General features: G+C 33.7%; 22 protein-coding genes across 22 annotated transcripts; 12 read left to right on the forward strand and 10 right to left on the reverse strand.

Annotated features, from left to right (window-relative positions):
* Positions 1–10,529: 10,529 nt before the first annotated feature.
* On the forward strand, positions 10,530–12,545 carry TRIADDRAFT_51416 (uncharacterized protein; the record flags this gene model as incomplete). The annotated part of the gene is made up of 3 exons (XM_002107638.1): positions 10,530–10,649; positions 11,648–11,701; positions 12,378–12,545. 3 exons carry the CDS (start codon positions 10,530–10,532, stop codon positions 12,543–12,545), a joined length of 342 nt encoding a protein of 113 aa, XP_002107674.1.
* Positions 12,546–16,451: 3,906 nt separating this feature from the next.
* Positions 16,452–18,734, reverse strand: TRIADDRAFT_20246 (uncharacterized protein; the record flags this gene model as incomplete). Its single annotated transcript, XM_002108438.1, has 13 exons — positions 16,452–16,606; positions 16,684–16,808; positions 16,937–17,052; positions 17,136–17,237; positions 17,326–17,420; positions 17,490–17,586; positions 17,676–17,757; positions 17,846–17,982; positions 18,036–18,105; positions 18,213–18,286; positions 18,402–18,428; positions 18,519–18,563; positions 18,648–18,734. Coding segments are annotated over 13 exons (1,212 nt in total), but the record flags the coding sequence as incomplete, so codon positions are not given.
* Positions 18,735–26,618: 7,884 nt separating this feature from the next.
* On the forward strand, positions 26,619–28,811 carry TRIADDRAFT_51418 (expressed hypothetical protein; the record flags this gene model as incomplete). Its single annotated transcript, XM_002107639.1, has 3 exons — positions 26,619–26,745; positions 27,532–27,638; positions 28,053–28,811. The coding sequence occupies 3 exons, from the start codon at positions 26,619–26,621 to the stop codon at positions 28,809–28,811; spliced, it is 993 nt and encodes a 330-aa protein (XP_002107675.1).
* Positions 28,812–32,633: 3,822 nt separating this feature from the next.
* On the reverse strand, positions 32,634–34,519 carry TRIADDRAFT_51419 (uncharacterized protein; the record flags this gene model as incomplete). The annotated part of the gene is made up of 4 exons (XM_002108439.1): positions 32,634–32,747; positions 32,947–33,050; positions 33,805–34,062; positions 34,423–34,519. The coding sequence occupies 4 exons, from the start codon at positions 34,517–34,519 to the stop codon at positions 32,634–32,636; spliced, it is 573 nt and encodes a 190-aa protein (XP_002108475.1).
* A 749-nt stretch (positions 34,520–35,268) lies between these two features.
* Positions 35,269–40,862, forward strand: TRIADDRAFT_49567 (uncharacterized protein; the record flags this gene model as incomplete). Its single annotated transcript, XM_002107640.1, has 25 exons — positions 35,269–35,333; positions 35,598–35,639; positions 35,973–36,024; positions 36,110–36,221; positions 36,317–36,427; positions 36,508–36,576; positions 36,663–36,772; positions 36,890–36,979; positions 37,101–37,182; positions 37,270–37,325; positions 37,441–37,565; positions 37,656–37,747; positions 37,907–37,988; positions 38,142–38,216; positions 38,314–38,365; positions 38,510–38,624; positions 38,731–38,795; positions 38,994–39,123; positions 39,253–39,400; positions 39,547–39,633; positions 39,742–39,826; positions 39,964–40,053; positions 40,146–40,318; positions 40,409–40,532; positions 40,773–40,862. The coding sequence occupies 25 exons, from the start codon at positions 35,269–35,271 to the stop codon at positions 40,860–40,862; spliced, it is 2,322 nt and encodes a 773-aa protein (XP_002107676.1).
* Positions 40,863–48,031: 7,169 nt separating this feature from the next.
* On the forward strand, positions 48,032–49,503 carry TRIADDRAFT_63166 (expressed hypothetical protein). Its single transcript, XM_002107641.1, has 2 exons — positions 48,032–48,358; positions 49,073–49,503. Exons 1-2 carry the CDS (start codon positions 48,095–48,097, stop codon positions 49,346–49,348), a joined length of 540 nt encoding a protein of 179 aa, XP_002107677.1. The 5' UTR covers positions 48,032–48,094; the 3' UTR covers positions 49,349–49,503.
* Positions 49,504–50,710: 1,207 nt separating this feature from the next.
* Positions 50,711–52,765, reverse strand: TRIADDRAFT_49569 (uncharacterized protein; the record flags this gene model as incomplete). The annotated part of the gene is made up of 5 exons (XM_002108440.1): positions 50,711–50,929; positions 51,050–51,165; positions 51,889–51,948; positions 52,148–52,266; positions 52,566–52,765. 5 exons carry the CDS (start codon positions 52,763–52,765, stop codon positions 50,711–50,713), a joined length of 714 nt encoding a protein of 237 aa, XP_002108476.1.
* A 2,288-nt stretch (positions 52,766–55,053) lies between these two features.
* Positions 55,054–60,821, forward strand: TRIADDRAFT_51423 (uncharacterized protein; the record flags this gene model as incomplete). Its single annotated transcript, XM_002107642.1, has 15 exons — positions 55,054–55,139; positions 56,134–56,137; positions 57,267–57,318; positions 57,443–57,516; positions 58,161–58,280; positions 58,372–58,460; positions 58,567–58,741; positions 59,241–59,306; positions 59,397–59,467; positions 59,570–59,723; positions 59,874–59,957; positions 60,156–60,259; positions 60,382–60,458; positions 60,615–60,687; positions 60,776–60,821. The coding sequence occupies 15 exons, from the start codon at positions 55,054–55,056 to the stop codon at positions 60,819–60,821; spliced, it is 1,275 nt and encodes a 424-aa protein (XP_002107678.1).
* Positions 60,822–61,373: 552 nt separating this feature from the next.
* On the reverse strand, positions 61,374–65,380 carry TRIADDRAFT_18834 (uncharacterized protein; the record flags this gene model as incomplete). The annotated part of the gene is made up of 20 exons (XM_002108441.1): positions 61,374–61,490; positions 61,661–61,732; positions 61,803–61,913; positions 61,990–62,136; positions 62,221–62,270; positions 62,352–62,441; positions 62,527–62,653; positions 62,722–62,814; positions 62,925–63,034; positions 63,183–63,271; positions 63,376–63,470; positions 63,573–63,632; positions 63,760–63,827; positions 63,907–63,988; positions 64,085–64,196; positions 64,280–64,401; positions 64,510–64,657; positions 64,732–64,853; positions 64,948–65,043; positions 65,180–65,380. The coding sequence occupies 20 exons, from the start codon at positions 65,378–65,380 to the stop codon at positions 61,374–61,376; spliced, it is 2,112 nt and encodes a 703-aa protein (XP_002108477.1).
* A 4,610-nt stretch (positions 65,381–69,990) lies between these two features.
* TRIADDRAFT_51425 (uncharacterized protein) lies at positions 69,991–73,456 on the reverse strand (the record flags this gene model as incomplete). The annotated part of the gene is made up of 10 exons (XM_002108442.1): positions 69,991–70,176; positions 70,240–70,381; positions 70,546–70,702; positions 70,841–70,916; positions 71,081–71,212; positions 71,324–71,435; positions 71,539–71,633; positions 71,747–71,846; positions 72,166–72,377; positions 73,403–73,456. 10 exons carry the CDS (start codon positions 73,454–73,456, stop codon positions 69,991–69,993), a joined length of 1,266 nt encoding a protein of 421 aa, XP_002108478.1.
* A 1,764-nt stretch (positions 73,457–75,220) lies between these two features.
* On the forward strand, positions 75,221–77,616 carry TRIADDRAFT_51426 (uncharacterized protein; the record flags this gene model as incomplete). Its single annotated transcript, XM_002107643.1, has 11 exons — positions 75,221–75,330; positions 75,402–75,559; positions 75,758–75,804; positions 75,963–76,074; positions 76,201–76,325; positions 76,433–76,529; positions 76,637–76,700; positions 76,836–76,944; positions 77,079–77,216; positions 77,318–77,365; positions 77,536–77,616. 11 exons carry the CDS (start codon positions 75,221–75,223, stop codon positions 77,614–77,616), a joined length of 1,089 nt encoding a protein of 362 aa, XP_002107679.1.
* A 1,384-nt stretch (positions 77,617–79,000) lies between these two features.
* Positions 79,001–80,105, reverse strand: TRIADDRAFT_51427 (uncharacterized protein; the record flags this gene model as incomplete). Its single annotated transcript, XM_002108443.1, has 3 exons — positions 79,001–79,188; positions 79,300–79,494; positions 80,015–80,105. The coding sequence occupies 3 exons, from the start codon at positions 80,103–80,105 to the stop codon at positions 79,001–79,003; spliced, it is 474 nt and encodes a 157-aa protein (XP_002108479.1).
* Positions 80,106–85,541: 5,436 nt separating this feature from the next.
* Positions 85,542–89,469, reverse strand: TRIADDRAFT_51428 (uncharacterized protein; the record flags this gene model as incomplete). The annotated part of the gene is made up of 6 exons (XM_002108444.1): positions 85,542–85,696; positions 85,824–86,009; positions 86,085–86,198; positions 86,241–86,334; positions 86,512–86,756; positions 89,418–89,469. 6 exons carry the CDS (start codon positions 89,467–89,469, stop codon positions 85,542–85,544), a joined length of 846 nt encoding a protein of 281 aa, XP_002108480.1.
* Positions 89,470–93,725: 4,256 nt separating this feature from the next.
* Positions 93,726–98,963, forward strand: TRIADDRAFT_20340 (uncharacterized protein; the record flags this gene model as incomplete). Its single annotated transcript, XM_002107644.1, has 14 exons — positions 93,726–93,834; positions 95,858–95,929; positions 96,607–96,705; positions 96,854–96,900; positions 97,015–97,069; positions 97,396–97,468; positions 97,561–97,640; positions 97,749–97,918; positions 98,012–98,090; positions 98,163–98,242; positions 98,410–98,472; positions 98,559–98,624; positions 98,707–98,816; positions 98,909–98,963. 14 exons carry the CDS (start codon positions 93,726–93,728, stop codon positions 98,961–98,963), a joined length of 1,158 nt encoding a protein of 385 aa, XP_002107680.1.
* A 2,385-nt stretch (positions 98,964–101,348) lies between these two features.
* TRIADDRAFT_51430 (uncharacterized protein) lies at positions 101,349–106,290 on the reverse strand (the record flags this gene model as incomplete). Its single annotated transcript, XM_002108445.1, has 7 exons — positions 101,349–101,745; positions 101,896–101,963; positions 102,416–102,758; positions 103,271–103,386; positions 103,524–103,618; positions 103,765–103,914; positions 105,849–106,290. 7 exons carry the CDS (start codon positions 106,288–106,290, stop codon positions 101,349–101,351), a joined length of 1,611 nt encoding a protein of 536 aa, XP_002108481.1.
* Positions 106,291–110,586: 4,296 nt separating this feature from the next.
* On the reverse strand, positions 110,587–111,963 carry TRIADDRAFT_51431 (uncharacterized protein; the record flags this gene model as incomplete). Its single annotated transcript, XM_002108446.1, has 1 exon — positions 110,587–111,963. One exon carries the CDS (start codon positions 111,961–111,963, stop codon positions 110,587–110,589), a length of 1,377 nt encoding a protein of 458 aa, XP_002108482.1.
* Positions 111,964–113,557: 1,594 nt separating this feature from the next.
* Positions 113,558–115,596, forward strand: TRIADDRAFT_51432 (uncharacterized protein; the record flags this gene model as incomplete). The annotated part of the gene is made up of 3 exons (XM_002107645.1): positions 113,558–113,824; positions 114,262–114,304; positions 115,532–115,596. 3 exons carry the CDS (start codon positions 113,558–113,560, stop codon positions 115,594–115,596), a joined length of 375 nt encoding a protein of 124 aa, XP_002107681.1.
* A 4,505-nt stretch (positions 115,597–120,101) lies between these two features.
* On the forward strand, positions 120,102–121,010 carry TRIADDRAFT_51433 (uncharacterized protein; the record flags this gene model as incomplete). Its single annotated transcript, XM_002107646.1, has 1 exon — positions 120,102–121,010. One exon carries the CDS (start codon positions 120,102–120,104, stop codon positions 121,008–121,010), a length of 909 nt encoding a protein of 302 aa, XP_002107682.1.
* Positions 121,011–121,559: 549 nt separating this feature from the next.
* On the reverse strand, positions 121,560–124,757 carry TRIADDRAFT_51434 (uncharacterized protein; the record flags this gene model as incomplete). Its single annotated transcript, XM_002108447.1, has 3 exons — positions 121,560–122,128; positions 122,228–123,878; positions 124,113–124,757. 3 exons carry the CDS (start codon positions 124,755–124,757, stop codon positions 121,560–121,562), a joined length of 2,865 nt encoding a protein of 954 aa, XP_002108483.1.
* A 3,798-nt stretch (positions 124,758–128,555) lies between these two features.
* Positions 128,556–129,458, forward strand: TRIADDRAFT_7511 (uncharacterized protein; the record flags this gene model as incomplete). Its single annotated transcript, XM_002107647.1, has 2 exons — positions 128,556–128,891; positions 129,354–129,458. Coding segments are annotated over 2 exons (441 nt in total), but the record flags the coding sequence as incomplete, so codon positions are not given.
* A 5,956-nt stretch (positions 129,459–135,414) lies between these two features.
* On the forward strand, positions 135,415–138,285 carry TRIADDRAFT_19239 (uncharacterized protein; the record flags this gene model as incomplete). Its single annotated transcript, XM_002107648.1, has 6 exons — positions 135,415–135,725; positions 136,225–136,415; positions 136,580–136,962; positions 137,449–137,615; positions 137,845–137,923; positions 138,034–138,285. The coding sequence occupies 6 exons, from the start codon at positions 135,415–135,417 to the stop codon at positions 138,283–138,285; spliced, it is 1,383 nt and encodes a 460-aa protein (XP_002107684.1).
* A 1,507-nt stretch (positions 138,286–139,792) lies between these two features.
* Positions 139,793–142,663, forward strand: TRIADDRAFT_12811 (uncharacterized protein; the record flags this gene model as incomplete). The annotated part of the gene is made up of 6 exons (XM_002107649.1): positions 139,793–139,974; positions 140,632–140,822; positions 141,006–141,388; positions 141,931–142,097; positions 142,249–142,327; positions 142,448–142,663. Coding segments are annotated over 6 exons (1,218 nt in total), but the record flags the coding sequence as incomplete, so codon positions are not given.
* Positions 142,664–143,042: the final 379 nt, after the last annotated feature.

The raw sequence follows: 143,042 nt of genomic DNA on the forward strand, positions 1-143,042 counted from the left end.
CATGACGCTATCTGCAGAATATCACTTCACTAAAATATAACTAAAAAAGACAAACACAACCTTCACGTAGTTCAATTATATTGATGGTGAACTAAAAATTGATATATCAAATAGTAATTGGAGGATGACTGATAGGAGAAAGTTAAATAGAAATGAAAAGCAACTGTTAGGAAGGCGTAAATTTGAATTAGAATCATTATAAGTACACCGGAGGGGTCACCACTCTCTACTGTGCTATTAACGAATCACTAGTGCATACGATAGTATAGATTATGATATACAGTAGCGTGTCATTGGAAATTGTCAATTTGTGATTTATAATTAATACGATAGCAACAATAAAATGGTTGGGCAAATTATTACTAAGCCCGTAATGTATCCAAGTCGATCAATATCCATACACAGTCGAAGATAAGCTTTACACTACTTTTTAATCATATTTATCTGAACAGAATGGTTTACCTGGGAAAGGCGGAGGAAATCGGGGATCTCGCGATGATGCGATAACAAAATCGCCAGTTAAATGCCTTGGATGAGTAGGATAATGAGCAGGAACTGAGTGAGGGGGTGGTGGCATTTGGTAGGTAGGATTGTGGATCGGAGCAGCAGAAGTAGTAAATGATGGCTGATTGGAAGCCTCATTTAAACTTTGATGACGCATAGCATCGAAATAGGGATGAATGTTAGACGCAGTCATCTGTGGATCTTGTCCAGGATAGTCAGGCATTCTCATGGTAGGCGTATGTTGATGAATGAATTGGCCAAGCACTCCGTTTGGCGGTGGTTGGCAATCAACAGGCGGCGGAAAGCGAAGTGAATTCGTCATCGTATTCATGTTGGGATGATGTTGGACTGATTTATTCATCGTTAATAATGATGAATCTCCACAATTCATTACTAGAGCGCTGTTCATATAGTGGTTGTTAAAGAAACGCTATAATGAGCGAAAAAAAAAGTAAATCCAGGCAATCAATTAGTACAGTCGAAAATCATTTCTTCAATAGAAGTAGAAATACTGCACTATCTCGGTCATAGATAGCGTCCTTGTCTATACAACTACTTTTCTACTGTCCAAGTGTAGTATATGGTTTATCAATCAAAACTATTTAAAAGTCACAAGTCAATCTAATCGTAGAAATCTTGTAACATTTATGGTCATTCAGCACAATGGGCACAGTGAAATGATGGAACTAAATATACTGCAACACTACAGTACCGTCCATGACGGAATAGCGACAAGGATTGGCACAAGCAATCCCAAAGGTGGATAAAACTATCTTCGAAAGAAAGCCCTGCTCATATATTACTCAGTCTAGATAATGACTACTATCGTCAAACGATATGATGTACTGTATACTATGCTGCATGGACTACACAGTACTGTATGATCGAGTAAGCGAAGAAAGAATTGACTACATCAATTTGTGTCAGCGAAATGCAGCCCCTTCGCCGGTGTGTAAAAAGTCGAAGAAGAGTTCTGTTCCTATTAGCCTTCCAAGGTTGACAATCAGAGCATTCAGGCTGGTGGACGGTACTATGATATCAGTATCCCATGATCTAGCCAAGTTATCGCGGCTAAATTTGATCGTAATTAAACATCTTGACTTGGATGTACAGTCAACTAAAATGCAAAGGCATTCAACTGCTGCATAGTCGTATCGTAACAAGTAAAATTGTGCAATTGGATGATGTAGTATGAAAGAGTCGACTAAGATAGATGAAATGGCATCTCAACAGAGAAGCATTTTTTCCCTCCTAGTAGCCGACATCAAAAAAGAATGACACATCAATTAATGTCTGAATTGATCGATCCGTATCTAGTACTACTGTACTGAATACGAGTTTTGAATTGGTTCAATGTCCTGCTCTGCTTGACTACTTGTAAAGAAGATCAAATATTTGACAAGGATAACAACTTTCCACTCTATTTCAGGAAGTTTAGATATAATACAATCAATTGAGTCGATAATAATGTTGGAATATTTACTGACTTTTCACTGCGGTGTGATTTCGTCAGGGCAAAATGACAGATTAGCAGAAATTGGCACAGCCCAGCGATACTTTCCGGTATCCGTAAAACCAAAACCAATGATAACAATGTATTTGAATTTTCCAGTGGATAGCTAACTACTGTGTACAAAAGGAGGACTTATCAATTGCACTAGCTCTGCACACGATGGAGCAAATTTAGGCAGCAGGCAAGCAGAGGTATAAACCCTAAAAACGACAACAAATTAGACCACCGGTCGTCAAAGATGTAGCAAGCTAATAAGACTCCCTCAGTTGACGGGTGATCGAAGCAACTAATTGAATTAGTTATTCCTGTGCAATAATAAAAAAGATTTTTTCCTCTCTGCAGCACAAACATAACCGCAACACCTTGGGGGGTTGCACCCCATGACCGATCCATTGATTTCTTCAAAAGTGATTGACGTAACAATGACAATCAAAGTCTTAACTACTCGACAAGTCCAACTAAACCAGTGTCCTCTTCAAGGTCTTTTGACTCTTTATTTGCTCCTAAAAAAAGGATATCTTGAATTAACATCATTTCAATCGAAAGATGAGTCGGCATGGAGACGCCCTGCGGCGTTATGGCGCCGTTGATTGGTTGCTCCTCTACAACTTTTCCATCGACTAGATCGGCTAAATGGAGAAATTTTTTTTTTTTCTTCCAGTCTCGATCTTCAATGTTGTCAAGTTGTATTCATTAATGAGCGTGGATATTATTATTATTATATTATTATTTTTTCTCTCAAAATGACTCCAGACCAATACAGTAGAGTAGTATTGACCGCAGTAGAAAATCAGACCATGGGTGCGGTACACCAACTACCATCACTGTATCCGTATCGTACTGGGAAGACTGCAGTGAGGATTAACAGTAAATAATGATTTTAAACAGTCTCACAGTTTTATTCGTGTGATCTCTTCTTCGCTGTTGTACGCTGTATTCTCGACTATAGCGTATTATAGTTTTTGGGGGTCGTTAATCACTACTCTTAAGCTAATAATATTAATTGTTAATGTACATATTCTGTAGAAAAAATACAATACCGTGCAGTTAGTCTTGCATAACATATACAATGTACATTGTACAGTATACTAGACACCATACACAATATACAAGCCTCCATTTTACCAGCCACAACTACTGTATAAATTGATATACAATTGTAATCCATTCAATAGTTTCAACTTTAATCAATAAATGGATTGAATTAGTCAAGACAGTACACAGGATACTGTAGTCGCTGGAGAAAGTGATGCACTACAATGCGAGTAAAAACCAACGTCGTAGTAGTCTACCAGCGTAATTCAGTAAACATGTAAACATTGACAAATTCACTTCCTCCATGCTAACTTTTCTTTCCTTATTTTCCTCGACAAGCAAGTTGGATACCTTGCAATCGACTGGCATGGGTTTTCCGCCAGTATTGAAATGATCATATTATCATATGTAAAAATTGACGGATTAATGATAAATAACTCTATGCTGTGCCCCGACAACACCAAATCAAAATTTGAAGAGCTGGACTGCACCACAGTCGACCGGTCTACTGTAGACAATATAGCAACCTGAGTAAGCACCAAGGGTAACTCACTTGATAACTCAGCGTGCAGTTCTCACTTCTCAGTAATGAATTGCCACAAGTTAGCACGATTAAAAATGAAGACTCAATAAAGTTCATGACATTGCAGATGCTTCATTGCTGTGATTGAATTTTGGCAATGGGAAATATGAGCAGATACTCTCGACGTAGTGGTGATTATTGTATTAGTTGAAGACGAGTCCGTCATCCTAGGAAGAAATCGTTTACTACTGGATGCAAATCATGCACATTATATAGTAATGCGTGTTAATTTTCACTGTCGTGATTATATTGAACTCCTACCGCAACTTCCAACAGCTACATGTTTCACTGTCTAGCTTTAAATGACTTATCATTGCTGTAAGAAATATTCATTGCAATGAAATGCAAAGTTGGTTCAAAAATAAATACTGATCAACGTCTCGCTCTGTGATCAACTTAATTTGTCTACTAATTACCAATAATGAATAATTATAGCATGCTTTCCTAAGACCGGGCTACAAATCTACGGTTAACAGGTATAACGATAAATCACAAACCTATATTGAATAACGAAGTAGCCAATGCTAAATCAGAAGTATTTCTTATGTCATAAAAGACAGTATTTAAAATTTAAACGTTCAACGGACTCTACGGGAAAGAATAATTTATAATTAAATAAATAATAAAAGATATATGGAATCCAGTGTATACCGGAAGCACAGATTACATCAAAATTAGAAGAGTTTTTCACTGTCTGTTAGCGTTTGCAATACAACTACTGTATACTGTAAAATCTACTTTGGCCACATTTTACTCGTATTAACTGTAAAATAGAATTTTAAAATTCAGATATTTATTCACAGCAGTGAACATATTAACGTAAATACCGCAAATAGTATAAATAAATATGAGATAATCCACCCTTTTGTACGGTACAGCAAATTACGTGAATTGTGAGCTATAGAGCGTGATAATGGTTAAAGGTGCCACCACTGCCACGTCGTATAGGCAGTAGAAAGTAAAATATGGCATGCAATCCATGAAAGACAAGCACACACCTTTAAGAATTTTTTTAATTTTCACCCAAGTCTCTAGCTTACTTCCTACTACCACCGATAAAAAAAACTACAATTGAGTAATAAGGTGCATTAGGCGAATTACGCGTATACTCGTATTGTTAATATTTATCGTGAGCGGACACACTGTAAGGTTATCGGGTTATACCGTATTATCACGCCATGATCTGTCGCATCCAGTAGCTATATTATTGATCTTGTATTTATGTCATAGTTTTTAATGATACAGCATTTATTCCTGTAGGCCTGCAAGAATGGTCACTAAATAATAACTAATTAATACATTATTTAGGCATTATAATGGCAATCATGGCAATTACTAAGGACTTAATACAACGACCTATTGCATTTCTATAAATTGGACGTAAATTGATTTGATGACATTTCAGAGTATTTAGTCTAAAAGCCAAAGAACCCTTATCTCATTAAGTCAAAGAAGAAGCAAGCTCGTCAATACTGTTCACTATGTCTACAATTCAAATGGCTATCATAAAGATACATTTTATTTATTGACTAATGCTGTAACCCTATTGTGCTAAATCACTAAATAACTTTTACATATGACTTTGAAGACATAAAAAAATACGAAATTTCAATATGGTGTTCGCGTGTGTGTTGTCTGCGAGTATCAATGCCGTATCCTAGCAGATACAAAATAGATTTATGCCTATTACTTTCCCATATCATCACTATTCTTTATTCGTCTCCTTCAAATATATTATAATGACATCATGACATTTATCTATTAGCACAATAAATTATGTAGCTATTGTCTCTGGAATAGGAGTCCTTTGCATCTTTTAGCTGCATTATGTCGCATATCCATAATATACACATAATATAAATGTCGCTATCATTCATTTGTAAACCGCGATACATTGATGTATTTTTCTATTGTAGAATATAGAACAATTACTAGGTCGTCAAAGTCAAGAGCAGGCAAATAATAAAAATCTACTTAATCAGCCTATTGTTGTATGGACATGCATACTCTAGTAAAATTTATTCTTACAGCACAGCAACATATAAGAGGCGTAGAGCGTACATGATTTGAAAGATAGTTACGTGAATTATAATAGTAAATAATTTTATTATTGCGTTTATTTTCTCTCTTAGTTCTACTGTTATTGTTGAAATCGCCAGTTGTCTATTCTGCTTAAATAGCTAATAAATTAACTTAAAATAACAGAAGATATTTGTTACTATTCTCTATATTCTCAGTGAATCATATTTTAAACATGTAACAAAAATGATTCTTCAGCCATCCATTATCTCATATTGGACTCATCTTAAGTTATACGATTTGTCACTGAAATTGATGATTATAATTAGCAGATGAAATGGCAGTATTGGTAGTAATAATTTAAAAGATGGCAAATTAAAGATTTTTCATGTTTAAAATTTTAGGCCCGCCAGTAGAATAACCTTGACTTTTTGATCTGAGACACTATCATTTGCGAGGCAAAGAAATATTAAATAAATGCTCTCCAAGTCATTCTTAAAGAACTTTCTTATTTATTACTTAGATAGGGGGCAAAGTACGTAGATAGAATAAAGAATAATAAATAATCCAAATTGGAATACAAAATGAACTGTTGCACATCCTGCTTTGCATCGATGCGATTGATATGAGTTACAGTATAATCCGATTATCAATATGGCAATTACCAACCATTGCTAAAGGATTTAAATAAGTGATACTTGTAAAATTAATATACAGTACTATACGTGTATTATAAGATAAATAACTGATCTAGCCCACAATTTCAATGTAAAGCGTCTCCTGTTGAGATTAATTAACGCAATTTCGATAGTTCCTTAGTATGTTTTACAATCTTGAATTACAGCGGATCAAGTATGGTATATCATGAAACATTATCGCAGTAAGATAGATGAGGCGGTATTTGTGTAAGTCTTTTCAACGTTAGTAATAAAAGATTCGATGAGCTATTGTCGTCATAAATAAACAAATTGTATATTCTTTGCTCCTGCTGCTCCAGCATAGAGTATGTTTACGCTGCGCTGCTAGCGCCAAGCACCATGTATCCATAGAATACTGTATACTATACAGGTATAGCTACTACCTAATGGAATGGATATGTTCTCTTTAATAAAGTAGGAAACAAAATACTAACTTCAACGATTTAGTATTGCATTACTCTATGTTGAATAATACCCTGACCTCGTAAATAAGTAATCAGTGTTACTGATTATTCACTGGCAAATAAGCCTGTAGTCAGTAATGAGCTATACAAGTATTAGCAGTATTAAAAAACCTTCACCAACTAAACTATGCTTGGGCTGTACCCGATTTATGGCGGTTAATACTCCACGCACTACATTTTACATCATTTTATCAAACTTATTAAAAATACAGCAAATAGCTTACCTCCAGTTGTTAAAATCGACAATAAATTTCTGCTATATCCTAGTATCACTGCATACTTTTAGATCTCAAGATACCACACCAAAATGATTACTCGTAGTAGTTAACTACCTTAATATGATAACAAAGAACCTGTGTAATGTTATCTTTGATTCTTTGCAGCACTCAAATAAAAGACTAAAATGCAATACTTTAATTTCTATGTGTACTGTTCGAGTTTAACTTTCATAAAACTGTTGTTAAACAGTGAGTTGATCATCTAACCTGTATGCTTTTAATGTACAGAACAGAATAAACATGTTGTCGGCACTAAACATTCATTACTCTTACACTTATACACGTACGAAGATGATAAGGTTTCCATTTGTACCAGTATAATTGTACTAGACCGTACACACTGATGGACTGCTAGAGAATAGTTGTCCATAGCATAACTAAGTGAACACTCACTAATATATTCTTTCCTTTTGCTCAGGAATTTGCAGCCTAATAGAGCAAACGGGAAGCATCTATTAGGATATTACTCCTTTCCTAACACAATTATTTAACGGCCATAAAGCTATGACCTTAGCTAAGTAGTCAACGAGAACGTTTACTTATACTACTGTATAAAGCATAATCAGTAAAGATTTTAATGGACTTAAAATGAAGAGTTATTTGATGATACTTTACATAGAGCTGTACCTAACATCAATCTTGTATGGCAAAGACGAAAGCAGTGACCACGCCAGTTCAGATTCAGTTTTTATTTTTATTTTAGTTTTACTCAGTAAATAATACTGCTTATTGCTGTTTCTTTCCTATCTGGGAGAAGTAAGATCATGAAAGGGGGTGGAAGATCACAACTGGAAACGCTGACCTCCCTCGAATAATTCTAGGGAGCCAGTCAGCTTTGCACTGTGTAGTTCTGGTCCCGGTTTGCTGTAAAATCCACAAGTTTCGCTTCAATTGAATTTAATTTATCGTGGTAAACGATTGTTGTATTTGTATTTCGGATCACAGCACGCTGTACGTATATTGCATGCCAAATTTGCTAACTGGTAGTAAATTGTAGCAATTGCAGCAGTTGGTGGACACAGCAGTGATGCGATATAATTAAAAGTTGAAGACTGCATGTAGCGAGGTAAATAACTATAGTGCAATTAATATCTTCAATCCCGATAAAGCAAGACTCTTGCAGAGGTAACATCTTAAGTGCATATCCACTATTTTATTAACAAGGAGTATCTTATAAACGTAGCTGGCAATAATTAATTGAACTCACTATGTGACTGAGCGCCATTTTACGACATGAGTATCATTTTAAGTGCTCAATGCCGTGCTGTATGTTCAAAATTTCTACTACAGGGGCCCTACACCCTACTGTAGTCTAGGGTGTAGATTAAGCTCTTGACATTAGTGTCCCTAGTGTAAGCCAAGTAAACACCAACATCGAGTAAAAACTCCCCAGTTCAACCCTCGCCAGGCTTCGTTTTTTAACACAACATATTCTCTGTTTCTGTTGTACAAGTTACTTTAATGCGCTCGTAAGAATACAACGCCCAGCGATTATGTTCTGACATCCTAGTCAGAGAAATAAATTAAGTTTATGAGCCAGCGCTGAGTGCTGCGCCAAACAAAGCAACACGTACAGACAGTAGAAGAAATGGACGTGTTATCCAATCTAATTGCTGGTTACTTGATAGCATTTTCGTCTTACTCAGCAAATTGACGGAATGATGATGCTAAACGATTACTTAAACTTTATACAGTATTCTAATTTTTGACAATGTTAATTAATTTAATAGCCGATACACCAAGATGAAATGTATATTCTACATTACAGTAATTCGACACAGTAGTACTTTCAAATGCCTTCGGTGTTTTTCGGTGGTAGGCGAATGAGGAATTTAGCCTATGGCTACTTTGTCAAGTCTACACCATGAACTCTGTACCATGTTGACATTATCAAGTAGCACCATAGAGTTTCTATACTGTACTGTAATGGCTGAATACGTCCATTTCTAGGATACAATCAAGCAGACGAAAGAAAAAGCTTGTTTTGTGTTGCGGATAGAGAACTCCATTTATAATTCACAAAACTCAGCATCCACAAGGTGGATATCCAAGGGTGAATTTATGATCAAGCGTGCTTGACGCCGTATATCATGAATAACGTCGTCGCTTGTACCTATATCTTAACAATTGAAGTGTTTTGACTAATTCATGGCGTCCCTGCAAATATATAATAAAGCAACATAAAAGAATGCGTTGATATAGCAAGAGAGAGGTATCTATTTGGAAGTATTTTTGAGTCAAGGCGACACAAAACTGAATTGATAGGCAGGATTAGGACGCCGATAGGACTCCATTGACCGTTTTAATGCAGTCTTGACGTCGGCTGGGGAAAACATCTTGAAATCTACTTATGCCTTCTAGCACCAAAATGACCCCAATAAAACCACTTGTTTCAAGAGGAGAATTATTCGTATTATTGATTTACAGCATTGACTAAAGTAATTTGTGATATTTGTTCGACAACAGGCTGGTAAGATCATGCCCGTTGAAAGGCAGACTGGCAAAGGTTGGTAAAGACAACTGCACTATTATATGGAATGGACTACTACTGCACAGTGACGAAGTAGTTTATATTCAGTACTGTAGTTCATGATTCAAAACATAGTAATACATTGTTCACCATTTGTCTAAGTGGAGATTTTTGATTATCAATGATATTTAATACATAATACAGGCATGGTAGACGCCATTCTTCAGTATGAATGCTGTAAAAATAACAGACTACTGTTATTGAGTTCATGTGTACTGGCCAGGCTGACGAATGATGTAAAAGAATACAAAAGATATACAGTGCAAAAAACACAATATTAGCCATATTGTCTAGTCTATAGGCGAGAATTGAGCATTGTTTCTCTCACCACTTTCATCACTCTTCTGTATGTTACACCCACTAAAGCCTGATTACTGGCCTTGTTTAGCCTTGATAGAAGAATGGTAATTGTACTGCAGCCCCTTTCCTTTCCAATTCTTCATTTGAATTGCTGTTTCCATGTCTCGTCGATCGATGATCCTTTCATTGAATGGCAATAAAGAAGGGCATAGATCATCCGCTTTCAATAGGAAACTCTTTCGTTACTAGATGATGTTTTGTAGGCTAGATTGTAGCCTGTCCGTATAAGTGTTTATTGTTACTGAAAAGTAGAAGAACTGATTGTGTAATAGAGTCAAATTGAACAAGAAATTCAAGCTTTGTCATCTTCCTTTTGGACGCTTGAAAAACATAACTATACCATACAGTAAATCACTTGCAGTGATTGCACATACCGTATATTGTCATTTTAATTTATGCCTGTATTCATGCAGTACAGAGACTTCCGCTACTGCTTTGAAATCCCCTAGCCTCAGTACAATAATACTCTTAACCACGGGCAAATGTAATCCAATAACAGTAGAATGGCAGTGGCATACCCTCATCTCCCGATACAGAATTAGAAAATGCCGAAACTCGAAACCAACCAACAGTTGATGGCAACTACTGCAAAGAAAGACTTCCTACTTCAGAGTAGTAAAATGCCATACAAACGTGGAATCGATCATGCAGACAAAGAAGGGAATGTTTGTTCCTGATCGTGTAGGCCATTGTCATCCAACAAAGGAACTAGACCACGAACTGCGATTAGCAAATATGTCCTTTGATTTACTTAACCAAATGTTTGCGTTGAAATTTTTTCTTTTTTCGCCATCTAAATTGAAATTACTAATCCCCTCTACCCTTTCTCCATGTCCACTTTGAAAAGGGAAAGTGTGACAGCAGTGATGGCAAGTGACACATTACTACATGTTGAATAACTGTCCAAAAAATTGAAGTAGTCTACTCAAGAGTGGACACTTGACAGTCATGATGCCAATATGTTGGAAATATTAAAATGATCACTTTTTTCAATCAAACCACAGTATATGTTATATGGACATGAATATGATTTTAAATAAATTGCTACTCTAATTTTCTTCAAAGTTGTTGCGATTACCTGCATCAAAAAATTGAGTACTGAATTGTGCATGGGTGTATTGAAAGGGATGACACAAGGTTGTCCCTGCTCTGTTCATGGACAAAAAATGCTTTAACTCTTAATTGAATGAATGCCTTTTACTTGAAGACGCCTTTTAAACCGATATTTTCAATCAAATGTTGCTAGATAGATTGCCAAGGAGACACAGCGAATACTACAGTAAACTGTAATAGGTTTGAACGTTTTTACCACCGCAAGATGTGGTGTCCAGGTTAACATTATCCAACGTAGAATTGAAAATTACATAAAAGGAACTGACAAACCTGAATTAGATACACGTTAGCTGCTACAGAAGGTAGTCTGTCTAGCAAGAGATACTGTCGGCGGGAAAAAACGTGATTGGGAAATGCAACGGAATTGAACTCCGTGTGAAGGGTGTTTAATCGTGATTGACTAGGGTGGGGGGGGGGGCAATTTCAACATTATACAGAAGTAGTGTGTTTTAAAAATATGGTAATTCCAGGGATTACTAAAAGAGGAAAGATTCAAGCGATATACAGTAGTATGCAGTAAAGAACTGTGACGTAAAATACTATACTGTAGTCGGTTTTTGCGAATAAAGTAAATGCAGATTATATTGTGGTTGGTACGATCAAGGTATGTATAAACTATTCGCACAACGTATAACATTAGAGTCTTGCTCTAATTGAACATCCAATAGAATTGAATCCAGGAGATTGCGAATCTAGGGGTTAATATAGCGAAAATTCGAATGATAGAAATAACACAGGGACTTTAACGGTAATGCTTTTTCTTACTTTCATTGATTTCGATATGATCAGTTTTTCGAACATTCTATTGCTGTATGAGGTCATTTATCCTGTTCAAATCCGTTCTTATCTTATCTAATTATGTTTTAATTTAAATGTACTACAATACAAATGCACATATAGAATACAAGACTATGCTAAGAGCCTTACTAGAGCAAATGATATTTAATCTACTTTAACTAATTCATGGCAACTAAAACCCATTCATTACAGGTACATATTAATTAAGTTATAGTAAGTCGTAAATTAGTTAAAATAGATTAAACGCAATTCGTTCTATAATCATTCCAATGCTACTATTGATTCATTTCGTGGTATAGGTACGCTCGATATTAGCGTACAACTCATGATATTATCATTGAACTATTTTCTAGCGAACTCTTTTTATGTTAACAATTGATGATGTTTAGCACTTAAGATAAAGATTGGTTATATAGTATCCATGCGTATGAAGAGTAGAGGAGATATAATAATTAGCAACAGTTGTGCAAATCAATGAAAAGGTAATCATAATTATTGAAGCTTTGCTACTAAATTCTCCAAGTGCTTGTATTTTTGTCGACTTTCTTCCTCATGGTGCTCGTTTTAGATCAGTTTTTAACGGTGTCACGGCTTCTCTCAAAATTATCAGAGAAGAAGAAAAGAATACAAACCCATTCTTCTTCTATTAGATTCTTGAAAAGCTCCTGATGTATCTACATTACTACTGAAAAAATCTTTCCTATTTACCACATTGCCCGTTAGTTCATTTAGACAATACAACTTGTAAGCCAGAAATAAAATAGGTGACCAATAAACTTGTTACCATTCTTATTTTCTATGGAGTCCAATTATTCATTCATTTTGAACGGGTTTATTCTGCTAGTTACAGCTCACAAATATACTGCAAGAGACAGTGAAGCTACTACAACCGGTATAGCCAAAGATGACTAGAATCCTTGGTATAACTTATGCGAATAAATTATTACAGTATTGCCTCTATTTTTTGGCTCACATCCTACTGTAAATTAAGGAGAAATTGCCATCATATGAGGTAATATTAGACTTGATCTCTGTTACTTAAGATTATTTTTGGTCATGGTTCTCTATCAGCTGCTTAATACATGTTAATAAAGATGACCATATGCAAGCCAGTCCCGGTATTACTATAAACTGCTGAAAGTTGATATGCGAAGACCGACAAGATGATAAAATTTTATTTTTGAAATTTCCATAGTCTACTGCAAGTTTATGTACTATGTACAGTATGCATGTGAAGGCAAGGTAATCACTCTCAACATTTAATTAATTTGATTCCATGCTCACTATTTTCAATTTTATGCGTCTTATATGGTTAGACTAGTGGAGATTATACAATGTGCACTTATCCAAAGTACCAGATTTAAGCTATCGTGGATTACTGTACGACTACTTACTGTAATCGGTGTCGGTGAAATGGGAACATCTTTATTAATATACAGTATACTCAACTATCATATCGTATCAGTATCCGATTGATTAATTTGATAAAAAAGTAATTCTGGAAATTAAAAACTGTTGCCAGCGTTAATTTACGGTACAGCAGTTGCATAATCTCCATGCTGCAACATTTTTATACTGGATTTTCGATTTTTTAAACATAAAGTTTCAAGCCATGCTAGTCCCTAATCATGATTATGATAAACTTAACATAATATAAAATTTATGGAAAGTGTGCACAGTAAGTTAATAGAGATTGATTTCATTGATGCTAGCCTATAATTAATCTGAAGCTAGGCGATGATTTAAATAATAATACCAAGATAATTGTAAGCAATACTGAGCGTAATATAATTGTGAAGTGAGATTTCGGTAGATGTTTTACAAACTGTAAATACTTTCAATCTAGTCACCAGTGGATCACAAAACGAATAAAAAGCTTTCAAGGTGCCGTAGTACTATTTCTATCAGACATCAAACCGTGAATTACGTACAACTGTGCTGTAAATGCTTTATTCATAACTCAATCAATTTTTTGGGATTAGCTTTGCCATCTACTCTTGAGACAGAAGAATTCACATAGTAATGTTTCGTATTATTTAATAGCTACTACTAGCAACCATTGCTGCTCATATCTTCGAGAACAAATTTTACTCATGTTATACGTATATCTTAAAGGCAATCCTTATAACTTGCAGTACTAATTCACTTTTATTCGATTGAAGACCTGGACTGTTAGTGGACTATTTTATATATCTGTAATCGTGACAACCTTCATATACATGCATCAAATACTAGTAAGACTAATTGCTATACATAATATTTGAAAATCTAGAAAAATAAAGAATTAGATCTCGAAAAGTAACGATTCCTATACGAATTCTATAGTTGTGGAGTATCGTTCTAGAAAGCGAGAATACAAAATTACAAAACTAGAAGTTGATATATTCGCTGTATAGAATAAATTCATATTCATCTTAAACCTTAAGGACATTCCCAGAGATCTCTTGTTATATCTATCCATAAATATTATCTCAGTGAGCATTTGTCATTCTGTAATCAAATGATTATGTCTTGTCGTAGTTAATATTACTAACAAATATTCTAGGGCGCAAAAACAATTGCAGTACCTATATAAGCGTATTTCATTATAATTTTTGGTGTTGACGTCGCTCACAGTACGTAAATAGCTAGCTAGCTAATCAAATAATGTAAAGTCAATCTTATGCAATTCTTATTTTAACTGCCAGCGCTATTTTAAATTTCATCATTCCATCAAATGCAAAGGTGAAAAAATTTGATATTTTAACTATGACCTTCAGTTCAATTTGATTTAGTACGGTGAATTATATAGGCCACTGGCATTCTCCTTTTACGATTGACACGATATTTCGTGAAGGAATAGCGACTAGCACTAGTCTATTATAAAGTACAATGTAAATTTTACATTTTGTTAAAATATATACTAAATCTACAGTATAGGTTATCGCGAAGTACAGTATAAAAATTTAATCTTGATAATTACACATTATAGCTAATTGATATTAAAATGCTATATCTTACAATTAGCACTTAGGTGCAATCGTCCTCGTATGTAACGCTTTTTAGACTATGGACTTCAAGAAAAGTATTTATATCGATCAAATATTTTCAGCAAATATGTCACACAATGTAAATAAGCTTAATTATATTAGCTGATAGACGATGGAAATGATGGATTTATCCTGATTTAAGTTCAATCCCTATTCCGAATTTCGTCAAAAGTAGTTAAACGGTATAGCAATTATCTAATAACACGGTACAATCGATAAACATACAAATTTATTTCGTACAGAAAAAATCATTTTCACGATTCTATTATAATGGCTTACCGCCTTTACATAGCAATAAACTTCATGTGCAACTTAAAAAATGCATACTGTTAAATTATGTTGTAGCTATATAGCTAGTAAATACTCGAAAATGATGTTATAACATCAGTATAATGTTTAAGATCGCTTCTTGAATCAATTATTTTCTGTGAATGCTTACAATCTAGTTAAAATATTGTGCCAGCACGGTATAGCTATTAGACAATAACCGTATATTTGTTACTTTGTTGTCATTAAGATTATTCTGCAAATTGAATATTTTTTATATTGATATTGCATAAACTGCACTACCTGCATAATTTAGTCAATAGCTAAATAAAGAATGATTTATAGACAGTTATGCACTCGTACTTTATCGTATACCAGAAGGTATAAACGTTTTAGTATCATGATTGCCATAAAAGATTGCATATATGATTGTGAATATCTGCGTTGAAACGTACAATCAAATGTAATCAATCTACACAGCCATTTTTCTAGCACATAAAACCTTCACATATTTTTTTTACGGTATTTTAGAAAATAAATGTTTACTTTAATAAATGACTACTTTAGTACACTTCTATACTATATAATATGTTTTAAACTTAGCTAAAAGGAATAATCGATATCACAATAAAAAATTCCTAGCATCCAATCACTTACCAACAATGTTGTCAATCATAGCAAAATCCATAGCTCCCATAACTTAGATATACATAGTAATTCAAAAATATACATTGCCTAAGTATAATAAGAAGCGTAAAGTTTTCGTATCGATATTAACTTTACGAATACTTTTTCGCGTAACAGCTGTGCTTAATACTTTGTATTAGCTTTCTCTATTAAATATATTCCATAGTCTGATAATTTACGTATATGAAATCCACATATGCTCGTAATACAGTTTTATCATTACATTACCATATTACATGACCAAGCATAGTATCATAGATTCTATAAACATGCTAAAATTAAAATAGTATTCATGGATTGTTTGATTATACAATAAAGCTTATTCTTAGTCTACCTACATTATGGTATCAACAAAATAATCTTTCAGTATACTGTACAGTGTTCAACATTATGTTACAACGAGCAGGCGCTAAATCGATAATTCGATTATTAAAGGCATATGTAGGCAGGGAAGCCTAACACCAAATAGTCCAAGATATCTCTCAAAACTCGAGATGTGGATAGGGATACTAATATAAAATGAAACGATGTTGTCAACACCAATTAGAAGCTGCTAATCTTTAAATATCACAGTTACTCTTCTAAGCAACTTGCTAGAACTTTGATATTTCCTTGATAATCCGCAGTAACTACAACTTCTCCATCGTATAGTTCGAGTACATTTAGAAACTGCATCGCCATGCTGGGCACAGGAACAAAAACGGCGCTAGTAACAATTGCGGTATGGGCTAAAGCAAAATAAACGGAATTTATAATGGCATTGTAACATAAATTATACTGTTAAGTTGATTATATAAAATAAAACCTTGAAAACTTTCAAAACAGTCATTACGGTCGCGTCTGGAAGATGATTTTGCATAATCATGGTACGTCTTCCAGGTATAAACGAAGTAATCCTCTGATCCACACACTATTGATTCACCGCTTTGACTAAATTTAATAATTGCATAGAACTGGCGTCAATGCTAGATTTTGTGTACGAAAAAAACTACTGTATTTTAAACTATGACTAAATTTAGGCAAAGATGTCGTATCATTAATTGAAATAGCAAGATTACTTGAAGCTAGCTCTTATCTGACTACTAGTGTTCAGACATCCTTTGTATTTGCAGGTCATTTTAAAATCTTTTAAATCGTATAGTCGAATACGAGAGTCATTTGATGTTACAAGAATCTAGCATGAAGTCAATAACATCATTTATGATTATAAGGATCAATTCATAAATATCCTCGCTACTCTAGAAAATAAAGAAGTACCTTATCACTGCCAGGCATAGGTATTATGCCACAGATTTTTCTTCCTTTTGAATTTCGCCCCCTTGAGGATCGAACATGGATTTGGGTATGATATTTCAATTGCTAGTACGGTAATAAGATACGACGTCAAGATTATCCAATCATAGTAAAACACTTTTCCTAATTTTAAATCTACATTCAATTCACTAACCTCAGTATCGTAAAATATGCATCTTCCATCATAAGTGCCAATAACAGCATATTTACCTCTCTGGCAAAAATTGGTCGCAGTAATCAATTTTGCGGCTGCAATAAAATATAGTCAGAAAAATATTCAATTATGGCACCTGAAGCATATAGTGACGCAAATCTTACATGCATCAATTTCATTCCACATAGCGACTTTCTTTTTAGGGATATTCCATAACCGTAGCTTTCCATCGAATGATCCGCTAAGGAAATAGCGATCGTCCTGAAACATATCAAATTTAATGTTGCTATAGCTGGTTAAGTCGCACGTATAATATATAAACTGCGAAAAAATTTTTGAAAATTACAAACCAAGGGATGAAAGGCTATAGCAGCTACAAAGTCAGTATGAAGAAAACAACAAAGACACTCTTTTTGGGATACATGCCAGAGTCTATGCGGTTACAACAAGTTGATAAAATTACTAGATAATTATTGCAACATTATTAATTCAATATCATATGCTTTTCATAAAGACATACCTAACAGATTTATCCATTGAAGACGATAGCAAAAAATAATTACGCGACCAAGAGAGATCTAGAATATCAGCAGTGTGCCCATTAAATATGCATAAAGGTTTACCAAGAAATGGGCCTTCTTCTAATGATCCTTGAGTCTAAGGGTATGTTATAAATACAGTGAAAGTAGTTTAGTATTTGAATCTACTACGCAAAAAAGTTGATCAGAGGCGCCTAAATAACAACAAATATTGTACCGGTTGACTTGTACTAGTTTTTTTCTTAGGTTTCTTTTGATCTATCAAAAATTGCATAAATCATGGAAGAAATCTTGCATTAATCTGAGTACCTTCAGAATTTAGATTATAGACGAAAATTAGGCAATTACAAAGTATTACTATAATGGTTACTTGGTAACATCTCTTTGAAGTATTCCGAACAAATTTTTAAAACCCAAATTCGCTACAAAGGAAATCATATAAGCAAAAATCAGCTCAATGCTCCAAAGATCTACCAGTAGCTCAGAATGAATTTAAAATTAAATATTATATTAGAAATGCTATGATTCTGCCAGTACCACTACTGTATCTTGACCACCGCTCGCCTATAAATTTTAAACAAATATCGAATGGTTAATGGACCAAGGTGTCTAAATTTTTAAAGTACGGAATTAAGGACTAGAGGTAAAGCTTACTAGTAACTTGCCACAATTGGAAAAACTCATTGTCCATATTGGTCCCTAATGATAAGAAGAGCATAGTAACTTCTAATTATGATACAGCTTATATTATAAAAGAACAAAATTATGTCTAGATGCCAGTACCGTATGCTCTCCGCTTAAATCTTGCAGTAACTTCGTATTAGAAAATTCATATGGTCCTTTATGATGGGATGCAGCTTTATACTGTAATATACATTTACGCCGTCACTATAATCAGTCGTCTCGCACAAGTGAAGTGGTAAGAACTGCGTGTTTTTATATAAGTAGTAAAATGATCATACATTTCGCTAAAATTGGGCTAATATATAATCGCTGATTGACGATACCTTTATTTGCTGGGTATGATCACTTTGAACGTTTACTTCATCGTCTTCTTCCTTCTGACCTATAATTCCAATAGAGAAGCAAAGTAATTTCAGCAGCGATGTTATAGAAATAAAGAATAAAAATTTACAAACCATCATCTCCTTTCTTCTTTCTTTTAGTTCTCCTTCCTAAGAAATGTCTAAATCCTTTTCTAATAAAATTAAGAAGCAAAACGTGTTCTACATCATCAATACGAAGTAAACAATATTATTCAATCAACATGCAAAATGTTACTTTTTCTCCATCGATTTATCTTCCATATCAATTTTATCTTCCTGTTTATCGTCCACTTCTTCCTTTGTTTCTTCCTTTGTTTCTCCCTCACTAAAATTTAAAATAAAAGTGTTAACTTCTTTTATCACATACTGTAGAAACTTATTAGCATCAATCTATCTTACCGAGATAACTCAGAGGTAATCTTCATTATATGCACTGAAAGAGGGTTTGCACCAGTAGGAATATGCTTCTCAGCCTCGCTTAATGGAATTTCGACACCCGTATCTAAGTCCTTTACCATAACACCTTGCAATATTTTCTAATAAATTATGACAATTTAGAAACTTATGCAGTTATCATTTATCTAAAGTTATATCCTAATGTGGATACTAGTATGCGCGTCTAGCATATCAAAGTTTACAGTAAAATAGGAAACTGAAGTCTACCTTTTCACATGGTGGTTCGTGAGGTTTATCCTGCTTCGGTGATGTTGGTTCCGCAGTTTTGACAATTCTAGCACCTTCGAGAGCTGATTCAACAGTCATGTCCCTCTGAACGCGACTAGGTGATGCACTGTCTTCGCTAAGGTGTAAATGTTTCTTTCTCGTGGCCTTTAACAAATCTACGTCATAATATTTATTTAATATGCGTTACGATACATATAATATTCAAATCTACGTACTTGCTTGTACGTTACTTTCGTAAATATCTACGTAAATTGAAGAAACCAAAGACTGTTAATTTATATTATAATTAGGAACAATTTGGTTCGCCGCACCTTCTTTAACAGAGAATTTTTTATCAGGCGTGGTCGGAACGTCATGGCTATTATCCTTACTAGATTTCAATGTGGTATCACCTTGGGTTATCTGCAAAAAAATACAGATAGAGAAACTGATATACTCTAATGCGATGATAAATATAATTGCGCCTAGATTAGAGGAAGCTTCTATCTGTATTACTTTTTAAATAAATTCCAACTTTATTATTAGATAACAATAGTATACTTTAAAAGTAAGATTTACAACATGGATGGAATGCAGTTTGTTTCGCCAATTCATTTAATCGCCGACACATATGGCATGATAGATATGGTATGTACAAGGATACAGGGCAATAAAAAACTTACCTCATCCTTTGATGACACATTTTGAGTCAACCGCATAGACGAAACCTAAGTAACAATTAATAGGTATAAAGTACATGATAACAGGAGCTATCAATCAAGCAACGTGATAACGAGATTATTCCTAGGCTTAAAATCAATTCATAAATTTATCGTGCAAAAACACAACACCTCAGTTTGAGATTGCGATGGCCGCTCGACATTGTTGCTGGTAACTTTACTGGGCTGTTCATCCGATGCCTCACTCCGACTATCTATGTCTTTATTACTACTACTGTCACTACTTGGAGGAAAAGAAATTTTTCGAATTTCTGATTTCTTTGATTCATCGGAAGTGTGACTAGCTCTATCGGAAGAAGATGTCTTTCTCGCATTTAAATCAGGTTGACTTTCTGTTGGTTTGTCAATGTCTAGCGAACTGGTTAAATGTTGCGGCTTACTGGGTACAGACTTGGATTCTTCAGAAGTGGAGCTAGCTCCATCAGAAGATAATGCCTTTTCCATATTTAGATTAAGTTGGCTGTCTATCAGTTTATTCACGTCTGCTGAATTGGCTAAGCGTTGTGGTCTACGAGATACGGTTTCCTCAACTTCATGCTGTTCATCAGTCTCAGCTTGCTTGATATTTTCCGCGGCATCGTCTATACTTAAATCTTTAAATACCGGTAATTCATTCGATGAGCATTGTAAAAAATCAACTAAAATTTCAAATGCTAATAATCGCTTCTACGGACTTTATAATCAACTCATTATTCTACAGAATTTATTTGTTCGTTAGAATACTGAATTTGAATTACCATTGGATGTTCTACTTCCTTTTGTGGATTGTTGGCTAGAAATACTGTCATTATCTGACTGTTCCTATATCACAATGACGTCAAAGCAAATGTAAATGATTATGATGATTGTTATCCTAACTCATAAGAAAGCATCGGTAGCAAAAGTGTACGTACGAATGGTGCATCTTAATTATGTACCATATAAGACATACGAGACTAAATTGTCTAAATATGTAGATCTAATGGAGAATTAGGCATCATTGAAGAAACAGACTGATCCATTATTCATAGCTAGTTAGATATATAGTTTATCTAGGTATAAAACAAGGTATATAAGCCTTTATCGGTGATTCTACCGGTCGTTACAGAATCGATGAAATACTCAACTAATGTTGTACATTAGCGCTAACAAATACAGTACGTAGATTAACATATTAGCGACTCAATACCGTGAGCTACTGTTAATGGAGCTGAGTAATATTAGCTTTGTTAGTAATAAAAATGTAAGTATGTATCCTGGAGGAACCGCATCTGTCAATTCTATGTGTTGTAATGAGTGGATAGATAACTACTTTATAGCTTTCTTCAATTCGTACCACTTCTGGCCATATTGAAAAATAATTTCAAACTTTCGCAATCTTTTCATAAATTATGGTTTACAAAATAAATCTTTACCTTCTTGAAATGTAATATCATGGACTACTACTAGACACTAGAAGTCTATGGTAAAATATCCTGCAATGCAAGGCATTCTTCGACGATTACTTTGATGTAAGAATACTCAGTCTCTATTCAATCAATCAGTGATATATCTATCAGATCGAAAACGACGGTATCGGTTGATTATGAACTCGGATTGAAAGAGTATTCTCCTGTCGATATCGGCTATAATATGTCATAGTGACGTATCCTATTTTGCCAACAATGGCATATTCTCGTATACTGAGGTTAAGCTTAATCCAATATCATTATTCATGGTAAGTTTCAAACCTGCTCTGCTGATGGATCATCAGACACCTTTACAATATTAGTATCTTGATCAACGTTTGCATGATCGGATGATGGAGTCTGGTGAATATCTTGGTCGTCATTATTAGTATCATGATGGTCTTGATCCGCATTTGTATGAATATCGCCATCACTCTTGAAATGATCAGACGATTGATTTTCACCTGTATCCTGATCAGTATTTACATGGCTGGATGATAGATTGTCATTCTTGTCCTTTTCAGTGTCACTGCAAGTATCATTAAGAGCGAGATAATTAGTCTATGCCATTACTGTCTGGGCAGCCACTAGGACTGCATCATACGATTTGAGTTAATAACAGAAAATGTTTAACAGCTATTTCAAGCTAACATTAATTAGAGTCTATTCATGGGCTACTATTCTAATTAGTAGGTGATGTAGTAGCTGTATCCCGGTGGTGCATTGTCAATAAAGCTTTTCTAGTACTCTAGTATCAAAGTGAATTTTAATGAAAGTTAAATTACAAATCCATTCAGTAGAGTGAATAGGCTACGCCTTCTACGCTATAATTTGATTCTTTGACAAAGAAGGACCAATTCTTTTTCTGCGTGACCTAGATATCTTCTACTATATAGAAGTCGCCATCATGGTACTACATGATTTCATCGACTAGATCAGATGGATGTTTTGTTACTGAATACTAACATCGATTCAAACTGAAATGGGACTGCAATGATGAAACTGTACAATATAACGATAGAATCAAGGCAAAAAGCGAAAATTCATCGTCGACGACAGTACAATACTGTCCATGACAACAAGCGAGTCCATGTTTGTCAAGGATCATTCCATCTCTTTGTTTGACAGCAGGTAAAAGCATGGAAAAAACTGCTGATGCTAGCCAAGTTGGGAGTCAAGGCATCATTTCAACGACATGACAGTAGAAGAAAGCAAAAAATGAAAATGGATCGACGATGATCGTCCATGCTTGTCAAGGATCATTGGATCTCTTGGTATGGTAGCAAGTAAAAATAGGCCATCCACTGTTGAGGATTTCTTTATTGTCAATGAAAGTAGAGAGTTTATGGCCAAGGAAGAGGCATTTTTTTTCCTGTCTTGAATCAGTGGATTATGTTGACGTATTATCGCAGTGCTGTAGGGTAGTAGAGAGTATTGAAATGGCGATAAGACGTCCGCAGAACAAACAACGATGCACTCAAATGGATGCGATCCAAGTAGCACTGCTGTCAAAAGACAGGCAATAGCGATTGCTGGAGACTATTTCTTCCATGGTGTATCATGATATAAAATGGGATAAAATCATGTTACGGGGCCGATAGGGGAAAACTGCTTGGTTCTACTGAACGATCAAGGAAGGCAAAGTCTACCTCATCGACTATGCTATCACGTCGTTTAATTAATGTTGAATGCATTCTAATGATAGAAAAGCTATCATTAATCCTAATGTATACTCAATGGAAACAGTTATTTCAGTACATAAACAAAAACATCCATTATTTTGGCTAGTTGGACTTGGCCAACATAGCCATGAATAGAGCAATTAGCCATACTTAGAGCAAATTTTGAGTTCGTCTTCAGCATCGAAAAATTCGTCGGAGCTGCAATCACTCGTCGCCATGTTGAGTGGAGGAGTTGACCGGAGCTGACGTCAATCTTTTGTGTCAGTCGTCCTGTCGAGTCAACTGGTATAGTGTCAAGGCGTTTTTTCCCAGTCTTGCAGAGATGTTGGCTAGTGGGGGATGTGAGGAAATGTCCGGTGGAACCCTTGTCTAAGCTTTCTGTCTATACTTGCTTCTCGATGTTGGACTAGTGGATGGTAGACTGTTGCCTGTTCAGTCATGTTTTCACACTCTACTCAACACCAGTGTCCACGGTGATAAATAGTATGGACAAGAAATAATGTCATGTATGACGGTTGGACTTGTTCTTGTCAGCAACGCTCTATACGACATCATTTATGCTAGCCACGGTTGACAGTTGTCCATCATTCCTCATTTCTGACAATTACAGTAAGGCGTGATGAGTGCAGTAGAAGGAGCGATTTGAGTAGTTGCAAAAGTTATGTCACTACTACAGTGCTACCTAGAATAACAAGTCATCATGATAGGTGACATTCATTTTGGGATGCAAATAGACAGTACAGTACTGTGTACTGTGAAATCGACTGTACTGTACACTGTACACACGACAGTACTGTGTACTGTGAAATAGACAGTGTAAAGTACTGTACGGTCCTACAGCACGGCTATAGTGAAGCGTACTGTACTGCACGGTTATAGTAAACCGTACTACAACTGCAGTACAGTAACTGTCAACCAAAAAATAAAACTCCAAAATAAGTGTGTCTAAATAAATTCATAATTTAATTATTAAAACACTAAAAGGAAAATCACTTAGGAAATAAATTTATTCATTAATATGATATTGGAGGCGGTCACTGTTAGGTTCGATTAGACATGGTTCAGGCTTTAATTCAATGAAAGTGTATCAGGGGAGAGGATCAACTACGTTCGTTAGCAGACAAGTTCTACTGGAGAAGTCGAGAATGCTGACAAGTTTGCTGTCTGGAAGATCTTCAAAGATACTGTCAAAAATATGACGCTCTTTGTAGTTATAGAAATAGAGTCTAGTGTGCCAGTGACGATGATCACGGAACACTACATAGATTGCTGGATTGAAAATAAAAGTAGTAATTTACTCCCGAAATAGCATTTCAATGAAAATTGGATAATTATTGTAGCTGCGAATGCTACGAAAAGTATAAAAGCATGCAACTTTAGATTATTCTGTTAGTTCGTTCTGGAAGTCTTTAGAAGTAGTATTCGGCTAGAGTAGAGCTGTGTGTAGTTAATCTTTGTATAAGATTCAATAAAGCCCTTATTTTTCTAAAATTTGGAATCTCGTGATTGGTATATATCACATGCTATCCTACTGTAACTTCAAAACTCGATGGAAGAATAAAACCTGAATAGAAATCAATCTATGGGCCTTTTTAAGACTAACTCCTAATAAGTTACAAATCCTTCATCGCTGTACGCACTGTACTGTAGTAATGCTTCGCTAATGATGGCAGTACTCTACTCTGTACTGTACACAGGATGTTACCTTTCACTTAATTAATTATCGAAATCTCTCACTCTACTCGTATTGGATGATGGAATGAATTGCAATCATTTGACAGTCAATAAAAAGATACAGTATATCTGAATATTGTGATAATATGTATTGGTCATTTTCTATTCTAGCTACAATATTGAACATTGCTTTTCCTTTCAAGCCTAAGCCATGATAAGTTACTATTTTATCACGTAATACAGCAACTTCAAAGTAGCATCAAAATCGAGTCTTAAGATGAGCATTTGAAGTCCATTTTAGGAAAGAGTTTTCCATAGTTCAACTTCAAAGTAGCATCATGAATTGGTGTTCAAAATCAGCATTATAGCTCTAGTTCATCAAGTATTCTCCATGATACAAAGAGTTTTCTATAGTTCAACTTCAAAGTAGCATAATCAATTGGTGTTCAAAATCAGCATTATAGCTCTAGTTCATCGAGTATTCTCCATGATACAAAGAGTTTTCTATAGTTCAACTTCAAAGTAGCATAATGAATTGGTGCTCAAAATCAGCATTATAGCTCTAGTTCATCCAGTAAGTATTCTCCATGATTCAAAGAGGAAGTTGATAAACAGCGACTGCTAACAAGAAGAGAGAGGAACGGCAAAATCAGTCAAATACGGAGATCGACTATTTTCTCGGTCATTTCAATCCTATCGTCTAGGTACATTAAGCAACATCCGTTGCACTACTTGTTATCAATAATAAAAATAAAGAAAGAACAGAGCATTGCCAGTCTCTCTTGAATTATTAATAATAATATTATTAATGCAGTAGCCATCTTTTGCACAAGCGGTCGATCACAACTTCTACTCTATACTGTATCCTATCCTTCCTCCTTTTTACAAGACGTTGTACTGCTTGACAGATGATGTTACAACACATTATCAATCTTATTTTCTCTTTCCACAGTACAGTAACGGAAGTTCTTTGGCTTGGGTCTCTACAGTACAATGTACTGTAGACTACAGTACAATATAGCATGCAGTACTGTAGAAATTGGACATCAAAGGACACAAAATGCACAAAGATGCGCTATCTTCGCTACTACTACGCATAACAGACTGCGTACAATACAGTATAGTAGGGTAACAAGCTGCGTTTGTTGCTTATCCTGGACGAACTAATCCTGTCTTAACGTGATAAAACTGCCATTGCAGCAAACAATTGGCGCATAGCCTGTTTTCACTGGGACAAGAAAGACTTTCTCTTTTTTTTTTCTCAAAGAAATTTGTAAGTTTTCAAACTATTGCACAAGCACTATCACTTGCTAGTTTACTTCTTCATATTGCTAGATTGATTTTTGTAGCCGCGATAGAAAAGTAAGCAATGCGTAAGGGTGAAAAAAAAGAGTGAAACTATTGAATTTTGTTAGCCGCGTGACTAAAACCCTATCGTCTTTTCAGGGTACGCGCTCGATCGAGCAGTGTCTGTGAAAATTGGCTATTTTCAGATTCAATTAACAATTATTATTGCACCGTGATGAATGGCGAAGAAACTCAAGAAGTAGCCGAAGACGGCACTCGACTTTTTATTGGCGGCCTAAGCTCTGAAGTGGATAATACCAAACTTCGTGAAGCTTTTCAGCAATATGGACGCTTAAGAGAAGGTACAAAGTCGACCAATGTATTCAGTGACGCGCTTTATCTTGCTGAAACCAATTTTTTTTTTTTCCCCTTTGCATCATCAAGTGTAGTACTGTAGTGTTGAACAACGTTGGAAATAATCCAACGTACAACGTGTAAAGCCATTTGCTTCTCTATCAACACTTAGTTTGATGCTGCTATGCTAACACCCAGTATCTCGTGATTTTAAAAATGAAGACCCTTTTTACTGACAACGGTTGTTCATCTTCTTCCCATTCTGCGATAAAAAAAAAAACTTTTTACTACGGTACAAGCAGCCATATCAAAAATCCCTTCCCGTGAGTACGTTTTTTCTGCTCCATTTTTTTGTATCAAGTTGATCCAGGAAGCGTAATTATAAGTTAAACAAGTCATCATGCTACTGTGCTCCAAATGGATCTGCAGATTCTCGTCTTCAAAGTTGTTCCGTATACTGTAGGTCAACCCGATACAGTAATCCATGATTAAAATGAAGAACGAATCACTAGCGTCCTAATAAATACATGACGTCAGTATTATAGGAAGATGGAAGAAATACTGTAGATTTTTCCTTTTACCTCTATCAGCATTATAAAAATAAAATCGTCACAATAGCGTCCATGTTTGGTAGTGCGCGTACATGAGTCTTAAAAATTGAAAAGTACAGCTGTACCTATGCAAAGCCTGTAAAATAGAATTTTATAAAATAGCAAAGCAATATGACATAGGCTCGTAGTGAAATTCAATCTGTGTAATGACTAACAGTTTTGCTCATTTTTTGAATTGTATAGCGTTCGTAACTGTTGATAGGATGTCGGGTAGATCTCGTGGATTTGGATTTGTGTCGTTTTACGACCCGGAAGATGCACAAGATGCCATTGACCAGATGACTGGCAAGGTAAGCAGTAAACATAATAGACCAGGCAGTTGCTACAGAACATCCTAAGTCCCAATGGACGCTATGTTACTCAACGCGCAACGATTAACCATACTAACAGTAAATTAATTGACGGTCATTTCATTTGTTAATTCTTTTTTTTAATCTAGTAATTTAATACCAGCATCGATTAATAGGGATAGTTTTTAGCGAGCACAATCCCTCCCGTAGTAGTCAGCATTCCATCAACTGTAGAAAACAAAAAATTGAATGCCCGCACAGTATTTTGCTCCACTGCAGTAATTGTTTTATACAGTAAAGAGTAAAAAGTATTCATGCTAGCGAGTAAAACTGCCTAGAACTGTTCCATCTCTCACTACGCCAAATTGGCTATATTTTAGCGCCATTTTGATTTGGAAACTTTTTTTTATGTAGGAGCTATGCGGTCGCAGCATTCGGGTTAGTCATGCTGTAAAACAAACTGATCGAGATTCAGGCAACGGCAGAAGAGGTGGCGGCGGCGGTCGAGGACGAGGTAGAGGTCGTGGTGGTGGCCCCGGAGGTTTCCGTCGTAAGCCATATAGCGATCCTCGTGGAGGACGTGATATGGATCGTGGTGGGCCTAGAGCAGGCGGTCCGCCACAAGATTATAATAATAACTACTACAATAAATATGGTGGAGATAGTGATCGCCAACCGTATTCGAGAGAAAATCGCGATAGTGGTAGTAGTTATCGACCAGAAGCAGCCAGTTATCAACCAGATTACCGAAGTGCTCCTAGCAGCGGCTATGGCACTAGTGCACCCTATAATAAGGAAGAACGATACGGTGGCAGCCAACCCCAAAGTCGTGGCGGATATGGCCAGAGACGTGGTAGTGGTGGACACCGTGGTGGTTATAGAAGTAATGTCCCTTCCAACTCCTATAGCGTAGATGATCGCAGTTCGCAATCTCATGCAGCGGGAATGTATCCTTCACGCGCAAGTGAAGGATATGCCCGCCGTGGCCAACCTTCAACTCCAGCAACTAGTGGTAGTGGTAGTATGGGTGGTGGTGCTGCTGCAGCCGCTGCTGGTGTTGGCGGCGGCTATCGAGGTAGCTGGAAAGATAGCAACGCCAATCGTGGCGATCGTTTCGGAAGAGACAACCCAGCGAGGCAATCTTATCCTGCCCGGCCGGAATACCAATATTGAGGTTTGATCATACTGTAATATAGAAGTGACTGTATCTGCTATTCTAAATCATAGCGTATATATATATATATATATATATACATCTACATTTTAATTCAATTTGCGGTATTGTAGGCTTTAATTATCATTATGTAATCCACTACTGGGTAAGATCACTTTTAGTAATAGAACATATCAAAGTTACATTTGCACTTTCCGTAATAATTTTTGGATTTGGTGTATCTTATATCGCCGATACCTTGTTAATTGACTATTTGCTAGAATAGTAGTAAGACCACTTTAGTCCTTGGAAGATAGTCTTGCCAGTATATTATTGTGCCTGCATTCACCGTTTCCCTCGCCACTTGCAATAATGAGGATATTTCTGTAAGGGTTGCATCTTTCTTTGGTGTATTAACATCTCAATGATACAATTTCACTCTCTAACTATTGGTTTACTACAATCATGAAAGAAGCGCAATGCGACTGTTTACCATTTCTTGCAGTAATTGCCAGCCACTTTTTCACCCCTTATTCAGTTCATCGTATTATAGGCTGGAATATTGATATCACTGCAGTAGTTCATAATGAACTAATACGAAAAAATTTTAGGAAAAGGCGAATGCATGAAAGCAAATGTTCTACCATTATGAAACTTTAACAATTTATATCAATCAATCGCCTATGCTCAGATCTTAAACCCTTGCATGCATTTACCTACAGCTCGTTATTGAAATTGCCGATGATCTTGCAACAGTGTCTGCAAAAGAATGAGTTCTCTATTTCATTGAGTGCATTATATTATCCTCCACATATGATAAACGCTACACTCTTTAAGCGGAAGCCAATGTTAACAGATGATTGCTTTATTGAAATGTTGGTAATATAACTACTTTGAGGTGTCAATCTCGTTTATTCACTTAAGTTTCAATATTGTTCATGACCGCCTGCTTAGATTGCGTATCAATTGTATGTATATGTATTGCCCATGGTATTAGAGTAGTTCTTCATCGTTGATGTTACGCTAACAGCAATCTGCAGTTTAAGATCAGAACTATTACACATCTTAATGCATGTACAACATTGCATACACGATGATCACTAAAACCTATGACGACTTATCCAAAAGTACCTACTACCGATATGGAAATAACTTTTTTAAGATACCATAATAAAAGAGTTTTATATCATCTGCCCCAAACTCTTTTGCCTCAGCAGCCCGTATGAGTAGCAGTAATGTGGCCAAATAACCGACCGCATTGTACCTTTGCAAATTAACTGAATTTGATCTTAAAGTAGACAGAGTCGATGCGTTAGTTTATAATGAGTTTAACTGAATTTGATTTTAAAGTAGACAGAATCGATATATTAGTTTATAATGAGTTATAAATATGGATTTACCGAGTTTACCTACTACTTCCTATCAGTCGACAGAAATGTGCACAACTTACGAGAGTTAACACCCAAACCGATAAAACGCTCTATGAACTACTTGTATACCTGTAAAGATTGCAATACTGTCTACATTGTAACTTTCTGAAAGCAATTTTTTGTCCTGTTAGCTTTTACCACGACTGACACGTTTTGTACGTGATTAGCAAGAAGAAACTTTGGTCGTACCATAAACTTTCGTTAATCCTGACAATCCTAACCTGTCTCGGATGATATTATTTCGAAAGTATCCCATTAACTTAAACTAGCGAGAAATTGTTTCATTATTGTAATTAGTTACCATAATTCTCCAGTAGATAATTTTGTATTTGCTTCCTGCTGATGTGTCACAATTTTATGTGGCAACTTTTCATGTACAAGTACCTCTAAATAGGCTTTAGCGTTACATCTCTTTGATGTAAGTTATGTACACTACTATGAATCTTATGCATATTACAAACTTTTCCGTTCTTGCCTATTGGATGAGCTATATATAATACGTTGATTTTCGAAGAAGAAGAAGCTTGAGATTGACAGTGTCTGAGCTTGAAGACTAACGACTTTCAAAATGCAGAGTTTTCTGAATTTTCGAAACGTTGAATATTTAACAACTAAATTTTTAAGCTTATGACGAATAAATTGCAGATTGACTGTCTTTGTCTTGCAACACTGCTATATCAAATCCATATGCCATTCTTGTGAGCTTTATAATAACACCATTTCAAGTAAACTGACGAGAAAAGGTCAAGAGCGTATCGATATATTGATACTTAGCGTGATTCTTGTGTGATGTTTCTAAAAACTCTTAATTTTCGTAATTGTAATTTCAATCGACGGCATCAATTTAGTTGATAACTTGAGAATGTATACCGATTTGTTATGGATATAGTAGTAGTAATAATGACAATGTGATCTAATCTCTATAAATTGCTGCACTATTTGATATGTATGTCGTGCGCCATCATGCTCAAGTTAAACGAATTCTTCGAAGATCTATGCATATTTGTTGTAGCTGTGATACTATGCTGATACCTTACGCCTACATTGTACAGATTGTCATCAGTAATTTAACTTAGTCTAAGAGAGCAGATCCGGTTCCGTGTTAGCAATTTCTAGAGTTCATCTGATAGTGAAACGGTGCTGCCGACAAAAATAAATGAATGTCTCACTTAATCTCATAGAATGACTGGCATCAATCTGAAATGCAATTGAAACGTATGATAGGGACCTGTACATGCGGTGTGAAGCAGATCTTGCTGATATATACATATATCTTATCTCATGAAGACCTCTTAATTAATTATCAATAGATAAATTCACGTGTAATTACAGCTTTTAAACGGTAGCAGCTTCGCACGGTACAGTCGTAAAATCACTTTTATTTGAGGAGAGGATACTAGTATGCACAATGCAGCCTCGTACAAGTTTTGCGTTGAATATATATTATAATAATGCAAGGAAGCCAATCCGACTTTGAAAATCAACTAGTTAGAAGTGATAGTGATGCGAGCACACCCAGTAAAATTATTTATCAGATGCTAGCATCCGGACGTGAGTTAATCAAACTTTGATCAATGCTATTAATAAGCACTCCAGAACATATCGAATTGATATGATAATTGAACAGAAAATTAATACCTTGTGTTGTAAAACTTTTTCGAGTGTGCGATTACTAAGGACTTTCAACAAGCTTTAATAGATAGCGATGACGTATTGGTTAAATTAAGGACTACTTTGTCTGCTTTCATTATAAACGTCTAGTAGAACTGTGTAATACAGTAAATCACATCGTCGCTGTAGGTATTCAAGTTAAATAAACTGATTATATTATAAAATTGAATCTTTGTCGGACTTCTTTGTGTAGCACAAGTTGAATATTTTAGATAATATGCCGGTAGACTATACCGAATAACCTTTACTCATGTATAGCATGATTTTAAGGTGTTGAAAGATAACTTTCTTGCAGTGTTTTATGGCCAGATAAATGATAATGAAGCGATACTTTAGAATAAATACTACGATCACATCGTAGGTAAGTTAGTAGCTGTTCACACAACTAAACTTAGTACCATTTTGAGTCTTAATTGAGTATTTCCAAATAAAGACTCAAAATGGTACTATCTTGATGGAATATAACCAAGGAAGACCTTGAACGGTTCACAAGTAACCTTATACCGTATATGAGTGCATAAATGCAATAATTCCCATGCAGCCTAATATTTATATTTCAATATAAGGTGGCAACTTTATTGTTTAAAGAATGCTAAACTTTAAAATAAGCATATGATAACTGGCAGCGTTTATTCTAGTAAAGCACAGTTATTCTACGTTAAATCCAATCATATTCGATCGATCATAATTATTATTAGAGTCTTATTCGCTAATCTTAGCGCAAAATAAGTACCCTACAGATCACTGTTTTTTAAATCGAGATCTTAAGTGTTCTTGTAGCGGATACTGTTCCGTTTCCATCAGCATGATATACTCTAAATCTCCATCCTCCAAGAGTTTATAAATCTTTTGAACCTATACAAATAGATAAGAATCACACATAAATTTTCAAACCAAGTCGTTATCAAACTTGTAATCCATAAATGCTATAAAATTTTGTAGCTCAAACTGCATTGAAAGGTTTGCTCATTTTATTATCAGACGAATAAACGTGAATCATAGCTAAAACATCGCGACTCTAAGCTGAACGAATGAACAACGCTATGGGGCGCACCTTTGTTACTTTAGGAGGCTTCGAATCCGATTTTCTTGTAATATCTGTAGTCGTCACGGTAATTTGATTGTTTGTCATTTCACCTTCCATAATATCGCAGACACCTGAAAAAGGATGTAAATAGATATACGAGTACATGAAATTATACAGTATGCTACGCTTGCAACAGTATTTTCTAAAATATTAGCTGCAATGTTCCTACTGTACACGTATTTTTTTTAAGAACTTTGTTTGACGATATTACGTGTACTGCTTGAAGCAATGATGTTCAAAAGTCCTTTCGCAACTACGCTAATGCTGTGTTAAGGTATGGACTACTAAAGGGAACATTTGGTTGTCGATTACTAAGGTGATTTACCGCTTTGATGCATTATGGTCTTATACCGTACGAGCTCACATAAATTCAGTTATCAAGTGTTATACTTGTATTATTAAAAGTGCATCCGTAAAGTACGCTATGTGCATGGAAAGACCTCTGTAGTAATTATTAATTTCGATATCAACTATACGCGTACCGGCGTAAGTACTTCTTCGCTAGCTGTAACTCTACTCATTGATTTCTCGTACGGTAGTCCATGCTTTTACCCAAGTACAGTAATAAGATAGGTTGTAGTAGCAATGTGTATACATGAACATTTTACACAACTTATACTTAGGTACTCGAATGTACTGTATCGGTAGCCGAAGCAGGCATTACATTATCCATTCTGAGCAATATTGTACAATCCTATCACAAGTCATATTAATCTAAGTAGGATTGCAAGTAATAGAAGAAAAGAGCGTATTAAATTACTAGAGTTAAGTCACAAGATTCTGTAAGGACAGCGAAATGATAGTACAATGCAGGTATTGACTAACCCAGGTTATGAGCAATAGCAGCTTTGACGTGATTGCGATCAAAGAACCAAAAGCCACTCTCAAAATGCATCGGTGTGTTATTCGTCAGATGCCAACTGCTTGATTGAAACTGTAGATTGGGCTGGCCAACATGGGAAAATTTAATTTCCTCCTTATAGGAAAATGATTTAATGTTAGGATAGATGCCATCTCCTTGGCCACTCCAGGTGCCTAACAGCCAAGAGACATCCTGTAATGATTCGTGCAAGTGACATTTATCTACCAAAAGAGCAGACGAGTATTTTCAGTTCCTCCACAAATTAAAAGTTTATACACCATTATGGAATTAAATATTCTACAAGTAAGCAGTGCCATTACACATTAAAACAGAATAATATAATGTGTTAAGTCAGGCGCTTCCTTTCTAGTTTGACTTATTATCCAGATAGAGCATTAATGGGTAAAGTCTTGTACTAGTGGAAGATTCAAGCTCTACATTGCTGTAGAAAGATGGTGCAGCTGAACTGATTGAGCTGCAAGATCGTGCATGCAGTTTACTATGGATTACATAGTATTACAAATTCATCCTGTCTCAATGTTGCAGCCATAGCTAACTTATCTATCTTACAATCACCTTACCTGCCATGTTAGACTGCGAAGAAAATAATAAAGCCTGCAAGAATTTTCGACTAAATCTTCCACTAGTGATAGCTGTTGACAGAGCATGAAAGCGCATCTTCCACAAGATACTGACTACAGTACCGTATAGTGTTTACAAATATCAAAGTCCTGATCGATAATTATGGACTGTCCCATACAACATCATCAATAGCGATCTTTCCAATACTAGATGCTATACAGCGGAGTCTTCATCCAAACCATCCACAGATACTGACTGAGTACGCGCATATTGTCCAAATCACGGAAGCATGGACACCGGACCCTGGTGTACAGTACATTGTATTGTAAACTGTACACTGTACAGCAGGGTACTTCGATTGAGAAGAAGACCTTCCGTCCGTCCTTTTCTGCCATTCAGCTGGTATAAAGTCTTGACTCACTTTCTACTTTTCACGGCAAGCTTTATAGTAAGCCATATAGCAGTAGGTGATATTTGGGTGGCTTTCCCTACGAAAGCATCGTACCCCTGTGTAGTTTCCTGGCGCTACGGTACCATAGTAAACAAGTAGTTTACTACAGCCTACAATTAGTGGCTAGAATGTTAACGGTAACCATAGTGATATTGCAGTTACATTGATGAGCCCATACAAGGTTTTAATATCAAGATGCTGCCCTAGACTACATATCATTATCGAAAACTGTTATAAGTTCAATTCCTCGTATTCTACTGCATTCTGTAGAGGAAAATACTTTATAAAAGTGACTTTTACCGATTCTCAAGCGCTTATAAAAGTGACTTTTGCCAGTTCTCAAGCGCAATTCTCGACTATTAAAGATTACTTTTTAACGAATTTCATCGCGAAAATGAGGTTCAAGATCTCCCATTTAAATGAACAACATCATATCCTTTTCTATCAAAAGCTAACTACGTGATGGATAGTAATAGCAATGGGTTTAACAATAATATTGTTATATTATACTCGTTATAGTACTGCAGTTTCTGTATCATAATAAAATTAGCTTAAAAAAAATAGTTTGTACAAAAAATTTTCTAACATTTCTCATGAAAAGAGTGGCAGGTAGGGCAGTATGTGCAATAAGATGCTACTGCCGCGAACACGAATAATAAAAAATGATTAAATTAAAATGAAATCACAATTGACTTAACCATTTTTACATCAAGATTTAGTCAGTTGCTTAGGATGGATTACAGCAGATGAGCTATACTCGTGCGGGTAAGTAAAGATAAAAGTTTAGATAAAATTGAATTTATCGACTGCACAATAGGTAGCAATATTGAAATTTCAAAAAATTCATAATTGTAATCCTTATATGCGATATGCAATTTACGCGCACGTACAATGATATAATTATACTGTCAGTACTGAAAGTAGAGTTAGTAATCTTTGTTGTTCATACTATCCACGTAGATAAGTGCCATAGGTCTAATAACAAATCAGGCTTGATACTTTCAACTGTAAAATATATAAGACTCTACAAAATATTACAAACTCCTCATTCAAGTTCACATTTTCTAAATTTTAATCTTAATTACGGCTCGGATATAGTGATGATCACCAAATGCTCAAATGGAGCTTACTATCGGAAGACACAAAACAGGTAATTACAGCTACATTCTGGCGTATAATTATTATTTAATCGACAAGCAACTTAAATAATGTACATTCGAATGTATTTTATGTAGGTCGCTAAGTTGCCCGCTGAAATCTATGCTACTGATATGCACTGGTTTCCAAAACTAATCAGCGGCAAGAAGCAATCGCAACCTGAAATTTTAGCCTTAGGATCAACTGATGGTACAGATTGTGACGTCGTTACAGAAACATTTATTACTAACTTAATCAATTATAGCCTTAAAGAAAGTAATAGCATACAAAAAATCATCTACTAGGTAAACTTCATCTAATATCCAAAAATGGCCGAGTTGAAAAATCCGTCGACGCTCATAAAGGTGCTGTCCTAGCCACAAGATGGAGCTATGATGGCAGTGCTCTAGTAACAGGTAAAAAAAAACTATTGATTGATACCTTTCGTAACTACTATTTTTGAAAATCACTTTCTAACCAATCATACTTACTTCAGCGGGTGAAGATGGCCACGTTAAAATTTGGTCAAGAAGCGGAATGCTACGTTCAACTCTGAACCAAGCAGGTAAAACTCAGCCTAGCACATTATTATTTATCTAGCAATGTTAGTGAAAAATTATATCCATAATGCCCTTCATCATGACTCCCTAGCTTCTCCAGTCTATTCTACCGTTTGGAGTCCGGACTCGGATCAGGTTCTTCATACTTTTGGGAAAGAGTTGATTATTAAACCTTTGCAGCCCACATCGAAACCTATACAGGTGATCATTCGATACCAGATAACGCCGATAAGGCTTGCAACGACTTATCTATGTCTTGTGGTTGATTTTACTGGACATTTATCGTAAGTATTCATGCGTTTTTATATTTCGATATAGTGGAAAGCCCACGATGGAGTTATTTTAAAAGCCGACTGGAATCCAATCAACAATCTTATCATTTCCGGAGGTGAAGACTGTAAATATAAGGTACATAAAATATAGTGAATACAAGTATTTAGCACTTGTCATGTAAAATTTTATGACATCACCATTTGTAATTTTAACTATATTCGTATTATACACCTCTATCTTCTATAAATAATTTAAGGTTTGGGATTCATATGGCCGACTATTATATGCAAGTCAAGCCCATGAATTCCCAGTTACTTCACTATCATGGTCTCCTGATGGTACGAATAAGCTACAATCGTAATAAATTATGTAAATATAGTAAATTTTTGATCCAATACTTCATTATCATTTATCGTCCTTTTCAGGTGAACTGTTTGCAGTCGGATTATTTAACACGTTGCGACTATGTGATAGAAGAGGGGTATGCACTTTTACATTAGAATACCTATAGCGCTTAGCATTAACTGTTAATATTTTTTCTATAATCTCTTGAACTATTTTACCGGATGCAATATTAATCTTTAATTTCTAATCAGTGGTCGTACAGTATGGATAAACTTAACACAGGATCGATATTTAGTATCGCTTGGTCGAGCGATGGTACTCAACTTGCTGGCGCATGCGGAAATGGTCAAGTTATATTTGCCAATGTAGTAGAACGGTCGGTTTCGTATAAAATTGTCATGAAATAGTCGGTATAATGAAAAGCATCATATAATTAGCTGATATGGACGCATTATTAATTCTCTAGACGCCTAGAATGGAAGAATTTTGAAATAACTATCACCGATTCCAAAACTATCAATGTTAATGATGTCAGTAATGATTCAAAAGAAATACTAGGTGCGATATTAAAAATACGTGAAAAAGTGCAGTATTGACTGCAGAGAAATTTTAATTGACTTTTCAATTCTAAAAGTTAGCTATTTATAGCAATATTCTCACATTTGTTAGCAGAGATTCAAAATTTACTATTAAGTACAACACATTTTATTATCATAGATTTTCGAGACAGAATTATTAAGACTAGCCTTTCGCATGATCATTTACTTGTTACAACCACAACGCAATGCTACATCTATAGGTAAGAATTACGAAATATATTGATATTTTATTAAGTATCTCATAGTCTGTGCAATCATATCTATATACAATAGTTTATAATTATATTTAGGTAATTAGTATCTTGATAAAATTCAGATACTAACATAAAATAAACTTACATATTAAATAACAGCTGTAAGAATTGGAATACGCCCATAATTATCGACTTAAAAGACAGCACAGTTAGCTTGATCCTGCAATCAGAAAAGTAATATTGACGAATAATCATAATCATATTTACGGTGATGATAACAATGTAGTTTACGAACCCTTTAGATTTAATATGGCTTCTATCATTTATGCAGATATTTCCTATTTGTGGACAATATTAATGGTATCCAGATTTATTCCTACGAGGTAATCTATTATTAAAGTATTTCAGATTATTAGTGTTTAGAAGGTCAGATCCTTATTTCAAAGCATCTTAATACATTTAGTTACCTAATATTCATCCAAATAATACGAAAACTTCATATTCATATTTGATGATTTCTGTTTTAGGGAAGATTAGTTTCATCACCAAAACTGATTGGAGTGCGTACAGATCTACTAAATAAGCATACTGTGTCATTAAGCAATGATACATTAGCGGTTAGAGATGTCAAAGATGAGCGGCGTAAGAATTTCAATCATTGCTGAAAATAATTCTGCTTATTAGGATATTGCTAATGAGAGTACCGATAGTCTAACATTTCAAATTTTTCATTTCTCAATATATGAAGTAATTTATTTATTCGAGACCGCCAGTGGGAAAGCTGTAGGCTCTGGCAAACCGATACAACATCAGGTTTAGTTTACTAATTGATCTAATTACAAATTGATAGTAGGCAGTAACTTTTAATAATATGAAATGTTTTAAATTTTGTGAGGAATTTATATTCGATTTAGCTGTAAATTCTCTGTTGCTATTAAAGAGAGAAGTAGAAATGAAATTTTTACTACGTATGGATATTGATAAATAAAAATTTCGCTATCAAACTCTTAGTTGGAAATAATTGAGACCTGTCTTGACCAATGTGGTCCTGCTATGGAACGCCAACTCGCTATCATAGATAAAAATAGAGATGTTTATTTAGCCAAGGTTCGACGATCAGAAGCGGCATTCATCAAACTAGGTAAGCCAATATACGACGACTTTTATTTACATTATGAGCGAAATCATAATACTGCATAAAGTATAAACGCAACATTTCTAAGTCGCACTATAGTAGCTATACCTAGATTTCTTAATATTTAATTCACAGGTACTATGGTATCCTCATTGGCATGGAATGATGCTTGTAATATGTTAGCGGCAATTCAAGATAATCACTTTACCATTTGGTATTATCCAAGTGTTGTCTACGCTGATCGCGATATTCTTCATTTAACACAGTACGAAAAAAACGCCAGGTAACTAATTAAATATTTAATACAATTGTACCGGTACTAGATGATGTTTAGCTAACTTAACCAATGTTTAATGTCAATTATCACGATTAATATATTACTAATTCTATCAAAAACGATGAATAATATTGTGGATTAACGACCTAAAGCGAATTCGGTAAGAGTCCACAAATTTTAAGTTTCGCTGATAATTACTGCGTAATGAGAAGAGCCGATGGAGCAGTTGTCACTACGTGGTAAGACTACTATTTGTACTATAGGATTATTACTTGTATAATTACTAACTAGAATAGAATCGTATTTTAAAATAGCCATTTACAAATGTTAACATTACTTTCTATTAGCACATCTCCTTATCCGGCAGTGCTGCATGAATATGCTAACAAAAACAGATGGGCAGATGCTGTTAAGTTATGCCGATTTATCAAGGTTATCGTTATAGCTATTCAATCACTTTTTATTTCTTTATAAAAGATTTCATATTGGAAAATTAGAGATAAGGAATGTGAAATCAAATATTAGAATTATTTAATAAAATTCGATATTATTCTTATCTACAATCATAGGATCCGGCGATGTGGGCATGTCTAGCTGCCATGTCCGCCTATGCTAAAGATTTAAGCACAGCTGAAATCGCCTATGCTGCAATTGATGAGGTATTTAGTCGCTATTAAGTCAATTGAGAATACTATGGAATGCGCCATTTGTTTTATAGCAATTACTTATCTCTAAGATTTTATGTATTTAGGTGGATAAAGTACAATATATTACATATATCAAAGATATTCCATCGCGTGAAGGCCGCAATGCTGCCATGGCATTATTCTGCAGACAATCGGCTGAAGCTGAAAGTATCTTATTGCAAGCTGGATTAATATATCGCGCTATTGAAATGCATATTAATAACCATAATTGGGAAAGGTAAAAAAAATTGCCGACGTCAAAAATAGAGGATAATTTAGCGCTGAATTCGCAGCTAAATCCCATTTTTGGATTTATTTTATGCAACAGGGCCCTAGATCTGGCAATCAAGAATAAAACGCATGTCGATACGGTATTGGCATTTCGTCAAAAGTATCTGTCCAAACTTAAGCGGCAGGAAACTGATAAAAAATTTGCAAAATATGCTCAAGAAGTTAGTCGCCATATGATAATTATTCAGATAGATTGATTTTACGTACGGTAATATAGAATTGGAGGCCATCTTATGCTAACCAGCCAAATTAAGTAGATACGAACATATTGTAGAATAATGTAATCATTTCTTCTGTATATATAATATGTTTTATATGTATTGATTGCTTCGTTATTAAATTGTTTTCTTGCAATCTTACTTGACTTTTATTATATTTTAATTTATAAAATGTTTGTATAGGTCACCATCGACTGGGAGAAAATTAATGCTAAAATTGAAAATGAACTACAGAAAGAAAAGGAAAGACCTACCACTACAAAACGAAAATAAAATTTGAAATATCCAGCCCTATTTGGCTGTAGAAAGATCTTAACATATTGCTAGATACACTTACGATAGGATACATGCGTATCATTCGTCAACTTATTTCACCATCATGATATTAAGTTAATAACCATGTCGGTGTTTGTAGTCGCCAGTTATATCTTCTTCTATAATGTAATTAGGGTAGGTACGCATCTAAATCAGCACAAAATTCTGCTTCTTTACCCGTAATATGAACTTCATGCCCTTGGAGATATATTTATATATAATGTACAGCATTTCAAATCATGTACTGCAATTGGACACACTGACAGAATATTGCATTTGTCAATTTATCTCTTATTATTAATACGGAATAATACGTTAGTCTGCAAGGCAGTTTACTGCACACTTGAATTGATATTAATGCAACATACGTTTAGAAGACTTAAGAAAATTAATAATATTGAAAACTTATGCGAATTTCTTCTAATTTTTTCTTTTATGAAATGATTCATTATGTTAACCATGAGCAAACGCCTTACCAATTAATATTGTGGTAAAATATGTTAAATTCTACCGAAAAGTGTTTAATAAAGCCAGTAGAAATATAGCGAATATTTTCATAGGTCATGCATGTTATGCTAACTTTTACAATGGTATATATTACACTCTAATATAAAGGCATACAAGAAGTTTTTAGAAATGCATGATATACCATACTAAACTCTGGTATGGAGGTATTTATTGAAATCATATTAATTCACTTCATATATTCCAGTACAAATATATATACAGTTTGCTTAAATATGATACCTATTCGGCTTATGAATAAATGAAATCGGTTACTATTTCAGTACCATGACATAAAAAATTTCTAATTTTCCTCAAAAATATGACTAGTTTATGCGAACCAGCGGGCACTATGCCTGTATACTTGATCTACTAGAATCTAGTACGAAGGTATCAATTGGAGCCGTTAGGAATATATGATATTAAAGTACTCGTATGCCAGATACTGTACCGTACAATTCCAATAAAGCTACATGGACACTTTTATCCATCAACAACGAAGGTATTAATTGCAATATGAACCAATTTTAGGTGGCTAATATCGTTGCAACAGTATTTCTGGTTCGCAGTCCTCAATTTAAATTTGATGATCAACGCAAGGATACTAGTACAGTAGAATTTCGAAATAGTAGAATGAGGAAATCAGAGTATTAGTTAGATACACATAATATGATACTTTATTGGACTCGTACTAATACAATTGCTCTAAGCTATACTATTTACAAACAGAACGGCGATAGATGATTAAAATGTTAGTAAAAATGAGTGCATTTATTGCTAGATTTAATATAATTATTTAAATTACTTAATATTCATAAAGGATAATAGGCAGTAAATCAAACGAACTGAAATTTCCTGTAGACTTAGGCACTCTAGTGTACAGATAGATTACTGGAAAGAAACTCTGGAGTACGGTGGTCTATATAAATAAAATGGCTACTGCTGTAGAGTATCTACGTTAAAACTGTCTTTCGAATAGTGCCTGGAAGAATCTCAGTAAACAGAAACACTAGTACATAGAGGAAATATGAACTAACTTATATGATACTTATTTTCCGAAACGACTTGAAGAAAGATTTTTAACTGTCAGTAGCTCTTAGCGATCCATATGAATAAATGCGACCATTAATTAGCTAGAAACAGTAATTCTAATTCACAGATGAGTAAATGAAAAATCAGTAAGTAAAAAAATTGAAAACTGACCATATCAATCTCTTCATGTCGGTATATCATTACTTTAAATATAACGGTAACTAAGCAGTAGAAAATTTAGATCATCTGTTATCATCAGCCAAAGCACAATTTCTGCATTAGCTAATAGCAGATCAGCTTATAAACGCATCTCTGAAGGCTCTCTATACGCTGTATCTTGATTATACCTTCCTATTAATAATATAGCAATACATCCTGTGCATCCAAAATTTAAAGCTTTATGCAAAATACTCTCTAAATGCACATCAAAATTTAAAGCTATAGACAGAGTATTCTGTACGAAAATTTTAATACTTCATCGAGGAATATTCCTGCCACTAAAATTAAATGAATAAGTTGCCTGAATTATCGTGCTATTTTGAAGTTGATGGTAATAAAAATAGCGTACATTGTAGGCCATGACTTCTTAGCTGTTAGTACGGTTTCAATCCGTAATTGAAATATTAAGAAAAATTAGCCCATTAAACCGTATAAGATTATTGAGAATCAGCTCATAAGGATAATTCTACTGTATCTACCCTATTGTGACTAAAACACGTTTTTATATTAACTATTATCGCAGTGGCGCGTTTACGGATTCGGAAAATTGACACTATGAAATATTCATCAAAACCAGAAGAGCCTTCAATATAAATTGATAATGTTTAAATACACGTCATTGGTTTTGAGGAGCACGCTTAAAACTTTGTTTATTCATAGCATCAAGGGTGAGCATATTGACACGAAAGCATACTGTCGATTCTCAAGCTAATCTCTATGAATCGACAATAAGATACCTTAATTTTCTATGAATCCATTACTAAGTTCATTATCATGTTTACATGAAATTTTTAATGATTTATTTGACTTTAACGATCATTAGCGCTAATGCTATGTATACAAGCTAAAATAATCTCATCAACTATTTACGACATAATATCACTGAAAGATTGCATCTGAAAAACTAAATTGGATCATGTCTGCATAATTTAGCAGTTGATCTTCTACATTCTAAAGGAAACAGGTTATACTAACCTATTTATTTGCAGTATTTTGCTTTTCTAGGCTTTTTATATGCAAAGTTGTTATTTTGGATATATTCAGATAGATAGGTTTAGTCTTAGTGGATAAATAACAACCTACAAAGCCGTATTTGTTTTACCTACCGTATATAATAAACAGACGATTGTAAATAATTTTATGAGACTATGTCAATAAACTAATTACTGGTTTACAAAATCGTAATTAATGACTCAAAAGTTAATCCTATAATTCCATCATATAATTATGCTAATGCCTACTTTATGGTTGAAATAATGCGACAGAAAGCATTTATTTGGATGATTACGTGACTACGGCCTATCAACATATTCTAGCGTTAAAAATGGATCGAGGACATGTCAAATCAGGTCACAGTCATCTATTATTTTATTAATTTTTACGAGGAAATAGCGGAATAAATGAACTAATCATGTAATAAACACACTATAGGATTAAATATTTTTATAATCATAATCAGCCCTCCTGTTACCTTAACACCTTTTCTAAACCTTAATCCTATAGGAAAACGCCATACTTTAAAAAAGGTAAAGTTACATGATCCATTTCATGAAATAGAATGCTGCAATATTAACAAGGGCGATATAATCATCATCTATCCGACGCTCAATCTATCCTACTTCTTGTATCTGTACTATCATCATAGAAGAGCAAGGTCTTGCAGGGCAAACAACTACTGCTATATCCTGTTGAGCTAAAAGTTAAAGCTTAACTACATGAGCAAGGGCAATAGGATCATCTCTCACCTCCAATTCACGATCCGTTCTACTATTATCGCATCTATGCTTAATTCCACCTGATCATGTGGATGCTTTAGTTGCAATATCCTAATGAGCTAAATTGAGCTTAGGTATATTAACAAGAAAGTGTAGTCATTACCCTAAATTTGAGTTCTGCTCATTTATTTATTTTTAATTTATTTCAAATAGAGCTAATTATTAATCAGTGAATTATAAAAACTTGCTTTCGTTTTATTTGATTCATACATAGGAATCCAATACTCTTATTTCTCGTAGTAATTCCTTACTACACTAATTATTTGGTGAGGATCTGGTCTAAAGCTTCATCATCATACTAAACACTAACACATCCTAGAATCGCTAAATTCTATATTGAATAGATTAACTTTTTATTGTCTATACAAATGGAAGGCCTTGCTTAGCCATTCCACATTAAATATAAATTTAATACAGGACAATCGCCTACCGATGACTATTAAAATTTATGTTATCTATTTTCTGGTAATGTAGGCAAAATGATCACCACTAAATTAAGAGCTAACCTATCTTAGTAGACCTTACGTATCAAATAAACGAATCCGTCATATATGCAAAAATATATGTCATGATTAGTTATTCGAAACTAAATATATATTTAATACAATTTAAACGTTTGTCGTTAACCATTTTATATATCATGTAACAATTTTGTTGAATAATTGATAACTATACGGCCAAGCTACCTGTACCGTCCTTAAATGCTAAAACATCTTCTTACGTCTAAATTATATATCAAGAAAATTAATCTGTTGTATATATATACTGTACGTTCGCCGTAACAACAGATAGAACGCCATGATTGCCTATTCAATATTGCATATAAACTTAATATACTCCAACTGTCTAACGATGACTCTTTTATTTACGAGTGTATCACGTAACCATTAATTCTATATTAATTATCTGATGACAATGTGATCAAAAACGTTGGGAAAAATACTAAGTACCATATCTTGCTACGTCTAATAAACAGCCCCATTTAAATTGTGTTAAGTAAATTTTTTAATAAGGAAATTAGCTTGTAAGCAAATGTGGTGATGAGGAAGAAAGGATTTAAGTAGTAAATAAGAAGGAAATATAAACGGTACAGGATGGAAATTTCGCGCAGTTTATAAAGGTTAGAATGAGTCTTCATCATATAGAAATCAGGAATTGTATTGGAAGAATGATAGCAAAATAAAGAACTATGATCGCCGTATACTCTGGATTTAATATCTATGCTATATATATTAAACAGGTAATGAATAGTATGAAAGTATATTATAAGGTAGTGGCTAAGAGCTCTTCACAAACATGTTTACGAAAGTGTTCGAGACTAACGAGAGCATTCAAAGAAGATTAATAACCCAAGAATCGAAATAGATATGGCTAAATTTGATATCAAGTAGATTTATATTTTATGATAAAAATCATTAGGTCATAGAGATCATTGCGATATTGAATTGAAGTTGAATATAGTCGATTTGCTTGACGATAGTCATTTTATCTATCTCTTGCTTCAACTCATTTTATGATTAATATTTGATGAAGTTCCGAGCAAAAATATCTTCCCATACTAATTTTCTACCGTATACTCATATACTAGTAGAAGGTCATGGTTATAAATTAGAAATGGCCTTAATTAATTTACAGTCTATCTCATTTCTATTTAAGTCATTTTATCCTTATATCATTACAGGTAAAAAGAAATATTTTCACCGCAATGGATAATATCCGTAAGCAATGTTGATCGCTAGAGCATAATGTGTAATTGAATTCTGACATATCGTCAGTCAGATCTGTTGTCTAATTTATCTGACTTTCATGACAATCAATCCTTAATTGTCGCCCATTACCAGCGCTTATTTGATTAAGATTTACATTTTAATCATTCTAATTCAATCATTAAACAAATTATTCGGTAAACAGTAAGAGCGGTAAATTGTTGACATAAGGAAAGATAATTGACTTTGATTGGATTAAAATCAATCTTTGAATTAGAATGATCTCCTAATTCGACTCTCTCAAAGCTTATAAAAGAGAGAGGAGATTGATTTCTAATTTATATCTAATTCGACTAGCTTAATAGATAGGCTGTCTAGTAACATGATGAAGTCTGTAATTCTTTTATCCGCTTTTGTCGCCGTGGGTAAGAATTATTTTACAAGGGTTAAATTTCTTTCTTGATTTCAATTCGTGTTTTCCAACGGGCTATTAGTATTGTAGAAGAGTTAATTGTGTAAGATACATCTTTTTTCTATACTATTGAGCATGATTAATTAAAATCTTAATATGAATCGAATCCATTACCGCATATAAATTAATGATCCTTGCTTTTTTCTCTTAGCTTTTGCCGCACTTAATGACGACTGTAATGCTGGTCAAGGTTCTTGCCAATATGATTCTCAATGTTATACCGGCACTCCAGCCAGTGGATTATGTCCTTACGATCCCAGTAACGTCAAATGTTGCCCAAAAGTCGGTAAGATATAGCTAGAAATACCATCAATCTCTACCTTTAGGATTATTATGCATAGTGTAGTATGAATTGCTACAATTTAAACATTCCGCTGTAACTATGCTGAAGGTTTCTACTTCGCATGACATAAAATTGTACCTACAAGTGGTTTATTAACCAATTTAAATTGCTCGTGAGCATGCTTTTACAGCAAATGCAGAAATGCCATAACTTACTCTAGAGGGGGTCATCATTTAATGGCTTAGGAAAAGTAAAAAGGAAATATTTAAAATTAGATTCTATCGTTCATCATCATAATTAATTATTTATTGAATTATGAATTTAAAACCCTAGAATATTTCTATAACAGGACTTCCTTTTCCTCATTTTCAATGTTGTAATATCGTTTGTAATCATTAATAATATTAATCCAATTATTGTCCGCAAAAATAGCTTTTTTAGAATTATAATAGTTGCTCGTACTACATAGTAATGTAGACTAGCAATTCCATATTTTTTAAGGATATTATCTGCGAAAAAAAGGACCACCAAAATTTATTAACTAAATTATTTTCCGCAAATATAACTTTTTTCAGAATCTTAATATTTTGTTATACTTCATTATGATGTAGACTAGCAATTCAATATTTTCAAGCATATTATTTACGAAAAAATAAAATACAAAAATTATTTACCCAATTACTCATCCGCAAAAAAAAACTTTCTCCAGAATCTTAATAGTCAATTGTGCTCATTACTATGTAAATAGCAATTCATTATTTTTAAGGGTATTATCTACGAAAAATGGACTACCAAAAATTATTTACACCATTATTCTCCGCAAAGATTACTTTTTCCGTAATCTTAATAGTCATTTGTACTTTATCACGATGTAGACTAGTAATTCAATATTTTCAAGCATATTATCTACGGAAAAATAGATTATTTCAAACTCTTTCTAAAATAATTTGGCGGATGACTATATCCTGCGTCTATTTCTATCTACTTTAATTGCATTTTCTAAATCATTTAACCAAGATTATCCTTGAATATCGTTCACTTTAGGTCAAAGCTGTAAAAGTAGCACTGGCAACTGCATGTTGACAACCCATTGCGGTGGTACAACCTATTCTGGCTACTGTCCAGGCCCTTCTAGTGTTCGCTGTTGCGTCTCCAGTAGCGGTAGTGGCGGTAGCTACCCAACTAAATACGGTGATTTCATGAGAATCAACCCCAGTGGTGCATCATCAGCTACTGCTAGACAAGATGGTCTTTCATACTCTGGTGTTGCTGCATCAAACAAATTGGCTTCTAACGATTATAACCGATGTCTCCGATACAAATCACAGTTCCAAAGTGCTAGCTCAAGCACTCAAATCCCAGTTGGTCTTATCACCGCTATAGCCAGCCGTGAATCTCGTTGTGGTGGTGCTTTAGATTCTAATGGATATGGTGATCATGGTAATGGATATGGTTTGATGCAGGTAAATCTAGACGATAGTTATATCATTTAAAATACAGAGTTCTAATTATGATTATTTGCCTATACTCTATAGTTCGTTCATTTCATGTGATATCGAGAGATCATGACCTAGTATTTAGATTACAAGATGAGTATAGCAGATTAGCGTTCTTCTATAGAGAATAAAAGTTTCATTAATTTATAGACAATCAATGGAATGAAAATAAACCAAATTTTTAGATACGTATGTAGTGTCATGAAGCCAAACCAAAGCTTAAGATCATTTCACGTATCTAGACTATGATCGCAAAAATTTCTGATTAATTTAAACGTTATAATTCCATTGCATAAGCTTTTAAATATGGAAATAAAGTCATGATACTAAACTTCAAGAGATTATGACTCAGTGGTTAGATTATATAATAGGCATAGCAGATTTAGCAATCTTCTACAGAGAATAGAGTTTCATTAATTTGCAAAGATAATCCATGAAATAAAAACCAATCAGATTCTCTCTCGATTCAAATTTTTTATGCAGTAATATGAAATCAAACTAAAGCTTACGATCATTTCTTGTACCTAGACTACGATCGTAAAAATTTCTTATTTACTAGGACATTATGTTGCATATGGCTCTAAAATATGGAAATAAATAAGCAGACTAAACAAAAATCTTCTCAAAATAGGTGGATAAAGTCGTATTTGCTCCTATAATTGTTATTATTTCTTTGAATAGGTCGATAAACGTTATCATTCTCTACAAGGTGGACCATACAGTTCAACTCATATCTCCCAAGCTACTAACATTTTGATCAGTTCCATCAACGGTGTTGCTAACAATCATAGATCCTGGACCAAAGAACAACAAATGCAAGGTGGTGTTGCTGCCTATAACTTTGGTGTTAGCAATGTGCAAAGTATTGGTGGTATGGATATTGGTACTACTGGCAACGATTACTCCAATGATGTCGTTGCTCGTGCTCAATGGTTCCATAATAATGGCTTCAACTAAATACATGTACAACTACTCAGTTTTCTATTCCACTAAAACAGTCAAATACCCTGTCTGAGGTTTAGATTAATTTACTCTTTGTTCTTGATAATACTACTTCAATTGTCGTATTTCTAGAATAAATGTTTGTATTGGAGTAGATAGTTCAATAAAAGCAATTAGCAACTTCTATCAGTTTGTTTTAATAAATTCTCCACCTAGTCGAAGTTAGCAGAGCGACTGGTATGTTATACCATAAGGGGAAAATGTAGTAACCTTATACAAGGATCATATCATAAATTTTGATACTCTCGTACAGTTGCTTTCTTATGTTGCTGATTAATTCTTAGCTTCTTCTGAAATTTATCGTGTTAGTGATCACTACGATTTTTCAGTAGAAGGATCAAACTCTGGTGTTATTGTTTACATGCGAGTCTAACTTACTATAAATTTATTCTTACCTTCTTACAACATTAGTATCGATGATATTAGGATTTTGTAGTGAAACATCTGGAATTTGATGCTAAGTTCTCCATAGTGGCAATAATACTAGGATTTTAAGTGGAATACCTTGCTTTATCCTGCAGGCTTATTTCACCATCTTACAGTACCGACAATTGTCGTCTCTTTTAGAGTTTTTACCGCGAATTTACAAACTCTAATACCATCACTTGCTTCTATTACATGGTTAATCCCACCTCCTTGTATAATAGTACTCTTAGTATTAGTAAAGTAGGAAATGGTATTTTGATCTTTAAGCAGCAGCTGTTATTTTTCCTCTATTTTTAAAAATCGGCTTACTGGCTTAGGTTGCAGCTTGAATGATAGATTGATTACCGTACGGAATTATTTGTACCCTACCAATGTACCTATCAGCTTAGTAATACAGCTAATACATTTACTTAATGATAGATATCCATAATATTTTTAGCACTGATGTAAGGGTTCTATTCGATTTAGCAACACTACGCATCTGCTGCCACTACAGCTATCATTTGCATACCGGGTTGGAAAGCAATAATGAATGTTTATGCAGTATAAAGCATATGCAAATACCTAAATACATTTCACCTAATTGGCTGATAGTGTCTGTAACCAAATTTATTTCAGGTTGAAAAAAGTTAATTTTACTTCATGCATGCTAATCCATATGCAATGTACTAATATGCTTGAAAGAATAAATGCAGTGCATGCATAATTTTGTTACACCAAGGGTTGGAATTTCGTATGAGTTTTTAAGGTTACAGTGTAGTAAAATATTTACAGTACCAGATACACTTGATATACATCAGAGTTAATTTAAATTTGATGCCTGTACGCCCTGTTACTGAAATTTAAAATATTTAAAAATTTGGCAATCGAATCATATGATGCTTCTCATTCCTACTCCGGTAACTTTTGTATAATCCATTCTTTTAAGATGTTAATTTCTTCAATTGACATATCATGTTGCAAACCTTCAAACATCTGAAACTGACAATCTATACCTAAAGATTTTAAAGTGTTAGCAACAGCTACGCCCCATTCAAACTTGACCAATTCGTCATTATCGCCAGACATAACGATAGCGGACGGAGGTGATCTTTTATAACTGTGCAATTCCTAAAAATGACGATAGATTAATTACACTTTCTTTCAGGAACATTATGCCTTCAAAAGATACTATCAAACTATCGAAGTAATAATGAATGTGAATACAGTATTAGATAATACTATAATAACCTTAAATACAGCCGAATCTTTTGGAACAAAGGAGGATAAGGCAAAAATACCACCTAAGCTTCTACTATAGCGATATCCAGCATGCAAAGCCATAGCACCTCCCATCGAAAAACCACCTACATAAGTAGTACATATTATATACCGTAAGCAAATGAAGCAATTTATAAGATAAAGAACAAGTAGCTAAGGGGAAGCACTTTTCAAATGAATATTCTAATCATGCCGTATCATCAACATCGACTAGTAAAGCAATAATATGACTAGAAAAAAGATTCGTATTATCTTATGAACAATCTGTTTATATAGCACTGCCTAGAAGTAAAGCACTAACATAACTACAGGATCAAGAAGATTATTTTATCTTAATCAAAATCTATTCACCTCTATGCAATGTCGCGATATCCCTATTAGCTTATGAGCAATCTGTCTATATAGCACTGCCTAGGAGTAAAGCACTAATATATCTACAGGATCAAGATAATTACGTTATCTTAATCAGAATCTCTAAGAAAGAAAGCACTATTATAACTACTGGATTAAGATAATAGTATTATCTTATAATAATCTATTCACATCTATGCAATGTTACAATATTCCTATTATCGTGACAACCAAAAAAGTTGTATTCACAGCAACAATATCTGAAAGTAGTTGTAGACAATAATAAACTTGATCGATCATTAAAAATTATCCTTCCTATTTCAACTTGCATTACCGGCGATTTAATGGTAGTTTTACACTAAATTATCTAGGGAGCGTTGTCTAGATTATTGTTAGCAAAGCAAATCAACTTTTAAAATTCCAAATCTAAACAAACGCTGCGATTACAGAATTCTCACCAATGATAATCCTGTGATAGGGAATACCCTGGCGCACTTCATCTTCAATCAGTTGATGAACTATAGGTTTAAAATTAAGATTTTAGATCAATGTATTAGTTTGAATTGGTCATGAAGAATAGCTGTGTTTGTTACTAGTTAGCTTATCTGGTTATAAATACTGCACCATAATGAGATAGGCATACGAACAAAGTTTCTACAGAATGCCATTAAAAATCAGTATGTTAACGGAAATTTTGGTAACTGTCGGTAAACTTACTTCTATCCTTCATGACATCCACAGAATTTAACATTTCAGTGGTATTGGCATCGATGCTACGACGATCGAACCAGACATTGCTGAGTTGGCCATTTAAAGGTGTATATGGTTGTTGAGGTCTATGCGAATTGATTGTGATAACATGAAAGAGAGATACTCAATGTTTTTGTCAATCATGATTCGACTATTAATATACAAATAAGAGCTGAGCTCTTTTTATCAGCTAATACAGTACAGCAATTCACCAATTCAGGTCAATTTCAGTATCTTCCATCATAAGATCTACTGCGCTATTCTATATAACTTACAGCTGTATAATATCATACATCATTATCGCACATAAATTGATCTTGAATAGAATGAGCACAAAATCAACTTGTAGAATAGGATTTCACACGCAAAAGCAAATTAGACTTACGCATGTGGATATACTATTCGTATATGAGGAAATCGAAAGACGCCCTTGACCAAGACATTTAACCAATGACGCACACCTACAGCAGTATCCCCAGATCCATGTAAGAATATTACCGTTGCTGTATGTTTCCTACCACTACTATTAGGTACAACTAAACGTTGTAAAGGTTTGATGAGAGCTGCAGTCTTTTCTGCAGACATTGTGATTGTGGTTAAGAGATTGTCTGCCTTCTGCTCATTAACGAGTGTCTGTCTGTATCACTCGCTGCAATAGAGTATTTCCGGCCGTCCAGGTAGCCCTATCACGTAGATAGAAATTAATTAATTAATACTGTATATCCTATCATAAGCCTCTATGCTTGATTCTATGCTATATTTTAGCACGTAGTAGTGCAGGGTAACAGTTTTAGATGCAGTAGACCAGTAACGACTCTATAACCTATCTTGTTCTCCCTTCTATAATAATATGAGTAATAAGGAGATTGAAAAAGGATGTCGGCGAGTAGTTCTTGAGTAGACCTGCACAGCAACGCTTTATTTCCCTACAATATAGTAATAAGGCCGAGGAAAGAAAGTTGCATTAAGCAACATCAGATCTCTAGTGGTAGAATTTTGCGAGCTGTAAACTTTATCGTCTGTTGAACTATAGCTACCTCTCTGAATTGAATCATTTAAACTAAGAAAAAAAGCACAATGACATGCTCTAGAACGTCTCCAAAAATCACTTAATTCATGTTAGTTTTGAGCACTTTCTGACAAGATTAGCAATCTGTGCCAACCATATGCGACATAGGCTAAAGTCTAAGCTCGTAAAATTTACACTGATTGCAGAACCTGCAGACCCTAGCTGTAGTTGGAGTTATTTAGTTTAAGCATTTTACAGTTGCATAAATCTATTGGAGATATTATTTTTTATATATGCTATGCTATATGCTAATCAATAATAACATAATTAGGCAAAGGTTAATTCACGCCTCAAGAGTCGGATTATTCTTTCGTCATAATAAGTACTATGCTATTTAGCGTAGTTATAGTCACAATCGTCGTTATGTATCAGAATCGACCGATACGCCATCGCTAGTTGCTAAGGTAACACTGGCCGATTTGACGCGCTTTACTACTTGCTAAAATCGATAGAAATTCTATAGTATAACCAAGATATATTGTGGATATTACGTCTATATGACTAGATGATAGGCATTAATTAATTAATGGGCTAATACCGGCCTAAACAATCAACCCATTCCATATTAGTAATACTATTGTTATCTGTAAGTCTATTGCAGCTTTCTACTACTATATATAATTGGCAAGGTAGATTGAAAGATATCAAAATTCATCTATTTTGTAGTTATATCCGAGCTAGAACTTTTAGAATAGACCCGCCATTACGTAGTGTAAAATTACCGCCATTATCAATATTGTTGACGAATCTCTTATAACTATTTAGAGTAGGTGATTACAATTAGTTGAGGACAATGTTTATTCTTGGCTTACTGCTGCGATAGGATTCTTACAGCTTAAATTATCAAGTATTTAAGAATGTTATTACATTAATTTAAGCCATAATAATTCATCCTAGTAGTTTACTTTTTCTTTACTCTTTCTTCTGGTTACTTTTGTTGTGTTGGCTTTTATGGCATTAAGATAATAACCGTACAGGCACAGCTGGAGGCGTTTCAAAAAGTTAAAAAATTGGTATAAAGCCTAGCAGTCACGGTAAGACATAGCGTTTTGAATATTCAACTGTGTAATTTTTTTTGTCAACCTTCAACAACCAGGCAGTCCTACAAAAATAGTCAGCAACTATATAAAATAATCACTAGATTGATGATGGATATTGATCCTTTATCTCGAAGTAGAACCCAAATCAATGTTTAGCCATCCTCAGTTGTTGAGTAACCTTATCGTCAGTATTTAATAGTTTTAGTAATATAGTATACACGAGTAAGTGATGTAGATAATTTATGATAACCTACATGACGCAAGCAAAATCTATGTAATTACAGGCGTGTTTAATAAAGAAATTTGTTCGAAATAGAATTATAGCTAAATTTAGAAGTAGAATCAACGGTAAGTTCAAGATATGATGCCTTTAATATCATGCTGTTTTAATAATACAAACATCTAACTAATTAAAATAAAACCAAAGAGTATTGTAAAATCAATCTAAACAACTACCCTAGCTATACATTTAGTTTTTTTGATTGTTGGAGAAGTAGGATTATAATTATATAAATTGAGATTGTACACTGTTATTTTATGTTTACGTTAGCGATTTCAAGTTAGATTTGTCAAGAGCTAGCTAATCTTTAATGTAATACAACTAGTAATAAAGCTATTGCCTTTTTCTTTTTAAAATTTACAGAAGCTTAACTCAAGGACAAGTTCACCTTTAGTTAGAATTGATCATTGTGGTTAACACTTGTATGAAAAAAGTTACTTACAGAGGAACGCTTTCAACCGATATAGTACATAAAATCTAAAATATGACTGAAACTATACAATCCGTAGTAGCTCACGTTGATCAGCAAGCCATGCAAAAATTGGCCGATACGCTTGAAATAGAGGCCAAGTAAGTTTCACTCAATCTAGCGTTAAAAATTTATCCATAATGGCATCTCTGTTAAACAACACAATAATCATTTTGACTCCCAATTGACAATATTCGACATACATAATAAGCAATTATGTCGATTTTTAACAAATAACAAACGAGATATCAGTAAATATTATATATATTGTTCACATTTGATTTAGTACATGAAATTAAAACATAACGAGATTCTTATAAATGTCAAGTTAATATCTACGTTTGTAATTGGTTATGGTCCCTCCCTTTCAATATTAGCCTAAATCTAGCTTCAAATATCAAAATCTAACACTCATGTTTTCACATCCTGGCTAGTTGTTCGCTATAGCTAGTCACCTTAATCCTATTATCGAATTATAAAAGTAGAGCAGATTGACATCTATTTTATTTTAAAATTGGGGCAAAATAATTCATGAGTTTGTCCTTCTTCATCATCTTTAAGCGAACAATATAACATATCACTTTTTTACGAGTACCGACACTGGCTACTTTTTTTATCATCAGTATTATTTTATTAAAGGCTTTTAGTTAGAAATTTTTTGTAAAGATTTATCTAGTACAGTTGTCTAGTAAAGCTCTCTCAACGACAAATTCATTTTTCTCATGTCTTACAATAAACTTACGTTATACGTAAACAATCGAAAAGCTAAAGAATATTAACGCACAATAACCCAATTTTGTAGTTAATAGTAAATTAAAAAATCGTATGAGCCTATTACGAAAATTGGGCAAATTCTGGTATCAGTGCTTTCACTTGATCAAAAATAGCAGAAGTGGCTTACTTAAAAATATTGACTGGAGCTAAATTTTATTATATTGCTAGAAGAAACGGATAAAAGATAGGATATTAGCTAGTGTCTTAATTTGATCAGAAAATAATAGAAAGACTTTAGTCATGAAACAACATTCACTGCATTATAATTAAATCGCTTTCTGTAACTATGAGTAAAGGTTGGATTATTTACTAATGTCTTAGCATGGTAAGAAATCAAGGAGAGTATTTAATCATAAATAGTATTAACTGTAGTTAAATTATATCTTGTTGCTGCAACTAATAGATTACACAGTCAATTCCTTAGCAGGGCTAGAAAAATCATGGAAAGAGTGCAAAGACAAATATTAATTTCATTCTATACTACCTGAGACTATATATTATTCTATTATTACAACGACAGAAAATCTGCTTTAGCGCTTTAAAAAATTACAGAAATAACTTAGACTTGATAATAATGATTACATTATCGTGCCAAAAAAAACAGAAGAATTTTATAGTCAGAATAGTAGCCTACTAATTAAGATTGATAAAATTTTAGAATAATAGGCACATGATTTTAAATTACAATATATGCTGGTCTATCGTTAAACGCTACAATTTAACTAATGAAGATGTAGCTGATAATAATATCCATTGGTTGCAATCCTTCTGCCGCTTAAATAAGGATATTATCATCATTTCATTATACAGCATAGACTACGTCAGCTTATAAGAACTCAACTACATTCTATGCATTTATAATTACTTCTAAATAGACTCGATCGATCGATCTACTGTATATCACGATGATGTCAGATTAAATGTGCAGTTTGCAAAATCATTTAGTCCTTTGAAATTATTCCTTACATAATGATGTGCTAGATTAATACGACTTATAAGAATTCAGTTTAATTCTATACAACAGAAATTCAACTCTGAAGAGACTATAACTGACCACTTAAATGCTAATTTCCAAACCGACCATAGACTGACTGATTCTTCCTGCACGTACATTCAGCACAATACCGCCATAATGCGAATCAATCAATTTATTTTCGCCTATATATATGAAATTTACTAACGGCAGTTTAGCCTATAGCACGAGAGTATTAGATTAAAAAATAGTAGCCCAGTATAACAATTTCACTTTAAAGTTCTGACCGAAATCAGGTATATTATATAAATAATTAAGCTAATAACTAACCTATTTCCTTTATTACATCTATATAACTATCAAGAAAAAAAGCTCAAAAGGTAATTGAAATGTGTCATCCATTACTCTGAAAATTAAAATAAATTGTTAATTAATCCTACGATTTGTCAACAAAGCTAAAATAAAAAATTTTAATCCGTAGACGGCCATCTTATCTCTAGATGAAAGAGTAAAATTAAAGTTAAAAGAACGAGGTAAAGTCTTACTGTATTTTTTATATTATATCGGAAGCAAGAAAAAGAAGGCATTCGGGTTATTATTCTCATTTATCTCATGTCTGTATCATAAATATTATTGATTTCTATGCTGCTATTTTAGCTCGAATTGAAGCTTCCGCCCGATTTTCTGCATCTTATCAAAAATATAAAACTATTAGTCTAACGGATTCACTGGTATGATTAAATTTAGAAGGACTACATCTTAGCTCATTTATATAAAATTACTTTATGTATTCATTGTTATCCCATATTAATTATCGACGTAGCTCCATTAAATTGATGTAGTACCTACTCGTACTGTCTCATTATTGAATGATGATTAATTTATAATATAATATTCATCCCCGATTATTGTTAAATTAAACTGTCTTTATAGATTTCATACTAAAAATTAATCATTTTAACAGTAACTCACTTATAAATTTCAATTGAAGCGCTCAATTTAAAGTTTTAATTCATCTTTCAGTTCCACGTATACGCTATATTACGTTATTCGATAAATTAATTATAGAGCATAACCTGCTTTATATTTAGCATTGAAACTTGATTTCTTCTCCTTCGATCACATGCGACGACCTGCGATGTAATAAATTGTAAATTTATGATGATTAGAGACGATTTATATAAAAAAAAATATCGCTAACTTCCGTGAATACACCTACATATTGATAGAGCATGAATTAGTCTACATATTATTATGCAAGCAAATACTATACTATATTGTAATTTGGTTAAACTATATTATCCGCAACTTTTGCATGGATTTACACTGCTAAAAGATATTATATGCCAAATTTTATCTTAATATTATTCATCAGGCTCTAAGAAAGATCCTTTTCGGTCAGTTAATGGTACCGAAAGAAATTGACTGGTGTCGAGAAAGTTTTATCTTTCATATACATAATTATGGATTACCTTTTGGGCTTAAAATTCATAAGGTATACTACTGATACAGGTTGTCTATTATGTCAGCTATCCAATTAAGAAACTGAAATAATTATCATATTTACTAATTTTATTTAATAACAGAATGGACCATGCGGTGTTATTGCTGTCGTACAAGCATTCGTACTAAGACATTTAATATTTGATGAAGACGATGAAAACAACTATAAACGGTAGAGAATGAAGCCCAATTTTCTTCTGATTGGGCTTTTCATTTATACTGTAGCATCATCATGTATTTCGAATTTAATGTTTTAAATGCCTACCATGGCCTAACAGATTGAAAGCAGTCAATGAAAGGGAACGACAAAATGCATTAGCGCTAGCTTTGGCTGATATACTGTGGATTGCCGGTGAAGAAAGTAAAACTGCAATCGTTTTATTACCGCCAGATGATGATCGTTCAAAACCCATAGGAGCATCTCAAGTTAGGCTGAATGACATGACCGAAGATGTAAGTTATTCAGTTCTCGAATTTGTCAGTTTTTAGCTAAAGATCGTAAGCTATATTTAGCTAGCTAAAAGATTTGTACACTGCCGATACAGCTTCTCATAATACCGTAATACAATAGTCATTGGAGCCTAGTGAAGTGTCTCTTTTATATGCGTATAGCGGCATAGCAATATAGTTATGAAATATCCCAGTTATCATGCTTAGGTACTGAAGCCAGTTGACAACGAATCAAGCTGCTGATTCATTACTTAGTCACCGCGGACTACCTACTACAATAAATTACAGCAAATAACTATTGCCACTTTTAGATTCTATCCACATCCAGAAATAATACACTGTTAATTATAATTAACTAGGTCGCAAATTTAACAATTTGTAAAGTATTACTCTCCTTGATATTTATTGCATCTTGTACTGTGTAGTAATTTTTTTACTATACGCGTATACACAATGCTTTTAACTGCTATTGCAAACTAATTCAGTTCATTCCATTAATTAGGGAATTCTGTATCAATTTAATGCATTTAATGATCTTCGAGACTTTATCAAGAAGAAATTACCTATTGTAAGGCTGTTTACAGACTTTGATCAAGACTATCTACTTGTCCTTTTAATAACCCCTATAATTTTACTACTACGAATCTGTTTTTATCAGTTTCAACATGAATTTGGATATGGTGTCGCATTTTTTCTTTATTCTGCTATCCTATCCAGAGGGATTGAAAAGTAAATATAATTCAAACTGAAAAACTAATCATTTTAGTCATGCTGGTAAACAAAAAAAAAGCTGTAGTAGTATAGTTTAATCGATCTATTTTGTTATGATAGCATACGAAATGATATGGATGATCCAGAGAAGATCTTACTGACTGAGAATGAAAGATGCTCGCAAGAATTAATCAACTTGCTACTAGTGGGCAAAGCTGTCTCTTATGTTTTTAATGGCATTTTGGATTACGATTACAAGTTACGAAAGCCTCTGGTTTGTATACCCTTAATAATTAATTGATAAGTAATATTATAATCAATATAGTATTATTATCTTCATTGTGTAAATCACTAAGTTATGGAAATAGATTTAAGCTCATTGCTTGTTAAGTGCGTAAAAGTCATTTTTGATTCGTACGAATAGCAACAACCCCTTTTTGGCATTGACAAACGTGGAGTAGTAGGCCTACTCACGCTGATGGAACATGTCGCTGAAGGCAACTATACGGTATAAATATTTATGTCTAATAGAGTGATTGAAAACCTGAACGGCTTTTGATATTACCAGTTATGAAACTTCTAAAGAATTGCAGATACTCACGTTGTATAATTTACTTGCCTATGACATGCAATCAGTATTTGCAGTAATACAGACTGATTTTAGCTTTCCCCAACATAACTCTAATTGTATCATGAAAAATTCTAGGTTGGCAGTAAGCTCAAAACACCAAAATATCCCATATGGGTTGTAAATATCGAACTCAGCTTTGCTGTTATCTTTTCTTGTAAAAGAGATTTGTTAAACGATTGGTAATAGAAACATAAATTAGAATTTATATAAATCTACTTGCTATCTAGATCTGCTAATAATAGTAGGTAAATTATTGGTTGTAAAAACGCTACTTATCACGGTTAAATTTTTTATGACATAGGAAAGCGGAAAGGCAATTTCATTTATGGTACTATACTGGATTAGTAAGTCAGACGGAGCTTCAACGGATTCATATCGGTAAGAAACGATCACGAACCGATAGCTAACATTCTATAGTAGTTACGATTATCATGACTATTTTCGTCAACTGTACGAGTTTTACTTGAATACACTATTATCCCATACAGTGGTATAGCATTATCCAATAATTTATGATCATCTAATTTCATGTAGACACCTTGCAAACCTATATGCCCAAAAATAAGGATAATGTCGAACCTCTTATTAATCATTGCATACGTACGAAGTAAGTAGAAAATTGTCTGACAAAAATGATTATCTTTTTTCTCAACTCGCTTATACTGAATACTGCCAATCATAATTTTAAATTCTAGATGGAGTGGTGTTAAAATTAGTAGTCATAGCTCAATCTCGAAATAGCTATTGCCTATTGGAGTACAAAGAAATAAGAATCGACTACGGATCTGTCAACAATTAACAATCTTTTAATTATGCCAATCTTAGCTTTAAGCATGGATCTACCGTGATATAAAGAATGTTAAATAATAATATACAGTACTACAAAGTAATAAATGGCTTCATAACAGATTTAAAAATGATTTGGTCTCCTGGATTTCATAGTCAGAGAAGATTGTATAAGAGAAGGCATCACAATACAAAGAATACATGTATATCACTTGTATATCGCAACACCTTCATAGTTATGTTTTAGTTCAGATGATATACGACCATTCATACAATTTTCAATTAACACTTAAACCAATTTTGAGAATATATGCGAAAATAAACTATTCAAAGAAATTACCGTAAGCTGCAGTAGTTAAAATAGAGTGCCTTTTTCGTATCTGCAGGTATGGATCAAATCTGTAAAAAAACGATCGATTAAATAATATCATTCAAATTTGTCTCTAGTACCGTATCATTTGGCACAAAATTGTAACTGCTTGCCAGTCTAGATTTTAAAGCCTACTTTTATTCATTGTCTTCAGATTCTTCGAAAATAATCAGTGATTGATCTTTCTCCACTGAATCACCCTCCTGGAACAACACTGTCTTTACGGTTGCCGATCTAGGCGACACTATTTTGTGCTATACGTCAAAAAATTTAGAAAATTTTAGGAATGTAGCGATAAAGCAATGAGTTACTTGTTATTAGGTAACAGAAGAAAGAACACCAAATTACTTCTAACTTTATAAATTTCTATGAGAGATAGTAGTGTGCTATTCTTTAATAACCAAATAGTTCATATTACACTTACTTCCATTTTCATGGCCTCAATGAGCATTAAGACGTCGCCTGCCTCGACCTTCTGGCCATTTTCTACCAAGACCTGGCAATTGTAACAGAAAGATCAGTTTTAATATTTTTACTCATGACAAAATAAAATAAATTATAATAACCTTAATGATGGCGCCGGTCATAGGTGCAACAGTCCCAGCACCAGTAATTGCACTATCTTGTTGCATTGTCACAAATTTAGGTAGGGGAACTTGAACTTTAAACGAGTCATCCTGAAAAGGTGAAATATAATGCTGAATTTAAGAGATTAAAGCCTGCTGCATAACCATTCATTCGTAAATTACATACAGCAGTAAAAATGTGAAGGCAGTCGTTATAGCGCACTACGCTAGCAGTATGCTTCACTCCATTGACGACCGCATTTATGAAAATAGTATCGTCGTCTTCGGCATCAAATATCTTGCCGGCTACTTCCATTTCTAACGTGTCAGAAAGCTAAGAAACGGTTTTACTAAGTTCAATATGCATAAACCAATTTAGAGTAAGAGTTATTTTCGTATTTACTAAAAGCTACATTACCTTAATAGAATAGCTGCCATCACGGTTATAGGTAACTAAAAAGTTCATTTCTGAATATGAAATTTTAGAGCATAATTAGCCAATATTGAAGCACGATACAGTACCTAGTAAAACTGTAAACATATTTATACCGCTTTCACCATCCATTAACGTAACCGATTTTGAATAAAGGGTATTGAATCTGAGTCCAGACGTTGAATTCCAAGGAGAATATAGGTCTTCTACAATAAAGATGGAATAGTACATAGCATGTTAATTTCCATTTCTGATAAATACATTGTGATATAACGTGAGTAAACTACGTACGTGAAATGAACATATCCCTTAATAAGCCGTCTTTCTGTTCGAATAATAATAAACTCAAACAAGCCAAAGCCGACTGATCGCACGAAAGTACCGACTTGGTAGACTCAAAGAGCGAATTTTCATGCTCCTAAATTACAGCATAGATAACCATTTCAGATCGATACTTTATTCGATATTTTGCATAATTATAATTACTTGAATAAAGCCAGTATGAACATTTCCAGCAATAAATTCGGGATGGCTAGCCAAATCAGTTAGGAATCTTAGATTCGTATTTAATCCAACCACCTAGGTTAATTACGCGTATAGAAATGCCGATTATTCTCTTATCGATACTTATTATTTTAATGGTATGCTATTCTTAAGCTATTCATTCCTTAACCAGCTTGCACACATACATGACACTCATTAAGAGAATAGACTAGTTTTCGTAAAGCCGATTCACGATCTTCTCCCCAAACAATCAACTTGGCAATCATAGGGTCATAGTGCACTGAAACATTATCACCTGTAAAAAAATAATCAGCGTTGCTATCAGAAAGTGTGGTGCCAGTATGGTATCACCGCCATTTATAGTATACTGTATACTCCCTAGGTAATGATACTAGCTTACTACAGTACATGCTTATGTGAGTGCATTTGATATATTTATTTACCTTGAGTGACACCTGTGTCAATCCTTACAGAATCTGAGTTAAGAGGAAACTTGAGATGCCTTAATGGTCCAGCTCCTGGGAGAAAATTGCTAAAGTAACGATAGAATAACTATTACGGCATAACCCAGTCTTTTAGACACGGTAACTTAAAACGACGTTCAACTTCTCAATACAAATCTGATAAAAATCTTACTTATTAGGATCTTCTGCATAAATTCTTGCTTCGGCTGCATGTCCATATGGCTCAATGTCTCCTTGGAGTAAGGGAAGTTCTTTACCGGAAGCTACCTAATGTTTATCATCGAAGCGTCAGATATGAAGGGCAATTGAATAACTATTTAGGCAACATTAGATTTCGAATAGTTAACATTAGGTTAACTTAGGTATTACCTGCAGCTGCCATTCTACTAGATCAGTGTTCGTAACCAATTCTGTAACGGGATGTTCAACCTACATAATATCAAATTAGAAAACGTTGTACTAAAAAGTATCCAGATCAATGGAAATCCATTTTACTATTCTATCCACTATAACGCACTGGTATTTATTGTCTACGTAAGCAAAAAATTAATTTTACCTGCAACCTGGTGTTCATTTCCATAAAAAAAAATTTCTTATGTTTATCCATGATGAATTCTACCGTACCTAGAATTTTTACACGCAATGTCAAATTGTTTCAAATACTTTTTAAGCCTAAATATAACATTGAAATCTTGACCTTTACCTGCACCGACATAATTTACAGCCTTTGCCGCTCTCACTGCAGCTGCTCCAATTTCATGCCTAATACTTTCTGACAATCCCGGCTGTATAATAGGTAATTTGAGATAAGTCATGTTACGTATGCACTGAATAAGTAATAAACAGTCGTGAAATAGGAAGTATTAACTGTAAATACTAACGGCTGGTGCTTCTTCAATAATTTTTTGGTGTCTTCGTTGAACACTGCAATCCCTTTCACTCAAGTAGACTGCGTTCCCATGTTGATCGGCAAACACTTGCACCTCGACATGTCTATTAATTGCATAATAAATTCGTTTTAATTAAGACAATTGTAACACCGTTTACTTTACTATTTCTCTTCTATCTTAGCTCACCGTGGCTCTTCAATATATTTTTCAACAATCATCTTATCGTCATTAAAAGACTTTAGCGACTCACGCCTTGCAGATTCCAAAGCTTGATCAAATTCGCCTTCGTTCATGACTATTCTCATACCCTATAAATATGTAAGAATGTAGCTATATTAACATCCATTCATAGCAATAATGATTTACAAGGTTGCATAAAAACAACATTTGCAAAGAAATAGAACGTCTTCACTAACTTTTCCACCACCTCCACAGACGGCTTTTAGCATGACAGGATACCCGATACGACTAGCCTCATCCTTTAGTTTTGCATCCGCTTGATCTTCACCATGATATCCTTCTATAATTGGGACACCAGCATCCGCCATAATTTGCTTGGAAGTGCTTTAAGAGATAGAATAATATGTAATAAGTTTTAAGCTAGGTTCATCAGAGGAATAAATTTTTCTATTGAAAACCTCTTAAGACCCATATCTCGAATTGCGCTTGCTGGCGGACCGATGAATACTATCCCTTGGGATTCACAAAGTTCAGCAAAGTCCGCGTTTTCAGATAGGAAACCATATCCGGGATGAATAGCCTTTTGGATAGGAATATTACGAACTGTAAATTACACGTTCGTTGCAAAATAGCATACGTAACAAGGAATAAACTACAAAAGATTAAGCGTTTACTTGAGCTCCACAATAATTTGCAATATCAAGAATTTTATCGCCCCGCAAATAGCTATCCCGTGATGGTGCTTCACCAATATAGTATGCTTCATCGGCCTATAAAGATGTAAATTATCCGATTCAAAACTTCATTCAATTACAAATAGTCGCCATATATTACTGTCGAATCGGGAAGACACGGTATCATTTACCAATAGAGGATAAGTAAAATAAATTATAAACAACGAGTTACCATTTCAACGTGCATCGACCCCTGGTCTGCACTACTATATACGGCTACAGTCTTAATGCCCATCGATTTGGCAGTTTTAATCACCCTACAAGCAATTTCACCGCGATTCGCTATTAAGACTTTGGAAATCTTCTTTCTTTTGACTTCTATTGGGATAAAAAGATGGTTTTGGTGAATGATAAAATAAAAAAGCCTAATCATGCTGGATTACGAGTATATAATTTAGCAGCAACTACTGTGTATCAAGTGTTATCTAATGGTTAAAGTTAAAACAGCACATTGGAAACATAATAATTATAACGATATCTATATTGAATACAGCAAAAGGTAAAAATAAGCTAAGTAATGCAAGCAGCAATGGTAGTTGATAGATTTATTTCTTAATTATACGAGTACTACTATCGAACGCTTACTACAATATTAGTTGGTAGTCATGAAAATAACAACATATAAGATGTAATTGCAAGCACAGATGCCGTTAAAATCTACTTATTTTTTGCTAAATGACTCATTGCAAAATGGGTATCAATAGAATTTATAATTAAGATTATTGTAAAACATGATTATTTCAAATACTAATGCAAACTCGATTGCCCAAAAAGTCGCACGTCAGGACAATGTTACAGGAGGCTTTAATCTACTGCCATGAGTCTACAACTAGTTCTATCCTTATCTTGATATCAATTTCACCACCAATATTTACTAACAATAGTGTGGAATAATACCTGTTGATTGATATCTTTCGAAAAGATTTCTCAATGTAACGATCGGTCTCCTATAATGCGATAGCAAAATATAAGCAATCCAATTACAACGTGGTTAATCAATAATATTTATTTCTTATTAATCCTGTTGGATTAATTCGTTATGCGTTAATCCATGGGCCACTAGAAGAAGCTAGGGGAAACTACGGCTTCTTCGAGTGGTCTATGGTTATCCTATAGTATTACGTAAGGGAAGAGTCTTTGCATTGCCTTTAATGAAAATAAAGTTTGATTAATTATAATACCGATATTAACGTTAGGAAGGTAAAGTACTTAGGTCTAAGCATGCTACTCATCGAACGATGTAAAGTGATGGTAATTTGCATTGAAAGTTTACAAGAAGCGTAGAAATTGTGTATCAACTATTTTACAGAGCAATTCTGGGTTAGGATGAAGCAGGGTATGAAGGCTTTATACACAGTCTACGGGATAATAACAAGCTAATTCAGATTTAGATCCAAGCATATATTCTCTATCTACCGTTCAAGATTGTTTGGATAGAAAATCATTCCTACTGCTCCTAATTGCTCTAGGGAGCACTTTGGGTCAACAGTGCTATTCAACTGCTCAAGTTTACATAGGCAATGAACTCATTTAATGGACAAATTAGCATCAGGATCGAAGTTCGAGCTTGTGCTCGCTAACGGTTACGGAATCAGAAGGTGAGTTACAATGACTCAAAAATTTGGCCAAATTTCACTACACTGCTACTGCTTGGCGAGTACAGCATGTCCTACAGACGCCATCTATCCACAGCTGCATCAAACTCCATGTTCTAACTTGGAAGGTTGAAGCTGGCCCAAGCCAATGGTCATAGAAAGAATATAAGAAAAACGAAGACACTAAGAGGTTTTACTGCGCTTAACTCATCCTTACTGCTACTCCTGGATCAGTATTGATACTACTATCTATCCATTGCTCAAAGATTCGATTCAATGACCCTTTAGGATAGGAAAATATTTGCACTGTTGATAAGTACGCTACTAGAAGTATTGCATTCCTGTCGGTTGGAGCTCACAACAGCCAACCACGGTCAATGATAAAATGTTTATAAGGATAACTGGAACATTTTACGCCATCTAACTCAATTTTGCTACCATCATTCTAACGAATAGCTACCTCGGTGGATAGCATAGACACTGTCGTCTATCTATGACTGAAAATCACTACCAAAGCACAAAGGCATGTTCCAATCTGCTGTGGTGGGGAGAAAAGTGCTGAAAGAGATTCAAAATGAATTGAAATTTTTTCAAAGCTCGACATATTACCTGTTGTTATACTTGCAAGAACTTTGTCGTAGCCAAAAGATCCTGTTGGCTATATTTATACCAATCTTGGAAGACATTTTGACATCGATTGAAGAGGATTACTCTGGATTATAGAACATGAACGAGGAAAGTTCAAAGTCTCAGTAATGGCTGCCTAGTCAATGGTGAAAACAGCTGTGGAACCTCAATCGCAGATAGACTCACTCTACCATGAACAACGAACCAATGTGCAACGACTATTGACTGAGCGGACACGCTCCCGTGTCAGCCCACTGCATCATTGTATTACAGTATGATAACATTGTTGTACGGTATTGTACTGACTCGTACAGTACAGTACAGTACTGTACAGTACTATATACTGTAGTCCGCTAAGTATGGTACGCTGGTCCGGATCGGATCCTTTACTACTAAGGTACCAGTACGCACTACGAAATGATCCAGACAGTCCTCCATATGCTCAAGCAATGAGACTCGCTGCAATGGGTGTAAACCTACCAGTCTAAGGCCAAAGATGGCCAAAAGCGCTTTGAGGTTGGGCGTTTGCAATACGAATATAAAAGTTGGCATATTCAGAATTGTCAGTTAGCATCTGCTCAAACTTGGAACAGAATTGACGACAGATGATTGTTGAGAAGGAAAATAGCTTTATTTTAATGAATAAATTATTAATGAAGCAAGTAGAGACAGGGTATGAGGATTGTGAAAGGATAATCAACATCACAAGGTTCAGACAGAAGACTTTGTACTATGGTCTATGATACACGAAGACGTATAATCATCTATGGATGTTAATCTAGTATGACATGTATGTGGTACACTTGGGGGTTAGGGTATTTGAAACACTTTGCAATACTAATATGAAATGGCAACATTCAGAATTACGGGTTATCAACCACTGAAACTCGTAATAAAATAAAATTGACGACTGATGATGGTTGCAAAGGGAAAGTAGTTTTATTTTAAACAAGAATAGGATAGCAGGATTATTAAGGTACCGCTAGAATAATGTGATGTCGAAATGTATTCAAATTTTAAAATATTATCCAATGTTGCGCATTATATTAGGGCACAAATGCTGCTACGTGGAAGTGAAGATAGTCGTGCTTATTAAGGCCACAAATGTACTATCGCACTTGATTTCATTATAATAAAGTTTATAGTTGCTAGGAGTAATCAATTTTATTCTCGAATCGGAAATTGGAACAATGAAACAAGTAAAAGCAAAAATGAAGGTCAAGTAAGTTTAACGAACTTCAAATACTGTACCAACCATTCAAGTGACTTAAGTCATATCTATTCTGGTATACCGTGGTGGTAGTAGACTTGGCGTACAGTACAGTATAACAAAAAATCTCCATTTGAATGATTATTGAGAAAATACGAATACGGCCACAATACGCCAGGTATACGAACTATTTGCTCCGTTTGATCTGTTGGATTTTCTATTAATCTAGACTATTAACTTGATGCATAAAGTCATTTCTTAAATAAGATGCTATTGAAGAACGATGTCCATTCTTACTATTCTATAATAATCTAAGATAAAGGATTAACAAGCATAAACTCGTATTTAATATGTGATCCATTATTAGCTTATTGGACTTACCAATCCGACACGATAGTCTAGATGCAATACTTTGCACGAAGACTATAACTAAATAGGAGGTTAAGAATGGTAAGGTAGAATGCAATAGATTAAGAAATCATGATACGCTGGTATACTAGAGTATGAAGAGGATTTATGCTATACAGTTCTGTTGTTACAGTAGTTACGATATATATTATCTATTCCGTAAATTAATCGTAGTATCCGTACTGTTATGTATGTAAGAATATAGTAACTTGTTGTACTGCACCTAACGTGTTAGCATAACATAAGGTAATGAATTACTAAGATTAGGGTATAATACGCTTTTACGGCTATACTATTGAAATGCAGTAAATCCTAAATAAAAGAGACTTTCAGTAAGCTTACTAGGAGGAGTGTATCAAAGTTCCTCGTGCTAACGTTAACGACTAAGAGTGGAAATACAACGCGTACGATCGGGGACTTTTCAAGAATTTTCTCTTAAAAAAAGTCCCTGGTACGGTATAGAATTGACGAATATTGCTGCAATCCATTCAGTAGGCAGATTATCATTATATAATACTCGTATTAAAGCATATTGAGCAATTTTTCATACTGTTATCTTGTATACAAAGGTATCTAGTATTCATCTTTCATAAAAGGTATAGAATCATGATCAAGAAAATTTTTATTCGATATTGAAGAAATAAAATTGTATTTGCTTGAAAGTGTTTATAGTACAAATAATCTGTAGTAATCCTGATTGTCAACGGTTAGAATGCAAGTCAATATTGTTGTAATTGACTCAAGGTAATTTCTTCGAAACTTGAAAATAACCAATAATAACAATGATAATAATAATAGCCTACGCGTTTAACATACTTAATCAAATATATAAAATACTAGCGAAAATCTGCAAAGTGAGAGTTTATGATTACCGGTAACGAACATACATCGTTGGATTTCTTTAGAATAAAGTTTTCTCTCTATATCAATAAATGGAAATAAAATGTACAGTACGCGTTCAAGTCCATGAGGTCGTGCCAATAGATATTAATAACTCTTTCAGTCTCCAATACAAAATTCATTCTTTTCGATACCATTAGTAAAATATTTTCAACGCTGCAAACAATGCGTATATTGATATTGCTTATGCATTTACTGTGGATATTAAAATACGGATTCAAGTTTAGATTCGGCCAAGTTTAATTAATTTATGTCGTCATCATAGGATAATCCCCTGGACCATTCGTATAATTCTCCTGCTTGTTCTTCCCATTCATTTCCTTCAAATATGATATCATCAATATTTGTACGTGAGGTTGACTTTCTGTCTTGTTGCGTGCCTCTATAACCTATAACCTGATTACTTTGCCGCTTATTATCATTATTCGGCTACAGAAAATGAAAATCTCAGTTATAAATATTCCAATTACTGAATTTGAAATATTTTTTCACCTCATTGCTTTCGAAATCTTGATTAAGGTAATTTTTTCTCATAGATGCTACACGTTTTTGAGCTCTTCTTGATCGGCGTTTGCTTTGGGAAGTTTCTTGGTTTGTTGGTAAACCTGCTCTATCATTAGATGTTGTAGCAGATCTATTCAAATGAAAGAAATCAACGTAAGAATTAGCTGCTTGATGCGTTATGACAATACTACAGTATATAATTTACACAATCGGTTCCTGGCTGTTATTAAAATATTAGTAAATGTACTACAGGATTGTTTAATGATGTTAATGTTATCTTAAATATCATATTACAATGGGGTTTGTGCCAATATTGGTGGACCCAAAGGCAATCCAGAATTTGGAACATAGTAATCTACCATCTGAGGGGCTTGATCTACAAGCTTTCTAGTTATTACTCCAGTAGCCATATAGGATAGAACATCATGCATAATATGATGGCGTGGAACATCTAAAATGGTTTGATTAGAAAAGCGCTTATTTAAAAATTGTATACCTCACAGTCACGAACATTAAATTATGCATGCCTACTAATATAATTATTCTTAAAAATGCTTTTATATATGTAAAGATTTATAATTAAAATTACTTTCTAGTGACAATCGTCGCCACAAATTTTCTTTGCCTCCTTTCGCTGCTTCTTTCTCATCCAAGTTACTTTGAAGCTAGAGATAATGTTTGTTGTTAATTTCGATATTTACTAGTACTAATATGTGTTTATGAGAGCTATGATAATTGTAATTGTTGACTTTGTATGCGTTAAAAAATATCTTTAATAAACCTTTGGATCAAGCCAGCTTTATTTGATAGAATAACACATATTAAATACCTTAAGATAATCCTGTAGCGTAACAACATCAATTTCATCAGTGATTTCATGACATTCTCTATCCCAAGCATCAGCGATCATTTGATCATAGAATTTTCTGTAGCCCATCATTTTGCATGCATCAGCAGCTGCCTATGATTTGAATATAAAATTATTATATCAACTATATGATCTTACTGCATAAGGCATGACGCAATTACCAGGATGGAATATAGCATCAATTTCATATATATTAAATCATACCTGGGATGCAGGCTTTATAATTGTTCTGCCATTATAGTACTTTACTCCAAGATTTCTTCTGTCAATATAAATCTTAAACAAAATACTTGGAGGAAACTCTTGACCACCAAATCTAATGTAATTGTAAATTTACGGAAATGTTAATCTTACTATAAACCAAGCTACAGAAGCATCTTTCAAAAATAGTCGCACGATCTCGCATAATTTTAAATTACCTAAATCGAATTTTTGCAGACAATGCTTTATCTTTTAACAATTCTGACTCTGTTGGACATATTTTTCGTATAACATCGAAGCTGATTGATGTTTCCTGTGTTATAAGGAATATAATCCTTGCGTGAGTATGCTTTCAATCGAAAAGAAATTAAGTATAAAACTATTTCAGTATCTAGTATACTACAGTTATTTAGTGTCAACATTTACCGCTTTACATAGAGCATCTTTCAATAATTTGAAAACCTGACGATCTCGATAAGACCACCAACACTTCTCAATAACTCTGACAGCGAGTATTTCGACAGTACTGTGAAAAATGCCAATAACACGATTCACTGAAAATTACTGTGCAATAAAAACCCATAAAGTTGATTTGTAGTTCTAATATAGAGCCTAATGACTATCAATTCAATTAACTTATTACAAAATGCGTCATTAATTATCAAGCTGATCGAAACACTCGTTTGAAGTCTAGATGATACAAGCATGCCTTTAAAAACTACTGTTAAGAGTATTGCATTCGCATTGCAAGTATAAAATTGATAGGATAAATTAAAAGCGAATTTGTTGCCTACAACGGCGACGAAGATAATCTATAATGATTTCTTAACTTGTAATCTTTTTACCTGAAACTATATCTTCTAAAATAATGATCATTGGAATAATTTATAGCCTTATTTTTGGAATTTTTTTGAGCTATTTCTAATGCAGTAATCCCTCGATTTTCATTTGTAGCAGCGCTATCTGCGAATGGTTCCGTCCAAGATGATTGATAGGTACCGGCCGTAGCTATAGGATAGTCTTGCATCCGAGAAAATTCTGGGTTCATACTTAATTGCTATGATATTATGTGATATCAGCACAATATGAATCAGGAATCGTTTGATAAGGTTTGAATTAAGGGCTTCAGAATGTCGACGAGGCCAAATTACAACACTGCTTTAAAACCATGAATGTTATGGATATATACTGTACATTAAAATAACTGGTTAATCATCGTTGACAATCTGTTGTATACAATTTTGAGCAAAGTTATTTACAAATTGGTATGATCTATAATTAATACTGTATCTTATTACAATTATTTTTCTCCACTAATTATATAATTAGTGTATTGCACGTCCATATATTAATTGATGTGCACGTTTCACTATCCTATATAACTGCAGGATAAGTACAAGTATAACTGATTAAATTTGCAGATAACTTGGTATACTTATAATATAGTCGTATCGCAATTATATTATCAAAATTAAAACACTAGCCTACTATTATTATTATTATTAAATCTAGCGCTTGATCAACTAATGTAGATCTCGTTCGTATCTTATGCTACCAACTAGAATGCGTGATTACGATCTGAGCAACTACTTAAGAAGCTAAAAAATACTACGCCAACACTATCCACTAAGAGTATTGCCTATTAAAGTACGTTATGAAATTTATAACTGACAATACTGTACAAATGTACAATTATAAAAATTAGAAATACAGAACGGAGGTTTTCGCTGCTTCTTGGCTATATCGTCGCTTCCAGCAGTCGTCGTAATTGCCTTTGGTCATTCTAATAGTCAGTTCGTATTTTTAGACCGTTACCGTGGTAATCAGGTTTTTATTGCGTTTGCGCAATGGCTGCTTATGATTTCTCAAGTCAATCCATTGGAAAGTAAAGATGCTTCTACACTATACAGTGCAACTTACCTATAAACTTTTGCTAACATTAGTATGAGTACGAAATTGTGTCTTGCGTTAGTTCATTTCAGCCAACGTCATGTTTGTAACGCGAAATCGATTGCAGTATTAGCGTGCATAATGGTCGACTGCATTGTAGCGCAAACATAAGCCTTTTACCATAGAAATTACCTTACCAATTTTAATTTTAGCTGCCAACTCTGCTACAGTACGCAAAACCCACATAGTGTACATTGTACTGCACCTACAGTACTTGAACCGTACTGTAGCGGAGACCATTGTCCTACATGCTACCATGGCCACCATTTCTCCATTTCTGAATTTCGACTGGTTTATTCTCTGCCATTTGCCGCTGCTTAAGAGCATAAAGGTAACTCAAAGGTCGACCAATTGCAATATTCATCTGGGTAGCAAACTATTAATAACTATCCATTTGTATTTAAATGCTAATATAATTAATACCAGGTGTATTCCGTACCGTATTAGAGAGATTGCTACAGTAGACTATACAAAGTGTACAGTATAAAATCGCTAAATACAGCACTGGAAATCAAGAAAAACAACGAAATTGGATGATCTGGAAGTAGTTCTATGCTAATTTGTTCGGCTCATCTCATTCTTCATAAACGGTACTGATATAGACGTCTTGGATACACATTCTATATATACATTTGTTATTCTCGATGACAATGAATGCGTGAGGATTTCCTTCAATAGTAAAATCACATCAGAATTCTGGCGTTGTACCTGCATTAATTTATTAATCGAAAACTAAAGTCTGATCCGTAAGCCCTCAAGTAAGCAGAATGCTGTACAACAGGAACAACTTAATTCAAAATTGGTTAAATAAATATATGATGTTGATGCTAACTTAAAATAATCTAGGAAGACTAATCATATCTACCCCACTAGCTTCATTATTAAACTTATACTCCACTGTGGAACAACGGAACTATATTCAGCACAATCGCTTCTTGTATAAATTCTGCGCTCGTATCCTACTAGTGATCGTTATTTGAGGACATTGTATGCACATACTAGCAATTATTACTTCAATTTATGCTATTTCCGAGATCGTATAAGCACACAGACTACAAATTTACCTAAAGTGAAATGATTTCAGAATCTGTGTTAAATTAAGTTTTGAGGTATGCATGTCCACTGGGCACTCCTGTTCCGTCGTTGTCAACATGTGACAATTATAATTATATGAGTGTGTAAATCAACGACGTCAACATGAAACAGTTGATAACGTATGATTTTATGTATTATTATCGAGCTTTTTCAGCGATTGACCCATCGTATTACTATCGAGTTGATAAACTATATTGATCAACTTGCAGGAAGCCAATTATTATAAGCTACGAGTGGATAAAGTACTGTATAGACCTATTATTCTAGTAGACCTCTTTTCTTGGTGCTTCTATAAATAAAGAATAACTTATTCTGGTATCGATACTTAATCATTTTAATTATCTTAAGATTTTTCTTAATAACCCGTAACAAGTAACAATAATACACTCTCGCATATCTAGTGTATTCGTACAAAGCTATAATTTACAAACCAGTAAAATATAGCAAAGAAGGAAAACTACGTGCTATTTCAGTGCATGCTTTGCTACGTTCTTGTTATTATACAGTACGATCATTAAGTGTAGATTAAACCAAGAAATAAAAATTCGGTTGAAGAAATTCAATCAATTCTAGTTCTAAAAGACTACGGTAAATTACGCCTTATATATTTGCTAGTGTATCTAAACACAATAGATTTATGATCAAATAGATCACCCTAGCAATGATAATTATTCTTATCCATAGCGTTTTTATTAATACCAATACATGAAAAAATGTTTCTTACTTACCATTTCAATACGTTCGTATATCTGCCTGACAAATGTGATTAAGAATATTCGAATTAAGCTTCTATTTCTAGAAGATGGGTATTAACGTAACGTTAAAACTCTTATAAAATAGTCATAAATGTAAAGTATGGCGACTTCATATCAAGATTTAGCCGATAATATCCGAAATAAGCAAAATCAACGAAAACTAGAAATGGAACGATCGCATAATAACAACGATGAATACCAAAAGCCAAGGTAATTGTCGTACGACTATTTAGTAACAATTATCCATTTATTGACATTCTATGCTATTATTTTCTTATTAGGATCGATGGGAATGGATTTGAGCGCAGTGCATCATTTAATTTTGAACTTTATAACTCTATCATGTCGGATTATTTGGTAGTACTGGCTCGGCGAGCTACAAGATGGCAAAAACTTTGGCCCTCATCAAATCAACGTCAGCCTAAACGATCTGCAACAAGTATACCGAAAATTAGTAGACATAAATATTGTCGTTACTATTTTTATTCGTTAGTTATTTAACAATAATTAGTCACTGGTCACAAATTTTGTTCATAGCCTATAAACATTTATGTGAATGACAGTAATATACAAAAATCTATGCGGAGCATATAAGTCAACTTTTATATATTCTGACTCGATTCTTTTTCCTTTATAGTTAAAAGATATATCAGGAAAGGTGTTCCAGATGGTGTACGGAAACAAGTAAGCTGTAATCCTTACAGTGAGAGATCTTACAAATGGTCACTATTGTATTTTATAAATTATTTATAAATGACATTCTGAATATGACTTGGAATATTGGCTAATAAAACTTTTCCTCGTACAGTTTATTAACATGACATCTGCATTTATCCTGTTAGGTATGGATGTTTGCTAGTGGTGCCGATAAATTAATGAAACAAAATAAAGGCGTATATCGAAATTTATTAAGCAAAGCTGATAATGCAGATGTTATATCAAGCGTTGAAAAAGGTTAGTTTCATTGATTTATAAATCTTGCGATTATGGTTTGGCAACAGTTACTACATAGAAAAGTAAATTGTTTTTATTATAGGTTGTTTTTATAACTCAATCACCCACTTTTTGTTGTATTCGTAGATCTTTTCCGCACCTATCCTGACAATATTCATTTTCGACGAGATTCGGATGACAGTAAATGCGAACAATTATACGATGTCTTAATCGTTTACGGACACTACAACAAAGGTGTTGGCTACTGCCAGGTAAGTTTTTAATGGAACTCGATTTCACCAGTGTTATGTAAAGCTTTGTAGCCACTTTTATGATCCATTGTAGCTATAATGACCATCCTACTTATAATTGTAATAAGGGTTTAAACTACATTGCTGCTATGCTACTATTGGTTATAAAAGATGAAGAATCTACGTTTTGGCTACTTGTAGCTTTAACAATGAATCTATTGCCAAGTAATAAAACGCTGCTTATTCATCTTGTAAATTACTTCATCTGCTTAATATTGTTGGAAGGTTGCTGCTAGTCGGTTCCGTAACAAATAAAATCAATATCTATTTAGATTATTACTCGAAAGGATTGAATGATTTAATTGTTGATCAAGCCGTTTTCGATAAATTACTGAGGTATTTTATAGTTTTGTTTTATTTCTAAAATAATTAATCTACAATTGATATTAAAAGAATTTTATCTATTTATCTTAACTAACCGTGAGCAAACAAGCTTCCATATTAATTAAAAAATCTTTCTTTCTTATTAAGTAAAAAATTACCTGATTTACATGCACATTTGAAATCTCATGGCGTTGATGTACCTTTATTTGCTACGAAATGGTTCATCTGTTTGTTTGCTGATGTTTTGCCTTCTGAAGTAAGATTTGAAATCATAACTAAATCATCTATACAGTACGATCAAATTCGTAGGTCTTCTAGTTAATATATACGAACACCTACAATAATTAGCACTAATCAATATAATCGTTAATCCTGGGCTTATACCTTTAGACAGTTCTTCGTTTATGGGATGCATTCTTTTATGAGGGATCAAAAATAATATTTCGCGCTGCGTTAACTATTATGATCAAACTAGATGAGCGGCTGAGATCAAAGGATGACCTGGCTTCGATATTAGAAATTTTCAAGGTAGTTTTTTAAGCTACTAATAGCACATGTTTTGTCATTAAATGTATTTATTTCTAGCTAGGAAGTACATCATAATGTTATTTTGAATTCCTTTTTAATAGTCGATAGCAGAATTACCCGAATTTCTTAACTGTCATCAATTCATAGCGGTATGTAGGCTGCATCGCGAAGGACAATGATATAACTCTAAGCAAAAGTGTCTTCTGACTACATATATTTTTGGATATTATTAACATCTACTTAATAGTGGCTGTTACAGCCTACCATCTCAGTATTTCTAGTATAAAATACTAATGATCTTACTGGAATTATTTATCAGGCAATATTTGAGATACCGAATCCACTATCAATGGATACAATTAAACAATTACGCCAGGAGTGCGCAAAACCATCGAATTGAAAACGACTCGTAGCAATAGTAGAATGTCTAATACTCATCTTGATATTAAGCAATAACCCCGCTTAAACGTATTCGATGATATTACATAAAGTCCTGTAATGTTCATACAAAAGTTTTTAATTTAGGAAATCCAATTTTATTATGCCATATGGCAGTAAGTTGTTTACACTAAGATCAAAGCTGAAAGATTTGCTATACACGTCATATCCCAAGAAATTAGCAGTCAGTAATCCGCAATTTATGCACGTAATATACATAATATGTTAGCAACCATTCTTTGGCTTTATAATGGTAGTATGTAATTAACATTGTTCGGCGATCTTATCCTTAAACTAAGGTCGAGCTGTTATTGCTATTGGCGAATTTACTAGTGTTGGTAGTGGTTAAACGATTTGGCTAAATGAAGTTCGGTCCAAAAATGGTCCAATACCATGAATGGATTGGTTATGTTACATTCAAGCATCATTTGCTTGTTACTATTTGTATTATACTAAATATAACCGTATAAAGGGTATAAACCAAGCTAAGATGTAAACGGGTATGATAAATACGAATCTTTCAAATAGTCGTTCCTTCTTATTTATTTTTGACATGATTTAGGACTTACTTTCGACTGGTTAAACAGAATAGTGCATTTTATTGTGCATAGAGCCTAAAATAGTGTAGAACAGTTTAATGATTATTCATTTGCTAGTATGTAGTTCGATGTACCTAAACATTATTAATAGCGATCTATGTTTAGTTTATGTATCACGTAGCGACACCTAGCTCTCACTAATTAAAGAAAGGATTCAAATTTTATCCTATCGAACTTTTTCATTCTATCCGTAATTTACTTGATGTAAGTAAGTGTTTTAATAGAACAATTCCCCAATACTTTGGAAATAGTTAATCTCATTTATCGTCTTTTCTAAGCTTTTGTTACGGTAGAGAAGAAGAATAGACAAACATTAGTACAAACTACTCTTTTAAAAAGTAGTTTAGTAACAAACCAAACTATTTTATTGATGATATCAATTAAAATTTCATACAGAGATTTTCAGATCTAAACAACACTATTTTACCATCACTTAATTTATCGATGGAAGACCTAAGTACAATTTAAAAGTAGAGAATCCGGTTGCAACAAACGTCTAGTAGTTTCCAACAATAATTATTAAGTCAACAAGCTGCAATATCAATGCACTAGAATTGAATTCATCAATGTGGGGTTAAAAGTAATGGCACAAGGTATAATGCATGACCTATTGATCATATTTTACAGGATTCTTTTATGTTAACCGCCACAGGAGAAATTTATTACCTATCACTCAGCCTAGTTTCGAGACCAAGATACAATATTTTAGTTTGCTTGCAAAATTAATCAAGCTACTGACTTCTATAATTAGTGTTGCAAATCCGTAACTGTTTGATAGTGATCCTTATCACGGTATCTAGCAACAAGTAGTACAATAACATAAACGATTAAAACTATAACAGTAATGATGGCTAGAACACCTCCAACAATTAATGGAGCTATACTTTGATGGAATCGTCTGTCTTGATGCTTATCTTTGGATGGACAGTAGAATACTATAATAAAATAGATATGTTAGTAAAATGCATGAAATTAATAGTTAGTTTCTCATGACTGTAAGGGAAACTACCAGATTAAACTATAGTTGCTATTATTGTTACGCTTACCTTTATAACTAAATTGGCCGTTAGTTACATCGAATGGCTGTAATTTTATATTATTTATACGTATGGAACCATCTTGAGGCTGGAATTGAAAATCATAACCCTGATGACAGACAAATGTTTGATGGCTAAAACCAGTCATTGCTAAAATCAATGTCTGAGGCTTAACGTAGAGGTCAACGCTTTGATTTGAGTTTACTATATATGAGGATAGAGTAGAAATAATTTCTTATCACAATCTTTCTAATATCGTTTGAAATTTTACATTACATCAGCAAATTATTAAGTTTCAATCATTCTACCGCCCAAAGAACTAGCTCAATCTTCAGCCTATCGCATAAGACTCAAGTATGCAAATGTGTTCATGTTTGAATATGAAAGGACTATTAAGTATCATACCGCACTGATCCAATATTGAAATAGATATGCTAACTATAAAAAGCTATCTACTAAATCGTGCGCCTGCTAACTGCTAAAAGATAGTAATTTGAAACTAATAATATTTTATTACTTTAGACTATCTATTTCGATAATATGTGGCTATGTATCGCCAGTGATAATAAGTTAGTAATATATAAGGATATTTATTGCATAGTTCAATTAATAAAATTAGCCAAATTACGAACTCTGTAAATTATCTTTTTAATGTTATATTCGAACATTAAACCAGACGTTAATCAGTAATCGTATAGCTGCATAATAATAGTATCATTTTTACCTGCTACTGTTTTATTTTTCGGAGATATTATAACATCTAACTGGTCCATTTTCCATTCAGATACTGGTTTACCTGCTGGTTTATGAGTCATTTTAAACTGGAAATCGCAACTATATTGATAATAATCATCCTTCCATTGTAACTGGAGAAAAGACGTTCCATTTTCCTGACAGTAACCACTAGCACTAGCTGTACGAGGCGCATTGACGAGTCTGTAATTTGTCTATGGAAGAAATTATAAGTATCTATGTCACAATACTGTAGTTATCGATATAGAGCGATCGTTTTCTATAACAATATTAATCTTGAATATAGAAATAGTGAGAGCATATTGATGTTTTCGATATTGCAGTGTAACCTTATCATTGGATCGATTATAGTGCACAGTTATTAAACAGGACTTTTACCTCACCTTGATTACAGTAAATATAGTTTATACTGGACTACTCCTTAGTTTATGACTAAGATTAAGCTTTAATTCCCCAGAATTAGATGATAACCATTAGCATGATGTAAGTAATAGTATAGTTAGCCTTGAAGATTATAATATATCTAATTGATTACATTATGGCAGTTACCTGCTATCTTGAGAATTCTACATTATATACGAATATAAACTTGTACATACAAATACTAAAATGATAAAATGCAATACACTACTCATGTAGCACATTATCCTGTTCTAGCTAGCGATTTTGTTGAAGGAAATCGATAACAAACATACATGTAATATAATAAATGTATCTAATTATTCGTATATTATGGCAACTTTGATTTAAAGAAAATCTTCATTGGTTTTAGTAATTGCTAATTAATTTAAAATACAGATTGATCCGTTTGTGCTCATGCATGTTATTATATTCTACCATTGTATTTCTGGGCAAATAGGGAAGATCAGAATTGGTTAAATTCAGTTGAATGGCCATAATGGCTAGTAAACATGCTGTTCCTTGTTCGTTATGAAGACTCCAATAGCCAACTTTAGGACCACTATTTTGGATACCTTCTGCCGTTTGAACAGTGGTAACGCTGGATGCCGTACATGAATATATCCTAGTAATTAACACTATATCAAAATAATCAATAGATCAGTTACCTCCTTTCATGCATTCGAACCAGTGCGATCGAAACTAAAATTAAAATCTATATTTCGCTCTCCCCTTACGAGCATGAAATTCTTGATTTTTGCAATATGATATTATTATTCGTAAACTGGCCAGATTATTGTTCATCTATGATAATACTTTGGTAACTAAGCTAATAGATAATATTACAGTATTTCTAATCCAAAAGTAAATAAATGGCAACGTAAATCCTGGATGACAATTCCATCTAATATTTTTATTGGTAGAATATGCAAGATCTACCTTTCTAGAGAGGGTACTAATTTTTATGCAAAGCAATATAGAATTTGTTTAAAAATATTTGTAGGAAAGGGTGATGTTATGGGAAAAATTTTATGATAGATTTTGTAACATATAATGTTTTCGTGTTCTGTTACATTGGCAAGATAACTAGTCTCTTTTTTAAAATGAAGATAGAGCTGAGGTTAAACAAATGGCTTCTATAATCATACCTGCTATCAAAACTTGGCAAGAAAATATTTTGAATGTTGATAACATATTGGCTAAGACTGAATTTTTGGAGATCAATCGCAGCAAAGATTAAGATAAATACTTCGTCCAACCATACAGTCCTGATATAGTTTATCCTATTAATTTGAAACATAGCTTAGCAATACACGTACTGTTAATGCGGAAGCTGATAGAATATCACCTTCAATTGGTAATATTAGTTGAATATGTGAAATTAAAGCTTCCCAATTTAATAATAATACTCATCTATTCTTTCAAATATTAGATTTAATACCTTAACTTTTAACTAGCGGTCTCAAGGGAATTAGTTGTTTATCAGTCATTTTGTCATCTTAATTAATCTAATCTAGAAAATTAGAATATAAGCTAAAAATTCCCTCCAGATATACAGAGGAAGTATTTATAGTAACGATGATATTTTTGAAAAATTCCTAATTTAATGTCATATTAAGTCATAGCCTTTCTCAAGTTCTATGCTTCTATTATAGAAATAATTTAATTAATAATTTTGTTTCCGATGGTGAACATTTCAACCAGTGATGATCAAGATGACGTCAGAAGTATGCCCTTATAGTAGACATATGATTTATTAGTCATGAAGTTGCTTGACTATTTGCTGGTCGAGAAAAGGCATTACATATGGTAGCATATTGCTGTCTAATATCAATGAATTTTACTCTAATGGTTAAATTGGGTTAGTAGAAGTATAATAAATCAGAATATGGATTGTCTCTTATAAATTTTGATGATTTAAAATTTCTCATATAAAGTTGATTCTATAGTAATAAAAATTTGTTTTATTATAAAATAATATTGGAAGCGGTTTTAATTCTATCACTATCTATATAATACGATTACTTACTTTAATGTATGTACTACAATGTTACTATAAAGTCTTTTAAGAATCAAGAAATTACCAGTACTTTTCTAGATTTCATTTCGGTAGTAATTATTGATCCCATTTCTCTACGGTATCTTTGATAATAATAGCCAATATGGATGATTTTGTATATTCAGGTGTTCTACTAATTTCAGCATAAATCTACCAACTCACGATGCTATCATAACATATAGTGGGAAATATAATTAATTATATACATAATAGAAGCATATTGTTGTTTACTATACGTATATTTTGATTTAGATTAAATATTGCGATCATATCTAATTAATTTTCATACTTTAATTTTTAGTTTATTACGAATTTCTACGTAATATTTGCATTTGCAAATATATTATTTATTCATTTTAACTTGATAACTGTAGTTAAAATAGATATAACAATTCTTTAAATTATAGAGCATATTTTATAATTTTATTTTCATCTTTAGTCGTTCTATATTGATTTATTCTAATTTTCAGTAATAGAAAAGATTTTTATGAATAGTCGATATAACTTTGCGAGTTCTTCAGATTAATACCAGCTATTATGATATTAAATTCTAAATTTTATCTATTAAAGCAAAGTAATAAAACAAAAGATTGAAATTCTTTGATTAATGGATTAAGTATTAGTATTTGATATTTTGAAATTATTTATAGATTAGTTTATAATAGGTTGTGTAAATATCAAAATCTACTATCTAGATAGGAATTGATCGAATACGGCAAGAGTATTTGCAATTGTATGTAGCAAAATTGTAATTTCTATTGTAAATACTGTAGATCACAAAATAGCATTGATCGTCATTTTTTTCACTGTTAGCTAACGATTAGAAGATAATTACCAACTTAGTAGTCTTTATTTGTAAAATTTAATGCTATGATATGATAAGCTAAGCTCGAACGTGTGCTACAAGTACAAGATTAGAAAATGAAAACGATCATTTTGAGACTTGATAAAGTTAAAACTCACACGGTCGTGAAATTTTTCCGTATTAACTATTAAATATTATACAGTTTAACGTCCCAAACATTAACAACCTGCTTTGCGAAGTTAGGAACTAGATATGTTAGATTGGTCTAGTAGTAAGCTTATTAACTGATGTCAACCAGTACTGGCAATGGTGTTGTGATTCCTATGTTGCTATAGGATTGCTACCATATCGACCATTTACTATAAGTATCATTAAGTTAGCATAGCAAAACGGGTGGTTAATCCTGGTATTGCTACTTTACTCGAAATGAATTGCTTTTTAGACAATACTTACTTTAAAATAGTATCTAGTATTCTAGGATACAAAAAAAATTATGAAACACATATGGTATTACATCATACAGCTAGTTGTACACAACTGCTTTCTTTCTAGACTTAATTTACCGACAAGAAAAATGCAACCGTTAACACCACATGACATCTTAACAATCTGTCGGAAAATTACATTAATTATAAAGCATCGAACTCTGAATCCCTTGCAACCTTTCAAATCTTTAATGATTGTTCTGCTTCTATATTTCATATAGTAATAAGTCTTTGAATTTGTACAGATCCAAATTTACTATATCCTTATATCATAAAATTGGAAAGTACAGGGACAGATTTCGTTTTCACATGACTACATATAGCTATGTTCTACACGTATGCTATATTAATCACCTGTAGAAAGATAATTCAAGCTAATCTTTTTATATCACATTTAAATACAATCATTCGACACCGTAGATAATAGAATGAGAAATAGGTCGTTTAACGTAAGTTTAAGATGATTTTAATATGTTGGACTATCTACAAGTAGATAAACCAGGCTAATCAATTTCAGATGGAATAGTAATTATTCGAAAGTATTGTGTATTTAGCAATATATTTTGAGGTCTTATAGTAATAACAACAGTTTCTCTCCAATTCTTCCTGTAGTATAAGATTGCAGTGATATTAGATACTGTAAATCAAATGTTGTCTGGATAAAGAATTCAACGACTAATTTTATCATAGGTGGATATGGATATACATAGAGACTCAATTCAGATCATATACCGGTAATAAGGGAGTATGGTATGTATTTTATTGTTTCTATCTTCTTTTCAAATATATAAAGCGTCAAAGGGATAAATAGAGGATAAAATAAATTATCAGTATCTTAATGGCTAAATTATACACCGATTAAAACAACTGTAGGATAATCATTATTCATACGATGATATCTTATCCATGCACTAATAGTAATGATAGATAGAAATGAACAAACATTATAAACTGTCTACAAATGCCAATATGAATAACAAGGATAGCAAAGATATAATAAGAATTTAATTTAGTCTTTCAGCGTTATACATTATATTGTAACAAAGCATAAACCATATTATTCAATAATAAGAAATGATCTATATTGATTTTCATTTAATGCAATTGTTGAGCAATTTCAATATTAAGCATTGATCTCTACTTCTTTATCTATTGATTGAAAAGCTGTTGGTTAATCAATTAATTACGAAGTAGGATATCATAAATAAATTATTATCTATAAATGATTAAGGTTGTCCAATTGACAAAATCTATCTATCCTTATTCCTATATTCATTGATATACTGTTATATTATGATCATGAACCGTCATCTCTACCACTTAACACCATTTAATTGACTAGAATATTATTCCTATTGCAATTACAAATACAATAAAATGTCAATCGATTTTAGATTATAACTAATTCTATCTGAATATATCTGATCTTCTTGACTGAAGTGGTCGTTGATTCCAAATATAGTTCTCATTTAGCCAAATATGCAGCTTTTATATTTGATTTGATTCAAAATGTTGTAATCCCATGTAGGAGCTTTTTCAATATTGTTATTCAGAATTTATTAACTTCTACACCAGAATAAAATGTTAAAATTGTCAAAGATTATATGGCAATTCATTCACCTTAAAATGTATTAGCTTGTTCTATATCATTAGATGATAGAAAATCATGATGTTCAAGCTGTGGTAATAAATGTATACAATGAATCTACTTACCAAACATTTATCTGGATCATAAATAGGCAGCGACCATTTACATAGATTGATAGCCAGCTCGGACACGATGGCGAGAGAAAACATAAGCCAACAAAGTAATCAAGAAACTTGCTGTGATTAAACTACCGACCAGAATAGGGACGGTGTTATCCTTTTTAGGAGCAAATGGGCTATCATGGACACAATACCAGACTAATGAACAGAAATAGAATCAATAAAAATGCGATAAGAAAGCTTGAAAAAATAGGCATGGAAGCCCAAAAGATATTGTTTAATGGGTAAAATAGGCGATGATTATTTTCTAGATAATCAATCTTACGTTTAAAGCTGAATTTATTGTCAACCACATCAAATGGTTGAGCACGGACATTAACAATATCGACATTTCCCTTGTTATCCATAAAATTCAGTTTATAGCCAGTACCACAGATTAGAGATTGATGGCTCAGTGCTTTAACTTCCTCTAAGTAGGTGCTGTTGACCTCCCCTACTTGATCGCCCATAGCTATTCCAAATTAAAAATAACTTCATTAGTTTATATTGCTTTCATATAAGGGTATATTGCGATTAATTCTACTACCTCCTAACAAATTATCAAGAGCTAACTTACGCATAGCATCAGGAATACCACCAAGTTTGTAATTTAATTTAACAGAACGAGTTCTCCACCAATCAACCAACTTGGGTGGTACAGCTTTCAATAGATAAAAGTGAAAATGGAGCGCGAAGTCATTACCATTGTCATGCCACATTACGGAGAAAGATGAAGTCATGTTAAATTGGCAGGTGCCTTCAGCACTAGCATTGGTTGGAACATTGGATGAAAATACCTATAGATTCAGATAAGAATTAAAACCCAAAATTCAATAATTACACATACTATGACTAATAATGTGGGAAATACGTTCAAAAAGGCTATTTGGCATTAAAAAATATTCTTTATACTTTCAAGCCGTTTGATTAGTCTAAGAAATTAAACTAGCCTAGCCAACAATCAAACAACTTACATGGATAGCATCACTTCCAGGTACTTTGTAAAAGACATTAACTCTAATTCCCATTTGGAAAAGCATGCAAGATTGATCTTTAGAGTTGGTGATATTCCAAAATCCAGTCGGGATCGTAAGTCTATCCACAGTTGCTGTTGCTGCTGTTGCTGTTGTTGCTTTTACTGTTGCTTTTACTGTTGCTTTTGTTGCTGCTGGAGTTGCCTTTACTGTCGTAGCTGGAACTGTATCCGCAGCAAAACAGACTATAAAATTTTTTTCAAATAATGATAAATGCACATTAGACCTATTGCATTTATTCTATCGTTTTACGTAGTATTTAAAAGGTTATGCATATAAAAGTATGTTATCAATTAGACCTGAGAAAGGTTCGGTTCGGTTCAAACCGTTTTGATCTATACATGAACCTGAACCTGAACCACTTTGACATCGTCTATCAATACATAATATGGTCTTCTTTTGTACAAGCAGCAAAATCGATCAATGTTAAACTGTGACATAATTTTTTAACTTTGAAGTGAATTCGAAAAGACTTTCAATTATTTTTAAATAAAAATTCGATTTAGGTTAAAGTATGAGTATTGAACAGAAGTGTTCAAGAAACTTCATGCGCAGAATAGAACCAAATCTTGACTAAGACTAAATAGATACTAAGCGTAGTATAGGGGCAAGAAACAATATTGCTGCGTTTTCTTACACCAAAATAGATATTACTATTCGTGATATTTTTTGTAATCTCAGGGAATTGACGGTACAAAAACTGTTAAGCTATCTTCAGCTGTCAAGCTGTTCTGTTGGATGAAAGTAATGGCATAAAATTCCCTTCAAACGAAGCAAGAAATAAATGAATATCAATTTTGCCTTGTTTATTCATGTCTATCAGATTAATCGATCTCATTTTGTACTCCTCTCTTTTGTGAAGCAACATTCTCCCCCAAGGTTTGATAGACTGAGATGTTTTACGTTGTTAGCCGGTCTAATCTTGGAAAATCCTTCATTACGGAAGACTTAACTAGAGTTAAAATTGATTGATATTCCATTTACTAATTACATAAATTATAAAACTACTTGTGTCATGAGTAATGCCTGCCATCAGTGCAGAATATGGATTGCTACGCGTATATCCGTAGAGTTATAGCGCAAGATATATTACAGTGTATCGATTCTTCCCAATGTCAATAGCAAAAAGAATCACCAGATGCCATAAAGTATTGCCGTACTGCATGCGGCCATGAGGCTTACTTACACCTACAGTATACCAATTTATACTATCTCATTCAATGGCTGTTATTTCCATAGTGCCTTCAACAGTATCTTATATTATACGATATGAAGATTGGGATTGAATGAGATTACTATCATGTTTTTGACCAGCTGACTTCAAGTTTACCATATGTCGATTAAATAAGAATAAGTCATACAATTCTATATTAGCCAAAGATTTGTTTGAATTGCGCATGAGGTTTCCTGCTTATTAGTGTTTAATATTGTACATGTAGTCAAATGAATAATTCTTGTAAATGTCTTTTATTTGACTGGATGTTAGATCATTTTTTGGTTTTGTTTCTCTATGGATACTCGGATATGTTGACGGATTATTTCACTACTTGAACTATAATCATTATATAGTTTGTACAATGATATTGCTTAGCATTTTTCGGTGTTTCATTAAATCGTTAGTGATTAGTAGCAAATTTCAATGAAGGAAGTCGAAATTTTCGTTATTTTTTATCCAAGAAATAAATAGATAAATGATAGTAATAGTAAAACATATAAATACGTAAAGTAATTTTGAAATGAGACTTGATTCAATTTAATAGGAAAATATTTCATTTAAAACAGATGCTCCTACACTAAGGCAATAGAATTGCAAAATATGTAAAAAAATATCGAATCCGTTGGCGTGGTTTTAACCTATGGAATATTTATTCAGTGGGTATAGTGTACGGTACAACACGGCATGTTCATGAAAGTATCAATCCTAGTGAATAACGGTACAGGATATGAGTAAAAGTAAAATAATCCCTGATTAACTTTACAAGGTATGATAGCACATCGCTATTTTGGAGTTGAAACCAGGCCAGGAATAAATTTTTTTAATGCTGTAACCATTACTTCAATCAGGATAGGAATGAAATTTCAAAAATAGTTTAATACAATAACTATTGAGATTTCAAATCTAAACTAAGCTATCCTTTAAATTTTACACGCACAAAGTTGACTGGGAAAAATACACTAGTTGTAAGAAATATATTGGGCAGATGAGACAAATATTCTCGTACATGAGGAATTATTCTATTGCGAAATGGTATAATGAGCTAGCAACAGGTAGAAAGAGTTTCCTTAAGATGAAATAGACCTATTCTGTGCAATACTCTTTTCAAATACATATGCAATGAATAAACCTTGTGCTTTTAAGACTGTAACCTATTAACACTAATTGGTATGTTTTAGGAAGAAATGACTACCGGTAATTTGACATTATAGCCAAGTGTCAATGAATTTAGAAATGATTTTATAGTTACTTTAAGTGAACCGAAGTGAATTGGTTGTAAGTATAGAGTTTTTCCCATCTTTGATAGTTAATCTTTATGTTATCCGAAAAGTAATTTCCATAAAAAATGAAATACCAAGTACTGCGGATGACAGCCTGGTATTCTTCATTATTGCTAATTATTATTATAGCATATTTACTACCACAATTGCAAAAAAATTCAATTGCACAGTTCCATGTCGAAAGGAGGGATTAGAAAATTGAGTTTAGGAAGTATTTAATAATCAGTATCAGATCATGATAAACTATGAACAAGTTAAAAAGTCGATATCATAACTAGTAGAACTTAAAGTGAACGGATTATCTATTGCCAATTTACAAGTTCTAACATTGTCATCTTTCCAAGACTTACCAGTTAATGAACAGCATAATACCAAAACGGCTAGTGACTTGAAAGAATTCATGTCTTGGATTTAGAGTTTTTTTCTCTTAAAGTCGCTCCTTTCAAAAATGGTATTTGAAAATTTATCTCGCCTTTAAGACAACGTGTAGAAGTCAGCAGATAGGACAGCACGGGGAATGGCGCAAGAGCTTTAAACTCTGAAAGTCCACACGACGCCGACTGAGATGGAATGAATTAAGATATCATAAAAGTAAGTTTATCTCTTTATTCTAGTGCGTATTCACGGTCATATCCGTTATTGACTTTGTATAACATTTACCGGATGGCAGAAGGTTGCACTGACTTGATTCGATAATGACCATATGCTATGTTATGCGAATGCAGCTGTCATCCAATTTTCCATATTAATGCCTGGATATCATATGGCAGAAATATTTGATTCTATTTAGTCCACGACTTGGAGCATGTTCAATCAATAGACCAGCCGATTAATTTGATATTAATTAAGGAACTATTTTAACTATCTCGATCAATTATAATATTATTTTTTTTAATTGATATTTCCGAAGGATTCTATAATATCGAAATATTATAGATCATTATTATGTCGCACAGTGATATTGTTAGCGATATATGAGTAGGCAGCCATTTATAAATATTCCTGTACTTTGACTCATGCGTAAGTATATTTTTCTGCAACAACATCGTATACTACTGCTGTAAATTGGCTATATAACAGGTTCTTTTTAAATCGAAATTATTTCCCCTATTGGTATATATGCATTGCATTCTAGATACGCATATATGAGACATGTTCTATTTTTAGGTCAATTAGATCGGTTACTAATTTCTTCGATAAATTTATCTGGTTTCACTTAGTCTTTACCTCATGTAGTTTCATTGTATGTAAATGAAGGTCAGGGTTAGGGTTAGGATTAGCGTTAGCAATAAGGTCTTATTGTATAGCAGTTATAGGAATTAAGGCATAAAAATGCTGTAAACATGTTTGTCAATATACCTCACTATGATAGTAGTGCATAATTTATGCATAGAAGTTATTGACCTAAAAGTAAAGGGCATGCCATGATAATATATAAACTCGTATGGATGTAGGTGGTATCTGTTTACTTCCTTACCGTGCGTCTACTCATGTTCATCAGCGTGCTTTGTGGTCCGAGAGTTCCCACTAGATAGAGTGTATCTACTATTTGTATTGCATCCAGTCGTTAAATCTAACGTATAAAAACTGCCTTGTCAATCCTAAAAGTTTTCTCGCATCTTCCTACATCTATTAAGTTTCATCAATATATTTCTGCAGTAGCTAATTCTAATAAAAATTGCCTTGTGAACGTTGAAGTCTTTTTCCTTCTACTTATTTTGTATCTTCCTACACTTACTACGCTAATGACTATTTTATTAATGGATTCTTTGATTGGACTATTTAAACTATCAAGTCAAGCTGCCTTGTCAGCTCTAAATATCTTTCATCTATTTAATATCTTTGTATCTTTTTACACCAACTGCAGACTTGCATATTGGATAGGTAGAATTCTTTGATTTGGATAATAATAATAACCAATAAAACTATCCATTCACCCATGCATCTTTATTCTATTCAATTTTTTCGTATAGTAACTACGGTACAACATTGAATTTTGAAAGATTCCACCGGTTATATTGTACAATCATAGTCACCTCGTCAGTTTTAAACTTCATTCTTGTAATCCATTTCCTGATATCTTATTACCCTAACTACCGTACTATTCCTTTAATAGATTCTGTTGGTTAAATTAGAGTTCTTAGCAAGTGTGAAGTAGATAAAGAACGTAATAACTTCGAGTAAAAGATACGATTATTTATGGAATTATTTACCTACGATCATACCGCATTTCAGTGACTTGAGTACGTCATTATAAATTCAATATAGGAGAAAATATTGTCCATTCTAAACTCTACGTCGATAGACTAGACGAATATATTAATAGATTAGATTCAATGGCATTCGTGTAAAACTTGATAAACTCCATTCTTATTAACGACAAATTTGATTACATAGCTAAGGTTGTTTAGTAATGAGTTATTTACTGCTATTGCCCTTGTTTGACTTATCGACCGTAATTGAACGCATTCTAACGATTCGGTTTTTGAATTATCCATTTATTTTAAAGTAGTATCCTCTTTGATTGCACTACTAATCTAATATTATTAATAATTCTTTCTCGCTTCTTCATCTAACTATACGGGTGTAGTGCAACGGGTTTAACATCGAAGTGAAATTCTTATTTACAGTTAGTATCGGAATTAACTTGAAGTGCTACAGTAGAATTCTATGCTTGTGTAGTTTAACATGATTGGTTGCTCGTATCCCGGCATGAGCATTCGCGTAAAACCTTAATAAACTCAATTCCCCTTGTTTACGACAAATTTGGTTCTATTGGCAATGAACGAATGATTTATCCTTGCGACACTGATTAGCCCCAATTGTACGCGTTTTTAACGAATCTGTTGTTGAGTTATCCATTTATATTACAGTAAGATTATTCTTGATGATATTACGAGTCCAATATCATTTCTCCTTTATTAGTATTAATGCTAAATTCATTTGCAATTGGTATTTCTGCTCTATTAGTAATAATTTAGGATAGATATGGACACCGCTTGGTTTCATTTGAATCAATTTATCTTCTGTTCTACAAATCAATCATTGATATCCATTGCAACCATAGTCCACTTGGTAAGGATGCTATTTTGAATCACTTTAGCAGTAAGAGTTTCGACTTCAGAGCTCGACCTCTTCACTGTGCACTGATAACTTTGAAGGGAACCCGTTGCTGTATGCTCGCCAAGACCATGATGGCACTTAAACGGCTGCGCTTCTTGAAATGAACAGATCGAACAACGTATACAATTGGACCTACTATGATTTTAAATTATAAAGTTTATCTCCAAGAAATGAAATTGATCCATTTTGACAGTGCAATTGACTTATTGGACCCTGCTTTAGTGGCCACGCACAGCCACAACCATTGTACTTTATGATAAAGTCTCTTGACACTTACTGTACTGTATGCAGTATACGCGTATATATTTACTTTAGTCCCTGCTCATAAACATTTAATAATCAAGTACAGTAGCATAGTTTTGGGATCAGATCCTAACTTGGAAGAATGACCATCCTAATTTTCTTCGCAGTGGCCAAGGATACAGTACAGCCGACAATACAATTATTTTATTCATTAAAAATCGTTGACAAATTTCTACTATGCTGTTACACTGTATACAGTGCAGTGAAAATTGATTCATTGTGCTACAGTAGTACAGTACAGTTATACGCGTACATCTGATGGTAGGATCTAGTATAGTGGTCCATAGATGAGAATCTTGTTTTTCAGTACTAAAGCGTAATATCTACGTAATATCACACGTCAAATACTTTATTTGCCTTTATTTCGTTTTATTTTATAGTGATATATTCTATTCCGTTTTTCATTTTATTTTTTTTTTATTTACCGTTCAACCACCTCATAGCATACCACTGGCACTCCAGTAGAACTGTCTTACAGTATATTGCACTGTAAAGTACAGTACAGTACTGTACCGTACTGTACTGTAGGGTACAACAGGAGATAGAAACAGTACAGTCAAAGTCAAAAAAATTTTTACCCGTACAGTACTGCACATTGTATGTATATTATGGAGGTAAAACACTTTTTGCCTACCTCTATGGTATTTAGTACTGTACTGTATGAGTCAGACTTTTGTAAACAGCAGCCATTCAATCCCAACCGATCCGCTTTAGTTCCCTTGACCTCATTCGAGAGTTAAAACACCCTCTAAACCAGTATACTGAATGTACATTAAGCATTAAGCAATTAAGTATCTGATGAATCTTGACCAACTTCATGTTTAGACTGTTGAAGTAGCATTGACAACGTTGTTGACGCCATTAGACGATAGAAAAGAAAATTAAGAGGAGAAAATAGAGATCACATAGACAATATCAATTTAATCTACATCTAATTTTGCCATCCTTTGCTTCAATTCAAGACAGTAACGAAGGCGTTCAATGCGTACAGCTTCTTTCTGCCTTTCTCGTCGCGAGTATTTTCTTGCTCTTTTCGACAACAAGAAAAGAAGATCTCCATTGACCTTCAAACTGTTCTTATACTAGCCCATAGATTGGAAAGTGGGGAATAAGAGATCATTGCCATTATCTTCTTGAAGAAATTAACTGCTTCAGTGTAGAGTATACTCTTTTATTCAAAGCGATTTCTACTTTATTATTGGGTTGACATTAGTGGTGACAGAATGATGATGATGGACGTTGCTTGCGCTACTTATGAAGTGGATTTTATCGAAGAAAGATCCATCCGTTATGGCCGAGAACCAGTTTGGTTATTGGGCTGCTGTTACAATCCACTAGAAGGTAAGCTAATTTAATAATCAAATACCAGAAAGGAAAATACCTCTTAATTGACAGTAAGAAGTAGTTCAACCGATAATGTACTGTGGTAGATACGTTGATCAATGAACTACAATGCATTTGAAAGCGGTTTTCTGCATTGATACCGATTGGACACAAATTTGATCAACTTTAAATACTTATTGATTCATCTACAATGACATATTTAGGTGGTTTTCATAGCCTAGTTACAATCTCATCCGTAAAATAATTTATAATTCACTCAGCTTAATCTGTTGGGTAAACTACGGTCTTTCCCCAATATATAACTTTGCAGTACTCGCATGTCCGATTGAATTTAACCTTTCTAGAGGCCAGCCATAGAAAAACGAAAGAAAAATGGCCATCATTCTGCTGATGTTTTAATATTACAGTACAGTATATGCAAACAAGATACACACACATATAGGGTTATGGGTCATCGTACTAATTTTTTTATGAATATTTTAAGCTGTAAACAGAAATATCGCCGACATCACTACAGTAGCCACCAACTCTTGCTGTATTCACAAGACTTGCAAACCTATCTGAATTTGAATCATTTTCCTACCTCTTAGTCTTATCAACAAAAAAACTGACCACAGTGTATTTTCTTGTAGTTTGCGTAAAAATTTTTTCCCATGACTGTGTCCTCATACAGTACGCAGTCTAGACAATTTACGTACAGCATTAATGGCGGTTAGTAGCAGGAGTGGTACTAACACTGTAGTTTGCCGTTTCTTCGTACCAAAGTAGCTCTGATTCCTCTATAACTAGTTTATACTACATCACATGAGTACCCGTAAAATTACCTAGACTTTCGAATGTTGTGATAGTCACGATGGACAGATGCTAATTGTTATTGCTTTCCATCTCAGTATCAGCGATTTTATTTAAAACTTGCTCATAGATTGTCCTTTTTCCTCTATTAGTCTATAAATACAATATTTGAAATACGCGTATACGCGTACCTGCATAAACATCTCATCGTCACGATGATCATCGCTGCAGCCAATAGATGGCCTCATTAGATAATTCTCAGGGATATACTCGTAAATGATATACGGTAATAATATTTTTCTTAAAAAACGAACTTCTTGATTTGGGCGAGTGCCATCCTTTTATTTTAATGCAGGTTTCATAATTTCTATCCTTGGACGGTTAAAGTTAAAAATCTTTTAGTAAAATTTCTACGGCAAGAACATAACTGAGCGCTTCCTTCCTTACAATTTATTTAGAAGCCAGGTTTAATTAATCATACCTACGAGATATCAGCCTTTTTCGATTGCGAACTTTTATGACCTTCATATTCGTTGCCTCTCAATCACCTTATCAAGCATTCACTTGCAATTAATTGTAGGAGAATTTTTTAAAAATGAATTAAAAACAACTTTAATTGATACAGCCATTGTCGAATAACTCTAACTCAGAGCGTATCTTAAACTCATGTAGCAATTAAAGATTATTATTCAATCTTAAACCAGTTATTATAAAACTATAAATCAACTATAATCAGAGCTCCCTTCCCTGTCATTCTATCTGTATTAGCATCGACAGAGATTAATACGGTAACATTTTGAATAGGCGCTATTAGCTGGCCGGAGAAAGCCTAAAGTTTGGTTAAATAGACAGGACGGGAATTAAAACTTAAAATTTCGTCGGTGTGTACTACTCTTATAAGTTTTATAATATAAAAGTAGGTCATCCATTTAATTATGAATGTGTCAGTCAGCGTTATAATAAGATAGGTTAATTTCTCAGTATTTCAATCCTTTGGAAGGAAGGAATTCAAATGAAATTTATCGTTCATACGCCATAGGGTATGAGTGTAAAAAATGATCACAGATATGCTATTCTGGACGTTATTTACAACGATGTACGGATATTAATGTTCTGTGCCCTTAATATCTAACGCCTTTACTAATGGTGGTGTTCATTATGCAAATTTCCTAATCTTACTTGTCATCATTCGATTAATTTGATCATTTTATATCTTTGCATTTTACAGAATTTGATAAATTGATCGCTGATATCAATTCGAAATTTTGGTTCACCTATAGGAAAAATTATCCGCCAATTGGTAGGCCTTGTAGCACTTAACATTTCACTAGCAATATTCAAGTCTTGCTGTCGTTGATAGGAATCATAGGATAGCTATTCATGTATAATCTTTCTGTCCATGATGAACAATACATTATAGAGCAACCCATCATTGTGACTCCCTGAACGTAATTTAATATAAAAGGAACAAAAAATAGCCTACATTTCTTTAAATTTATTCGACAATTGTTTGGTAATTTTATGTCAGTAATTTCCATGCTATGATCCAATAATTTTATCTTACCTTTCTGTTTATAATATTGCACTGATAGTGATCAATCATGCTTCGGTAATCGTTAACCTCTATATACAATGCATGAGTTATTGTCATGGATTACCAAGTTCTATGGTACTGTAGAATTTAGTAGTCTAGTCATTGTATTTTTGTAGTAACTAATAACTGAACGATATTTAGCAATGATAATATATAAAATACAATACATCCATTGCAAAATTGTGTCTACTAGTGATGATCGTGAGTATAATTGACGACTAAACTACATATTATATTAAGAAAGAATAAGTGTATATAAAAATTCCATTTCATTAAATATTTTTTCGGCACTAAACGTAATCATGCACTGGTGCAATTTTTCGTCAGTTAGTTCAAGTGACGCTAACTTTGAATGATTTTCTAATTGCTAATGCATCTCATAGGTGGAATCGGCCCAACATCCGATAAAGGCTGGGGTTGCATGCTGCGTTGTGGTCAAATGATATTAGGCCAGGCATTAGTTATGAGACATTTAGGCAGAGGTAAATGAAGATGGCTCATTCGTTTGTCTTCGCATTTTTAGATAAAATCTCTTATACGTAGAAATTACTTATTTCTTTTTTCACTATTGATACTGTAATCTTGCAATTTCTATTAACACGCTACAAATTATCATTTCAATTCTAATAGATTGGCGTTGGTTTAAAAATAAAGAGCAACTTGCGAATTATTGGAAGGTAACATACTCCTAAATCAACTATATTGGTATAAGATTACAATTTTTAAATATTTTTGTTTGAAATATTTGAACAACTAACCTTGCCGGATTTGTCTGACTTCAACGTATTTAGATTTTAAAGTTATTCTTAGACTCCAAAGACAGTCTCTATTCAATCCATCAAATCGGTATTTGACCGCATAGTAATTACTAAATGCTTAAAAGATGTATTAACACTCTCGCATTTGATCTATCTCTTGTACAGTAGTAATGATACCAACAGATTTACATAATGTATTTATCCTTATGGATAATTGTGGCGTTATCAATTTCTTTCTGCTTAGCCTCTACATAATACAAAGTATCGTAGTTTTTACAAGCTTTTCTATGGCTATAAAATTTTCTTAGTCACAATAATGTATTGGATATTTTTAACCTAAATATTTGGAAGTGTGTTGAAACGTTTTTCTGATAATCTATCGTTGAATTATTAACTAGTATTTTTTTCTTGCAGCACAAATGGGAGTATCGGAAGGGAAAAAAATCAGTCAATGGTTCGGGCCGAATACAGCCGCACAAGTACTCAAGTATGCTTATTTAAAGAAGTTCTCAACCATCTGTCTTTAAGTCAATTATGATATGCTATGTTTATCGTAATTTTATGTATGTCTTGTCTTAGGAAACTCATCATGTTTGATGAATGGAGTCAAATGGGTGTTTATGTCGCTATGGACAACATTGTTGTTATTGACGATATAAGTAGGTTTTACAATTAGAATGCAATATAGGTTTAACTTGAATTTTTTACTTTCACTATTTTGAAACGAAATTGTGTATAATTTTACTCACCTAATTGTGTTTTTATAGAAAAAATTTGCCACAATCATATCACCAGAACGTCGCAAGGAAACGCTGCTAATAGTGATGCTCAAGGGTCATCTAATGAGCAATCAAATGCTTGGAAGCCTTTACTACTTTTTATTCCACTACGTTTAGGTTTAACGGACCTTAACCCTATTTACAAAGATAAATTAAATGTAAAACCGTTTAACTTAAATCGTTATACGTGGCAGCTATGCTTTACCAATTTCTATTAGCAGGCTTAAAATATTCTTTACGTAATTTACTAGAAATGCTTTAGGATAAAAAATACATTAGGAATAATAGGAGGAAAGCCTAACAGTGCACACTATTTTATTGGTATACAAGGTAACTAAAATCCTTTAAAAATAAATTAAGAAATCTAAGGATTCAAAATAAGATATTCAATGCAAATTCTAGGGGATTATTTGCTGTACTTGGATCCGCATACTGTGCAAGAAACTGTTAAAGTAAAGCCCAACTGTCCTTTTTCGGATAAGGTATTAATCAAGATTTGTAACATAATACAGATTGTATAAATGACGTAGTCGTATACGATAATCTTACCTTTCTGATCACAAATGCTAACGTTATCATCTAATTTCTTTATATTATATATTGTATATAATTGTAATATATGTATATTTATTAAATTTTTGAAATGTAGACATATCATCAGAAAGGCACTAACCGACTGCATTTTTCGTACATGGATCCATCCGTTGCTCTCGTTAGTGCTGATTCATATTAGTAACTGATAACTATTGCACATCTGTATTATTTTCTTCGTTATTAACTCGGACAGATTTTTTATAGGGATTTTACAGTGCTACCGAGGAGGAATTTAACGAACTTTGTCGCGATTTTACTGATGTATGTATTGTCAAGAAATATCTTTCAATTTTACATTTACATCAATACGAATAAATATTGGTGTTATCCCTTTTTGCACTGCTGTGTGTAGTTAAATAGTGCACAGCCTCCGTTGTTTGAGGTAGTGGAACAACGACCTCCACATTGGCCAGAACTGGTACTGCCAAATAGTCCATACGATGACACATCCGATGTTGGTATGTAATTGCTTTATTCAAAACATTAATATGACCGAAGTGCGTAATATGGCTAATGAAGTTATTTTTATTAGCTGCAGGATTTACAGAAATCAGAAGAGAAGAAAGGCATTTCGATAGTGATAACGATTTCGAAATAATTGACATGTAGTACCTTTTACAATTTATGAAGTATATACTACAACACTCTATCTGATCTCTTTTTATTTCTTATAAATAGCAACTAGTGACAATTAAAAAATTATATCTCTATATTCTTTAGATTAATACATCAACTGTAAAATAGCTATACCAAAGTAGCAAAATTAAATTGCTTTGTTGTACATTATATCTGTTGTATTTGACTAATATTTAACGATTATATTTTAGCCTCATATTGAACTATCGCTGCCTTTTAAACAGTATTCTTGTTTAATTATTACTGTATACGTTACCGCAGTGCCTTATTGCGTAAGGATAGATACTATGTAACTTTGTATCAAAGTCTATAGGTACCAATACTTAATTTTTATTTCCTTCCAGTGATAAATATGTACAATGTTGCATTGTAAGACTATCATATTTGTACAGTTCTATGCTCTAGTCAAACTTTAAAATGTGAAGTTAAAAAATAGTAAAGAGTTAGAAATATATTTACTCGCACATAAGATAGAGAATAAAGAGCGATATAGATTTAAGACTGTTGATCATTCAAGTATTTGTAGCCATATTATTTTTTTTATTTTATGGTGTTAAACTATGAAACCATTGATTTTGGTTGTGAACTATTTGTAATTTAATGAAATGGCTTTATCGTATTTTATATCATTCCGAACTTTAGTTTAATTCATTGCAATCAGCCATGTTCTATCCTCATAGTATCTTAACATAAAGTATTTGATCTTTTCATTATTGATAATAAAGTTTATAGATTGTCTATCAACTCACGTGAGTCTTACCATGTTTATAAAAACTGCCAACTAGAAATATTAAGGTAGATAGTAACTAAATGTCAATTTAACACGAAATTATTTGTACTACTGAAGAAAATGGTATGAGTCATGAATCATTTCAGGTGCTGTTAGGGTACATATTCTATTATGTCCAAGGAAATTATTTTTTAAATATCTAAGCCTATAGAAATCTCTCAAAATACGTCGTTACAATAAATTTGCAGTTACTTAAATAAAGCAAATGGAAATTTTGGGTATGATGGCGTTTCATTGATGTTAAATAGCAGATAATAGAAAATGCGTTGATAGAGACTAATAACCCAAACAATAACCAACAATATTGCTGCAAGTTTGCAATAAACTATCTAAAAGAGCCATATAATGTTAAGTACGGCAATAGCCTTTAGGTTAATTCGATTTTTATTTAGAAATGGTAGATACATCTTTGTATTAGTCCTTCTTGGATTCCATTTCTTTATCCGAACTATGCAATTTTGCACCATAAATTATCTATAGAGCAGGTATGGGGCGATCAATACTATTTCACCACATCTACTATCTACAATTGTAATTAAATTATCTACGAGCATATATGCTGTACTGTATATATATATATATATATTCTAGCAATCATGAAATAGACATATTCAGTCTTTCCATTTATGGAATCAAAATGATGCAAAAATAATGACTTACTAGTTGAAATTTATAATCTATAGTAGCTCAAACAGTTAAGTAAATTATTTAACAAAAAATTACAAATCTTACCGTGATCTTGATCATGTTTACTTTATAAGAAAAATCAAGAAAGATATGGCCATAACAAAAAGCCATTAAGCGTATTAATTTACGTGAAATTAATACTGTTTTAATAATATTATGCGAATAAACAATTCTTTTAATCACTTATAATAATTATCTAACATAGATTTATCATAAAAGTCTTGTACACAACCTAAAATGCTATCTAAAATGATACCATATCAGGCCTGATCTTAGATATTGGCATTATACTAACCATAATTAGATTTACTGTATTGTGGTAGAAATTATTCTGTTTGAAATAATCACGATGGTCATTTAGAATATAGTAAATAAGTATTAACTTTAATTTAATGGCTATTAAACTAGCACTTTCTTTTGATTACATCCAGAAAGACTATAAAGTACAACACATCGAATTATTATAGTCTATTTCTGTTGCCCAGTCTATAACCAAGGAATATTTTAAAGAGCGTCAAAATCTATAGCCTAATATTTCTGAGAACATACGATACAAGTGTGGCTATTTTGGCTGCTAAAAGTAAAAGTATCCTCCAATAACTTTTAATTATACTGGATAGATAATCTTTTATGAAATTTTAAGGTGATCTGTTGCGATACATCATCTACCATAAATAATATGAAGGCTGTAAAAATTATTTTAGCTTAGTTCAGAACTATAAGCGATGAGCCAAAGTCATCAACCTTTTTATCATTGCAGTTAGGCCAATAAAATCTATCACCACACCAGCTAATAAATTGATGTATCTATGTAATTTTAATTGTAGTTTAATTAAATAAATGCCTAGTAGAACAAAGTCAGGAAATTGTTTCTTCCTTTTTTATAAACAAAATACTTGCAGTCCACCTTTTTCAACGGTACCCTGAATTGGGCCATAATCCACTACTTCACCATCTACGGTTAAATATCCACCTTCAGTTTCTGGTACAAGACGAAATGCTTTGCATGGTATTAACTGAACATCAGGCGATTCAATGTATTGTCCATTCTTGGTTGATAAGAGTATTTTAGTTAATCCTTTACGATTAACTTTATCACTGACTGCCACAATATATGCCTTGCCATCATCTAGTCTTGATGGCGGTGCAAATAGGAAATCCGTCGATAAATAAGGCAAATTACCGATGACAACTGTAATGAAATCCTGATCAATTACTTTCCATTGATTCGGTAGAGGTTTATCAAGTGATGGTATAGGATTTGAATCATCGCCAACTCTGCAAAATAATAAGGTATAATTTATTTCCTTATTTATTTATAAATCAAGCTTAATCTCCGTACTTTCTTAATCCATTGTACCTTCATAGATATTATTGGCTCTTAAAAGTTATATCAAGTAAAATAATATGATCGTTGCATCAACTTACGTCAGAATAGCAGATTGTTGATGGTTGGCATCCAATTGTGTAACATTCATATCATCATCGTTGTGAAACTAAAAATGCGAGGTGAGAATGTAGGGTGTTTACGCTTTTGCATCGATTGACATTGCTTCATGTTATGAATTAATTATTATTGTAAATGGCTGCGGATAATATTCAATAAATTACAGTATAATATATGGACTAACAAAGCCAAGATAACATGAGCCTAAACGATGCAGTATTTGTTTATTAAACATGCAATATGTTTATTATAGATGCTATCCAATTTAGCTTGCAAAGTGAATGGACTTTATTTGTTTATTTTTATTATGTTATACGTTGCATGAATTACGGAGAGTTTATCTAGCTAATAAATAATTAGGAGTTTCAACACTGACTTTTCATTCCATAGGAATTAGTATTAGAACTGTTCATTTAGCCATATTACGTTCAAAAACTTGAATACTACTGCAACCTAAATCTTACAGATATAAAAAATCAATCTGACTTCCAATCAACTTACGTTAAATGTTTCATCCATAACAGCAGAACGTTCACTGACATTGCCATTATTCGTCCATTGAGATTCTCGAGTTTCTTCAGGCTCCTTGTCACAAGGTAAGTAAGATATTTTGCCTCGATAGACCTTTCGTTTAGCAATCATGGAAACTGCTTCTACAGTAAAGCGATTAGAACCAAGAAAATGAAACTTTTCTGACTTGATGTCAATATCAGCAATCATTCCCCATCCTATAGATAGAAAGGCTAGAAAATTGTTTTTTTTCGACTGTAAATGCATCAAATCCAACGGACGAGTTGAATATTTTGCAATGATAAAGGTGGCACTGACGATATCATTTGGCTCTCTAGAATAAAATAATGAAGAAACTACTTAATCAACATATATGTACACAGGCCAAGTTATGAAAATTAATTCGACTTAAAAATGCGATAGGATTCATCCTTGATAATGAAGCAAGGAATGAGATACAGGTGGAAATTCTTTGACTACAAGTTAATATTTCTTAATTAATGACGATAGTCCTATTCTACTAGTATAAAATTAATAAGATAAATATTGATACGTTTATTTCAATCCATAATAAATGCAAATGGACTCTAAATATATTCTAATAATTTTGATAGCCCTTCGAAGTAAAGAATAAAACCAACTAAAGCAGTACTTGGGCTATGCCATTTTTAGACACAGAACGAAACTATGTGCATGCTTCAACCTAGCTAGTATAGAACTAATTTAGAGAATCAAGATTGCTTGATCTGTTTAGGATTATTAATAAATGAGAAACTTCATAAATCTTTACATAGCATCCCTTAGCTCCAACTATCTCTTAGACACAATCTAATGATCAATCATTACCCTGAAAATTTCATAATGGACGCATAGAGTGCATTCCCTGATCCTGCAGGTAAAATACCAATAGGCATATGTCTTACGGTATCCCAATCCTGCCGCTCATTTAGTCCATTTATAACCTAATCAGAGAGATTGAACCAGTCATGAGTCTTATTTACAATGTTCACGCGATAAGCCATCATGTTCATCTTACATTTATATTTATTGGCAAGCCTATGCAATAAATTAATATCGCTATTACTAGTTACAAACTTACTTCATAAATCAATCCGTCTCCGGATACAACTAATATACCATCCCATTTGGAAAGATTAGCATTAATGATATAGTCTTTTGCATGCCCGACTCGTTCTATAAATGAAAGAAAATTAAGTTTAATCTGTCCGCAGTCAATCAATTACTACATGAAAGCTTCACTTAGTTATTAATATAAGTAGATTTTGAAAATGACCTTTAAACTAAAGCTACTCAACATTAAAGCAATTACATCGTTGTACCTGTAGTTACAACTTCGCATAATATATCCGCTTCATTTAAAATATCTTTTGATTTGCCGTTGAAAATTTTACTAGCTTTACCAGATCCACTACAAGGGTTAATAAAAACCAACAATTTTCGTGGTGCTGGGCAAGATTTTGATCCTAGATCTGGATATTGTTAAGAAATAAAAAAATTTATGAGTCCATTTCATTTTTATTTTATCGGTATTGATGTTTTAAGATTTATATACGTATATCATATCGATCGTCATATTTACTGTATTCTAATATTACAATCTATTAAGTGGATAAATCGATCGTATGATAATAAAGATTATTTTATTTTAACTATGTAAATATTATAGTCTCGATGATCATTTTAATTACTGAAAGATAATTTGTGAGATAGTTTCACGATCAGGATCAAAGTGGCAATTCGATTCTCAGGTTTTCATAAAATGTTTTATTTTAATAAAGATCGGGACAGCGATGCTAAAATGATACAAGCTCAAAGATTATTTTAAGGATTAAATGTTAGCAACGTGGGTTAGGGTTAATAAAGTCGTCAATTATGGTTAGATAAAGGTTAGAAGAATTTTTACATGAGGCACATATATAACATTGTATACTTAACGCAGCAATATTGTTAAGGATTGAAATTAGTTAAGGAATACTAACCCAGTATTTCATCAAATAATGATGAAGTTGAGAAGAATCGTGGCTGCTATAGAATTAGGATATTCTCTGATTATCAAGTGTTGGTAGTGTGATATTAAACACGTAAAACTGCACTATAGGGAAATTTCTTTCCATACACTGTATGCCCTACGATATCGCACCAATGTCTCTTAATAGGAATGTAAGCTATTGGCTGGATGTTAGACAGCTAAGGCTCATTTAATTGTGGTAAGGATCGAGAAAATGATGCCATGATAATTCATGAATATTGTATCATCTTAACATAGAAGCGTAAAGATGTTCTTCCAGGATTGAACTTCGATTACAGCTGCAATGGCATAATAAGCAGAGAAAACTGGCTTGTTCTATCATAACAACATTATGCAGAATTCTAAATATTTTATCCTATTTGCAAACGTCGGATCTTCCGATTTACTATACGCTTTAGCAATTAGCGATGATCTTTAGATTCTTTTTCATCGCTAACGATCCATTTAGCCGTAAACGTTAATATTTAAATTCAATATTTAGTGGCTCTACCGTAGGAAGTGATGAATCATTTTTTACTTTCCATTGTTTGGAGCAATTTTGTTTGAAGTAATTAAATTATCGCTTAAAACTGTCATACAATTTGAGTACAACCTGACATACTCGTATAACGTGACTAAACTAATATTTTTTCATAAGTACTGGAAGAAAACAAAACTAGAGGATAGTCTTCAATATCGAAAAGCTAATCGGATTTAAAGTCTATCTATAGAAATAGCCGATATTGCGAAAATATAGAATTCTACTGTTACCATCAGTAAAGCCTCCGCTAGAATAGCAAATCTGTTCAAATTATTAAAACATCTTAGAGGAGAGCTTTTCATGGCGAAATTGAAGTGTGACCTCATCAATAACAAATTTCCCAATAATTTATAATGGGAAACATTTTTACTCCAATATTTAATGGTAGCAATCTCTGGCTATTTAATAGCGTTTCTGACGGAAGAATAGATAGTTATTGAATGGAATTAATACGATGTGTCGGTGCAACTAGTGAAGCATACGGTTATCATATTGCTGTATGGGTGATTTGTTCTAAGTAAAGCTTATAGCAAGATAGCAAATTGGCCCTTTTAAAAGTAAAATATGGTACTACTAACTGAGTGGTCGTTAGTGTATTCCTTTCATCAAAACCTGGCGAAAAGGTAGGAGTGAAGACATTATGGGCGGAGTAGAATTTCCTCAGGATTTTTCTATAACGATCGAGGTATTAGTTTTAAAGCAAAGACGACGAATAAACACGTGTAGAAAAGGTGATTGAATAGCAGCTATGTTGTGATGGAAAGGCAATCTCTACACTCTGATGGATGCAAGACTATCCTCAATCGAATAGATCTGGCTATGGATAAATGCTCTGATACAATCAATTGGAGTACCTGGTTGATACTTGATACCACGCAAAGCGCATATAATGGCTGCATGCCATTGATCTGCAATCTTGATGTTGTCTTCTACTTCCTTCGATTGGGCAACACGTAAATAGACTGGAATAGAAATTCTCTTACAAGCGGAACCAATCTTTTTCTTGCGCATTGGATACCAAAATAAGGTCAAATAGCCACCACGATCACGGCGTTTCGTCGATGTACCTCTTGATACTTTACAGCCAATAACATCTTTTAGTTGTATTACGCCATCATCACCTAGTAGTGATGCTGGAGGGCCACTATCGGATACTTTAATACACATTTGATTCTGAGTTAAGACGACATGGCAAGGCCTTAGCTTATTTCTAGGCCATATTAATTGTAATGTATCTTGCATGATAATTTGGCTAATTAACGTTGTCGACTTATTGGATATACGAATTTCTTCCATTTTCTGTCTTGATATCCAGAAGGAAATTTGCACGCGTCCCAAGTTGAAAGAAACGACAAGAATTACCAATTTCCAAGTCGGTCAATAAAATGCTTAACCTATACTATGCTTCAAAGCCAGTCTGAAAATGAATATATTAATAATAAGACTTTTTTTTGGCATGGGTAGATTATTGATTGAAATTTCAGTTTGCCAATAGAAGCAGACTACGCAAGTTCTAATGACATTTTGCTTGTTTAACTCTTGAATACAGTACAATAGCTTCCGTATGGCACAAGCATCGAATGGATTTATATTACTTTTCGCTACTCCTAAGTCATTGCGAATTATTTTTCTATACTTTAGCTCAGATACGCGTAGGCCCATTAATAAACAATCTGCAACGGTCTAAAAATGACTCATACTATGTGTAATAGTATTCCAATAGTATTATCCAATTAAGATAGAATAACAATAAATCAATTATTTCTGGCTATATTTAATCCACGGATTAATCATAGCGCAAAAAATAGACTAAATATCCATGCGCTAAGTATTGGCGATCAAAGTGACATTTTTCAGTTATCCAATGCAATCTGATTCGTAGGCTAGGTGTAATTATTCATCGACTCAGTTAATCTCTATCTATGTTTTGATTATACTTAATCAGAGTATTGATCACAATTTTGCAATAATAACACAAGCCTACAAAATGCGGAATGGGTTATAACTTGCTTAAACCAATAGAACTACAAGACCATCTGCCTACCTCATAGCATCGACTCTTGTAACTATCCTTGTCAAGTAGATAATACTCTACTCTAGAAAGATGATTAACACGATTTAAAGGGTCAATCTGTCATTCAACTTGCAATCTTCATTAACGAAATACCAGCTAAAGAGTGGATCAAATTACCGTTAATTCCAATTATCCACTGTCAGTAATCATAATAATAGAAAAATGAGGAAAAAAAGTTCTCGTTCCTGACGTAATTTAGACCATGACGTCAGGATCATGGCTTAATGTTCTATACTATTGCTGCGGTTAGCTAGAATGAATGGCGAGTTCGTGCCTACCGGAGAAATATCCTTCTTATTGTTGTTGTTGTTGTTGTTGTTGTTATTATTTTTTTTTATCGTATACCGGCACTACCAACTTTCTTATGGTTTCTATTCCGGACTAATTGATATCAGCAGCCATGAAAATACGATTGTAGTAAGCATCAGAGTAGTTCAAGTAGTGAAATGGGGTTAGGGTGAAGATTCTAAGCAAGAAATTAATCTATCCAAAATGGATACTGCTATATTTTATCCAACGTAGATGTGATAGATACCTAAACAGGTTGATATTCTTATGGCTTCTATGTCGTACCAACTGATTTCAATCGTAATGAAAATACGATTCTAGTAAATGTAAAAGTAGGTAAAGTATTGAAATGGGGTTAGTAGGAAGGTACAAAGTAATAAATTAATCTTTGCAAAATGGATACTAGATATGTTATCCAGTGCAGACGCTAGATACCTAAACACCTTGATAGCCGTAGCTTGGACGTTCCATCTATCTGGTAGGGTAATGTTTTGATCGTTGGAATAGTTGAAGACGTTGAAAATTGTTTATTATTGTTTAGATCGCGTAGTACAAATTGTTATTATTGGTTAGAATGATAATTAATCTCAGTAATGGATAATGATGGACGGAATACATCATTGCCCTTGATTGATTCACAATGCGCCATTGTAACCTTGCGTAGGCTCTATTATTATTATCTTTTAAAGAGATATGTGTAAAATGGATATAATGGTCTTTCCTTGTTCCGCGGTAAACCTCAATGGAATGTTAGTTAATGAATGCTCTATAAACCTCAATGGAATGTTAGTTAATGAATGCTCTATAAACCTCAATGGAATATTAGTTAATGAATGCTATTGCTATTTTAATGGCGTTAAAGTTTCGCACCGCTACCAGAAAGTAGGAATCAGAATGAACAACGCTAATTAAAGCGAATCAACTCCTATCCTTGGTTGATTTTTCAATGTTGTCTCGGATAGGTTTCTACTGTTCAAGTCGATGTTACTTTGTTTACTTTCCTTTTTTTGTAATCGATTGCAATAGAATACTACTGTGGTTAATTAATATAATACTCTAACTATTATAATAGCATGAAAGTGAACTTGGGATCAGTGACGATTCAAAATAAACAGCTTTTATCCATGCAAATGAAACTTTTTGGTGTTCTCGACAAACATGGATTATTGCCTTTGGTAGTCTTGTATCGATCGAGCTGGATGTTCATTTGTCCTTTTCAGTACTTACTTTCAGTATTGGTGAGGTCGACGAAAAATTGAAAGCTGTTACATCACGCTAGCATTCGTCATAGGGTGGTAGTGCTAATTAGTCGATGTTGGTGCACTCTACTGAGTTTGTGTTTTACGTCATTCAACGGCTACTAATAATGTCTAAAGTAATGATAGTTTTTAAATTTGTATTAACGTAATAATTAATTAGTTTAATGCAAGGCGATTAAATAACCTATTGCTTAACCTACCATGTCATTGGTGCACTTTTATCGTGGCAACATAGGCCTATGCGTACGTATTACAGCGATGCAAAAGGTTGGGTTAGTTTAATAACTTACTTATTGATATATCTAATAAAATAAGGGTAGTTTTTGAATTCGTATAACGAATAAGTAATGAATTGCAATATAGCTAAATAATTATACAATAATCTATTGCTTTAACCGATCATGTCATTGCTACACTTTCATCGTGAATAATAATATACAGTAGGTCTACAGTAAGCGTTCGTATTATATCAACGCAAGAGGTTCAACTAGTTTAAGATACTTGCTAATGTATCTGAAGTAACGATAGTTTTTTAAATTTGGGTACCATAATAACCAATTGTAAGATAGTTGAAATATTTTATTCCTTAACCCGCCAAGCCATGTCACCGATGGATTTTTATCGTGACTGATAACATAAGCCTTAGCGTAGTTATTGCTGTTAGAGGTTCGTCTAGTTAATGGCACTTGTCGATGTGCCTTGAGTCATGATAGTTTTGGAATCTGTATACTGTGATAATAATTAATTGTAAGACAGCTAAATAATTTACCGCTTAATCTGCCATGTCATTGATGCACTTTCGTCATGACAACGTAAGCCTATCTGTACGTACATCGATGCAAGAGGTTTGGCTAATTTAAGATACTCGTTGATGCAGTAAACTTATTTTTACACTATACTAGTATGCAGTATTACTATACTAGTTGTAAGTACACAATCAAGAATTAGAAGCTCCTTGAGTGTGCATAGAAAAAAAATAATTGTATTTTCAAAAACTGTATAACATTGTAACTATACCAACCCTAATTTTAGTTTTTTAAAATATTATGTTAACTTAGCAGTATTGATTTCAAATCTAGCCAAATAGTTTTACACTAGATAAACTGTCTAGGAATCAATAAAGAATCTATTTATAGTATCTTTTCAATTTACCATCATAAGAAAATAAATTTGCATCTGTACTCTTGGGGTTATTAAGAAACAAGTGAAATACAAAAATGAATTACTGGGCATTCAATTCAAATATGCTTCATAAAGCATATTGATTAGCTTAGCCAATTCACAAACTCATATATATACCAATATTTGTTACAGAAAAATACTGATTTTATTCAATATAATTCAATTCGGCAAATGCTATCATTAAGAGAGAAATTGATAATGGCATTTTAACCGGATTAGGTCATTCATTTTCAAGTACATGATAATCATATAAATTTAATTACAGCGTATAACATAGTGGAATATTAGTAAGCTAATAGCTAGGCTTCATAGTACAGTACAATAATTTCTGTTATAGTACCATACATACAGTACTGTACAAGGTTAACGAGCCCGATGTACCCTAGAATAGTAAAATCAACAAAAGAAATTGCAGTAGTAACGATTATCTTGATATTGGACTTTGAAATATGAACTACTAAATGCATCATTTAACAAGTAAAAAGCTTTAACAATATTCATAAATGTGGAAAGTATCCAATTTAGAAATATCTATGGACACAAATATCAACAATCTACAGATGTAGTGACGCCTAAATTCAAAGAGTGTTGGCGTTCAATTCAGGCTTACCTATACTCGTATATACAAGAAATACTAATCTGAACAGAATAATGAAAAGGTGGTACTCTTTGCTTATAAACGCATATCATCATTAATGGAATAAAATAGTAACCTACAAATTTGTCCTGCCTTATCTGCACAATAAATGAATATTTTATCTCCATTAACCTAAGCTACGATCATATCCGTTAGATATGCAAAAGTTGCAAGGTATTAGGTAAATCTGGAGTTTGATTTTGTTGAGTAGATTGTATTGTCTCATTGTTATTTTTTTTTCTTTCGTCTCTTCGTTTCTGTCGGTCTTTTTTAGCCAATTCTTTCCTCCGACGATTGGATATGTATTTATTAGGTTGCTGATGACTAGATGGTCTTCCTTTGATATTGCCTTTACTCCCTTTGGAAGATGATTGTTGTAGCTTTCCATTCGAATGATTATCCAGGGCGACTTTATCTTCATTCTCTGCAACAGTATGGTGAAGATGATGCCCTGCAGTTTTTTGTGTGCTTTGGCCATCTTGACTGGTTAATTCCTCAATTTGAACAATATAAGCAACAGTATTACTAATATTATATTCATGTTCTCGTAAGGCTTCCCTAACCAAGTTAATATCTGTACAATTGGATAAATGCATCACTTCTAATTCAATTTCATTTGGTTGATGGATGAAAGTATTACCCATAGAATTTGTAGCATCAGCATTCTTATTTAAGGCGCTAGTAGTCACTGTTGTCGTTATTTCATTTTTGTCTATGCACGTCTCAGAGTGAGTAGGACTGGCACCGATGGATGTCGTTGATGTTGTATCTTGAGCTGGTGTTGGATGAGAATGGGGGATAGAATCAGGATGACTGGCATCTTGGCTTCTAGGTTCAGTATTATTATGACATTTTCCTTCGGTTGCATCTTGTATCCCTTTCTGTTTCTTTTTCGTGGATTCATTGCAAGCAATTTTATCACTATCAGATTTGAGTTGAATTAACTTCACATCCGCTGCAGCATGAGGATGGTTGTCCTTAATTTTTCGAACAGACGAGTAATGCTCGAAATCATGGTAGGAAATATGGAGTTCACGACTACCAGTCTTTGTAGGCCCATCTATTCCTTCAATTTGCCAGCATGGTTTATTAAGTTGATGAATGACAATGGTAAGGCGATGAATTCTAGCAAAAGCAACCAATGCATCATTGCCAGCAAAGGTCCCTTCTTGACCAAGCAATTGGATATGTTTATCAAAGGAGACATTATCGATCATAAATGGTTCAAAATCGTTGCGATTTTGGATCATATATTGCACCACTTGTTGACGATAGTTGATATGATTGGATTCATGGCCTTCTAATTGATCAGCCAAAGCTCGAAATAAGCAGTTTCCATCACCGGTGATTTGGCGTATTTTCAGTTGTATCCGACTCAGTTGTAACTTTAAGCTGTTTTCTTCACTCGACGACTGCGTTTGTTCTTTCTGACGGCGTATTTCACGCCTGGCAGCTCGTTCATCTCTTTTTCGTTGTTGTTGAGCTAGTCTTTGCGATTTTTGTCCATTACTATTCTGTTTTTTACCCATGACGTTCCTGCCAATACCATGCAAGCTTGGCTATTGCAAATTTGCAATGCTATTAACAACCTTGCATCCAATTGGCTTTAGATCCTTCATTCATTGGCAACATCAGAATCCAATCCAATCTTGACCGCTATGACAGATGACAGTTTGGTGCTCGATTATACCGTACAGTGTGCATAATAGACCTGATGATAGACCATGTCGTACCCTAAATAGCAACTCAAGACGAAGTCAAGATATTAAAAGCTTGATAGGAGCAAAGCTTTGGCCATGGCTACTCGCTATGGCGTTGCATCTTGATAAGGTTGATTGGGCGAAATGATTAAGAAACGGCGTTCGTTTGTAATCGAAATGACTGGATTGCTATAGTAATCCATAGTGGCGAAGGGTCGAAATGGGTTATTTTATAGTCGTGTCTAGGAGACAACCGACGATGGTGTTTTTGGCCGTGGTGAATCCTACAGTACCTACTTTACGGTATCCTAGTACTGTACTACAGTACCATGATTGTTTGTACTGTAGAGGTGTCATTTGATGCCCCCAGATTGCATTTTTTTCCTTTCGTTTTAACTGACAGGTTGGTGTCCTGGTAAAAGAAAGAGAGACGAGAAATGGATGGTTATTCGTCCGAGTTGTACTATAGTACTCCATGAACGGTACAGTACAAGTGTAGAGCAAGAATAGCCATGGGAAGAAAAAGATGATGTAATCCATCCAGGACGAAATACTTTTGTAAATAGAGAAATGGATATTGTACTCTCTTGCGCCATTGATTTTCACATTCACTGAGGCATGTATGAAGCTGCTGCCTGAACAGGTTCTGAGGTTGGTGGAATGTTCTAGAAACACGGTCCACAGCCAGCGCAATCCTTTTCGTTTCAGAGAAATCAACACTAATGTTTTGCGACATTTTGAGAACAAAATCCATCAAAATTGTTATGTGTGGGAAGAAGAAGCTCTCATAAGCATGCCTGTATCATTTATTTTTGTGAAGTAAATGATTTGAATTCGTTTTTTCACGATTTATAGTGTACCGTTATTCTTGTAAAAATCGCCATTGTACAGTACTACTGCTTGTGTACAGAGTAGTACCGTGCTGCATGTCGTCGTTGGCAATGAATTACCAGCGTTGACCGTCAACACGGGTGACACGGTCTAGCGGACGTACTGTACCACTGCTTGTCGTCGTTGGCAATGAATCAGAAAGACAATGAATTACCAGCGTTGACCGTCAACACAGGTGACACGGTCTAGCGGACGTACAGTACAGTAGTACCGTACTGCATGTCGTCATTGGCAATGAATTACCTGGGTTGAACGTCAACACAGGTGACACCGTCTAGAGGACGTACTGTACCACTGATTGTGTACTGAGTAGTATCGTACTGCTTGTCGTCGTTGGCAATGAATCAGAAAGCCAATGAATGACCAGCGTTGACTGTCAACACGGGTGACACGGTCTAGCGGACGTACTGTACCACTGCTTGTATACTGAGTAGTACTGTTACTGGCTGGCTGGACCATGTAGAGTATTGGTATAAAAGCAGCCTGCAGCCTAGATAAATCTTCATTTTGCATACTACTGCACAAACTAAGGATGGCGCGAAATGAAGGTGACCATCGACTTCGCGATCGCTTCGGCAGCATTTTTACCAACTATCTAAGCGCAAGATTTCTCTTAAATGACAACCAACAACGGGCAAGAGATGTAGCGCAGTTTCAAGGAGAGAATTACATTGAAGTCAACGGAGACGAGACCGATTTAGGCCGTGGACCTGCTGATGTGGCACAATTACTCATTAACTTTGGAGATAATATAGAAGACCTTCGAAGTGTCACTCACGATTATATCGATCAAACATTGGTAATTAAGCTTAGAATAGACAAATTAATACAAGTGAAAAGTAATTGCCTTCGCTAATCGTTATCCCCTTGAAATGGATGAACAAGTGGAAAATGCTTGATCCATCCACTTTGTAGTATTGCTACACTAGACGACATGCTACAAGTGGTCATGACTTGTTTACTGTTCAAAATGTCATCCTGCCCATCAAGGGGAATGGACTGGGCAGAATAATCCATTCATGAATAGAAGTAAAAAGTAATTGCCTAAGCTAATTGCTATCCCTTTGAGAAGGATGGATAACTGGAAAATACTTGATCCATCTACCTTTTAGTATTGCTACCCTAGACGACATCAGACAAGATGTGATGAAATGTCCACTGCCGAAAAGGTCATCCTACCCATCAAGGCTTGAATATACTGTATATCCATCATTTCCTTCTTCAATTATACAATAGCATTGGGCAATCAGTAGTCATGAAATAGACAGCCGAGAGAGAGGTTGCTAAGAAATGTGTCAAGTGGAAAATGCTTGATCCATAAACCTATGCTACTACTGTACTGTACAGTACTGATTACACCATCATCCTGGTCATGAAGGTAAGTGTGCTATTAGATCTGAGAAAGGTTCGGTTCAACACTTGATTATCGATCATTTCCTTCTTTAATCATACAGCAGTGTCGTTAAAAGTCAACCCGACTCCAGGGCGGGATTCGCCTGAAGAATTTCTGTAGTGATGCAGTCTTTGGAAAGCGATTGCATTCATTTCGGGTTGCGTTTTCACTCCATTTAAGGACTCTATACGGTAGGGTGTGTTGGTCAAATATCCACTATAAAGAATTAGATTGAGGCATCCGAATTTCCTCCACTTCCCCCTCTTAAACCAGCCTTCGCCAGATTTTAGCTAAAGTAATTTCGAAAAAAATTTTATAGTCGATAATTTGAAGAGTAACGCTAAATTATTATTCGTTCGGCGTAAAGTTTCGTTTTCAGCAATACTGTACAGTCTAGACTACAGTATGGTTGGACAATCTTGCCAAAGTCGTTTCTTAAAAGTGAAATTATTACACGTTGGGCATGCACGCTCAGTGACAAGTCAATTGTTTATTTTACTCCAGCTGACACGAGTTGTTTAGTCAAGTTAGCCAGTCCTACTGTTCACGGTTGTGTCTACTTCCCCTGCAATCAATATCATAATCATGGCATGACGATTTAAACCTTAAATATCCTCTGTATTGACATGATGGTATCGAGATGATTTGGAGCCAACGTACATGTTACTATTTATCAAATTGCATTCCATAAAGTTCGTTCAGGCAATCGTGACTACTGTACAATTTGAAATCCCTGCCATTCAGATAGTAGTTCCCATTTGCAAGATAAAAAAAGATGGCAACTTTGAAGAAATCATACTGTTTACTATCGCATTCAAGACATCCGTCAGTAAATGATCACTCGCGTCTTTAATTCAACAGGCAACGTAAAAACAAATCATGCTCCATCAACATGTATGTCCAACGTTGATCATATTGATTATTTTTGGCCCTTCAATAGGATTATATGGAGCACTGATGGTACTCCGTTTGCATTGAAAGGTGCCGCAGAGACAGTTTGATTCCCCAGTAAGTTAATTAGTCCCGCCATTAATCAACTCTGAGGAAATCACCCTGTAATATCCAGTAGTGCGTTAATTAAAGATGCCATTCCCATCATTTTTGTTCCTGCAGGCAACTTAAAAGAGCTGAGGCGTTTAGCGTTTTTACCTAGAAGGATTGTTGGACAGAAAACATAATGATAAAGTGCTTTAAATACTAAATTAGCTGTAAATCGATTCTTTGATTGCAATAAATGGACGAGTAAATGAAAGTCTTTACCAGACTTTAAATGTACAGTACTTCAAGCACTCAAGGGTTTAGCTACGAATCGATTCTTTATTGCAACAAACTAATCTACGAAGTGATATTGCAGAGAATGTTTCATTTAATTAAGAATGTTGTTTACATTGCCGTTCTTTTCTAATTCGTAAGAATAGAGTGAAGGGCACGAAAATATACTACCAAGACTTAATAAAAAATTAGGCAGTTTAAGTTACTTCTGAATGAGAAATTAGCCCAAAGGATATGATTTCGATAGAACTGAAGACAGCAATTGCATTATTATTGCACTCAACCCAAATTTATTCAGTCCGTGTTTACTTTACTAAAGCACATATTCATATGATAAATGACTAGTAGTATTAATTAAAACATACCTTTTGAATTATCGTCTGTTATCTTTAAAATTGTAGCTTTCAAATCTAATAAACTGATACTATGCTGTATTATTATTATTATAATATCAAAATTACGTTAATTAAATCAGCAAATATCTTCTATGTAACTATGTGCAAAATGAGATTAACTGATCTACGACTTGGATTAATATTGCATTATCAAAGCTTAGAAAATTTTGCAGATGTTAGTATCATGTTGACATCATTTTTCTTTCTATTTTTAAATATAGCATCTAAGTATTCAAGAAATTACCCAAAGATACCAATGGATTGTTGATCATGTGCTTCATTCTAACCGAAATAATTCGTTTGGACGCCTAGTTGTACTATTCTATTTCGGGTATCAACTAGTTTGTCGTCGATGGGATAATTTTGACTTCAAGCATCTTTTAAGAGAAGTTACAAAAACAATCATTCACATTGCCATAAACTATGTAATGGATAAATTCTGGGATGGAACCTGGGTAATAACAGACTATCTGCACATTATCCCTGATATCAGTAGCTACAATACTGCCATTACTCTTGCCATAGTGATAAATTCTTTGAATGATGACAATAATACCTAATTTGGGTAGAAGTGTTAACAATACTGTTAATATCACCTAACTTTGAATTTTTGGATTAATAACAGGATACCGTCTACGAGAACATAATGCAAATTCCGTTCGTCCAGAGCCAAATATCACCATTCCGAAGGAATTCTTTGATAGCAATAGCTCTTGTGTTCGGTTCAATTTTGGCGTTGAGTTTTATTCGACGTACCTAAATGATCGATTAATTAATACTAAAAGAATAGATTTATTATGTGAAAGGCTTAACTCGTAAAGGATAGATATAAACAGTACAGTTAACTCCAATATTTGATACTGTACCTAAAGATGTGTAAGACAGTGTAATATTATATTCTAAGTTGATGATATATTTAGTAATGTCTACCGTAGATATTGTGTTCAACACGTGATAGATACTCTCTCCGGTTATTTTTGATTGCTATATATCATATTACAAAAAGTATTTCTAAGAGGATAATGTTCGTTAGTCAGCGATCTGATAGTTACTGAACCTCTGTTAAATGAGCACATTATCGTAAACCGTCAGTAAAGCGACGGGAGTTTGCACTAGTCCTTTTGAAGAGGAGCCCTACAGTGCTCAAACTAGAGCTTCACATGAAAGGTGTAAACTATCCTGCATTAAGATACCAACACTGAAGTGTGTAATAAGTAAGGTGCTAAGACTGTAAACGCGAAAAAGTATATAAGCGGGTAGTTTGGTATAGTAAGATAGTTCTTTCTCGTTAGAGATCCTCAGCTAATCGATTACGTTGTACCTTCGTAAACGAGGTTTTGTTCAATAAATCTTAATTTTCTAAAGTTATGAAGATTCTTGATCTATTAACCTCACAAGATGATTCGGTTCGGTTTTGTCATTGCTAGTAAATGTCTATCTTATATCTATCTGCTAATGCAAATACGACTTTTTCGGTCGCGTTATATGAAAGTTCTCTAAAAAATTCAATCAAATTGCAGAAGCGTATCTGTTCCTTTTTTTGAATTTATATGAAATGACTTGTTCATTAACCATGATATATTTATTATCAAACATTTTTGATTTTGGTCTATAATCGCCCAGTAACTTAATGTTAATTTCTGTCATATATTGAAAATCAGTAATTATAGTATCAGCAATACGGATATTATTTAAAGATCAATACATATTAAATACTACGTCCTTCTCTCTACTTTATATCTTTTTTGTCTAAACATTATGATGTAAAGATTGTTTTTATGCCAACTTCTCCAGTATGGAGACAATCTTGTGGCTAAAACTTGCCGTATGAATTTACTTTTCAAATTTTTAATTTTATAGTAAAGCGAGAGAATTTTGGTCATTAAAATTTTGTTTGTATCGATTAATGATCTTCAATATAAAAATACTTTAAAAATTTTATATTCCTTATTGGAACATTAGTGCACAGTCATGAACTTGAATAACTTGACGTGCGTGGTTTAACTTTGTAATAAAATTAAAATTGTATATCAAATCTCTATGATATTGTCAAATTTCGTATGGATACTACGCAAATGATAGTGGAGGAAAGCGCGAGATTGGTATGAACATGTATTGATGAATAGATTTTAATATAAGTATCAATGAAATTGCAACTTTACTATGTGCCTCTTACTAGCATCCCTTTACTAGCAACCTCTGAGATATATGTTAGCATGCAAATTTTTTAAATAGTGGCAATTAATCTGCGCAATATCTTGAGATAGAGCTGTATCAATATATTTGGAATAGTGCGTCGTATGTCAGTCGTCACTTTTACCTTATTCTTGTTAGAATAGACATCTCGGATTAAGTGAGTTAACCAAATTTTACATCTTGTAATCTATTGCATATTATTGCATATACGCGTAGACTGGGATACATTTTGATTTAACTAACAAGACTGATTACAAGGCAAAACAGATATACCGAATTCGAAACTGTTTTATTCATATCTAAATCCGTAATACTTGTTATCTAAGCTCTCTATCTATTTCCACATTATATATAATACTCTTCTAAGTTTATGCATCGAGATATTATGGTACTGTATTAGCAGAAGAGTTACCAAACTATCGCTTGTAATAAAATCTTAAGGTTGCGTGCTTATAGGATGCAGCAAATAGTTAGCCTTTGGCAATGAAATTTAATCATAACACAACTAAGTATATCTACGTGTATTACCATAGTATGAATATTCTATAAATTTTTCTACTTTATGAAAGAAAATTTATGTATAAAAGCCGATTTAGCCTTAAAATATTCCCACATCTCACTATACTAGCCGTTCTTGCGTACTTAATCATTAATTACAATTACATAATTAATATATTGCGCTGTGTGTTTCCGTTGCAGATCTAAGTAATTTAGACTCAGTTCTCACTATACTTCGTTGAAGCCTGGCCAAAAAATATTTTGACTATTCTAAACTGCAGTTAATGCACAAAACACCCTCAGAAAATGGAACCAAGTGGCAAGAAAAGTTAATTATATGATTATGAATGAAAAAGAAAAGCTATAGAAAATAATAGCGATAGTACCACTACTTATAGTGTTCAGATTAGATTAAAATAGCAGTAATTAACATTTAATTTTAAGCAATTCAGAATAATGACTGGCTAATTATTATCACGCACAGATAGCAATCCAACCCTTTTGTAACAGCATATTAGAGCTTTTTGTGGGTCTTGGAGTGTAGAATAGTGTTCGATATAATTTTAAATTCGATCCTAGATAATTAATAATCCCAATTTAGTCATCAAAAAGATTTGTATGTGTTTTAGGCTAGATATTTTTGGTATGATACTATCGTCATAGATAGAATCTGTTTTTATTTGAAATTTTATTGCATAATCGGCATCCAGATCGAATTAAATATAGAATTAAATTAGTTATATACTACGAGTTGACTACCATGGTCGAGCTGTTATATATGATGTGTTAGAATGCTAATTATAAAATGCTGACTAAGCTACTAAACTAGCTTCTCAAGTGAGAATAGGATTTCTATATTTGTTGGCTATAACAGCTAAAGTAATGTTATCGTTGCTAAAGTAACAAGCAGAAACATACGTTTAGTCATGGCTATCTTAATCTAATTATTTTCAATATCTTTCGTTGTCACCATATGTCTATCATTAAAAGTCAATGCTTCCGTGATTGAAGCATATTTCAAAGATGTCGATTTACTACAATCTGTAAAAAACTACCTATTTGGATAATAATTTATAACCATTACTGGACCTTGAAATTATTAATCATTGATTTAAAATTAAATCGATTAACCTTATGCCCCAAAGGGTAAAAGGACAAATTAGTAAGTAATAATAATAATTTGATATTGTACGAAATTGAAGAAAACTTTTATCAAGTAAAGTTAACATTATATTGCCCTAGCTATTTTATCTTGTTAAATCTTTAAGTACAAAATAACGAGTTGATTAGCTATTATTTTCATGTTGCTTTAATGAGCTAATATGTCTGCTTTCATTTCTATAACAGTTCCTAATAACGCACTACTATGCCTGGTGATAGTGGTATCATTGATAATAGCTACACTATTCTTAAATTGCATACTACATAAAAGATGGAAATTAATCGTCAAGTTATTTTCCAAATTTTGCCCTCGTGTAAAAGTTCGTAAGAAACGTTCTAGCAAGCTAGATGCTACTAAGGATAAGTCACCAAATAGTGATGATTATGATACTAGTGATCATCCGTCCGATAATGAAGATGATAAGGCTAATGAAAATAGCAAGTTAATCACTGGACCTGGCGATAATCGATCAATCGATCAAAGTAATCTTAGTTCTTCTCACACACCACCACCTAGTAGGGTAGAAACTGCAAGTTTAAGCACATATATTCCAGGTGCTTCTCGTACCGGATCTTATGCCTTAAATAGTTATACACATAAATTATCCAGTGAAGAAAATTTAGTTCATGTTGAGTTTAAAATTTCATATGAGGAAACCCTTACTCAACTTGTAGTGAAGATAGAAGATGCTGTAATTGACGATGAGAAGCTTTTAAAAGGCTATGTTAGTGTTCATGGTGCACTGGTTGGAACTAAAACGAGGCGCTTTCAAACTAGAGCTAAACGTTCAAGTTCTAGTATTATCTTCGATCAAATATTTGTTTTAACTAATGTTGAAATTTCAGACATTGAAACGTCTAAATTGCGCCTTCGTTTATATCATCTAGCTAGTAAGGCAGCATTAATGCAAGCCAAAAAAATAGTTGCTGAAAATATTGTTGGCTTGCATCAATTAAAAGCTACAAATAATAATAACAATAATAACAACACTGATAATGAAGCTGATGAAACTCAGATTGAAGATCAGCCAAAGCCATTGGAAAAAGATGAAGCTGAAGTTGCAGAGTAATAGTTTCAGTAATGTTATTGTTTTGTTTTTATTCTAATATGCAATTTTGAGTATACAATTTAGGAATCAGTGCACAATTTCTTTTCAATATTTACATTAAAACATCATCGATATACGTATAATACGTGTGCGGCAATTAGGTCTTTATGTAGATAGTTATAATGGATCAAAATAGGGCGCTACATAAACATAGACTAGAGGAAATCTAAATTGATACTGTCAACATTGTCAAAACATATCGAGGATGACCAGTAGATTACCATAATAATTGTCTCTATTATAGTAAAATGATGTGTACGTTATATAGAAATTTTCTATCTAGTATATATACATAATTTAGGGTATATTTTAATATAGTCTTCATTTTTAAATTCGTCTTTTAACGATGTCCATTACATATCGAGGTAGTGTATAACTGAATACAGCAAAATTTTGCTTTTATATCTGTTAGAGTAATAAGTTTAATATTTAAGGTATTCTAAGTGTGGATAGTCAATGGTTAGTTTAAGGTGATTAGTTACATGCTGCAACGGAATATAAATGAAATAATTATGCATTTGATAATAAATCCTTTAGGTCTTGTAAAAATATGCTTGCTTTTTCGGGTGTCATTGTATTAGCTAAGGATAGAAAATCGGCTTGATAGGCTTCTGAATTGGATAAATCATTACCAATACGGACTAATTCGCTTCCAATGGATCTTACGTCAATTTTTATCTCTTGATTTTGGTCCTTTCTTTCATTATTTATCATAGTTTTATCAACACTATCATATACTTCCGCTACGTCCAAACTTTTCGCTCTTGACTCTCTCAATTCCTTAGCTCGTAGTATTATCGGTGATGGGATACCTGCCATATCCGCTATTTCAATCCCGAGCGAATTTTGACAGTGACCTGGTACTACTTTATGCAAAAGAGTTAACGAATTCTGATCAATGACACCCTTACTAGCTGTAAGCATTTGATATGACGATGAGCATGACAGGTTGTCATTGACCATTCGACTCAACTGATGATAATGAGTGGCTGTTAAACACCGACATTTAACAATGTCATGTAGATATTCGATAACAGCCCAGGCGATAGCCATACCATCATACATAGCAGTACCTCGACCTAGCCGAAGAATATATTCAAATAAAATAGCAGATTAGATCATTTTCTTTTTTCCTCCTTGTATATTAACTCAAACATTTACTTAAAACAAATTCTTACCAATTTCGTCCAGAATAACGAGAGACCTTTCGGTAGCATGAGAAGTAAAATAAGCAGTTTCAAGCATTTCTGTCATGAACGTTGATCTGCCTTCTATTATACTATCAGAGCTTCCTATGCGCGTAAATAGTCGATCTACAATACTGAGATGAGCTTTATCGGCCGGAACGTAAGATCCAATTTGAGCCAAAATTGATATAATAGCATTTTGACGTAAGTAAGTACTTTTACCAGCCATGTTAGGCCCAGTAAGTAACCAAATGCGATCAGAAGGGCGCAAATTGCAGTCATTTGGTATATAAGAACTCGAATCATAGGTGGTCGATTCAATGACAGGGTGCCTTCCGGCTACAACTTGAAATAACTGATTTTCTTCATCGTCGAAAGTTGGTCTAATGAATTTACCATCTTTAGCAGCTATTGCTAAGCTGCAAGCTACATCTAATCTCGCTACAACCTGAGCAATTCTTTTCAACCAATCTATAGACAATGTTATTTTATTAAATAAATGGAGTAAAAATTCATTCTTACGTTGGTTAAGTTTAGCAGTGTTTCTTCGTAATTCAATGTTAATCAACTGCAATTTTTCATCAGTAAATAATATTCGAGAGGCTTTTGTCTTCACCATCATTACATTACTATCATTAAAAGTAGACTGCAGATTTTTACTCTCAGCTTTTGGTAAACTGTATGCATAACCAAGATCCTTGTATATTTCTAATTTACCACTTGGCATCAAATTTATGAAATTATCTTTAAGTCTTACAACTTGTTGATGTAGTGCGTTAATTTCTGAACGAATTTGATCGCATTTATCATCCACACCAATTGCAGGAAAATTGGTTTCATCATCGTCAGTAGTGACTATTCCTTGTAAATACTTTATTAAACTCTGGCGGTCGATACTTCTTGGTGGCAGTTGATTGATGAGTTCACGTAAACTGTGATCATTCGTTAAATTTTCATCTAATACCTGATGTAACATTTGGGTATTAGGTAGGACTTGACTCAATTTAATAACATGCCCTACATTTGCCATATTAGTAGAAAATGCTTGCACCAGTCGCTCCATATCTCCACACGTTTTTAAAATATCGCAAATAGATTTTGTAATTGTTAGATGATGGTAAAAGTAAGTCACTTCATCAAGCCTTTTATTAATTTTTGTAATATCTGTTAAAGGTGAGGACAAGTCTGCTTTGAGATATCTTCTACCAGCAGAAGTAACGGTATTGTCAATGATATGAAGTAATGTACGCGCTCTACCGCTTGAAGCATCGTTATGGAGTGGCTGTAACAGTTCAAGTGATTTTCGACTAGCCGGATCGATAGACATGTGATCATCGATTGAGTAGTGCTTAGGGGTAAGGGTTTTAATGATGTGTCTGCCTCTCGTATCAGTTAAATATTTCAGTAGCATCTTGATTGTGCTCTCTTCTATGCTAGAAATTTGTGTATTCTTCAATCCATTGTCACGCATCGTTGCCCATATATCGTCTTCTAAGGCATTATCTTTCAATGGTGTTAGCCTAAATCCAGGGAGCAACGACAACTGATCATATTTACCGGCAAAGGAGGGGATAGCTTGCATTGAATCGTTTTGGTTGAAATACTTGTTTAAAAGATTTTGCATGTCTTGATAACAAATTATCTAATGGAATCAATTAAGCACTGTTAAAACCTACTTTATGTATTTACTACTTGCATCCTCATTACCAATATGCTATCGATTGCTCTACCAATATGATTTCTATGTATCAAACTTGCAAAATGCAGAAGTGTCATTGTGATGTTACAGACAGCGTAATCCACCTAGCACAAGTGATGACCAGGGTCTATTCCAGTATTACGCACTTAATTAATTTTTATTTTTTAAACCTCTTACCTCAACTGGATTAATTCTGGCCAATTCCTCTCCAAGATTTCCTACATTGACGGTTGTCAGTTGAAAATCACCTGTTGATATATCCACCCAGCTGATACCTAATTGATGACCCGGTCCTTGACAAACTGCCATCAAGTAGGATGCATTTTCCTGCATAGGATTTATGAAGGTGCCAGGTGTGACCACTTGTGTTACCTGTCGATGAACTAATTTAGAGTTGCGGCCAGTGTCAATTTTAGAATCAGTTTGATTGCATACAGCAACACGGAAGCCATGACCAGTCAACTTCGCTAACCATGCATCAAGTGCGTAGATAGGAAATCCAGCTAGATCAACATAAGTATTGTTACCCATTTTTTTATGGTGGCTTAAGAATAATTCAGTCTTTCCAGCTGCAGCATGTGCATCTTGATTATATAACTCGTAAAATCCACCAACTTGAAATAGTAGCAAGCAATCGCTATACTGTGCTTTAATATGCAAATACTGTTGAAACATATACTCAGCAGTAAGCGCTAATGGCGAAGTTATAAGGCATCGTTTGAGCGGATTTTCATGCCATTTCAGCTTGCTATGCCGCCGCGTATTGAATGGAATGATTCGCTTGATTCCTTGGAAATAGTTCAATGATGTCCTCATCCACATCCTTGTCAAAGTCACGCGGTTTTAATGATTGGAGTTGGATGTTGCATGCAGGTTACATTAAGGCTTTTGCAGAGCTAGTTCAATCAATACATTGAATTTTAGTGTTGATTATTGCATGAATTCCAGGACAACACTACGGATTTGGAACTGCAGGGAGCAGCTGCTGGATGATTGTGCAGCATTTGAGCTTTTCGATATACAGTACTCTGCATAATGTCCATGGGAGAGATTACGTGCAGAATAATTGTCACCCTTTTCTTTCCATATCTCTCCTTGGTATTGGGTACTATGACAGTCAGTTTCATTCTAACGTCGCTACTGTCGTGTATAGTACTGTACTTCAAAGAACCCTATTTAAGCGACATGATTCTGGTAAGTTGCAAAGGATCTCCTATCCTGGTTGTGAGAATATCGACTCAGTATCATTGAAATCATTTTTAAACAAGAAAACAAGGACATAGCAGCTGAAGCTTAGCTGAAATCATGTTTTCATCGATCACTGTCGATATTTTAGCACAAAATTAGCGCTAATATTAATATAAATTAATCCTATTAAATATATTTATTTATTATTTAGTATAGATTACTCCTATTGAATATATTTATTATTTAAAATAAATTAATCCTATTGAATATATATTTAATATGTATTTAACATATAAATTAATCCTATTTTATACATATTTATTATTCTACACTATAAAACAGTATCGGAAGGAAGGAGGTCATGGACAAACATCGACGTTAGATAATTGATGACCCAAATAATGTTTCCATCTTAGGAAAGGATAACTGCCCTTTATACCATCGTATACAGTGGAAATTGCTGCCTCCAATGATCTATTCAACTTGAAACCTGCATGACAATAATTAAAATGGCGATTTATAATCATAACAAAATGAATAAAATGGAAGAATTGTTTGCATACTGAAGCACTGTTGTATCTCGAACATCGTTTTTTGTCAGTCCAATTATACTGCATTCTATATTACAATGTCGAATGTTCCAAACACTTGTTCTGGACATGGTTTTTTATTAACTGGTATTATATCTATATCTGGTACAGAATGTCTGGACATATTTTATTTGGCTTTGTATGATAAATGTATCCTGATTCTTGGACGCCCGGAAAGTCTGAACACATTTTATGCGGCTATGTATGAAAAATGTGTCCAGATTTTTGGACACTCTTACGCCCGGAAAGTCAGGACACATTTTATTCGGCTATACAGTATATGAAAAATGTGTCCAGATTTTTGGACACTCTTACGCCCGGAAAGTCGGGACACATTTTATTTGGCTTTGTATGAAAAGTGTGTCTAGATTTTTGGACGCCCGGAAAGTCTGGACACATTTTATGCGGCTATGTATGAAAAATGTGTCCAGATTTTTGGACATTCTTTTTCCTCATACTAAAGCTGTTAATCTAGTTTTTGCTGATATCATTCTGTCAATTCTAGAGCGTACTGTACAGTACAGTACTGTACGCAAGATCAAATACCGTACAGTATCTAGACTCTGTTTGCTGGCTGGTACTGTACTGTACACTGTGTGCAGTACTGCACAGTCATTGGACAATGGCAGCGTGAACTTCTTTCGCAAGTACAGTACTGTACCGTACCGTACTGTACCACACCGTACCGTACTGGACCGTATCGTACCGTACTGGACCGCACCGACAGGCGACAGGTCTGAAAGTTGACTCACAACGCGTATCAGAGTAGTCTTGAAATAAAAATAGAACCCAACCCGCCAAACGCCTTTACGCTAGTCATCGTCGTCCATCTTTTCTACATCAACTCCATTCTCCATCCATCTTGCTCAATTCTCCATCATTGTCAGGAAAATTATCCCTTGGAATACAAGCCATTCTACAGCAACATCCATCTATTCAACTTAGGATCATATTTGGGTGTCGGACTTTGAAGCTATTTTTCTCTTTGCTGTTGTAGCCAAGACTGCAACGTATTCAAAAAGTTGACACAAGTTCAGACTTGTACTGCATTCGTAGAAGCAAAAAAAATACTTTTCATCAACCTCAACGGAAAGGTATGTACAGGAGATTGCTTGGATGGATGTAGGTCCGATTGAAATATCGGACAATCGATTTTAATTTTTCAACGGAAAAGTCAGAAATTCATTGTACTGTAGTAGCAGTTGCACCATAGCGTAGTAATCGATAGTGATCATGTTTATTTTGTTGCAGCCTAAAAATAGCGATCAGTTTATCTTGACAGAGAAAAAAGGTTTTGTTAGCTGATTCAAAGTGAGAAAATACTTTATTTTTAGTGATATGAAAGGGTCCAATTCAAACCGTTACCTCTATTCTTTTTAGCAAGCAAGGATTTACCAATACTGCAGCTAGCGTTAGCATCAGTATTTCCTTCAAAATTTGCATCATAATTGATGTCTAGTACTGTACAGCGTGAGCCTTTCGGATCGACATGTTTTCACTCTTTCCTGTTACACATTTACACGTACATAGTAAATACGCGTATCGATCACTGTACACTAGAAACGCATGGAAATTTCAAAGTGTCGTCTTGTATCGTTCTGCTAACATAATTAACCTGATTGATGAAAACACAGTCATGATACTGTAAGTAGCTAGATGAAACCCTTTCTAATAAGAGAGCACTATCATACGATACCGATCGATTTTCATCTTAGCTCATCAACACTGTATCAAGCTGTAATGAGCTGCGCATCACCTTATTAGTGTTGGAATGCATTCTATCTTTGTAAATAGATATAGAAGTAGTTTGGTTAATATAGTACTCATGTTGTCATCAATTAATAAGCCTTTAACCATATTCAATTCAATCATGTTAAACCACAAATTGTGACTACGTAGCCACTGTTTGCCAGCCTATTTATAGTCTATATATTAAGTGGCATAAAGCGGCGATGATGTAGTGTCTTTCTTTAACACCATTACGTCATCCATACAAAAACTTTTCTCAGGAGGTAAGTAAACTTTGTAACTTTATATAGCCATCTCCATCGATCCTATCGTTCTAAAATTCGACACTGCCAGTCAGAATACCTAAACCCAACACTTTAAGAAAGGACTAAGTGGGACGAAATTGATTCATTGATCAACACTAATGCCATATTAACTCTGCTCTAGTAAAATGGGTAATTTCTACTTCTGATCATTTTGCCGCATTATTTAAATCCCCTATTTTGTTTCCTTAATTGTAAAAAAAATGAAGGCTACACCAGGTTATCAATGTTTAGTAATTGTTCATCAACAGTACTACAAGTTGCGCCATTACGTACAAAAATTGTACGCCCTAAGTAATTGAATGTCAGAAACTAGAAAAAAAATGTCACCAATACAACAATCGATCACTCGGTATGATTCATCGTAGGCTAAAAAAAAAAATAAATGACTGTAGATTTTGCTTGGCGCCGGCAATATACGCCGAATCACTAATGTACGCGTACATACAACCTTCAAGTACAGTACTCGACATTTTTTTTTCAAATAGTAAATTGATACGTTTTCAAATAAATTTAAATGTATGGCCGATTTCACGTATGTACTGATTACTCGTTCAATATCCACAATTTTTTCTTCTTCATGCTTAATAGCTATGGCTCATGTAAAATCTGTTACATCAACACCTACTACAACAACTACCACCACTACTCAGTCATGTCCAAGACGAGAAGAAAATCTTAAGGAAATCGCCGCAGAATCCAAAAAATTATTTCTCGATTTCATTGCTGATAGATCAGCTAAAGATGGTCAGGATCAAGGATGCATATCGCAATTAACAAGGGAACATAATGAACTTCAAATTGAACCGACGTCACCAACAATACAAGTAGCTAGGACTATTCGACAGATTGGAGACGAATTAGACTCTGATCCGCATCTAAATGGTTTACTTCATAAACTACATGTTACATCATCAACAGCTTATAGTACATTTAGACGCGTAGCAATGAGAATATTTCAAGATGGGCAGTTCAACTGGGGACGAATTATTACCCTCTTCTTCTTTGGATATCGCTTAACTATACGTGTATTATCGGAATCCCCTATTGTTGAGATGATTATTAGTTGGATAGCGCGTTTTATCTACGAAATATGTTCATTTTGGATTGCGGAATCTGGCGGTTGGGTACGTAAATAGAATAACTTTTTATTGTGTAATGATCCATTCCCTTCAATCCCTTTAAAATAAAACCATCGCGTCTTTCATTACAACAGTCCTGACGGACTGTTGGTGTGCGTCAACATATCAATGTTAAAATATCATTACAGCACATTTATGTACAGTAGCTATGAACACTTAATGGATTCAATTTCTCGTTTTACTTTAACTTGGATAGTATTGTTCTTGCCGTGATGCGGTATAATATTCTTTCATGAAGGCTAGCAATGGATTATGACTTACAATGATGCTCATTGCGATTGTATCAGTTTTTAAAAATTGCTGTGATGTATCACCTTTTAAGACAAATTATTAAATTTAGTACGTTTTTTTGCCATTAAATCGAATTCTTCCGTTCCTCTGGATTGACGGTAATAACTTTCAACGCTTAATTGCTATACTCATTTCGATTTTTATCGTTACGAATAGGACGCTATAACCCAATATATTCAACAAGCCGATTGGAAGAACAAGTATACACTCGGATTAATTGCTGTTGGTGTATTAGTGACGGCTTTTGTCACATGGCAACGATATAACAGTAGCTAAATCACTTTAAATGGTATTAGCAAATCCTTGTATTTATTGATAGCGAAAACTAAAATCTTGTCTAAGATTAGACTATTTGCTACTGTATTGTGGAAAATTTTATTGTGTAATTGATGAAATAATTCACACTATCAAATTGCGAGGAAATATATTGTACTGCGATTTTGTAAATTCTTCATGAAATTTGTATAAACGCTCTGTTAGATTTGTTTTACAATTTATATTGTATAATTTATTTCAAATGAAAAGGTAAGATTAAAACTCTGAAGAAATTTAAAGTTATAGTTATATATTACAAAGGAATCATCAATCGATCAAAGTGAATATACTTCTTATAGTCTGCTTTTAATAGCGAACTCTACCATCCAGTCAGAGATTTGAATAAACTTAAAGGATATTAAAATCACCGTTGTTGCACATGATTATCTCTACTATTCAGGATACTCGTATATGCATACTATACAGGTTTACCACATGATGCCTATGACCACTATTACAATGCGCAATACAGTAAGGGCAGCTACATCGAATTAGATTTTAATGATGTGATTTTAAGTAATACTGTAAAAACTATCCTAAATCCAACCAAGATCGTCAGTAGACATGTACCATTCCATAAATGAATCTGATAAAAAGTTTAGAAATTTTATACCCTAGAAAAGAATTAATACTAGAAAAAATTGTAAAAAATTTCTCTAAGCTGGATAATTTTACGTAATGAGCTAGTGAATTAACTAGGACAATGTCTCCTCTTATCTAACACGATGCTACCAAGACTGAATCTAATTGAACGTTAAATCTATGAAAACGCTAGATCGCCTAATTTATCCAAATTATCACAGTAAAAATTTTATTTATCTAACTACATCTAAAGTAAGTCTATTTAGGTATCATTAGGTTTTAAGATAGAAAGGATACGTCCAAAATAAGACATAGGTCTAACCATTTTGATCAATGTGTTAAGGAAAACAGGATTTGTCATGGTGTGAATCGATATACGCCGAAGGGCTCGATATTAAAAGCAGTTCAGAGTGATAGATTAAAAGTAAATTCAATTATATTAGCTCTTTTACATTCATACTTCAACTAAGCTAAACAAATGAGTTACCGAATTGCAAATAGTAATTATTAGAAAGTCGCTATCACTGTAAAAGAAAATATTATGTTTCAAATTACAAAATTATACAAAGATGGTAGTAGTAACAATGAATGGCTATCATCAAACAAATAAGGAATGACACAGCAATCGTAGCTACTGATAAAATTGAATTAAGCAAGTTTATCAATATGATAATGGATACAAATAATCCGCTAAAGATGCCATTAGTCCAAACTTCCGAGGATGATTGAAAGTACTTATTCCAGTCTTTTCCGGCTTTAAAATAAATTAATACCTAGAAGAAATCGTGCAAGATACTGGTATAACTATTTGCTATCTTTACTAATCCACCTGCTTGTAAGTAAAAAGTACAACAAATCAAGCGTTCAACATGTGTATACATTAGTGTGTAAAGACCTTGCTATATTCTAATTGAACTTTGTGAACACGCACAAAACTATTTAATAAATAACTCAACAACAATCCGTTCCGTAGCTATTCTACATTGTAATGGTATTATCGTCGAAAATAGAGCAAAAATCAATTTTTAGTCATCATATGTACAATGCTTAAATTAATTCTCAATGGAACTAAAACAGAGTCTCAGTAAAAGTATTTAATCTTATCCGAAAGAATCAAGCTTTAGGGCAAGAGCATGGGTATTGACTGTTATTTGTACTCATAGTATCTATATTGTAATTTAGCGTGAAGATGCAGATATTATTCAATTAATTCTACTTATTATTAATTGACAAGATAGGGAATACTAATGAAAGACAGGAAATACTGTAGATGAAACTAGACGTGTAAACAGAAATATATCCAATAGACCATGTGTTTCTGTCAGATCTGCTGTGAATACTTATTCGTTTACTTAGCAGAGTGCAGTATAGCAATAGATTTAATCATCACTTTCGAAAATTGCAATTGAAATCTCTAACATTTTAAACAGACGTTATAGCAATTTATGTACAGAACAGGCATTACAAGTAACCAAATTAGGTAGTTACGTAAAGCACCGTTTCACTATGTTGGACCTACTGAAAGAAATAAGGAAGCAACCATGTAGAATAAGAAACCGCGAAATCCTGTCAGGCCTAAGATTCCAGCTGCAGTTCCACCTATACAGCTAACGGAAGTCCGACTGAAAGATAGAAAGAAATGAAACGATTAATTCCAGTAGCATTTTTGAATCAGCGTGAAAGTATCATAACTGCACGTTCAAATCGCTTCCTTCAATACTCTTAAGACTTCCTGCAGTCCATATCAAGATAATTAATTTCTTTATAGTGTACAGTAATAACAGCGACTACTAAAGAGAAAAGAGATAATAGCCGTACATTGATCCACTATGCCTAGGTACAATAATGTAGTACAAGATATCTGAATTTTTGATGGATTGGATGTCGATTTGACGTCGGAAATGTATTACGATCCTATAGAAGATCGTCCTTCACTAGCAGTCATGAACGGCAATGACTGTTGTTTACCATAGGTAGAAATGATTTCATTATATGTTAATTATTAATTCCTAATTGGATACAGTCTACATCTGGAGCACATTCCCTGCTCAAGCAATCTACTATCCTTCTATTAAGGAAGTACAGTGCAACATAAGCATGAACTTGAATTATACCTCATGTTATCTTGACCATAAACACCAAAATAATAAATAATCATAATCGATTCCGTAAGGTACTGTATAATGTACGCGTCTATACAATCTCGTGTTTTAATCTACATGTACCGTCATTGCAAGATATTGGATGGAGATTGCCTACTGCATTTTAATTACTTCTTGACGATAGATCATGCAACATAAGATACTGCACAATTAAAAAGGAAAGGCTCCAAGGCTGATAGGATAAGCAATCAAGATTGAAGCTAATTTTGAATTCATTATAATTATAATGATTGGTAACAGCCATAGCCCATCCAATACAAGATTTCATTTACAATTATGAACTGCTGAACAACGAACGACATGTGGCGTGTTGAATCTGGGTTCGCATAGACACCAATTGCATTTATGGAAATTTGAGTAAAAGATATCATGGTAAGGGCAAAATGCAGTAATTCAGTCAATCATCTAGTAAAAGTATCCATTATACTGGCGATGACTATGCTATCATTGGAGAAGAACTAGTCGATTTGCTTATCCATGCAGCATCGAGTAACAATGAATACCACCAGATCGGTTCACATAGACACCAATCGTATTTATGGAAATTTGAGTAAAAGATATCATGGTAAGGGCAAAATGCAGTAATGCAGTCCATCATGTAGTAAAAGTGTCCATTATACTGGCGATGACTATGCTATCATTGGAGAAGAACTATTCGATTTGCTTTTCCATGCAGCATGGAGTAACAATGAATATTATCCGATAGGTTCGCATGGACACCTATTGCACTTATGGAAATTTGAGTAAAAGATATCATAGTAAGGGCAAAATACAGTAATTTAATCAATCATCTAGCAAAAGTATCCATTATACTGGCGATGACTATGCTATGATTGGAGAAGAACTAGTCGATTTGCTTATCCATGCAGCATCGAGTAACAATGAATACCTCCAGATAGGTTCGCATAGACACCAATTGCATTGATGGAAATTTGAGTAAAAGATATCATGGTAAGGGCAAAATGCAGTAATGCAGTCCATCATGTAGTAAAAGTGTCCATTATACTGGCGATGACTATGCTATCATTGGAGAAGAACTAGTCGATTTGCTTACCCATGCAGCATCGAGTAATAATAAATACCACCAGAGAGGTTGGTATCACAAGTTGACTTACTGCAATGCAATTATCCGTGTATTGCTGTATGTCGTATTTCATTGGTTAAGCGTGATTTAATGGCTAAAAGGATCATTCATCCATTATCATAGACTCACTTTGGAACTATAAATTGATCATCATATTATTATTTACAGCCTACTCATTTCAAAACTCACCAGTAATCGATGATTCCATTATTGGTAAAAATGGCAATCGGGTTTAAAGGCTCTTTTTCTGCAATATTCAACATCAATCATCATCATAAGTCAACGACAAAGTATGCCATATCCATGGACAATTACCACTAAGTTGAGTATTTTCCCTACACTACAGCAATCACGCCTAGCTAAGCGCTATCATCAGTCTTACCTTTCATTTTCCACCTAAATGATCCAAACGCAATCAATTTCCTTTCACTTTTTTCCTTTCTGCCTCTTTCTTCACCATTCACTTGCTGGAGTGGAGTTGATGGAGTAGGACGACGATGAAAGGTAAGAACTCCACTATAGTACCGTATGAAGCTGAGGTACTGTTTTAGACAGTATCCTTCAATCGCCATCATCCGTTTATCTAGTCAGCAACACGTCTAGCCAAGCACAGTACAATGTACCGTATACACGTACAGTACATCGGACTGTAGTATGGTGTAGACATGCGTAGTCAAATACTCCCTTGGTTGACAGAGAAGTGTCATCACGGTCTGGTTCGGTCCGGACCGGACTCCACTCACGTTCTACATCATCTAGTACACAGTATAGGCAAGTGTAGAGTAGAGAACTTTTTTTTTAGAGACCCTTATACAGAGATCTCTTATCCACGGTCTCTCCTGTGCACTATACAGTACGAGGGAAAAGGGCGATTCTGCAATCAAGACGAAAATGGAGCCTACTGGGCACACACTGTAGAGTAAAAGCATGGGTGATACATACTCGAATCAACTACACGAGCTGAAGATAGAATTTTGAGCATCAGATTGAGAGCTTAAAACATATCCCTGGTACACAGCAAGTCTACAAGCAGGGACTACTAGAAATCACTGCAGCGCAGTATAGTGTGCCTGTCAGCTCATTTGGATCATAGTGAAGCAATACAGACGTTCGTTACGCTTGAAGTGACCTAACAAATAACCGGCCTGCACATTTTCATCCTTCGGTACTGGTACTGGTATCGGTACCGGTACCGGTACCAGTGCCGGGGTGCCTCTCCCACTCTCGGGTAAATAAAGATGACAGAGACTCTTTCATTCAAGAATTTTTCTTTCTTTTTAATTTTAGCACAGTAGTCTCTCGCATGATTGCACCGATTATGGCAATGATTTACATTATATCCAGCCATAGAGTTTGTTTTTCGTTTAACTCTATGTCTCAAGCTCTTGAATGCGTTGACATATTACTCCATCGCCTGTTCTGTACCGTGTCTATCATACCGATCGGATGATAAACATAAAGCCAATGTTGGCATCAGGGAAGACTTCGCACCAGGCCTACCCACAATCACTATTCAATAAAATCAAAAATTAAAAGGAAAAATACAAGACTATATAGTCTTTTTTCTTACTAATAGCCTACTGTAGCACCTCTTCTTGGATGTATCTTGTCATTCACCATCTCCGATACTTTGTCCTATAGAACTCATCATCGCCAGTCAACCAACCTTAATTAGAGAGCCGTAGGGGGAACTTGTGTAACTGTCAAGTCTTCTACCGGCATCATCCTTGGCTAGATCTCTATCTTACAGAGGTCGTAGCATCATTTTTATTCATAACCAGTGAATACTCGTATTGTCTTTTCTATCTTGAATTCAAACTATCTCTCTCTCTCTCTCTTTATATATAGTATATATTAAACGCGTTATCTTATTCTTTACACCAGTTGTTGACTACGCGCATGATATAATTTATTATCAATACGAACTTGGATACCAATAACTGTCATGTCTTGCACTACTTTTCGAGTTTTCAAGCCCTCTCAAGTAACTACACAAGTATGCCATCCAACTGCTTCATATTTAGCAATGAGATATTCCACAACTTCTGCCAATCCAGTCCATCTTCACTCACAGATGCCCAATGTCAAATCCATGGATCAAATCCCAGGACCCAAGGGCTTACCATTTATTGGCACCCTATTGGAATATACTAGAAATGATGGATGGGGATTTAAAAATTTTTTTGCCATGACACAAAAAAGACGACGAGAATATGGACCAATCTATAAGGAGAATATCGGTAATAACCGGTTTGTAGTTGTGTCGACATCGCAAGATGTAGAAATAATATTACGTGCAGAAGGGAAATATCCAAATAGAAATCCAATTGCACCACTAGCAGAGTATCGAAAGAAACGTAATTTATCATTGGGAGTCACGCACTCGTAAGTAAGATTCCATTGGATATTTCAAACATAGTTTGATACAATCAAACTTCTTCAGAACTTACCAAATATTTATTCTAAATGATAATGTTGTACTGTACTGCTCGACAACTGCACCTTACGATTTAGACTAAAGACTCAATACGTATTTTGATAATGTGATTGATCCAATCTGCATTAGAACAGTGTCGAAATAGATAAATTAATAATCATAATGCTAACAGAACTATAGCAAGATAACTTCAATACTATCGCCCAATGATACATACTGGACGCAATATTGTTACTTAAAATTGGTTAGCTAGCTATCCACTTAATACTTGCACCAAATCGGTCACGATTTTCTACCACAATATTATTGTCATAACAAATCAACATACTGTAGTTACACCTACTGCCGATTAACGAGTTAATCTAATATCTACATCTTCATCATTGACAAACTGATTAATAGAATAGCATCATTCTCATACTTACTGCTTGCAAATGTTAATTTTAGAAAAGATGAAGAATGGAAAAAATTTCGTAGTGCGATGGACAAGAAAATGATGAGACCACATGAAGTAACATGCTATTCCGATCGAATCAATGTTGTCAGCAATGATCTCATCCAACGTCTTAAACGATGTCGTGGCAACGACGGCATTATACCCGATATCGAGAAAGAAATTAATAAATATACAACAGAATGTAAGTAAAATCAATCGATTTACAGGATAAAACGTTCTTACACAATCAATATCTGAATTAATTTACGTCTACGCGTATGTTACTAGCACGCAAAGATATAGAAGTAACATGACATCTATAGCTTACCCTCACTAATCTATTCGTAAACTACCGTTTACATCTAGCTATTGCCACTGTTCTTTTCGAAAAACGTTTGGGAATGTTCAAAGAGCCAATCGAACCTAAAACTGAACAGTTCTGTCAATCTCTTACCAAAGTTTTAGAAGCTACTAATGAAATAGTGACTGTCCCTCCCTTCATTTTCAAGTATATTTTTACTAAGCATTGGAAAGAACTTATTAAATGGAGCGATATCGCTACCGAATTCGCTGATGAGATCGTTGAAGAGAAAAGAAAACAGATTGAAAAGAAGATTGCGAGCAATGATAACATGACTCGATCAGACGATAGAGTCGATTTTCTTACTTATGTTATTGCTACGGGTAAATTAAGTCGAAGTGAAGCCAATGTAGCCATGATGGAATTACTTTTCGGCGGAGTAGACACGGTATAATAAAAATGAATAACGATACAATGCTAGTGCTCGTCCAAATAAGAAGTTACTGTCGATAATTTGGCAAGGGTTGTGTAGGTTTTACAAATAGTGCAGAAACTAAATTAATACTAGCTACTTAAGCATTCATTCAATTTAGAAAATTACTTGCATAGTATTTATATTAATCCATAACATAAAACTCTACAACTGTTACCATAAACATAATAACACATTATTTTTACGCTGTAGCAATTCGTTTATTGTACATGTCCAGCTCAGCATCATATACTAGTGGAGAGATAGGAGTCATCCATATGCATGTATTTGTGCATTCGATACTGACATTGTACAGTAATACTGTTATTTCTCAACTAAAATGGCTAATATATAATGTTTATATTACATAGCAGAATATATTCATTAATTTGCTGCATTTAAATCTTAATCTCAATACGATGATGATGCTGTAAAATATATATCTGTATACTTATTATTTAGGCAGCAACAACTATTCTATGGACTTTATATAATCTGGGTAAAAATCCACGCGTACAAGACAAATTACGAAGCGAGGTTCGTAGTATTATGAAAGATAGTAAAGAACCAGATGCAAATTTGATAGAAAAGATGCCATATTTACGTTCGTGTGTGAAAGAAACATTGAGGTTAGAGTACCATTAATAGGGTAAACTATGATATCAATTTTACGCCTTGTTGTATGATAATTTGTGATTCAATGACAGTAACATAGGATGCATTTTAACTAAATCAGTCATGTACATTTGTATAAAAATATTCAAGTCAAATTTTTAACTATTATAGGATGCATTTTAACTAAATCAGTCATGTACATTTGTATAAAAATATTCAAGTCAAATTTTTCAACTATTATAGACTTCAGCCAATTGCCTTTGCTCTGCCCCGAATCATTGGCAATGACCTTGTACTTAGCGGATATAAAGTACCAGCCAAGGTCTATTTCTTCATAGAACAAGAAAAGCCTTTTAATGTAGACTGCTGCGAACGATTTATTTCTGATGCTTCCTAATACAACATCTATTTATATAATTATGTATAAAATAGACTTATGTTTTGATCGCAAATTACGTGATGGGTAGAGACGAGTCAGTTTTTCCCAATCCAAGCCAGTACATGCCGGAAAGATGGTTAAGAGGCAGCGATCGCCAAGGATACAATAGCGAGAGCCGATTTCAATATTTACCATTTGGTTTTGGTCCACGAATGTGTCTTGGAAAACGCGTAGCTGAGATGGAAATACATACTTTGCTATCAAAGGTTAGCTTGTTTAAACTTAACCTATTACCTCAAGGATAGAGATAATACCGTATATAGTATACGCGTATAGCACACATAACGATTTGATGATGATTAAAGGACATTATTCATTCTATTTACACAACGCAGCTAATTTTGGAATATGAGATAAAAACCATGAATCCTACCGAAAATACTCTTGTTAATAGGCTTGTCATGGCCGCCAAGGATAAAATGATGATAGCACTTAATGATTTAAAGTAGATATTATACTATGTTTGTTTTTATGATACGTCGTATGTATTCAATAATCATACCCAGTACCTGACGAGATTTTACGAGTAAAATTAAGATTTTTACAACGTAAAATAAACTAGCAAGCAGATTAATGCTTTAACATTGTAGTCCCTTTCAAAGATCTGATATTATAAACTATAGCTTCTATTTATTAATAGTAAATTAAACTAGTAATACCACATCTGAGCTCATTCCAATCTAAATTGTTTATCCAAATTAATAAAAGATACCGATGTTCCAAGCTACCAACTTCGAATATTTCTAATGGCCTTATAGAGCACATATTTTATTCAGACATGCAGTTCTACACTACATACTATCACTGTATTGCCTTGATAAAACTACTGTTATTAGCTGAAATCACTACATGAAGTAACCAGCGAAATAGTCGGCATCTACATTTTCAGTTACCTAATTCGATCATTTCCTGGTCCTTGCTAAGAACAGCCATAGACTACAGCGGATAGAGAAAATACTCTACGGTACCGGCCTGAATCTCTCGAAAGTATTTATACTGTACTCTATCGCCTGTTCTATACACTATCTTCGATACAGACCGGATCATAATCAAGTCAACGTTTGCATTAGCAACACTAAAATCGAATTGGAGAGGCTGCACCGCTACCTTTTTCAATCATTATACTGTACTGTATCATTCAATCCTCCTCTAATATCTCTCTATTGACTGTGGAGAAATTGTTCCAGTTATTAACATAGAATAGTTCATTAATGTCAATCAACTAATTCAACCATCCTTGATTGAAGAACTCACAGGAGAAACGTCTGCAACAGTCATGTCTTCCATTGGTATCTCATCCTTTGCCTACATCTCTAGCTTACAGTGGCCGTAAAATCATTTCAGTTCAGTTCATATTGACCTTCTCCATCTTAAATTAAAAGTATTTCTCTGTTCCTCTCTCTCTTTCTATCTATATATATTGGACGTATTACCTTATTCTTGACACCGATTGGGCGATTCCTGCCAAGATTTATATAAACTTAGATACCAATGATGTCTTGCACTACTTATCGAATTTTAAAACCCTCTCAGGTTACCGCAGTAGCCTGCCGTCGAAGTGCTTTATGTTTAGGAATGAGATATTCCACAACTTCTGCTAATCCAATAGAAGATCACTCACAGATGTCTAATGTTAAATCCATGGATCAAATCCCAGGACCTAAGGGCTTACCATTCATTGGCACCCTATTAGAATATGCTAAAAATGATGGATGGGGATTTCAAAATTTTTTTGCAATGACAGAAAAAAGACGACAAGAATATGGACCAATCTATAAGGAGACTATCGGCAATAATCGAATGATAGTAGTATCGACATCAGAAGATGCAGAAAAATTGTTACGTGCAGAAGGGAAATATCCTAATAGAAATCCAGTTGCACCACTAGTAGAGTATCGAAAGAAACGGAATTTATCCCTGGGAGTCTCATTCTCGTAAGTTAAATTCGATTGGATATTTCTAATATCCTATTACATCTTCGAACTTCTTCAGAACTTACCTAATATTTATTCTAAAATAATATTATTTGTACTGCTAGACAACTACACCTTACCATCTACAGTAAACTAAAGATTTGAGTATTTTTAGAATAAGATTGATCCAATCTGCATTAGAACAGTGTCTAAATATGGATCGAATAATATTAACTGACTAGCACGAAGATAACATTAACGCTGTCGCATGCTGAATGATACTGGACTCAATATCGTTACTTAAAAATTGGTTAGCTAGCTATCCAGTTAATACTTGACTTGCACCAAAACCGTCGTAATCATTTACCACATTACTATCACAGCAACCTGATCTAGTTATTACCGTACTACCGATTAAAGATAACTTCAATGCTGTCGTATGGTGATACATATTGGAGTCAATATCGTTACTTAAAATTAGTTCGCTTACTATCCACTTAATACTTGCACCAAGTCGGTCACGATCTCATAACTCGACACTACTATCATAATAACTCAACTTATTTATTAGTATACTACAGGTGAATGATCGAATCTAGCTAGTATCTACATCTTCATCATCAATAAACTGATAGTAGCAACATTCTCATACCTATTGCGTGTAAATGCTTATTTTAGAAAAGATGAAGAATGGAAAAAATTTCGTAGTGTGATGGACAAGAAAATGATGAGACCACATGAAGTTACATGCTATTCTGATAGAATCAATGATGTCTGCGATGATCTCATCCAACGTCTAAAACGATGTCGTGGTAACGACGGTGTTATACCCGATATCGAGAAAGAAATCAATAAATATACAACAGAATGTAAGTAAAAATAAATTAATTTACTCGAGAAAACGTTGTTACATAATTTATATATCTTAACTATTTTACATCTACATCACTAGTATGCAAAGATATACAATTCACTGTTATATAAAATATAAGGTGCATGACGTTTATAGTTTACCCTCACTAATGCATTTGCGAAATGCCATCTATATCTAGCTATTGCAACTGTTCTATTCGAAAAACGTTTGGGAATGTTCAAAGAGCCAATCGAACCTAAAACTGAACAGTTCTATCAATCTATTACCAAAATTTTTGAAGCCACTAATGCAATATTGACTATCCCTCCCTTCATTTTCAAGTATATCTTTACTAAGCACTGGAAAGAACTTATTAAATGGGGCGATATCGCTTCCGAATTCGCTGATGATATTATTGAAGAAAAAAGAAAACAAATTGAAAAGAAGATTGCGAGCAATGATGACATAACTCGATCAAACGATAGAGTCGATTTTCTTACTTATGTTATTGCTACCGGCAAATTAAGCCGAAGGGAAGCCAATGTAGCCATGATGGAATTACTTTTCGGCGGAGTAGATACGGTACAATAAATAAATAAATAATAAATAATAATATTGATAGAATACTAGTGGTAACCCAAATAAGAAGTTAGTGTTAATAATTTAGCAAAGGGCATATCGATTTTACAAATAGTGCAGAAACTAAATTAATACTAGCTACTTCAACATTGATTCAATTTAGAAAATCACTTTCATAGTATTTATATTAATCCATAATATAAAAACACTACAACTCTTACTAGAAATATAATCCTACAGTATATAATATACAGTACAGTGCACTTAGCTATTTAAATAACACAGTATTTTTGTAGTGATTCGTTTATTGTTCATATCTGGCTTAGCATCGTATACCAGTAGAGAGGTAGGAGTCATCCATACGCATGGACTGTATTTGTACATTTTATACTGACATTTTATAGTAATGCTCGCATTTCATAATCAAAATAGTTAATGTATAACATATATATATATGTTACATAGCAGAATATATTCATTAATTTGTTGCATTTCAAGTGCAATCTAAATACGATGATTAATTATATTATACAATATATATTTAGGCAGCAACGACTATTCTATGGACTTTATATAATCTGGGTAAAAATCCACATGTACAAGATAAATTACGAAGCGAGGTTCGTAGCGTTATGGAAGATTGTAAAGAACCGGATACAAGTTTAATAGAAAAGATGCCATATTTACGTTCGTGCGTGAAAGAAACATTGAGGTTAGAGTTCCATCAATAGAGTAAAACTATCATTTTATGCCTCATTGTAAGATTAGCTGTGACTCGATAACGATAATATATATTTTAACTGAATCAGTCTTGTACATTTGTACAAATTAAAAATCTCATTTCTTCTTTTTTACTACTGTAGACTTCAGCCAATTGCCTTTGCTTTACCCCGAATTACTGATAGTGATCTTGTACTTAGCGGATATAAAGTACCAGCCAAGGTATATTCCTTTATAAAATACAGAAAACCCTTTAATGTATAATTTGCAAGATTTATTTTCTATACGTTGACTTTTATTTACAATGTTTACTAATGCAACATTTAATATATATAAAAATAGACTTTAGTAATGATCGCCAGTTACGTTATGGGCAGAGACGAGTCAGCTTTTCCCAATCCTAGCCAGTACATGCCGGAAAGATGGCTAAGAGGCAGCGATCGCCAAGGATACAATAGCGATAGCCGATTTCAATATTTACCATTTGGTTTTGGTCCACGTATGTGTATTGGAAAACGCGTAGCAGAGATGGAAATACATACTTTGTTATCAAAGGTCAGTTTCTTCATACTTGATCTATTATCTCAAGTATACAGATATTATACATATAGCATAGTAATTCATAATAATTTGGTAATGACTAAAGAATATTATTAACCTTCTAAAACGCAGCTAATTTTGGAACATGAAATAAAAACCATGAATCCTACTGAAAATACTCTAGTTAACAGGCTCGTCATGGCCGCCAAGGATAAGATGATAATAGCACTTAATGATTTAAAGTAGACATCACGCTATACTTATTTATTTTTATGATATGTGTTAAATACTCATACCTATTACTTTACAAGATTATATCTTTTCGAATATCTTACGAGTAAAATTATTACACATGTAGATATAAAATACATCATATTGGAGCAGAGATCTGCAACTT

Source organism: Trichoplax adhaerens, genomic scaffold (assembly GCF_000150275.1).
Source record: "Trichoplax adhaerens TRIADscaffold_1 genomic scaffold, whole genome shotgun sequence".
Classification (NCBI taxonomy): Eukaryota; Metazoa; Placozoa; class Uniplacotomia; order Trichoplacea; family Trichoplacidae; genus Trichoplax; species Trichoplax adhaerens.

Coding starts and splice junctions, on each gene's coding strand:
- TRIADDRAFT_63166 (XM_002107641.1), top strand. CDS start 48,095: ATGAGAATCAACCCCAGTGGTGCATCATCAGCTACTGCTAGACAAGAT. Junction 48,359..49,072: donor ATGGATATGGTTTGATGCAG/GTAAATCTAGAC, acceptor TTCTTTGAATAG/GTCGATAAACGTTATCATTC.